The 121,896-nt window shown below is 42.0% G+C and overlaps 5 protein-coding genes across 6 annotated transcripts; 3 read left to right on the plus strand and 2 right to left on the minus strand.

Annotated features, from left to right (window-relative positions):
• The first annotated feature begins 343 nt into the window (after window positions 1-343).
• On the plus strand, window positions 344-2,464 carry LOC139372566 (ictacalcin-like). Its single transcript, XM_071112309.1, has 3 exons — window positions 344-421; window positions 1,569-1,711; window positions 2,138-2,464. Exons 2-3 carry the CDS (start codon window positions 1,574-1,576, stop codon window positions 2,276-2,278), a joined length of 279 nt encoding a protein of 92 aa, XP_070968410.1. The 5' UTR covers window positions 344-421; window positions 1,569-1,573; the 3' UTR covers window positions 2,279-2,464.
• Window positions 2,465-9,162: 6,698 nt separating this feature from the next.
• On the plus strand, window positions 9,163-53,723 carry LOC139373327 (sorting nexin-27-like). Of its 2 annotated transcripts, XR_011627562.1 has the most exons (14): window positions 9,163-9,522; window positions 23,947-24,178; window positions 31,143-31,335; window positions 36,556-36,620; window positions 36,699-36,803; window positions 40,321-40,399; window positions 40,717-40,880; window positions 46,957-47,046; window positions 47,373-47,522; window positions 47,670-47,798; window positions 48,023-48,082; window positions 49,104-49,152; window positions 49,944-50,650; window positions 50,938-53,723. XR_011627562.1 is itself a non-coding variant. In XM_071113724.1 (13 exons), the coding sequence occupies exons 1-13, from the start codon at window positions 9,212-9,214 to the stop codon at window positions 50,009-50,011; spliced, it is 1,695 nt and encodes a 564-aa protein (XP_070969825.1). In that variant the 5' UTR covers window positions 9,178-9,211; the 3' UTR covers window positions 50,012-53,723. The 2 variants fall into 2 exon arrangements, 1 of the variants encoding a protein (XP_070969825.1); XM_071113724.1 differs by having other exon boundaries at window positions 9,178-9,522; window positions 49,944-53,723.
• Window positions 53,724-56,926: 3,203 nt separating this feature from the next.
• LOC139372567 (neuronal acetylcholine receptor subunit alpha-7-like) lies at window positions 56,927-76,722 on the minus strand. The gene is made up of 10 exons (XM_071112310.1): window positions 76,431-76,722; window positions 72,918-73,057; window positions 72,652-72,696; window positions 72,394-72,503; window positions 72,202-72,281; window positions 67,386-67,553; window positions 67,048-67,242; window positions 65,213-65,299; window positions 64,069-64,178; window positions 56,927-59,079 (listed from the first exon to the last, which is right to left on the minus strand). Exons 1-10 carry the CDS (start codon window positions 76,594-76,596, stop codon window positions 58,378-58,380), a joined length of 1,803 nt encoding a protein of 600 aa, XP_070968411.1. The 5' UTR covers window positions 76,597-76,722; the 3' UTR covers window positions 56,927-58,377.
• Window positions 76,723-81,174: 4,452 nt separating this feature from the next.
• On the plus strand, window positions 81,175-121,674 carry LOC139373328 (small conductance calcium-activated potassium channel protein 1-like). The gene is made up of 10 exons (XM_071113725.1): window positions 81,175-82,029; window positions 84,149-84,244; window positions 84,547-84,828; window positions 92,061-92,182; window positions 97,027-97,168; window positions 105,557-105,667; window positions 105,907-106,034; window positions 106,272-106,341; window positions 106,476-106,700; window positions 120,991-121,674. Exons 1-9 carry the CDS (start codon window positions 81,175-81,177, stop codon window positions 106,698-106,700), a joined length of 2,031 nt encoding a protein of 676 aa, XP_070969826.1. The 3' UTR covers window positions 120,991-121,674.
• Window positions 110,102-117,339, minus strand: LOC139373310 (small ribosomal subunit protein eS27). Its single transcript, XM_071113693.1, has 4 exons — window positions 117,297-117,339; window positions 116,459-116,567; window positions 111,797-111,907; window positions 110,102-110,362 (listed from the first exon to the last, which is right to left on the minus strand). Exons 1-4 carry the CDS (start codon window positions 117,300-117,302, stop codon window positions 110,334-110,336), a joined length of 255 nt encoding a protein of 84 aa, XP_070969794.1. The 5' UTR covers window positions 117,303-117,339; the 3' UTR covers window positions 110,102-110,333.
• Window positions 121,675-121,896: the final 222 nt, after the last annotated feature.

A 121,896-nucleotide genomic window follows, 5' to 3' on the forward strand; every position in this document is an offset into this window, starting at 1 on the left:
ACTTTGCAATCAAATCATTTCTAAAGCAAATCCATTCTCTGTAAACGTACAATAACAACTAAAGAATACTGGTCATAAACTCAAAGTAAGCTTAATCTAAATGCATCGATTCACCTGTATTGTGAGAAGGGCAGTGGATTCTAAGTGTATTTGTATTGCATCTGAAGTCAAGGGGAATGAATGGTTGGATATGAGAAATGAATGACGAGAATAGTTGAAGAGTAAAATAGTTAATGTTACAGAGAGAGAGAAAGAGAGACAGGGAAGAGAGTGTAGGGAAGAAAAGAGGGAAGGATGGAGGGTGTGGTGATGTATAAAACAACCCTTTACATCCCAACCTCCACCACTCTCTCTCTCTCTCTCTCCATACACTCACTTTTCCCTTTGCTTTCTCATTCCCCACAATTCTTCCTACATCTCGGTGAGTAGCAACTTTAATCTTGGGTTTCTTAATTGTGCTCCCTAATGTTTAAACGTCAATGTTACTGTGGTGGTTTTAAAATGTAATCCCTGCTCGGTATGTTTTGTTTTGTGCACTTACATTTTTCTCTTGGTTTTTGGATTTAACCCTTCGCTCACCTGACTTCTGTTTCGGAGTTTTGCACTTTTAAACAAAATGTCCTTCTTTTGGTTCCTAATGTGGTTGATTTTATTATGAGGACTTGATTCTGTAACGGAGGCTTGCAAACGAGTCATTCTGTACCAATGTGTTTTGCATTGCGGAGGACAGGTTGCGTTTAACTTATCGCTGTGAGTACTAGTCAGTAGTTGTAATATCGTAGCAGTTTGTGGTTCTCCTATTCTCATTCCCTTTTCCTTACTCCCCAATCTTTCATTATTTCCTTCTCTCTCTGTCTCATCTGGCTAACATTCCCTTGGCTCTACCCTTTGCTCCCTCAACCACATCCTCAAGAGCAGACACACACACACACACACACACACACACACACACACACACAGAGAGAGGAAGACAAGAAGATTAAAGAAGTGACACTTGGGGTAAACACACAGCATATGGAAAAATATGGTGAGGTGTTATTCAGTAGAAGAGTAATCCAGACGGGATTTGCCCAGACCGTTACATGTTTCCTCATCTGGAGCCATGTTAATTACCAGGAGAGCATGGCGTTGCCATAACAGTGCTTGTGTTTTTCACCATAGAACCTGTGGTAGAGACCATGGTTTCCTCCCAAATGGCACTCTGTTCACCATGTAGGGCCCTGGTTAAAAGTAGTGAACTATGTAGGGAAAAGGGTGCTACCATGGGCTCAGAGGAAACCAGGTTTTATTTTGATTCCTTTCATTGGAAAATACAGAGAAACACACAAGAGACAAAAGCTATGATGATGAAGCTACAGTATCATGCAATGCAACAACCATATGCTTTCAGTGAATTCATTGAAATGGTTTAATGCCCCACCGAATTGAGTTTTCATACTTTGAGAGTGAAAGAACGGACAAATAATATTCTTATCTATAGTGAGCAAGAACAGCAATGTCCAGAAATATGTTTTATTTAGTGCTTCACTAGGTTCTGTGTCCCTCTCTGTTTTCCCCTTCAACTATAGTCACCATGTCTGGGATCCAGCAGGCCATGTCTCTCCTCATCGCCTCCTTCCACAAGTACTCTGGGAAGGAGGGGGACAAGTTGACCCTCAGCAAGGCCGAGCTAAAAGAGCTGCTCCAGGCTGAACTAGGGGAGATGCTTGGGGTGAGTGAGACTGAGCATACAATTCCTAATGATCTGGGATTAGATTTGTTTTGTTGCACTACGGCAGTGATGTCAAACTGAATTCCTGGAGGGCCATGTGTCTGCAGATTTTTGTTATTTCCTTAAATTAAGACTGAGAGATCCAGGTGAGGGCCCTCCAGGAAGTGTGTGTTCTAGAGGCAGGGTCAGTGCTCTCTCTTCCGAGATCTGTTGGGTCGGGCAAAATAGGAATGCCGGAAAGATTGGGTCCATTTTGGCTCAAATAAACAATGCTTGCTAACTCCAGCAATGGCATCCCAAAATATTTAAATTCACTAAGATGTATATCACCTTTATATCATCTTTGGCCAGAAATGCAGCATGTGTGTCAAGACAGTTTTCTTGTTAAGCTCCCCCTTCTTTCTTCTGCATTCTGTCGGTTTTCAGAAAGCCAGTGACAAGTCAGCAGTGGACAGAATCTTCAAGGACCTGGACTCTAACAAAGACAACACTGTTGACTTCAAGGAGTATGTCACCCTCGTGTCCTGCCTCACAGTGATGTGTAATGAGTTCTTCATAAAGAAGTAGAGCACGTACACCACCTAGTGGCCATAATACAAAACTGCAGGAGGAGACCACTCAATTTAACAGAGATTAAACAGTGAAGCAGTCTAGTAGTAATATTGCAGTAATATATAATAGACAGGTTGAATCTGGGAAGTTGTCCTTGTAATGCAAAGTCCATCGATAAAGAAATTAGATGAGTATGTTCCACCTGGTCTGGTGTCATTTTTTTGTGCTGCTGTCACTTCTTCATATCACATGTTTCTTACTGAGGTTTTTCTTACTAAGATTATGTTTAAAGCCTTTCTTGTATGAAAATGTGCATCCATTTCACACAACGGGAAATAGTTGGGTTCATTCTATGCATATGCAGTGGCTTAGGCCTACATGCTATTGAGTACATATGATATGAGACATCTGCCTCTGGTGAATGGAATAACTATTAAGCTAAACAAGAGATCAGTGGATCTGTTTAATCACCACCAAAGGGTTTGGTATAGCACATGTGTAACTTGTTAGACCCCTCAAGAATCAGGGCATGTGTCCTCAAACCTCTCTTTCTCTGTCTTCACTGAGAAGAGTGGGGTCCAGGTAGGCATGTTTCTAATAGGCAACTTAATCCTACTCATATTGGAAAATGGATATTGTAATAAGCAATAAGGTACAAGAGGCCGCACTATTATTTAATGAATATCACAGGTAAATGACTCTGTTCAGTCCGACACAGAAAGACAATGGAGGACAGGTTTAGTATACGGCTGCAGGTAGCCTAGTGGTTTGAGCGTTGGGCCAGTAACCGAGAGGTTGCTAGATCAAATCCCTGAGTTGACTATTTAAAAATCTGTCGTTCTGCCCCTGAACAGGGCACTATTCCTAGGCTGTCATTTGTAAATAAGAATTTGTTTAAGAAATACTTGGACCCTCATCAACATCTCAACAAACATAGAATTAACTGCAAAAAAAGACAATAGGCCTACTGCAGTGGCATGACTTTCAAATTGGTTCACTCCTACAGACAGTGTAGCTTGCTACGTAAAGCAGGCAGACAAGCATCAAGGCATTCAGTTATTGTTTGTTAGAATGGGCCAAATGAGTGACCTACGTGACTTTGAGCTCGGTATGATCGTCAGTGCCAGGCACACCGGTTCTAGTTTCTCAGAAACGTCCGGCCTCCTGGGCACGCAGGACAGGTTCAATGGTTTACCAAGAAGGGTGCTACAAAACATCCAGTCAGTAGCAGTCCTGTGGACGAAAACAGCTTGTTGATGAGAGAGGTCAAAGGAGAATGGCAAACAGGCAAATAATGTGGTACGTCAGTGGTGGGCAGAACGGCATCTCGGAACGCTTGTCTCGTCGGTCCTTTTTACTGATAGGCGTTTGCAGCAGACAACCACACAGGGTTCCACTCCTAGCCTTGATGATATCGGAGCAAGTATGTTGTTGCTGGGATCCTTATTATGGGTGATTTTGACCATGTTAAGGTGTGTCTGGACTATTCTCAGGAAATGGATTACAACCATTTGTTAACATTCCAACTAGACAGAATTCCATCATATACTTTGTCATTGCCAACTTTGCGGACTTTTATAGTACCCCTACAACAATGTCACCTTCGGGTCTCAGTGATCATAATATTGTAGTTCTGTCACTAACACAATCATCAAGAAAGTAATTCAACCATTGAAAGAGTTAAGCATCAGTGGATGTGGCTAGTGGTTTTCCCTCATAGGAGGTTGGTGGCACCTTAATTGGGGAGGACGGGCTCGTGGTAGTAGCTGGAGCGTAATATGTGAAATGGTGTCAAATACATCAAACTCATGGTTTCTATGTGTTTTGATGCCATTCCATTTACTCTGTTCCAGACATTATTATGAGCAGTCCTCCACTCTGCGTCCTCCACTCTGCGTCCTCCACTCTGCGTCCTCCACTCTGCGTCCTCCACTCAGCGTCCTCCACTCAGCGTCCTCCACTCAGCGTCCTCCACTCAGCGTCCTCCACTCCGCGTCCTCCACTCCGCGTCCTCCACTCAGCATCCTCCACTCAGCATCCTCCACTGCTTTCCCTCCTTAAATGGCCGGAAGTAACAAATGTGGAGAGCACACAGCAGAAAACAGACCATTTCTATAACACCCTCAATCACGCCATTGCAGCTTACTTCCCAGAACAGGTGGCTAGGATGCATGCACAGGATAAGGAGTGGATTTCACCTAAAATCAAAGAGCTGATAAAAAGCAGACAGAAAGCCTTCAGTGAAAAAGACTGGCCTTCATGGCACGCTCTGAGGAACAAAACCCAGAGAGAGATCAAGACAGCAAGATCAACAGTCTACCACACTGAAATCCAGAAAAACAAGAGGGAGAACCCAGCAACATGGTACCATCAAATTGAATCTCTGACCAGCAGTAAAAAGACCATTTCCATCAAAGTTGACGGGCTCGACCCAGAAAACCATTCTGCTATTGTCAATGCTACACTCTTATAAAAAAAGGTTATTCGGCTGTCCCCATAGGATAACCCTATTTGGCTCCAGGTAGAACCCTTTTGGGTTCTATGTAGAACCCTCTGTGGAACTCAAAAAGGTTCTACCTGGAACCAAAATTCAAAAGGCACTCACATCTGAGCTTTCTTTGTTGCAGGTGCATGGTAACAGTTGAACAAAATGAGAAAAAAGAAGAAACCTGCACACTGCTCTTTATTAAGCTTTACGTATTGGCCTCTATCTGGAACCAAAAACATTTTTTTAAAGGGTTCTCCCATGGGGACAGAACCCTTTTAGGTCCTAGATAGCAGCTTTTTTTTCTAAGAGTGTATAAATTACAAGTTTTAATCTGTCACCACATCAGTACCACAACTAATGCTTTCAGACCTACATGCATTCTTACCAGCTATGCAACTCCCTACTGTTGAACCATGGGAAATGCACATGAGACAACTCTCCGTTCAGAAAGGCCCCAGGTCCTGGCCTCATCAGTGGCAGATTCATTAGGCTTGTGAAGGTTTTGTTGCTGAATGGGTAACACAGGATATCGAAAAGAACATCTTCAACCAACAGTTCAGCTGCTTCAAGGGTAGCTCAACCACCCACTGCCTTGTAAGCATGGCAGACCAGCTGACATCAGAAGCACTTGGGTCTTGACAGACTACAGCAAGGCCTTTGATCTTGTGGATCACACCATTGCAATAAAACCTTTTGCAATTATCTGTCCAACCAGAGACCATGGATTTGTTACTTCCTTTTCCGACCAGAGCTAGGTGACAAGATACATAAGACTGTACCCCAAGCACTCTCTTGTGGCCTCCCCCAGGGCACACAGCTTGGTCCAATTGTAGTGGCTCACATCATGATGCATCAGAGGGCACCCTGTCCAACTCCTGGACCTTTGTGGATGATCTGAACCTTTTATTTTTTAACTAGGCAAGTCAGCCTACCCCAGCCAAACCCTAACCCAGACAACGCTGGGACAATTGTGCACCGCCCTATGGGACTCCCAATCACATCCGATTGTGATACAGCCTGGAATTGAACCAGTGTCTGGTTCCCAACATATAGCAAAACCTTAATCAAGAGTGTGCATGTCACGGTCGTCCTCCTCTTCATCTGAAGAGGAGAGGCGAAAAGGATCAGAGGACCAATATGCGGCGTGGTAAGTGTCCATGGTAGATCTTTAATAAAGAAAGACTGAACACTATACAAAAGAGTAACAAAAACAATAAACCAAATTCGACCGTGAAGCTACAAAAATGAGACCTGTGCTGACACAAGCCACTAACATAGACAATCACCCACAAACAAACAGTGCAACCCAGGCTACCTAAGTATGATTCTCAATCAGAGACAACTAATGACACTTGCCTCTGATTGAGAACCATACTAGGCCAAAACATAGAAATACCCAAATCATAGAAAAACAAACATAGACTGCCCACCCAACTCACGCCCTGATCATACTAAATAAATACAAAACAAAGGAAATAAAGGTCAGAACGTGACAGTGCAAAGCAGTTATCAAGGCAAAGGGTGGCTACTTTGAAGAATCTAAAATGTATTTTGATTTGTTTAACACTTTTTTGGTTACTACATTATTCCATATGTGTTATTTCATAGTTTTGATATCTTCACTATTATTCTACAATGTATAAAATAGTAAAAATAAAGAAAAACCCTTGAATGAGTAGGTGTGTCCAAACTTTTGACTGATACTGTATTTATAATAGTAGAGGAAAGACAATTAACATTAAGGGGCAATGCAAATAGTCTGGGTAGCCATGTGATTAGCTGTTCAGGAGTCTTATAGCTGTTGGTAGAAGGTAGAAGCTGTTGAGAAGCTTTTTGTACCTAGACTTGGCACTCCGGTAGCAGAGAAAACAGTCTATGACTAGGGTGGCTGTAGTCATTGACAATTTTTAGGGCCTTCCTCTGACACCGCCTGGTATAGAGGTCCTGAATGGCAGGAAGCTTGGCCCCAGTGATGTACTGGGCCATACGCACTACCCTCTGTAGTGCCTTGAGGTCGGAGGCCGAGCAGTTGCCATACCAGGCTGTGATGCTCACGATTGTGCAGCTGTAGAACTTCTTGAGGATCTGAGGACCCATGCCAAATCTTTTCAGTCTCCTGAGGGGGAATAGGTTTTGTCGTGCCCTCTTCACGACTGCCTTGGTGTGCTTGGACCATAAAAGTTTGTATGTGATATGGACACAAAGGAACCTGTAGCTCCCAACCTGCTCCACTACAGCCCCTTTGATGATAATGGGGGCGTGCTAGGTCCTCCTTTTCCAGTAGTCCACAATCATGGGGCGGCCCGTCAGGAAGTCCAGGATCCAGTTGCAGAGGGAGGGGTTTAGTCCCAGAGTCCTTAGCTTAGTGATGAAATATGAGGGCACTATGGTGTTGAACGCTGAGCTGTAGTCACCTGTTCTCACATAGGTGTTCCTTTTGTCCAGGTGTGAAAGAGCAGTGTGGAGTGCAATATAGATTACATAATCTGTGGATCTGTTGGGGCGGTATGCAAATTGGAGTGGGTATAGGGTTTCTGGAATAATGGTGTTGATGTGAGCCATGACCAGCCTTTCAAAGCACTTCATGGCTACAGACGTGAGGGCTACGGGTCGGTAGTAATTTAGGCAGGTTACCTTGGTGTTGTTGGGCACAAGGACTATGGTGGTCTGCTTGAAACATGTTGGTATTTCAGACTCAGACAGAGAGAGGTTGAAAATGTCAGTGAAGACACTTGCCAGTTGGTCAGCGGATGCTCGGAGTACACGTCCTGGTAATCCGTCTGGCCCTGCGGCCTTGTTAATGTTGACCTGTGTGAACACGCTTCTGGAACAGCTGTGCTCTCATGCACATTTCGGTGTTACTTGCCTTGAAGCGAGCATAAAAGTTATTTAGCTCGTCTGGGAGGCTCGTGCCACTGGACAGCTCTCAGCTGTGCTTCCCTTTGTAGTCCGTAATAGTTTGCAAGCCCTGCCACATCCGAGGAGCATCAGAGCCGGTGTAGTGCGATTCAATCTTAGTCCTGTATTGACGCTTTGCCTGTTTGATGGTTTGTCGGAGGGCATAGCAGGGTTTCTTATAAGCTTCCGGGTTACAGTCCCGCTCCTTGAAAGTGGCAGCTCTACCCTTTAGCTCAGTGTGCATGTTGTGTGTAATCCATGGCTTCTGGTTGGGGTATGTACGTGTAGTTGTTTTTCTTTCAGAGTGTAATGAATTCCTACTAAAGAATAGTAGGCTGATACACATTCAATACATTAGGTGGCACATGCACCTGTAACAATTTGTTTGTGTATCGCCATAATACCGAAGATGACCTCACGGAAGGTGACCTCACGGAAGGCCCTTTTCCTTCCTCTCTTTTTGTGTGGTGTGAGAAAGTGCCCATTTATTATGTTGGAGATAAGTAAATAGTATATTCATATTCTGCATGTAGTTCACTACTCCCCAACACTGTAAGCTAAATGTAGTTTATAGGAGGTGCTATGTCCCTGTTCTCTAAGGGGTAACAGTAGAGTAACCATAGTCTTGTGTTTCTCTTTTCCAGCCATGCCTCAGTACTACTTCTATTCCACAGGTGTCGGATCGGGCAGTAGCAGTCTACACTCAGACTGGGGAGGGGAGGGTCACTATTGTGCGCAGATGGGAGTACATCAGAGGGTAAATACCATCTAATCTTCTAATTAAGAAGAAGATGCTGCACTATAGCTGGGTTTAGACAGGCAGCCCAATTCTGATATTTTCTTATGCTAATTGATATTTTGACCAATCACATCAAGTCTTTCACGTCAGATCTTTTTCAGAGCTGAGCTGATTGGTCAAAATGCCAATTTAGTGAACATTTTTCATCAGAATTGGTCTCCCTGTCTAGATGACCATCAAAATAAAGCACATCTAGAGAATGTTCACTAACTGGCTTGAAATTGAATTGAATAGCAATGTGAGAGCATTTACTCACACCTTTATCCATATTTACAAAGAATTTTGCATTTATAAAAAAAAAATGCAATTCAAGAGGTTGTGTGTGGATAGTAAATTATACTTGTGCGTTGTTTTGTTTATGGTACACATTTGTGAGTTGTACTCTATCTCCGTATGGGGTCTCGTGATGCGATCGAGGGGCGGGTTAATAACAAGGAGCTCGTCTGAGTGTATTTCTAAGGGAGTTATTTTACGCTGGCCGGGTTGAATTGTAATCACGTTGGCATGGGAAAACCATAGGCATTAAAACCAGGGGAAAACATCATGCTTCTACGTCACTTTGATTCTGAGCCGACTTCGCCATATGACAGTGGGGGGGGGCACTTGCTTCACGCCCGGGAGGTAGCCCGTCCCCGATTCCAAATCGAATGTAATCTTTCAGCCGGTGCAAAGACGCGTACACGGGCGGGATTAATCGAACTCTCTGTTGTTTTGAATCCGCTAGACACAGACTGGAAGGGGTACGTACGGGTTTGATTAGAAGATGGCGGATGTTGAAGGCGATGAAATTCGGTCGGCTCTCCTTTCGGCTTCCAGTAATGGACCCGCTGCAGGTTCGGTAGTCGGTACCGGAGGCCAAAATGCTACCCAGGTGACGTCAGGTCCACGGATGGTTAAAATTGTAAAGTCGGAATCAGGATATGGATTCAACGTTCGTGGACAAGTTAGCGAAGGAGGACAACTGCGAAGCATTAATGGGGAATTGTACGCCCCTCTTCAGCATGTCAGTGCTGTTTTGCCTGGAGGGGCTGCGGACCGAGCTGGCATATCAAAGGGTGATAGGATTCTTGAGGTGTAAGTCGGCTTTCTTTACCCATAATAGCGGTCGTTAGCTTCCTAGCTGGCATATCCACCAAGACTGGCTAGTTAACGTTAGCAAGCTAGCTAGCTATCTAGCTACGTCTAACTTAGCTAGATAGGTTAATTGTCAACTCTACCTCTGATTTTTAAAACTAGCTAGCTAAGTTAGCTGTCCAGAGTCAATATATACTATATATACGCAAGTATGTGGACACCCCTTCAAATGACTGGTTTCGGCTATTTCAGCCACACCAGTTGCTGACAGGTGTGTAAAATCGAGCTCACAGTCATGCAATCTCCATACACATACATTGGCAATAGCTAGTGGCACCGTCATAGGATGCCACCTTTCCAACAAGTCAGTTCCTCAAATGTATGACCTTGTAGAACTTCCCTGGTCAGCTGTTATTGTGAAGTGGAAATGTCTAGCAACAACGTGGTAGGCCACACAAGCTCGCAGAACGGGACCACCGATCCAAACTGCATCTGGACGCAACTTGAGCACAAGAACCGTTCCTCGATAGCTTCATAAAATGGGCTTCTATGGCCGAGCAGCCACACAAACCTAAGATCACCATGTATAATGCCAAATGTCGGCTGGAGTGGTGTAAAGGTCACCGCCACTGGACTCTGGAGCAGTGGAAACTGGTTCTCTGGAGTGATGAATCACGCTTCACCATGGCAGTCCGACGGACAAATCTGGGTTTGTCGGATGCCAGGAGAACACTACCTGCCCCATTGCATAGTGCCAACTGTACAGTTTGGTGGAGGAGGAATCATAGTCTGGGGCTGTTTTTTTATGGTTCGGGCTAGGCCCCTTAGTTCCAGTGAAGGGAAATCTTAACGCTACAGCATACAAATAACATTATAGAACAGGGGTAGGCATCCCTGGTCCTGGAGTGCTGCAGCATGTTCATGGTTTTTGATTTAACCAACTTGGACCAGGTGTGTGGAATTTAGTCAGTCACTGAACTGATCATTTAGCTCAGTTGGTCAGGTGTGGTGCCTAGTTGGACCAGTCCTGAGGCACTTGAGGAACAGGGTTACTTACCCCTATTGTAGATTATTCTGTGCTTCCAACTTTGTGGCAACAGTTTGGAGAAGGTCCTTTCCTGTTTCAGAATGACAATGCTCCCAAGCACAAAGCGAGGCCCATACAGAAACGGTTTGTTGAGACTGGCGTGGAAGAACTTGACTGGCCTGCACTGAGCCCTGACCTCAACCCCTTCGAACACCTTTGGGATGAATTGGAATGCTGACTGCAAGCCATACCTAATCGCCCAACATCAGTGCCCGACCTCACCAATGCTCTTGTGGCTGAATGGAAGCAAGTCCCCCCAGCAATGTTCCAACAACTAGTGGAAGTCTTCCCAGAAGAGGTGGAGGCTGTTATAGCAGCTCCATAGTAATGCCCATGATTTTGGAATGAGATGTTCGACGAGCATGTGTGCACATACTTTTAGCCATTTAGTGTATGTATCTGGGGAGGACATTTCTCAATGGACAATTATCATTGTTACTTGCTGTAAATATGTACAGTACCAGTCAAAAGTTTGGACACACCTACTCATTCAAGTTTTTTAAATTGGATTTACTATTTTCTACACTGTAGAATAATAGTGAAGACAAACTATGAAATAACACACATGGAGCACATGGAATCATGTACTAACCAAGTTCTAAACAAATCCAAATGTATTTTATATTTGAGATTCTTCAAAGTAGCCAACCTTTGCCTTGATGACAGCTTGGCATTTTCTCAACCAGCTCCATGAGGAATGCTTTTCCAACAGTCTTGAAGGAGTTCCCACATATGCTGAGCACTTGTTGGCTGCTTTTCCTTCACTCTGCGGTCAAGCAAAGCACCATCACACCATACATGCTGAGATCATCCGTTCACCTACTCTACGTCTCACAAAGACACAGCGGTTGGAACCAAAAATTGCAAATTTGTATTCTTCAGACCAAAGGACAGATTTCCACTGGTCATGTTTCTTAGCACAAGCAAGTCTCTTCTTATTATTGGTATCCTTTAGTAGTGGTTTCTTTGCAGCAATTCAACCATGAAGGCCTGATTCACACAGTTTCCTCTGAACAGTTGTTGAGATGTCTGATACTTGAACTCTGTGAAGCATTTATTTTGGCTGCAAACTGAGGTGCATTTAACGATAATGAACTTATCCTCTGCAGCAGAGGTAACTCTGGGTCTTCTTTTCCTGTAGTGGTCCTCATGAGAGCCAGTATCATCATAGCGTTGGATGGTTTTTGCAACTGCACTTGAAGAAACTTTATAGAATAGAGTTCTTAGTAATGATGGACTGTCATTTCTCTTTGCTTATTTGAGCAGTTCTTGCCATAATATGGACTTGGTCTTTTACCAAATAGGGCTATCTTCTGTATTCTACCTCTACCTTGTTACACCAACTGATTGGCTCAAATGCATTAAGAAGGAAAGAAATTACACAAATTAACTTTTAACAGGCACACCAGTATATCAAAATGCAATTCAGGCGACTACCACATGAAGCTGGTTGAGAGAATGCCAAGAGTGTGCAAAACTGTCATCAAGGCAAAGGGTGGTTTCTTTGAAGAATGTCATATAAAATTATATTTTGACACTTTTTTGGTAACTACATGATCCCATATGTGTTATTTCATAGTTTATGTCTTCAGTATTATTCTACAATGTAGGACATAGTAAAAATAAAGAGATCTGTGTGTAATATATATAAACTTTTAGTGCATTTACGAGGCATTACAATACATTGTGAGATACACGTTGCCGACTTCAGATGAGTACCGTGGGGCTTGGACTCTAGACATTTTTGTGAGAAGACCGATATCTGGTATGTCTCATGGTCTGACAAACAGTTGTAGCTCAGCCATCTTCCACTGCAGATGCGGAAGGCCCACATAGTTGGAAGCGAATTGAGATGCAGCCCATGCCAAAAAAACTATAGCTTAAACGGACAGATTTTGATGGTTATTTAAAATATAATAATATATATATATATTCTACCGTTCAAAATTTTGGGGTCACTTAGAAGTTTCCTTATTTTTCAAAGAAAGAACATTTTGTGTCCATTTTAAAATAACATCAAATTGATCAGAAATACAGTGTAGACATTGTTAATGTTGTAAATGACTATTGTAGTTGGAAACAGCTGATTTTTTTAATGGAATATCTACATAGGTGTACAGAGGCCCATTATCAGCAACCATCACTCCTGTGTTCCAATGGCACGTGGTGTTAGCTAACCCAAGTTTTATCATTTTAAAATGCTAATTGATCATTAGAAAACCCTTTTGCAATTATGTTAGCACAGCTGAAAACTGTTGTGCTGTTTAAAGAAGCAATAAAACTGGCCTTTAGACTAGTTGAGTATCTGGAGCATCAGCATTTGTGGGTTCGATTACAGGCTCAAAATGGCCAGAAACAAAACTTTCTTCTGAAACTCGTCAGTCTATTCTTGTTCTGAGAAAGGAAGGCTATTCCATGCGAGAAATTGCCAAGAAACTGAAGATCTTGTACAACGCTGTGTACTACTCCCTTCATAGAACAGCGCAAACTGGCTCTAACCAGAATAGAAAGAGGAGTGGGAGGCCCTGGTGCACAACTGAGCAAGAGGACAAGTACATTAGTGTCTACTTTGAGAAACAGACGCCTCAGGTCCTCAACTGGCAGCTTCATTAAATAGTACCCGCAAAACACCAGTCTCAACGTCAACAGTGAAGAGGCGACTCCAGGATGCTGGCCTTCTAGGCATAGTTGCAAAGAAAAAGCCATATCTCAGACTGGCTAATAAAAATAAAAGATTAAGATGGGCAAAAGAACACAGACACTGGACAGAGGAAGATAGATGTGTGTGTCCATAACACTTTTTTCCTAAGTTTGAGGTGTTCGATTCACAAAGAACATTTGTGAGACTCAGAAAAAATGAAAATATGCTGGAGGAGTGCTTGACGCCATATGTCAAGCATGGTGGAGGCAATGTGATGGTCTGGTGTGTGCTTTGGTGGTGGTTAAGTGGGAGATTTCACCAGGGTAAAATACATTTTGAATAAGAAGACTATCTCTCCGTTTTGCAACGCCATGCCATACCCTGTGGACGGCGCTTAATTGGAGCCAATTTCCTTCTACAACAGGACAATGACCCAAAGCACAGCTCCAAACTATGCAAGAACTATTTAGGGAAGAAGCAGTCAGCTGGTTTTCTGTCTATAATGGAGTGGCCAGCACAGTCACCTGATCTCAACCCTTTTGAGCTGTTGTGGGAGCAGCTTAACTGTATGTATGTATGTAAGAAGTGCCCATCAAGCCAATACTACTTGTGGGAGGTGCTTCAGAAAGCATGGGGTGAAATCTCTAGAGATTTCCTCAACAAATTGACAACTAGAATGCCAAAGGTCTGTAAGGCTGTAATTGCTGCAAATTGAGGATTCTTTGACAAAAGCAAAGTTTGAAGGACACAATTTTTATTTCAATTAAAAATCATTATTTATAACCTTGTCAACGTCTTGACTATATTTTCTAATCATTTTGCAACTCATTTGATGTATATTTTCATGGAAAACAAGGACCTTTCTAAGTGACCCAAACTTTTGAACGGTAGTGTATATATTACTTAGATTGATGCACGGGTGTGTCAATACCCTTCAGCATTAAAATCAAATCTAGCTAGCTAACGTTAGCTCGTGGTTTACAACAGGATTTTTGGAGTCAACTCCGACACACAGAAATGGATGAGCACACACATTACCTAATTATTGCGGAGTCCTACTAGGAAGACTACATTTGCATTCTAGAGGACTGACATGAGCATAATGCTGCTCATCAATTTAGCATATAAAAGGCCTATTTTGTTTGAATATAGCTGGTCTGTAGGAACTAAAATATTTTGGTGATATTTTTGCTCTGCGCAGCCTTGACGAATCCTATGGGATGATGTGGCGCACTATACTCCAAGCCTATTCTTTGCCACTTTATAGCCCTATTCGGACCGGTATTACTAGAGACATTGGTTATGTAATTATTATCCAAGCATGCACATTAAACCTCTAACTAGGGGGCAGTATTTTCATTTTTGGAAAAAGAACGTTCCCAAAGTAAACAGGCTTTTTTGTCAGGACAAGATGCCAGAATATGCATATACAGCTTGGGATAGAAAACACTCTAAAGTTTCCAAAACTGTAAAAATATTGTCTGTGAGTATAACAGAACTGATATTGCAGGCGAAAGCCTGAGAGAAATCCAATCCGGAAGTGACTCATGTTTTGAAATTTCTGCGTTCCGATGCTTCCCTATTGGTGCAGTGAATGGGCTATCAACCAAATTACTTTTTCTACGTACTCCCCAAGGTGTCTACAGCATTGTGACGTAGTTTCACGCCTTTATGTTGAAGAATGACTGTAAGCGGCTACATTGCGCAAGTGGTCACCTGATGGCTCTCAGAGAGATTCTTGCGTAAAATACAGAGGTAGCCATTTTTCCTCTTGGTCCTACTGAAAAACCAATTGTCCCGGTAGATATATTATCGAATAGATATTTGAAAAACACCTTGATAGATTATAAACAACGTTTGCCATGTTTCTGTCGAAACATGTTATTATGGAGCTAATTTGGAATATTTTCCGGTCGATTTCTCAGCCAAACGTGAAGAACAAACGGAGCTATTTCGCCTACAAAAATAATATTTTGGGGAAAAAGGAACATTTGCTATCTAACTGGGAGTCTCGTGAGTGAAAACATCCGAAGCTCATCAAAGGTAAACGATTTAATTTGATTGATTTTCGTGACCAAGTTGCCTACTGCTAGCTGGACATAATGCTATGCTAGGCTATCAATAAACTTACACAAATGCTTGTCTTGCTTTGCCTGTAAAGCATATTTTAAAAATCTGAGTTGACAGGGTGATTAACAAAAGGCTAAGCTGTGTTTAAATATATTTCACTTGTGATTTCATGAATAGGAATATTTGCTAGTAATATTTATGTTCGTTGCGTTATGTTAATTAGTGTCAGATGATGACAACGATCCTGGACACGGGATGGGTAGTTACAACATTAAGGGGACAATACACACCATTTTTTTCAAACTGAATTGACTCATGATTCAATCATGGAGGTTTTAATTCTAGACGGGAAGATATTTCAGTCATTCTAGAAGTTAATAGGCTACACTAACTCATGCTTGGCGGCCAAATGTGTAGGTTTTCCCCATCCATAATATTTAAATTGAAGTGTGATCATAATCATTATTTTAGCCAAATCCCCCCCCAAATCTTCCCTACAGGAAGGTAGCTCTCCAGGAACAGGGTTGGAGAGCCCTTCCCTAGGATATCAACAGCCAGCCAGGGTTTCTTTAAATAAGCTATAGCCAAAATACTTTTTATTGCACATTTTAGACCTAATTAAACTGATGCATTTGGTGACGTTCGACTTCAATTCACTGGCACTGTGAAGAATAGCTTAGCCATATTAATTAATAGCCAAATGTCACACACATGCATACAGTACCAGTCAAAAGTTTGGACACACATACTCATCCAAGGTTTTTTTTTCTCCTTTTTTCTATGTTGTAGAATAATAATGAAGACAAACTATGAAATAACAAATATGGAATCATGTAGTAAGCAAAAATGTGTTAAACAAATCTAAATATATTTGACATTCTTCAAAGATAACAACTTTGCACCTTCACCTGGAATGCTTTTCCAACAGTCTTGAAGGAGTTCCCACATATGTTGAGCACTTGTTGACTGCTTTTCCTTCACTCTGCGGTCAAGCAAAGCACCATCACACCATACATGCTGAGATCATCCGTTCACCTACTCTACGTCTCACAAAGACACAGCGGTTGGAACCAAAAATTGCAAATTTGTATTCTTCAGACCAAAGGACAGATTTCCACTGGTCATGTTTCTTAGCACAAGCAAGTCTCTTCTTATTATTGGTATCCTTTAGTAGTGGTTTCTTTGCAGCAATTCAACCATGAAGGCCTGATTCACACAGTTTCCTCTGAACAGTTGTTGAGATGTCTGATACTTGAACTCTGTGAAGCATTTATTTTGGCTGCAAACTGAGGTGCATTTAACGATAATGAACTTATCCTCTGCAGCAGAGGTAACTCTGGGTCTTCTTTTCCTGTAGTGGTCCTCATGAGAGCCAGTATCATCATAGCGTTGGATGGTTTTTGCAACTGCACTTGAAGAAACTTTATAGAATAGAGTTCTTAGTAATGATGGACTGTCATTTCTCTTTGCTTATTTGAGCAGTTCTTGCCATAATATGGACTTGGTCTTTTACCAAATAGGGCTATCTTCTGTATTCTACCTCTACCTTGTTACACCAACTGATTGGCTCAAATGCATTAAGAAGGAAAGAAATTACACAAATTAACTTTTAACAGGCACACCAGTATATCAAAATGCAATTCAGGCGACTACCACATGAAGCTGGTTGAGAGAATGCCAAGAGTGTGCAAAACTGTCATCAAGGCAAAGGGTGGTTTCTTTGAAGAATGTCATATAAAATTATATTTTGACACTTTTTTGGTAACTACATGATCCCATATGTGTTATTTCATAGTTTATGTCTTCAGTATTATTCTACAATGTAGGACATAGTAAAAATAAAGAGATCTGTGTGTAATATATATAAACTTTTAGTGCATTTACGAGGCATTACAATACATTGTGAGATACACGTTGCCGACTTCAGATGAGTACCGTGGGGCTTGGACTCTAGACATTTTTGTGAGAAGACCGATATCTGGTATGTCTCATGGTCTGACAAACAGTTGTAGCTCAGCCATCTTCCACTGCAGATGCGGAAGGCCCACATAGTTGGAAGCGAATTGAGATGCAGCCCATGCCAAAAAAACTATAGCTTAAACGGACAGATTTTGATGGTTATTTAAAATATAATAATATATATATATATATTCTACCGTTCAAAATTTTGGGGTCACTTAGAAGTTTCCTTATTTTTCAAAGAAAGAACATTTTGTGTCCATTTTAAAATAACATCAAATTGATCAGAAATACAGTGTAGACATTGTTAATGTTGTAAATGACTATTGTAGTTGGAAACAGCTGATTTTTTTAATGGAATATCTACATAGGTGTACAGAGGCCCATTATCAGCAACCATCACTCCTGTGTTCCAATGGCACGTGGTGTTAGCTAACCCAAGTTTTATCATTTTAAAATGCTAATTGATCATTAGAAAACCCTTTTGCAATTATGTTAGCACAGCTGAAAACTGTTGTGCTGTTTAAAGAAGCAATAAAACTGGCCTTTAGACTAGTTGAGTATCTGGAGCATCAGCATTTGTGGGTTCGATTACAGGCTCAAAATGGCCAGAAACAAAACTTTCTTCTGAAACTCGTCAGTCTATTCTTGTTCTGAGAAAGGAAGGCTATTCCATGCGAGAAATTGCCAAGAAACTGAAGATCTTGTACAACGCTGTGTACTACTCCCTTCATAGAACAGCGCAAACTGGCTCTAACCAGAATAGAAAGAGGAGTGGGAGGCCCTGGTGCACAACTGAGCAAGAGGACAAGTACATTAGTGTCTACTTTGAGAAACAGACGCCTCAGGTCCTCAACTGGCAGCTTCATTAAATAGTACCCGCAAAACACCAGTCTCAACGTCAACAGTGAAGAGGCGACTCCAGGATGCTGGCCTTCTAGGCATAGTTGCAAAGAAAAAGCCATATCTCAGACTGGCTAATAAAAATAAAAGATTAAGATGGGCAAAAGAACACAGACACTGGACAGAGGAAGATAGATGTGTGTGTCCATAACACTTTTTTCCTAAGTTTGAGGTGTTCGATTCACAAAGAACATTTGTGAGACTCAGAAAAAATGAAAATATGCTGGAGGAGTGCTTGACGCCATATGTCAAGCATGGTGGAGGCAATGTGATGGTCTGGTGTGTGCTTTGGTGGTGGTAAAGTGGGAGATTTCACCAGGGTAAAATACATTTTGAATAAGAAGACTATCTCTCCGTTTTGCAACGCCATGCCATACCCTGTGGACGGCGCTTAATTGGAGCCAATTTCCTTCTACAACAGGACAATGACCCAAAGCACAGCTCCAAACTATGCAAGAACTATTTAGGGAAGAAGCAGTCAGCTGGTTTTCTGTCTATAATGGAGTGGCCAGCACAGTCACCTGATCTCAACCCTTTTGAGCTGTTGTGGGAGCAGCTTAACTGTATGTATGTATGTAAGAAGTGCCCATCAAGCCAATACTACTTGTGGGAGGTGCTTCAGAAAGCATGGGGTGAAATCTCTAGAGATTTCCTCAACAAATTGACAACTAGAATGCCAAAGGTCTGTAAGGCTGTAATTGCTGCAAATTGAGGATTCTTTGACAAAAGCAAAGTTTGAAGGACACAATTTTTATTTCAATTAAAAATCATTATTTATAACCTTGTCAACGTCTTGACTATATTTTCTAATCATTTTGCAACTCATTTGATGTATATTTTCATGGAAAACAAGGACCTTTCTAAGTGAGCGCAAACCAGATGGGATGGCGTATCCCTGCAGAATGCTGTGGTAGCCATGCTGGTTAAGTGTGCCTTGAATTCTAAATAAATCAGTGTGTCAGAAGCAAAGCACCATTTTACCACCTCCATGCTACAAGGTGGGAACCACACATACGGAGATCATCCGTTCACCTACTCTGCATCTCACAAAGACACAGCAGTTGGAACCAAAAATCAGACCAAAGGACAGATTTCCACCAGTATAATGTTCATTGCTTGTGTTTCTTGGCCCAAGCAAGTCTTTTTTCTTATTATTGGTGTCCTTTAGTAGTGGTTTCTTTGCAGCAAAGTTCTTGAAATTTTCCACATTGACTGACCATGTCTAAAAGTAATGATGGACTGTCGTTTCTCTTTGCTTATTTGAGCGGTTCTTGCCGTAATATGGACTTAGCCCTATCTGGTAAAAGACCATCTTCTGTATACCAACCCTACCTTGTCACAAAACAACTGATTGACTCAAATGCATTAAGAAGGAAAGGAATTCCACAAATGTACTTTTTAACAAGGCATACCTGTTAATGTAAATGCATTCCAGGTGACTACCTCATGAAGCTCTTTTGAGAGAATGCCAAGAGTGTGCAAAGCTGTCAAGGCAAAGGGTGGCTATCTCAAATATAAAATATATTTTCATTTGTTTTAACACTTTTTTTTGGTTACTACATGATTCCATATGTGTTATTTCATAGTTTTGATGTCTTCACTATTATTCTGCAATGTAGAAAATAGTAAAAATGAAATAAATGTGTCGTGTGTGTGTGTGTTACATACAGTAACGCTATCGACTGTGCCACAAAAGCAGGAACGATATATATATATTACACACACAGTTGAAGTCGGAAGTTTACGTACACTTAGGTTGGAGTCATTTAAAACTCGTTTTTCATCCACTTATCAAATTTCTTGTTAACAAACTATAGTTTTGGCAAGTCGGTTAGGACATCTACTTTGTATTTGGTAGCATTGCCTTTAAATTGTTTAACTTGGGTCAAACTTTTTGGGAGCCTTCCACAAGCTTCCCACAATAAGTGGGAACGGAAAAAGCATGTGCAAGCAAGGAGCTGGTGTAACCAAGTCAGGTTTGTGGGCCTCCTTGCTTGCACATGCTTTTTCCGTTCTGCCCACAAATTTTCTATAGGATTGAGGTCAGGGCTTTGTGATGGCCACTCCAATACCTTGACTTTGTTGTCCTTAAGCCATTTTGCCACAACTTTGGAAGTATGCTTGGGGCCATTGTCCATTTGGAAGACCTATTTGTGGCCAACTTCCTGACTGATGTCTTGAGATGTCGCTTCAATATATTCACGTAATTTTCCTCCCTCGTGATGCCATCTATTTTGTGAAGTGCACCAATCCCTCCTGCAGCAAACCACCCCCACAACATGATGCTGCCACCCCGTGCTTCATGGTTGGGATGGTGTTCTTCGGCTTGCAAGCCTCCCCCTTTTTCCTCCAAACATAACATAGTTCTATTTTTGTTTCATCAGACCAGAGGACATTTCTCCAAAAAGTACAATCTTTGTCTCCATGTGCATTTGCAAACCGTAGTCTGGCTTTTTGATGGCAGTTTTGGAGCAATGGCTTCTTCGTTGCTGAGCAGCCTTTCAGGTTATGTCGATGTAGGACTCATTTTACTGTGGATATATATATACTTTTGTACCTGTTTCCTCCAGCATCTTCACAGGGTCCCTTGCTGTTGTTCTGGGATTGATTGGCACTTTTCTCACCTAAGTACGTTCATCTCTAGGAGACAGAACACGTCTCCTTTCTGAGCGGTATGATGGCTGCATGGTTCCATGGTGCTTATACTTGCGTACTATTGTTTGTACAGATGAATGTGGTACCTTCAGGCGTTTGTAAATTGCTCCCAAGGATGAACCAGACTTGTGGAGGTCTACAATTTTTTTCTGAGGTCTTCTTTAGATTTTCCCATGATGTCAAGCAAAGAGGCACTGAGTTTCAAGGTAGGCCTTGAAATACATCCACAGGTACATCTCCAATTGATTCAGGCTAATTGACATCATTTATCAGAAGCTTCTAAAGCCATGGCATAATTTTCTGGAATTTTCCAATCTGTTTAAAGGCACAGTCAATTTAGTGCATGTAAACTTCTGACCCACTGGAATTGTGATGCAGTGAATTATGTGAAATAATCTGTCGTGTCATGCGCAAAGTATATGTCCTAACCGACTTGCCAAAACTATAGTTTGTTAACAAGAAATTTGTAGAGTGGTTGAAAAATGAGTTTTAATGACTCCAACCTAAGTGTATGTAAACTTCCGACTTCAACTGTGTGTGTAATATATATATATCGTTCCTGCTTTTGTGGCACAGTCGATAGCGCGCCAGACCTCGGGCTAGAAGGTCGAAGGTTCGAGACCTGCTCCCTGCTGTTTCATTACATTGGTGTCAGAAGTGATTGGACCTTGCATCCACAACAGTGCGTGTGCTTGGATGGTGCGCGTTCGTGTAAGACGTAGAGTCGCAAGCTAGCGTGAGGACACGCTCTTTGAAAGGAGGGAGTAGTGTAACGACCCTGGGTTTATAAGCGAGGAAATCGACCCTGCTGCACGAGCATGCTTTTGCGGCACAGTCGATAGCGCGCCGGACCTCGGGCTAGAAGGTCGAGGGTTCGAGGCCTACTCCCTGCTGTTTCATTACAATATATATATATATATATATATATATATATATATATATATATATATATTTACATATACACTTAGTGAATTTACAAGATGACACAGCTGGCGTTGCAGTACAGCGCCACCCGGGAGGCCACACCCCTGCCATATTTCTGAGTGTATTTGTGTGCAAGTCGGTGTGTCTGGGTGGAGTTGAAACAGGCATGGCTGGACCCTTGAGACACTGTACAACAATGTTTTTTTTGCCAAGGCCAACACCTCAAGTCATAAATAGCCTATTTTAATCAACCTCGGAGGAGATAATTAACTTTTCATACCATCGTTTAAAAAAATAAAGGCTGCAAAGGATATGGTCTTTCTGTACCACATTACTCCATTCATGTCTCTTCAGGGCACATATTTTTCTGCTTTTATATGAAATATTAGTTTCCCTTACTCTTGAATAACATGAGTGGAAAATGGAATTGATACCAAACTTTTCCCTCTCAATGAAAAATCGAGAGAAAGAATGAGGAACATGGTAGACCCAACTTGAATCATCAACAGATTTACTGTGTCCCAAATGGCACCCTATTCCCTACGTAGTGCACTACGGGCCCTGGTAAATATATAGAAAATGAGGTGCCGTTGGGATTGCCTTCCTAACGCTAGGCTATATTTTTATCAACAACTAGTGCAACTTGCCACTCTGCCTGTGTCGTATGATCGATACTGTTCATGTGACACATTAACCAGCTACTTCTGCTTTCCCAACGGTTGGAAATAAACTTTGTGTGGTCATCAAGTTATTCTCCCGGTGCCGACACCACCTCTAGCTCACATGTCAGTGGATCAGGCCTATAGGTTGACCAAAGTTGGTTTTATTTGTGCATGCACATTCTCTGTTTTACCAGATGGCTTTAGGATGATGTCAGTCGCCGCTATTGACTGTGCAAAACTTAAAATCTAGGCAATGTTTTAATTTGCGATTTCAATTAATTTAGATCCACCCTTGTCAATGAGTGAAACATGTCTTATGAAGTAGCCTAGTATCAAGAAGTTGGGCAACTCTTTCTTGGTACTTTTCCTGTTTATTTTGTCTTCATCCCTATTCAGTTCCCTACCTTCTCGTTTCTCGGAGAGGGGTTATCCTACACCAGGGATGGGCAACTGGTGGCCCTCAGATCAATTCAAAATTTGTTTGTGCATCAGCCCCTCATGAGTTCAGATTTTGTGGCACCCACCCCCATCAGTTGCCCATCCCTGACCTACACACTCTAGCCCTTTTTGTCTCCCGTTCTTTTGAGTACCCCTGAATAAGCTTGAGGAAAGATCCAATTTCCCCTCAAGTCTTGTTTCTTTCTCTTTCATATTAAACTCCTTTCTCTTCCATCTCCCCCCCACCTCTCAGCCTCTGTCTCTCTCACTCTTTTTGGTTGTTGTTGGTATTACTGAAATGAATAAGTAATGATGGAAACAGTGTGTATGGCAAGCAGGTGCTGCCCTGCCCTCTCTCCACCCCTTGGTTCTGATAAGCAGATTAGCCAATACACCTGCTGCCATCGGGCCTCAGTACTGTTAGTTAGGCTTGGGCGGTATACGGTAGGGATGTGGCAAATTGTCAATTTTGCTTTTTAAATTGGGTTTCCATTCAAACAAAACAAATCATACAATTGCACGTCAATTCACAATGTACACTGAGCCAAAATATAAATGCAACATGTAAAGTGTTGGTCCCATGTTTCATAAGATGAAATTAAAGAACCCAGAATTTCCATTTACACATAATGCTTATTTCTCTAAAATGTTGTGCACATGTTTGTTTACATCCCTGTTAGTGAGCATTTCTCATTTGCCAAGATAATCCATCCACCTGACAGGTGTGGCATATCAAGAAGCTGATTAAACGGCATGATCATTACACAGGTGCACCTTGTGCTATGTACAATAAAAGGCCACTCTAAAATATGCAGTTTTGTCACAACACAATGCCACAGATGTCTCAAGGTTTGAGGGAGCACACAATTGGCATGCTGAATGCAGGAATGTCCACCAGATAATGTTAATTTCTCTACCATAAGCCGCCTCATGTCATTTTAGAGAATTTGGCAGTACTTCCAACCGGCCTCACAACCGCAGACCACGTGTATGGGGAATAGGCCTAACCAAAAACTACCACCATGAATAGGCATAACATGAGCACTAATTCCATTCCGCCATCTCTCGCTCTATGCGTCCCACAGTAATGGAGTGAGCGTGGAGGGGGCCACCCACAAGCAGGTGGTGGATCTGATCCGGACCGGAGAGAGGGAGCTGGTGCTGTCCGTGCTGTCTGTGCCTCCCCAGGAGGCCGACTGCCTGGAGGCCGGGGATGAGAGCGCGGCCCAGCTCAGCTACGACTACAGCGACAAGCAGGCCGTACCCATCTCCATCCCCACCTTCAAGCACGTGGAGCAGCACGCCGAGAGGTTTGTGGTAAGTAAAAAATGTATTACAGTGAGGTTTCTGGACGGCCTTGTTTACTACAGATGTGGGCTTTTAGAAAAGTTTAGTCAGTGTCTTTTCCGGTGCAGATTTCGGCCAAGCCAAAATGTGTAGGCCACTGCCAGTTAACACATGTACAATGCAACCTATATTTATCCCTTCCAAGTTAAAGAATGTGTATGTGCAGGGCTCTAAATTAAATACATTAATTGGTGGCACTGCTGCTCCTAACTTAAAAATGTAGGAGCACAATATAATATATAGGAGTACCAGAAAATATGCTTCTGCGTTCTTCTGAAACACATGTTGTGCCCTACAAACAAATATGTAACCCTATAAATACATGTTTTGTTTTAAAATGTTGATACAAATACCTAATCATTGAAATAAGTCATTTGTGGAATATTAGGTTTCAACATGATGTAAAAACAATATTTTCACACTGCGATGCATTACATAAATTGTACACTTGCTTTTTTCACAAACCTTTTTCTCATGGCATGTTCATAATGAAACTGTAAACGCACTGGCAACCTAACACACTAGACAACTACATCAAAACTTGAGTTGCGTGGGGATTTGCTAAATTAAGGACTTCAAGAGCAGCTTGAGCCGCCACTCGTGCTACTGAAAACAGGTGCATCTTTCTTAATGTTCACCATTTATACTCACGTTTTAAGAGGATGTTATTCCCTTAATACTGGGAGTTGAGACAGTTAATAGCATTACAAAGCTAAAATGGGGCACTATAAAATCTGTGTTTCAGAGAACGCGGTATAATCATGGACTCCAGACATTAAAACGGAATGTATTGAATTTAGTATGGAGTCAACTAAAATGTATTGAACCAAGTTCATGTTAAGTCATTAACAAAATCCATCTGGGATTTGTATTTTCGTGCACATTTCTGAAACTGCGTGTAGATGTACACTTTGTGGTAGCAGTTAGCGATTATGCTAATGATAACCTTCTGGTAGAGATCAAATCAAACTTTATTTGTCACATGCGCCGAATACAAGTGTAGACCTTACCGTGAAATGCTTGCTTACCCATAACCTTAACCAACAGCGCAGTTCAAGAAGATGTAATAAAATATTTACCAAATAGACTAATGTAAAAAATAATAATAAAAAGTAACACAACAAGAATAACAATAACAAGGCTATATACAGGGGGTACCGAGTCAGTGTGCGGGGGTACAGGTTAGTTGAGGTCATTTGTACGTGTAGGTAGAGGTGAAGTGACTATGCATAGATAATAAACAACGAGTAGCAGCAGTGTACAAAAGAGAGAGGGGGGGGGGGGTTCAATGTAACTTGTCCGGTGGCAAATTTCATTAATGGCTTGGGAGTAGAAGCTGTTGAGGAGCCTTTTGGTCCTAGACTTGGTGCTCCGGTACTGCTTGCCGTGCGGTAGCAGAGAAAACAGTCTATAACTTGGATGGCAATTTTATGGGATTTCCTCTGACACCGCCTATTTTATATAGGTCCTGGATGGCAGGAAGCTTGGCCCCAGTGACGTATGCACTTCCCTCTGTAGCACCTTATCTTACAAGATGCTGAGCAGTTGCCATACCAGGCGGTGATGCAACCAATGCTCTCGATGGTGCAGCTATAGAACCTTTTGAGGATCTGGGGTTTTGTCATGCCCTCTTCACGACTGTCTTGGTATGTTTGGGCTATTATAGTTGGTTGGTGATGTGGATACCAAGGAAACTCGACCCGCTCCACTTACAGCCCTGTCGATGATAATGGGGGCCTGTTCGGCCTGCCTTTTCCTGTAGTCCACAGTCAGCTCCTTTGTCTTGCTCACATTGAGGGAGAGGTTGTTATCCTGGCACCACACTGCCAGTTCTGACCTCCTCCCTATAGGCCATCTCATCGTTGTCGGTGATCAGGCCTACCACTGTTGTGTCGTCAGCAAACATAATGATGGTGTTGTAGTCGTGTTTGGCCACGCAGTTGTAGGTGAACAGGGAGTACAGGAGGGGACTAAGTACACACCCCTTAGAGTTATGGATCAGCTTGACAGACGTGTTATTTTCTACTCTTACCACCTGGGGGCGGAAGTCAGGAAGTCCAGGATCCAGTTGCAGAGGGAGGTGTTTAGTCCCAGAGTCCTTAGCTTAGTGATGAGCTTCGTGGGCACTATGGTGTTGAACGCTGAGCTGTAGTCAATGAACATCATTCTCACATAGGTGTTCCTTTTGTCCAGGTGGGAAAAGGCAGTGTTGAGTGCAATGGAGATTGCCTCATCTGTGTATCTTTTGGGACGGTATGCGAATTGGACAGGGTCAAGGGAGTCTGGGAGGATGTTGTTGATGAGAGCTATGACCAGCCTTTCAAAGCACTTCATGGTTACCGACGTGAGTGCCACGGGGTGGTAAATCATTTAGGCAGGTTACCTTCGCTTCCTTGGGCACAGGGACTATGGTGGTCTGCTTGAAACATGTAGGTATTAGAGACTCGGTCAGGGAGAGGTTGAAAATGTCAGTGAAGACACGACAGTTAGTCCGGTCCGCGCATGCTTTGATTACACGTCCTGGTAGTCCGTCTGGCCAGCAGCTTTGTTAATGTTGACCTGTTTAAAGGTTTTGTTCACATCGGCAACCGAGAGTGTTATCACAGTGCTCCAGAACATCTGGTGCTCACGTGCATGCTTCAGTGTTGCTTGCCTTGATACGAGCATAAAAGGCATTTAGCTCATCTGGTAAGCTCACGTCAGGCAGCTTGCGTCTGGGTTTCCTTTTGTAGTCCATAACAGTTTTCAAGCCCAGCCACATCAGACGATTCAATCTTAATTCAGTATTGACGCTTTACTTGTTTGGTGGTTTGACTGAGGGCATAGCGGGATTTCTTGTAAGCGTCCAGATTCCCACTCCTTGAAAGGGGCAGCTCTAGCCTTTAGTTCGATGCGGATGTTGCCTGTAATCCGTGGCTTCTGGTTGGGATATGTATGTACGGTCACTGTGGGGACGACGTCATCGATGCACTTATTGATGAAGTCGATGACTGAGGTGTTGTACTCCTCAATGCCATTGGATGAATCCCGGGATATATTCCAGTCTGTGCTAGCAAAACAGTCCTGAAGTGTAGCATCCGTGTCATTAGACCACTTCCGTATTGAGCGAGTCACTGGTACTTCCTGCTTTAGTTTTTGCTTGTAGCAACCAGCATGCTCCTGTACTGCCCACGTCTGAGTGATGAAGGAAGATGGGCGAACAGGCCATGGCTCGAGTGGCTGGGGTCCCTTATTTTATCTTCTTGGCCTACCTTCGACATCTGGTGTTGTAGGTGTCCTGATGGGCTGGACAGTGATGCAGCCTGACAGTATGGTCTCTATAGTGCTCCTGTAAAACTCTGAGTGCCCTGTAGGACAGGCCGAATTCTTTCAGCATCCTGAGGTTGAAGAATCGCTGACGTGCTTTCTTCACCACGGTGTCCGTGTGGTTTGACCATTTCAGCTTCTCGGAGATGTGCACGCCAAGGAACTTGAAGTTTTGGACCGCCTCCACGTCGGCCCTGTTGATGAGGATGGGGTGTGCCCAGCCTGGTTCCTCCTGAAGTCTACAATCGGCTCCTTTGTTTTGTTGAGGGAGAGGTTGCCTACCTCCTCCCTATAGTCCGTCTCATCATTGTTTGTAATCAGGCCTACTACTTTTGCGTCGTCAGATGAACTTGATGATAGCGTTGGAATTGTGAGGCCACACAGTCGTGGGTGTACAGGAGGGGACTGTGGACGCACCCTTGTGGGACCCCGTGTTGAGAATCAAGTGTGGAGGAGGTAATGTTGCCTACCTTCACCACCAGGGGGCGGCCCGTTATCTAGCGTGTCCTGCGTTGCATATAATCAATGCAAAGCATGGGGATGATTTAACAAAAGCTCATTTGCGAGAAAAAAAACAATCGTTGCACGACTTTACCAACCATAAACACCAATGCCTTTCTTAAAATCAACACACATAAGTATATATTTTTAAACCTGCATATTTAGCTAAAATAACTCCAGGTTAGCAGGCAATATTAACCAGGTGAAATTGTCACTTCTCTTGCGTTCATTGCACGCAGAGTCAGGGTACATGCAACAGTTTGGACCGCCTGGCTCATTGCGAACTTTTTTGCCAGATATTTACGTAATTATGACACCGATTTAATGTAACAATGTAACAGCAATATTTAGACTTATGGATGCCACCCGTTAGATAAAATACCGAACAGTTTCGTATTTCACTGAATTAATAAACGTTTTGTTTTCGAAATGATAGTTTCCGGATTCGACCATATTAACCTCTCTGGGATATGTGGGACGGTAGCGTCACACCTCGCCAACAGCAAGTGAAAGTGCAGGGTGCCAAATTCAAAACAAAAATCTCATAATTAAAATTCCTCAAGAATACAAGTATTTTACACCATTTTAAATATAACATTCTCGTTAATCCAGCCACAGTGTCTGATTTCAATGCTTTACAGCGAAAGCACCACAAACGATTGTTAGATCACCACCAACTCACAGAAAAACACAGCCATTTTTCCAGCCAAAGAGAGGAGTCACAAAAAGCACAAATAGAGATCAAATTAATCACTAACCTTTGATCATCTTCATCGGATGACACTCATAGGACTTCATGTTACACTATACATGTATGTTTTGATCGATAAAGTGCATATTTATATCAAAAAATCTAATTTTACAATTGCTTGTTTCTGTAAATAGAGCCACATACTCTATTTACAGAAATACTCATTATAAATGTTGATGAAAATACACGTGTTATACATGGAATTAGAGATATACTTCTCCTTAATGCAACCGCTGTGTAAGATTTCAAAAAAACTTTACCGAAAAGCAAACCATGCAATAATCTGAGTACAGCGTTCAGACAACAAAGCAGCCAAAAAGATATTGGGTAGTCAACATTAGTCATAAATAGCATTAGAAATATTCACTTACCTTTGATGATCTTCATCAGAATGCACTCCCAGGAATCGCAGTTCCACAATAATGTTTGTTTTGTTCGATAATGTCCATTTATGTCCAAATAACTTATTTTGTTAGGGCGTTTGGTAAACAAATCCAAAAGCGCATTCAGGTCCAGCCGAAAGACGGACGAGAAGTTCAAAAAGTTCCGTTACAGCCCGTAGAAACTTGTCAAACTAAGTATAGAATCAATCTTTAGGATGATTTTGTCATCAATCTTCAATAATGTTCCAACCGGAGAATTCCTATGTCTGTAGAAAAGCAATGGAACGAGAGCTAACTCTCTCATGCCCGCGCCTCAGAGCCTGTGGCACTCTGCCAGACACCTGACTCATTTCTCTCTCATTCGGTCCCACTTGACAGTAGAAGCCTGAAACAACGTTCTAAAGACTTGACATCTAGTGGAAGCCTTAGGAAGTGCAACATAACCAATGCATACTACAATAGGGGCTGAGTTAAACTACAAGCCTCGGATTTCTCTCAGGTTTTCACCTGCCATATGAGTTCTGTTACACTCTCAGACATCATTCAAACAGTTGTAGAAACTTCAGAGTGTTTTCTATCCAATACTACTAATAATATGCATATATTAGCATCTGGGACAGAGTAGCAGGCAGTTTACTCTGGGAACCTTATTCATCCAAGCTACTCAATACTGCCCCCCTGTCACCAAGAAGTTAATGACCAAAGGCTCGTATTTCTGTGTGTTATTATGTTATAATTAAGCCTATGATTTGATATTTGATAGAGCAGTCTGACTGAGCGATGGTAGGCACCAGCAGGCTCGTAAGCATTCATTCAAACAGCACTTTTGTGCATTTTTCCAGCAGCTCTTCGTTGTGCTTCAAGCATTGCTCTGTTTATGACTTCAAGCCTATCAACATTCGAGATTAGGCTGGTGTAACCGATGTGAAATGGCTAGCTAGTTAGTGGGGTGAGCGCAAATAGCGTTTCAAACATCACTCACTCTGAGACTTGGAGTAGTTGTTTCTCTTGCTCTGCATGGGTAACGCTGCTTCGATGTTGGCTGTTGTCGATGTGTTCCTAGTTCGAGCCCAGGTAGGAGCGAGGAGCGGGAAGGAAGCTATACTGTTACACTGGCAATACTAAAGTGCCTATAAGAACATCCAAGAGTCAAAGGTATATGAAATACAGATGGTATAGAGAAATAGTCCTATAAATATTATAACTTCAACCTAAAACCTCTTACCTTGGAATATTGAAGTCTCATGTTAAAAGGAACCACCAGCTTTCATATATTCTCATGTTCTGAGCAAGGAACTTAAACGTTAGCTTTTTTACATGGCACATATTGCACTTTTACTTTCTTCTCCAACACTGTTTTTGCATTATTTAAACCACATTTATTTTAGCCTAAATGGATTTTTATTGATGTATTATATTAAGTTAAAATAAGTGTTCATTCAGTATTGTTGTAATTGTCATTATTACAAATACATTTCTTTTTTAATTGTCAGATTAATCGGTGTCGGCTTTTTTTGGTCCTCCAATAATCGGTATGGGCGTTGAAAAATCATAATCGGTCGACATCTAATTTGTATCCGCTCTCGTTGGATTTTATTACAATCTGAAAACGATGTAAAGCCACGCCCACTTTTTTAAGAATTGCATTATTGGCTTTAAAGGCATGAAAATAATGCTGCTTGAATGCTTCGTATTTTGACGAATGTAGTACGACATCAGGGAACTTTTGGCATACTAACTATATCCATACTATGACAAATAAGCATAATATATACTCAATTTACGACACAAATAGTATGATTAGTGTGGTTAGTATGAGTATTCGAACACTCATGTCGCTTCGGCAAAAAATGTAGGAGTATATGTAACCAAAAATGTCACACTTAAGATTCCTGTGTACATGTCAAAGTTTTTACAAGTGAATACAGTGCATAATTTCCCCAGTGTTCTGTAGTATGATGCCTTCCCGCTCACCTCGGTCTGTCCCCTACAGGTGTACAACGTGTACATGTCGGGCAGGCAGCTGTGCTCCAAGCGTTACCGAGAGTTTGCTATCCTGAACCAGAACCTGAAGAGGGAGTTTGCCAGCTACATCTTCCCCAAGATACCCGGGAAGTGGCCCTTCTCCCTGTCTGAGCAGCAGCTGGACGCACGCCGCAGGGGCCTGGAGGAGTATCTGGAAAGAGGTGAGGTGTTTGAGGAGAATACGGGAGCAAAGGTAGTGAAGGAGGTATTGTAGAGAATTGAGGAGAGGTAAATAAGGAAAACACTCTAGGTTCAGGATGGCAACTTAATTCCATTCAATAATGTGTAACGCTGACTTGCGGATAGTGCCTATAGATCCAGCACCACAGGCATCATATTACGCAGACGTATATTTCACATATATACTGAGAAAACCAAACATTAAAAACACCTTCCTAATATTGAGTTGCACCCCCCAATTTTGCCCTCAGAACAGAAGGCCAGCATCCCGGAGTCGCCTCTTCACTGTTGACGTTGAGACTGGTGTTTTGCCAGTTGAGGACTTGTGAGGTGTCCGTTTCTCAAACTAGACACTCAAATGTACTTGTCCTCTTGCAGCGGGGCCTCCCACTCCTATTTCTATTCTAGTTAGAGCCAGTTTGCACTGTTCTGTGAAGGGACTAGTACACAGCGTTGTACAAGATCTTCAGTTTCTTGGCAATTTCTCACATGTAATAGCCTTCATTTCTCAGAACTAGAATAGACTGATGAGTTTCAGAAGAAAGTTATTTGTTTCTGGCCATTTTGAGCCTGTAATCGAACCCACAAATGCCGATGACCCAGGTACTCAACTAGTCTAAAGAAAGCCAGTTTTATTGCTTCTTTAACTCTTAGAACCACCCATCCCGGATCCGGGAGAATTATCATCAACAACGCTCAATAGCATAGCGCCACAGTCAAATAATATTACTAGAAAATATTCATATTCATGAAATCACAAGTGCAATATAGGATAACACAGTTTTTTGTTAATCCACCTGTCGTCTCAGATTTTTAAATTATGCTTTACAGCGAAAGCAATACAAGCGTTTGTAAGTTTATCGATTGCTCGACAAAACAATAAGTACACCTAGCATCAGGTAACTTGGTCACGAAAATCAGAAAAGCAATCAAATTAATAGTTTACCTTTGATGATCTTCGGATGTTTTCACTCACGAGACTCCCAGTTAGACAACAAATGTTCCTTTTGTTCCATAAAGATATTTTTTATATCCAAATCCCGTTAGTTTGGTGCGTTATGCCCAGGAATCCACCGGAAAGAGCGGTCACGACAACGCAGACAAAAATTCCAAATTATATCCATAATGTCCACAGAAAAATGTCAAACGTTTTTTTATAATCAATCCTCATGGTGTTTTTCAAATATCTATTCGATAATATATCAACCGGGACAGTTGGCTTTTCACTAGGACCGGGAGTAACAATGGACGCCTCTCTCTTTTGCGCACAAATCACTCTGAGAGCCCCCACCTGTCCACTTACGCAATGTGGTCGTTCACGCTCATTCTTCAAAATAAAAGCCTGAAACTATGTCTAAAGGCTGTTGACACCTTAGGGAAGCCATAGAAAAAGGAATCTGGTTGATATCCCTTTCAATGGGCAATAGGATGCATAGGAACACAGGGATTTCAAAATAAGAGTAACTTCCTGATTGGATTTTTCTCATGCTTTCGCCTGCAATATCAGTTCTGTTATACTCACAGACAATATTTTTACAGTTTTGGAAACTTTTGTGTTTTCTATCCTAATCTGTCAATTATATGCATATTCTAGCATCTGGTCCTGAGAAATAGGCCGTTTACTTTGGGAACGTTATTTTTCCAAACATAAAAATAGTGCCCTCTAGCTTCAGGAGGTTTTAATCAGTACAACAGTTTTCAGCTGTGCTAACCAAATTGCAAAAGGGTTTTCTAATGATCAATTAGCCTTTTAAAATGATAAACTTGGATTAGCTAACACATCGTGCCATTGGAACACAGGAGTGATGGTTGCTGATAATGGGCCTCTGTATGGCTACGCAGATATTCCATTCAAAACCAGCCGTTTCCAGCTACAATAGTAATTTATAACGTTAACAATGTCTACACTGTATTTCTGATTAATTTGATATTTTAATGAACACAATGTGCTTTTCTTTCAAAAACAAGGACATTTCTAAGTGACCCCAAACTTTTGAACGGTAGTGTACATGTAGAAAAAGGTAAAGTTACAATGCATGACTAATAAACAGAGTAGCAGCAGCATGACAATGTGGGGTGGGGACAATGCAAGTAGTCCGGGTAGCAATTTGATTAACTCTTCAAGAGTCTTATGGCTTGGTGGTAGAAGCTGTTAAGAAGCCTTTTTGACCTAGACTTGGTGCTCCGGTGCCGTGCGGTAGCAGAGAGGAACGGTCTATGAATAGGGTGGCTGGAGTCCTTGGCAATTTTTTGGTCCTTCCTCTTCCGCCGTAACAGGCGGGGATGCAACCAGCTCTCGATGGTGCACCTGTATAACTTTTTGAGGATCTGAGGAACCATGCCAAATCTTTTCAGTCTCCTGGGGTGGAATAGGTGTTGTCGTGCCCTCTTCATGACTGTCTTGGTGTGTTTGGACCATGATAGTTTGTTGGCTATGTGGACACCAAGGAACTTAAAGTTCTCAGCCTGCTCCACTACAGCCCTGTCGATGAGAATGGGGGTGTGCTCGGTCCTACTTTTTCTGTAATCCACAATCATCTTTTTTTGTCTTGATCACGTTCAGGGAGAGGTTGTTTCTGCGATCATGGTGTTGATGTGAGCCATGACCAGCCTTTCAAAGCACTTCATGGCTACAGATGTGAGTGCTACGGGTCGGTAGTCATATAGTCAGGTTACCTTGGTGTTCTTGGACTCAGGGAATATGGTGGTCTACTTGAAACGTTGGTATTACGGACTCGGTTAGGGACAGGTTGACAATGTCAGTTAAGACACTCCGAGCACACGTCCTGGTAATCCGTCTGGCCCTACGGCCTTGTGAATGTTGACCTGTTTACATTTACACTTTGAATGGTACACATACACAATCCATGTCTTAATTGTCTCAAGGCTTATTAATCCTTCTTTAACCTGTATCCTCCCCTTCATCTGCACTGATTTGAAATGGATTTAACAAGTGACATCAATAAAGGATCATAGCTTTCACCTGGTCGGTCTTTGTCATGGAAAGAGCAGGTGTTCTTAATGTTTTGTATATTTGGTGGATATTATTATTACTTTCTATTTAATTATGTGTTATTACACCCCTTCCATCTGTCAGTTCTGGAGATAGTCAGTTGAGGAGAGATTAGGAAACATTTAGCACATGTTATAATTTTGGAATGCCTGTGTGAGTTCAAGTAGGGATACCTAGTCAGTTGTACGACTGAATGCATTCAACTGAAATGTGTCTTCTGAATCAGAGGTGCGGGGGGCTGCCATAATCGACATCCATGTCTTCGGCGCCCGGGAAACAGTAGGTTAACTGCCTTGCTCAGGGGCAGAATGACAGATTTTTACCTTGTCAGCTCTGGGATTCGATCCAGCAATCTTTCGGTTACTGGCCCAACGCTGTAACCACTAGGCTACCTGCCGAGTGTTCCGAGAAGTGAGAAACCAAGTATGCTGTAATGCAGTGTGTTGAACTTCGACATAGCTCTCTATCTCCTGCAGATGTATCGCTAATCATTGCAATACTTGTTGAATGCCCTTGAATGTGTATGTACGTGTATGTACATGTACGTGTACAGTTGAAGTCGGGAGTTTACATAATACACTTAGGTTGGAGTCATTAAAACTTGTTTTTCAACCACTCCACAAATTTCTTGATAACAAACTAGAGTTTTGGCAAGTCGGTTAGGATATCTACTAAGTCATTTTTTTCAACAATTGTTTCCAGATTATTTCACTTATAATTCACTGTGTCACAATTCCAGTGGGTCAGAAGTTTACATACACTAAGTTGACTGTATCTTTAAACAGCTTGGAAAATTCCAGAAAATGATGTCATGGCTTTAGAAGCTTCTGATAGGCTAATTGACATCATTTGAGTTAATTGGAGGTGCACCTGTGGATGTATTTCAAGGCCTACCTTCAAACTCAGTGCCTCTTTGCTTGACATCATGGGAAAATCAAAAGAAATCAGCCACGATCTCAGAAAAAAAATTGTAGACCTCCACAAGTTTGGTTCATCCTTGGGAGCAATTTCCAAATGCATGAAGGTACCACGTTCATCTGTACAAACAATAGTATGCAAGTATAAACACCATGGGACCACGCAGCCGTCATACCACTCAGGAAGGAGACTCATTCTGTCTCCTAGAGATGAATGTACTTTGGTGTGAAAAGTGAAAATCAATCCCAGATCAACAGCAAAGGACCTTGTGAAGATGCTGGAGGAAACGGCTACAAAAGTATGTATATCCACAGTAAAACGAGTCCTATATCGACATAACCTGAAAGGCCGCTCAGCAAGGAAAAAGCCACTGTTCCAAAACCGCCATCAAAAAGCCAGACTACGGTTTGCAACTGCCAATGGGGACAAAGATCGTACTTTTTGGAGAAATGTCCTCTGGTCTGATGAAACAAAAATAGAACTGTTTGGCCATAATGACCATTGTTATGTTTGGAGGAAAAAGGGAGAGGCTTGCAAGCCGAGGAACAACATCCAAATGTGAATCACGGGTGGGCAGCATCATGCTGTGGGGGGGACTTTGCTGCAGGGGGGACTGGTGCACTTCACAAAATAGATGACATCATGAGAAGGGGAAATTACGTGGATATATTGAAGCAACATCTCAAGACATCACTCAAGAAGTTAAAGCTTGGTCGCAAATGGGTCTTCCAAATGGACAATGACCCCAAGCATACTTCCAAAGTTGTGGCAAAATGGCTTAAGGACAACTAAGTCAAGGTATTGGAGTGGCCATCACAAAGCCCTGATCTCAATCCTATAGAACATTTGTGGGCAGAACTGAACCAGCTCTGTCAGTAGGAATGGGCCAAAATTCACCCAACTTATTGTGGGAAGGCTACCCAAAATGTTTGACCCAAGTTAAACAATTTTAAGGCATGGCTACCAAATACTAATTGAGTGTATGTAAACTTATGACCCACTGGGAATGTGATGAAAGAAATACAAGCTGAAAGAAATCATTCTCTGTACTATTTTTCTGACATTTCACATTCTTAAAATAAAGTGGTGATCCTAACTGACCTAAGACAGGAATTTTTTACTAGGATTAAATGTCAGGAACTGTGAAACTGAGTTTAAATGTATTTGGCTACGGTGTATGTAAATTTCTGACTTCAACTGTATGTGTATGTTCAAAGTGTACATGTGAATGCAATATGTTAAGATGACATTTTGCTCTCTTCTTCTGTAGTTTGTTCTGTGCGGGTGATTGGGGAGAGTGACATCATGCAGGAATTCCTGTCTGAATCAGATGAGGTACGTTTGTGCAGGCAGGTTCCGTAGCTGTGTGTGACACACACACTGATGCTCACCCTTTCTTTCTCTGTTTGTCAGAATTACAATGGTGTGTCAGACGTGGAGTTGCGGATAGCCCTGCCAGACAAGACCACCATCTCGGTCAGGGTGCGCAAGAACAGCACGACTGACCAAGTCTACCAGGTATAACAAAAAATACCTATTGTAAAATTGACTGTCTGTAAAATGTGTATACGATGTATAAATTGAAGGTAAAAGCCGAAGTGTTTATTAGTTTACTCCATTTGGGGGATCGGTGGTAGGGTTTGCGGGGAATAATAAAGGTTTATTCTTTATAAAGTATGTATGTCTATAGACGTATGTATAAAATGTATTTATATAGCCCTTCTTACATCAGCTGATATCTCCAAAGTGCTGTACAGAAACCCAGCCTAAAACCCCAAACAGCAAGCAATGCAGGTGTAGAAGCACGGTGGCTAGGAAAAACTCCCTAGAAAGGCCAAACCTAGGAAGAAACCTAGAGAGGAACCAGGCTATGAGGGGTGGCCAGTCCTCTTCTGGCTGTGCCGGGTGGAGATTATAACAGAACATGGCCAAGATGTTCAAATGTTCATAAATGACCAGCATGGTCAAATAATAATAATCACAGTAGTTGTCGAGGGTGCAGCAAGTCAGCACCTCAAGAGTAAATCATTAACAGTATCTCTACCGCTCCTGCTGTCTCTAGAGAGTTGAAAACAGCAGGTCTGGGACAGGTAGCACATCCAGTGAACAGGTCAGGGTTCCAAAGCTGTAGGCAGAACAGTTGAAACTGAAGCAGCAGCACGGCCAGGTGGACTGGGGACAGCAAGGAGTCATCATGCCAGGTAGTCCTGAGGCATGGTCCTAGGGCTCAGGTCCTCCTCTGAGAGAGAGAATTAGAGAGAGCATACTTAAATTCACACAGGACACCGGATAAGACAGGAGAAGTACTCCAGATATAACAAACTGACCTTAGCCCCCCGACACAAACTACTGCAGCATAAATACTGGAGGCTGAGACAGGAAGGGTCAGGAGACACTGTGGCCTCTTCCGATGATACCCCCGGACAGGGCCAAACAGGAAGGATATAACCCCACCCACTTTGCCAAAGCACAGCCCCCACACCACTAGAGGGATATCTTCAACCACCAACTTACCATCCTGAGACAAGGACGAGTATAGCCCACAAAGATCTCCGCCACGGCACAACCCAAGGGGGGGGGCGCCAACCCAGACAGGAAGATCACATCAGTGACTCAACCCACACAAGTGACGCACCCTTCCTAGGGACGGCATGGAAGAGCACCAGTAAGCCAGTGACTCAGCCCCTGTAATAGGGTTAGAGGCAGAGAATCCCAGTGGAGAGAGGGGAACCGGCCAGGCAGAGACAGTAAGGGCGGTTCTTTGCTCCAGTGCCTTTCCGTTCACCTTCACACACCTGGGCCAGACTACACTCAGTCATATGACCCACTGAAGAGATGAGTCTTCAATAAAGATTTAAAGGTTGAGACCGAGTCTGCGTCTCTCACATGGGTAGGCAGACCATTCCATAAAAATGGAGCTCTATAGGAGAAAGCCCTGCCTCCAGCTGTTTGCTTAGAAATTCTAGGGACAATTAGGAGGCCTGCGTCTTGTGACGCATGTACGATAGGACCAAATCAAAAAGATAGGTAGGAGCAAGCCCATGTAATGCTTTGTAGGTTAGCAGTAAAACCTTGAAATCAGCCCTTGCCTTAACAGGAAGCCAGTGTAGGGAGGCTAGCACTGGAGTAATATGATCACATTTTTTGGTTCTAGTCAGGATTCTAGCAGCCGTATTTAGCACTAACTGAAATTGATTTAGTGCTTTATCCGGGTAGCTGGAAAGTAGAGCACTGCAGTAGTCCAACCTAGAAGCAACAAAAGCATGGATCAACCTTTCTGCATAATTTTTGGACAAAGTGTCTGATTTTTGCAATGTTACGTAGATGGAAAAAAGCTGTATATATGTGTATATGTATACATGCGTGTATGGATATATATATTTACCCAAAAAATAGGGACTGGAAATGATGCAGACAATTACTTTGATGGAAGCAACATTCTTTCTGCAATATTAAGCTGATCCACCTCTTTAATAAAACATATATATTTTTAAAGTCTACCAGGTATAGAGCAGTGCCGTGTTCCTCACTTCTAGTCCTAGAGGCAGGGCTCTAAAGTGTGACGGCACAAAGCACGAATAAGGCAGAGAGGGAGATGATATGGCAGCCCCAGATAGGACTGGGCTATGGTGTGTGCATTTTCCACCTCTCAAAACATGGTGCTAATAAAGTTAACAAAGCACTCGCTAGTTTAGCTAGCTAGCTAGCTACTGTAATGAATAGCTACAGTGCCTTCAGAAAGTGTTCATACCCCTTGACTTATTTTGACACATTTTGTTACAGCTTGAATTCAATATTGATTAAATTGATTTCTCACCCATCTACACACAATAGTCCATAATGACAAGGTGAAAACATTAGATTTTTTGGGGCCAAATGAAATACAGCAATATCTCATTTACGTAATTCACACCCGAGTCAATACTTTGTAGATGTGTCGTTGGAGGCGATCCCAGCTTTGAGTCGTCTTGAGTATGTCTATCAGCTTTGTACAGATTTTCTCAAGCTCTGTTACGTTAGATGGGGAGCAGCAGTGAACAGCAGTCTTCCACAGATTTTCAATGGGATTCAAGTCTGGAGTGCACTCTGAAGCATGTTCTTATCAAAGATTTTCCAGTATTTGGCTCCATTCGTTGTTCCTCTATCCTTACCAGTCTCCCAGTCCCTGCTGCTGAATAGCATTCCCATAGCATGATGCTGCCACCACCATTCTTCACAGTAGGGATGGTGTTAGACAGGTGATGAGCTGTGCCTGGTTTTCTCCAGACATAGCGCTTTGCATTCAGGCCGAGGAGTTACGTTTTTCTCATCAGACCACTTAATCTTTTGCATTGTGTTCTGAGTTTTTCACGTCACTTTTTGCAAACTACAGGCGTGCTGTTATTTGCCTTTTTCTCAGGATGGCTTCCGTCTGGCCACTCCCATAAAGCCCAGATTGGTGAAGTGCTGTAGAGACTGTTGTCCTTCTGGCATATTCTCCCATCTCAGCCAATGAACGCTGTAGTTCTGTCAGTGGTCATTGGGTTCTTGGTCACCTCCCTGACCAAGGTCCTTCTTGCCTGGTTGCTCAGTCAGTACACCACTGAATACACCCTTGATTCAACCAATCAACTTCTATATTAATAATACATTTTATTTTAAACGCTTTTCGAGACACCCAAAGTCACTTTATATGCACAAGAAAATCTGCAGGATAAATATAATAAAATTGCAAGTTCAAACCCCCGAGCTGACAAGGTACAAATCTGTCGTTCTGCCCCTGAACAGGCAGTTAACCCACTGTTCCTAGGCCGTCATTGAAAATAAGAATTTGTTCTTAACTGACTTGGCTAGTTAAAGGTAAAATAAAAATCAAGACCCTGGTTAGTTGAATCATCTGGTGGGTTAATGCTGGGACAAAGTTTGCACTCATAGGACCAGAGTGTGTAACACTAGATCAATATCAATGCATGCATAGCTCTTATGTGACTGAATGGTGCATGACTATCAATAACTTATGGGCCGCCACTGTACTTTCCCTCTCTCCATCCCACAGGCTTTAGTGATGAAGGTTGGTATGGACAGCATCATGGCCAGCTACTTTGCCCTCTTTGAAGTCATCAACCACTCCTTTGGTAAGACCATTCATCTGTTAATTCATTCATTCCTCTGGAGTCCACAGCTAGTCCATGTACCGACCCCTTTCACCGTTACTCTTCTGATTACAGTTGCATCTCAGTAGTCTAAAGTGGCTTCCTCTCCATGTCTCCTTCCCCTCAACTGCACTGATCTTCAAACACAGAGAAATTGAAATGAAAGTAGCCACCAAAACATGTTTCCGCCATGCCGTCTCCTCACAGCCTATGTTTCTCCAGATCTGTGCTGATGACAGAAAGGTGAAACCTCTAGTCTATTGAGACGCGCCCTTAACCACCTCTCCCCATTTCCCTAGTGAGAAAACTGGCCCCCAACGAGTTCCCCCACAAGTTGTACGTGCAGAACTACACATCGGCCGTGCCGGGTACCTGTCTGGCCCTCCGCAAGTGGCTCTTCACCTCTCAGGAGGAGGAGCTGCTCAGGGACAAACCTCTGGCCGTTCACTACTGCTTCCACCAGGTAAGAGCTCTCTCTTGACTGTCGTTCCAACTATCGGTTGGAGGCTTAAAATACTTAAAACTTTCAAATCTGGCTGACAATTGTTGTAGTCCAGACCAATGCTCTGCCGTGCAGAAGAAATATGAGCCCGCTTAGAGAAGCATGAGATTGAACTTCATTAAACTTTCTAGAGTTTTCTCCTTTAGTTAACACTATCAACATTTTGCTCTACTGTTTGAGTGGCGCAGCGGTCTAAGTCGCTGCATCTCAGTGCAAGAAACGTCACTACAGTCCCTGGTTCGAATCTAGGCTGTATCACATCCGGCCGTGATTGGGAGTCCCATAGGGTGGCGCAAAATTGGCCCAGCGTTGTCCGGGATTGGCTGGGGAGGGCCGTCGTTGTACAGTTGAAGTTGGAAGTTTACATACACTTAGATTGGAGTCATTAAAACACGTTTTTCAACCACTCCACAAATTTATTGTAAACAAACTATAGTTTTGGCAAGTCGTTTAGGACATCTACTTTGTGCATGACACAAGTAATTTTTTTCCAACCATTGTTTACAGACAGATTATTTCACTTATATTTCACTGTATCACAATTCCAGGGGGTCAGAAGTTTACATACACTAAGTTGGCTGTCTTTAAACAGCTTGGAAAATTCCAGAAAACAACGACATGGCTTTAGAAGCTTCTGATAGGCTAATTGGAGGTGTACCTGTGGATGTATTTCAAGGCCTACCTTGAAACTTAGTTCATCTTTGCTTGACATCATGGGAAAATCAAAAGAAATCAGCCAAGACCTCAGGAAAAAAAAATGTAGACGTCCACAAGTCTGGTTCATTCTTGGGAGCAATTTCCAAATGCCTGAATTTACCACGTTCATCTTTACAAACAATAGTACGAAAGTATAAGCACCATGGGACCACGCAGCCGTCATACCACTCAGGAAGGAGACGCATTGTCTCCTAGAGATGAACGTACTTTGGTGCGAAAAGTGCAAATCAATCCCAGAACAACAGCAAAGGACCTTGTGGAGATGCTGGAGGAAACGGGTACAAAAGTATCTATATCCACAGTAAAACAAGTCCTATATCGACATAACCTGAAAGGCCGTTCAGCAAGGAAGAAGCCACTGCTCCAAAACCGCCATCAAAAAGCCAGACTACGGTTTGCAACTGCACATGTGGACAAAGATCATACTTTTTGGAAAAATGTCCTCTGGTCTGATGAAACAAAAACAAAACTGTTTGGCCATAATGACCATTGTTATGTTTGGAGGAAAAAGGGGGAGGCTTGCCAGCCAAAGAACACCATCCCAACCATGAAGCACAGGGGTGGCAGCATCATGTTGTGGGGGTGCTTTGCTGCAGGAGGGACTGGTGCACTTCACAAAATAGATGGCATCCTGAGAAGGGGAAATTATGTGGATATATTGAAGCAACATCTCAAGACATCAGTCAGGAATTTAAAGCTTGGGTCTTCCAAATGGACAATGACCCCAAGCATACTTCCAAAGTTGTGGCAAAATGGCGTAAGGACAACAAAGTCAAGGTATTGGAGTGGCCATCACAAAGCACTGACCTCAATCCTATAGAACATTTGTGGGCAGAACTGAAAAGGCGTGTGCGAGCAAGGAGGCCTATAAACCTGACTCAGTTAAACCAGCTCTGTCAGGAGGAATGGGCCGAAATTCACCCAACTTATTGTGGGAAGCTTGTGGAAGGCTACCTGAAACGTTTGACCCAACTTCAACAATTTACAGGCAATGCTACCAAATACTAAATGAGTGTATGTAAATGTCTGACCCACTGGGAATGTTGATGAAATAAATACAAGCTGAAAGAAATCATTCTCTCTACTATTATTCTGACATTTCACATTCTTAAAAAACAGTGGTGATCCTAACTGACCTAAGACAGGGAATTTTTACTAGGATTAAATGTCAGGAATTGTGAAACACTGAGTTTTTAAATGTGTTTGGCTAAGGTGTATGTAAACTTCCGACTTCAACTGTATGAATGTGTATGTTCTTAACTGACTTGCCTAGTTAAATTAAAGGTGTGTATATATATATATATATCTCTAACTCAGCAAAAAAAGAAACATCCCTTTTTTAGGACCCTGTCTTTCAAAGATCATTTGTAAAAATCCAAATAACTTCACAGATCTTCATTTTAAAGGGTTTAAACACTGCTTGTTCAATGAACCATAAACAATTAATGAACATGCACATGTGGAACAGTCGTTAAGACACTAACAGCGTACAGACAGTAGGCAATTAAGGTCATAGTTATGAAAACGTAGGACACTAAATAGGTCTTTCTACTGACTCTGGAAAAACACCAAAAGAAAGATGCCCAGGGTCCCTGCTCATCTGCGTGATTGTGCCTTAGGCATGCTGCAAGGAGGCATGAGGACTGCAGATGTGGCCAGGGCAATAAATTGCAATGTCCGTACTGTGAGACGGCTAAGACAGCGCTGCAGAGAGACAGGACGGACAGCTGATCGTCCTTGCAGTGGCAGACCATGTGTAACAACACCTGCACAGGATCCGAACATCACACCTGCGGGACAGGTACAGGATGGCAACAACAACTGCCCGAGTTACACCAGGAACACACAATCCCTCCATCAGTGCTCAGACTGTCCGCAATAGGCTGAGAGAGGCTGGACTAAGGGCTTGTAGGCCCGTTGTAAGGCAGGTCCTATCCAGACATCACCGTCTACAACGTCGCCTATGGGCACAAACCCACAGTCACTGGACTAGACAGGGCTGGCAAAAAGTGCTCTTTACTGACGAGTCACGGTTTTGTCTCAGCAGGGGTGATGGTCGGATTCGTGTTTATCGTCAAAGGAATGAGCGTTACACTCTGGAGCGGGATCGATTTGGAGGTGGAGGGTCCGTCATGGTCTGGGGCGGTGTGCCACAGAATCATCGGACTGAGCGTGTTGTCATTGCAAGCAATCTCAACACTGCGTTACAGGGAAGACATCCTCCTCCCTCATGTGGTACCCTTCCTGCAGGCTCATCCTGACATGACCCTCCAACATGACAATGCCACCAGCCATACTGCTCGTTCTGTGTGTGATTTCCTGCAAGACAGGAATGTCAGTGTTCTGCCATGGCCAGCGAAGAGCCCGGATCTCAATCCCATTGAGCACGTCTGGGACCTGTTGGATCGGAGGGTGAGGGCTAGGGCCATTCCTCCCAGAAATGTCCGGGAACTTGCAGGTGCCTTGGTGGAAGAATGGGGTAACATCTCACAGCAAGAACTGGCAAATCTGGTGCAGTCCATGAGGAGATGCACTGCAGTACTTAATGCAGCTGGTGGCCGCACCAGATACTGACTGTTGCTTTTGATTTTGATTCCCCCCTTTGTTCAGCGACACATTATTCCAATTATGTTAGTCACATGTCTGTGGAACTTGTTCAGTTTATGTCTCAGATGTTGAATCTTGTTATGTTCATACAAATATTTACACATGGTAAGTTTGCTGAAAATAAATGCAGTTGACAGTGAGAGGACATTTCTTTTTTTGCTGAGTTTATATGTATTAGTTACAGTTCTATTTCTTGTGTTTTTGTTCTACTTGACATTTTGTATGCATATTTTTTTTTATAGTACTACTGATATTCATTACTGCATTGTTGGGAAAGGGCAAGCAAAGGCATTTCACTGTAGGTCACATGACATTAATAACTTGATACATAGGCCTAATTCAATGTAAAAGCTCAGCTGTTAAATTCGAATTTACAGTGCCTTGCGAAAGTATTCGGCCCCCTTGAACTTTGCGACCTTTTGCCACATTTCAGGCTTCAAACATAAAGATATAAAACTGTATTTTTTTGTGAAGAATCAACAACAAGTGGGACACAATCATGAAGTGGAACGACATTTATTGGATATTTCAAACTTTTTTAACAAATCAAAAACTGAAAAATTGGGCGTGCAAAATTATTCATCCCCTTTACTTTCAGTGCAGCAAACTCTCTCCAGAAGTTCAGTGAGGATCTCTGAATGATCCAATGTTGACCTAAATGACTAATGATGATAAATACAATCCACCTGTGTGTAATCAAGTCTCCGTATAAATGCACCTGCACTGTGATAGTCTCAGAGGTCCGTTAAAAGCGCAGAGAGCATCATGAAGAACAAGGAACACACCAGGCAGGTCCGAGATACTGTTGTGAAGAAGTTTAAAGCCGGATTTGGATACAAAAAGATTTCCCAAGCTTAAAACATCCCAAGGAGCACTGTGCAAGCAATAATATTGAAATGGAAGGAGTATCAGACCACTGCAAATCTACCAAGACCTGGCTGTCCCTCTAAACTTTCAGCTCATACAAGGAGAAGACTGATCAGAGATGCAGCCAAGAGGCCCATGATCACTCTGGATGAACTGCAGAGATCTACAGCTGAGGTGAGAGACTCTGTCCATAGGACAACAATCAGTCGTATATTGCACAAATCTGGCCTATGGAAGAGTGGCAAGAAGAAAGCCATTTCTTAAAGATATCCATAAAAAGTGTTGTTTAAAGTTTGCCATAAGCCACCTGGGAGACACACCAAACATGTGGAAGAAGGTGCTCTGGTCAGATGAAACCAAAATTGAACTTTTTTGGCAACAATGCAAAACGTTATGTTTGGAGTAAAAGCAACACAGCTCATCACCCTGAACACACCATACCCACTGTCAAACATGGTGGTGGCAGCATCATGGTTTGGGCCTGCTTTTCTTCAGCAGGGACAGGGAAGATGGTTAAAATTGATGGGAAGATGGATGGAGCCAAATACAGGACCATTCTGGAAGAAAACCTGATGGAGTCTGCAAAAGACCTGAGACTGGGACGGAGATTTGTCTTCCAAGAAGACAATGATCCAAAAAACAAAGCAAAATCTACAATGGAATGGTTCAAAAATAAACATATCCAGGTGTTAGAATGGCCAAGTCAAAGTCCAGACCTGAATCCAATCGAGAATCTATGGAAAGAACTGAAAACTGCTGTTCACAAATGCTCTCCATCCAACCTCACTGAGCTCGAGCTGTTTTGCAAGGAGGAATGGGAAAAAATTTCAGTCTCTCGATGTGCAAAACTGATAGAGACATACCCCAAGCGACTTATAGCTGTAATCGCAGCAAAAGGTGGCGCTACAAAGTATTAACTTAAGGGGGCTGAATAATTTTGCACGCCCAATTTTTCAGTTTTTGATTTGTTAAAAAAGTTTGAAATATCCAATAAATGTCGTTCCACTTCATGTTTGTGTCCCACTTGTTGTTGATTCTTCACAAAAAAATACAGTTTTATATCTTTATGTTTGAAGCCTGAAATGTGGCAAAAGGTCGCAAAGTTCAAGGGGGCCGAATAGTTTCGCAAGGCACTGTATACCGGTATTATAAACCACGCTGTCTATGATATTGCAAAAAAAAAAAATATATATATATATATATGTGTGTGTGTGTGTGTGTATATATATATATGTGTGTGTGTGTGTGTACACACATATATGCATATACATACATATACACACACACACACACATACATACATACATACATTGAACACCACACATTTGGTGCTACTGTAGGCAGAATGATAGAACAGCTATTTCCATGTCATAATGTTATGGGATGCATTTCTCTCCATTGCTTTTGATGGTAGGCCACTGGTAGATCTACATTGATTAAATAGCCACAGTAGCCAACTTTAACTTAAAGCAGGTATAGCCTCTGTGTTCACAATAAACGCGTGGCAGAAGTTGCACAGAATTTTCACATAGTTCAGGTTTGCACTCAGCAGACCTGAAATTTGCTCAGGGCCCCCCAAAAATGGAGGTAATATTGTTCCAGACCTACTCTGTCATATAGCTAGCTTTATGTTTTATTTTGTTTGTTTAGCTTTTCTAGAGCTTTGAGATTCTGTCTGTAGTTGAAACATTTCTGGGTGACTTACTGGTCCTGAGTCAGGGGTAGCCTACTGTGTCAAAACTGATCTGTGGTCAGTTTGAATGAGATTACATATACGTGCCACTGCTCTTTGCTAGTTTAGATGAAATGTGGCCTCTAACAAAAGCCCCTTTCTCTGTCTGCTAAGGCATTGGATGACGTGAAGAAGGGATTCATCAAAACAGAAGACAAGTCTTACCAGCTGACAAAACTGGCAGAGCAGCGCAAGATGGCCATGGTTAGTCCCTTTTTCTAATCTCTTCTTTCTCTTCTCTTCCCATTGTAAGTGGTCCTCTGTAAGCTTAGTTGGTAGAGCATGGCGCTTGCAACACAGGATAGTGGGTTCGATTCCTGGGACCACCCGTACATAAAATGTATGCACTATGTCGCTTTCGATAAAAGCATCTCATAACGTACAGTGTGAGTGTGCCTTTCTTGTCGCTGTTATCTGTCCATGGCTGACATAATGTGTAGGTGTATTCATCTGTATATATTGTATGTGTACGTTCCTGTTTGGTGTCTATCTGTGTGGTTGATGGCGGTCTGTTGTCTTGTATCTGTCAGTATCTGAGTCTGCTGCGCTCCTGTGAGGGATACAATGAGGTCATGTTCCCCCACTGCTCCTGTGACTCCCGGAGGAAGGGCCACGTCATCACGGCCATCAGCATGCACCACTTCAAGCTGCACGCCTGCACAGAGGACGGCACGCTTGAGGTGAGTGAGATTGGAGTATGAGTACCCTGACTTATAGTGTGTGTGCGGCGCTTCTATCACACACAGAACCAAAGGAAAAACATTTGAGTGTGTACACACTGGCTCATACTGTGTGTGTACTTACCATTCTCTCTTCTGCTTCATCAGAACCAGGTGATATCGTTTGAGTGGGCGGAGATGCAGCGCTGGGACACCGATGAGGAGGGCATGGCGTTCTGCTTTGAGTACGCCAGGGGGGAGAAGAAACCTCGCTGGGTCAAGATCTTCACACCATATGTGAGTCTACAATACACAACAGACATAAAACTCTGGGTTAAGATAGCCAGCCATTAATGGAATACAACAGGATATAGAAATGGAGAGTGGCGTCTGTCCCAAATGGCATACTACTTTTGACAAGAGTTCTGGGAATAGGGTGCAATTTTTGGGACATTGACATTGTTGATAAAAAAATTGATTTGGAGCTTTCTTCTAACAAAGTGAGTGTCGTCTCTCCCCAGTTCAACTACATGCACGAGTGCTTCGAGAGGGTCTTCTGTGAGCTCAAGTGGAGGAAACAGGTAAGCGTCACACCCTTCTCCTCCAATACACAACTAATTGGATGTATCCCAAATGGCACCCTATTCTCTTTATAGTGCACTACATTTGACAAGGGCCCATAGGGCTATAGGGCCTCATAGCTGTTGCGTGAATTTCACAATTTACATTTAGAAACTTGCTGCATGTTTCCCATTCTAAATCCGCATTGTCGTAAAACTGTGAACGATCATTAAAACTCCGCCTGGAAAACGCCCCTGTTCACCTTTCGTGGTGACAATAACGCCCTTTATTTGCTGTATGCCAAAAAAAAAAGGAATTGTGGTTCAATATTTAGTTTATCAATAGATTATTATCTGGTTGATATGCCCTGCCTTGGTCTAGGCTCTGAGATGAATTGGGCAATGATGTCGCGCTCCTATCGAACAGCAATACTGCCTACCAGTACTGTCAAATATGTTCTATAAGCTACTGGTCTATTGACTGTGTTGGCAGAAAGTTCTAATCTTTAGCAGTAATTTATGCTCTATCTGGAACAATTAAAAACTTGATACATACTTCAATGTGAAAGATCAGCTGTTAAATTCGAATGTATACTGGTATTATAAACCACGCACAACTTGAAATATATATAACCTATCTATTTACTCTAGCTATTTACAATTAAATGAGATGTGCATGGTAATTTGTTGTATGTCTCCTTCCATTTGGGACACAACTGTTGTCTTACAATGTTATATAAAAATACATGTTTTATTGTCACATACACTGGATAGGTGCAGTGAAATGTGTTACAGGGTCAGCCATAGTAGTACGGCATCCCTGGGGAAAATCGGGGTTAAGTGTCTTGCTTAAGGGCACATAAATGACGATCATTTTTCACCTTGTTGGTTCAGGTATTCGAACCAGCGACCTTTCGGTTACTGGCTCAAGAGTTTTAGACAATGGATTTTACGACATTAGGCAGTCTAAATGTCAATTTTCCCCTCTCTCTGCCGATGGTTCTTGTCTCACACTTGTCTCCTTTCCTTATCCACATTTTAGATTGAAAAAGAGGCCTCTGACAAAGACAACCAGAACTGCAGTAACAATGGTAAGTGTGGTCTGGGAAGATCCTGTCAGCCTTGTTGTCCAACATAAACCACATGAACCCTTCACAATGCTACTGTTTCCAGTAAGTACATGGTGGATGTGAGAGAGATAAAGATTTTACGAGTTTTAACAGCCCACTATACTCAGTGACATAAAAGCTTAAAGCACCCAAGTCCAACACTCCCAGTGAGTGAGAACAGAACAAAGTTAATCATCTTCTGAGGTGAGGTGTACAGGAGCACAAATACAGGTGTATGCTTATGGGCATAAAAAAACAGCAGCCATGTGATCCACATTAAGGTCACTTCACAAAGATGAATAGACACAGACTGATAGGTGTTTACCCTGTGGGAGAGTCTGATACAGCAAAGGCAAATTAAGAGCAAGGGAATATGAAAGCCAGATGCAAAATGACCAGTAAAGGCAAATTAACAGGGGAGACAAGTGAACAGCAAAGGAATATTAATGGCAAAGGAAAGTGAACAGCAAAGGAATATTAATGGCAAAGGAAAGTGAACAGCAAAGGAATATTAATGGCAAAGGAAAGTGAACAGCAAAGGAATATTAATGGCAAAGGAAAGTGAACAGCAAAGGAATATTAATGGCAAAGGAAAGTGAACAGCAAATTAACAGTAAAGGTAAAGTGCATCAAAGGCAAATGAACAGCAACAGCAGAAGTGTAGAGTGAACATTGGACACCGTCTGCTCTGATTGTTACATTTCTATCTGCAGCTTTACTGGTCAGGAAGTGAGCGGTTGAGTTTGGTTTCTTGAACCTTCTCTCTATTCTAGAATATCTCCCTGCTCTGGAGACACAGAAGGGATGGCGCCATCTAGGGGGCGAGATCGCCACATCCTAAATACTCCACCAGAATCGGTCCACTCGCACCATCACAACCGAGAACGCCATCTGCAAAAGAAACAAAAAAAGAGAACTGAGGCGATTCACTCCAGAAACTGGAAATCAATTTATTTATTTTTGTTTTTTAATGTATCACACAAACCCAGGAATTCGCAGATAGACGACGAGCAATGAAGGAAAAAAAACATGTAATTACTAGATGTTCATAGAACAGCATATTCTTTTTCCTCCGTGCATCACCCCTGACATGGGGCGGGACACTAGCTGAGTTCTTCCACCCCACTGGTTGAGGAAACCGAACAGTACAGTGCGTTTGGTCAATGTTCACAGCAGCCTGCGACACCATTGGACGAAGGGAACACCTTGACGTGATCAACAGATGACACGCCAGCGAGGAGGCCAGCCGGCATCTGCGATGTGATTGTTTAGGCCAGTTCTACAACACGTTTGGTCCGGGCCAATGCTTTCAATGTGCCTCTGGTCTGCTGAACTACAAGATGACATGCTGGGAAACATGATAGAGGGTGGGCTGGACACCATTGTCACTGGCAATGCTAAACGGGAAATAGCATTGTTTTCACTGATGCAGGACATTATCAGATTATGTTTTTTGGACAAGGACGGTAAGAAACAAAAGGTTATCTGTCAAAAGCCTAGGAGGCTGTAGTCTACAAAAATAGTCACACAATCTGTATATAAGCTCCCAGTAATGAATTGGGTGGTTTACCCAATCAATTACTGGGAGTGTGTGTGTGCAACTCTATTTTTATAGTCTACAGTTTACTCGGCATTAGTCAGCGCCTCTAACTTTTTTGGGTGTGCGCCAGCTCATGCTTTTCAAAAGAATAGGAGACAAAAGTAACTGATGCAAGGTGTTATGTTCATAAAAACAGTACACTTATGTTTTAGGAAAACCTGCTTTAGGTTATCTGTCAAAAGCCTAGGAGGCTGTAGTCTACAAAATTAATATATGATTAATATAAGAGCTCAAGAAATGATTTTCTTATTATAACTTTGTAGAAAGTTGACAGGGGAGCTTCCTCCTTGGCTTCTCATCCTTGCTCTATTTTTCACATTTTCTAACCTATCTAATACACTCTTGTTTAGAATGTCTGTTGGCAGTTCACCACAACTGAAAGTGTGACCATTTATCCCCTTAAAATTGTTGCATCTACTCAATGAAGTCAGGGCTTGACCTTGAACTAAACATTCAGAGAAACTACGAACAAAGTGAATATTTCCCCCACTCGGAGTATTGATCGACGTATACAGACTGGGAGAAAGGGATGGAAGTAAGTGTGTTGTGTGTGTGTTCGGGTGCAGTGCTTAGTGCAACCAGCAGAGAGCAGTAGAGTACTACTAAAGTACCACTCAGTACTACTGAGTCAGTGTTGAGCGGACCAAGCGAGGGAAAGGTCTTTCAGGACCTTCCGTAGAGATTGCTTCCCTGGGCTCAGTAACTCACCACTAAGTACTGCTCTGCAGTTTGTTTAACTGTGTCAGGAGGACAAGTGGTGCATGCATGTGTGTGCACCTGTGTCTGCCTGTGTTCCTGCGTAGAAGTAAGTGCATTAACAAGTAGGAGCGTGGCCACAACAGCCCGAGCAGGTACAGTTATGATGCAGGATGTCTCTCTGTTGCCCCTCATTGCACCTTGCCTAACCAAATGGGTATAGTATTAGGCTGGTGTGAGCATGCGTTTCCAGTCTTTCCTCAGTATTGCTAAGGCGGTAGGCCCGATTGAGGCGTGGCAATGGGGGTTTAGGTGGCCATGGGGGTTTAGGTTTTGAGGCAGCAGATAAAGACTCAAGGCGGCATCTCAAATGGCACCCTATTCCCAAGGAAGTGCACTTCTCTTGGCCCGGGCCCATAGGGCTATATAGGTAATAGGGTGCCATTTGGGATGCAACCCAGAGGGGGTTATGCAGGGTGACAGCTGTGCAGATAGAGATGGATGGGTGGCATTTCCCCTCCCCTAGCGAGTTATGCCTTGCAGCCTTTTCAGGCTGTATAAGGTTAGCCCACATCCTTTCCATGCCTCAACCATGTTGAAATGAAGGCTATTACTGAAGTTTGACAGGTGTAAAACTGTACCATTCTTAATTGCATGGTTCTTGCTTCCCGAAAGGAGAATTGGCAATGACAAAACGATACACTAGCATGTCCGTTATAAATGCCACTGCTGCATTCTGAAAGAAGTGCTGAAGATGTGCAATTGAGGTGCTGCCTATTCGTTTTGACAGCCAGAGTAATAGCCAATTTAGAGATGGATGACATAAAGATAGCAGATGCTCTACCAGAACGTGTGTGTAGTTTTGAGAGAGGGGAGAGCGACAACTAGCGTGTGCGAGCATTCTTTCAGTGTGCCAGTGTTCTATTCCTCCACTCCAGGTTGGTCTGCCATCAGACTAGATGTGGTTGCCTTGGCAGCACTACGCTGTCTGAGCATGCCCAGTCTAACATCGCCCCAGACCACGGAACTGACTCACTCACACTTATAACATATTCATGTTAATGTTCTTTAATGTTTGTCATCATAATGGTATGTGTCCTTGAGCTAAAGCATTTGACAGACTTCGGTGTACGTCCCTAGGCTGAAGCAGGTGCTCTCTTAGCTTTTATACCCTGGGAATACAGAGGCACAGACACGCATACAAATACACAGGTGCACACTTGTATGTAGAGTGGGGTGTCCTTGTCATCAGTGTTCCATCGTCATGGTAACAGCGAGCAGGAGCCGGCAAGATGCCAGTGATACTAAGATGTCTTTCCCTAATTTGCTCCGAGTGACAATTACGCTAGTCACCTGCACATACTTTGCTTTATCTCTATAATGTCCGTTTTAAGAGAATTATCATGTCTCCCCTATCGAATGGATTTTAAAGGTCAGTCAGTCCTGTACCTTTTTTGTTGCGGTATTATTAAAAGGTCAGTGTCCTCCTCTAATAGCAGCTTGACACTGTTGTAGTCCAGTTACACCACCCTTCTGAATGGAACAACGCCACTCCAGGGCTACTTTCAGTAGCCAAACAATGTCGAACTTGAGCTGGTCACTTATTCTGCATGTCAGAGAGGGGTGTTTGTTCTACAAGCTGTATTTCTATCTGAACGTTCCAAAAATGTTCTGGACGCACCCCAGCGATAAAGGACATCACACACTTTTTTCCATATGAGCTAGATGTTCTAAAATAATAACATGGTAGGCCTTTGTGTAGTTAAAACATGTTATTTCTGTACCTTACGCTTCAGGTGAGCAGGGCTTTTGTTCGATTGCAAGTATAGGCACATTAAAACCAAGACTTGTTTCTTCTAAATGTAAATTATTGCAAAATTATAATTTGGATAAAAATGCACTTTCTCGATTTGAAAACGTATAATTTATTTCATCAAATTATTCTAGTTGTGGGAAATCATAGTGTTGTGTGCTAGCACCACTGTTGGTCAGTTATTTTGTGTAGGGTATTTGGCGACGCAAAAGCTAACTTAAATATACATTAAGTCAAGTTCTGGAAGTAAAGCAGTGTTGCATTTACTCAAACTACGGACACGCATTAACAACCGATACTGAAACTCAAATGGGAAGTTTTTTTTATATCTTAGAATATATGAAGGTTTACTAACCAATGTAAAAAGGAAAAACTGGTTTGAAAATGTAATGTAGAGTAATAAATTGTAACGTTATTTTAAATAAAATGATATATTGAAAAAAAGTGTTCCAGATGTTTTGTTTACTGTACTTTTATTCCTGTTCATCCCTAGGGCAAAGACTAATTGATTGTGGTCACACACACACACACACTCAGTCTTGTTTTACTAAACTTGTGGGAACATACAATTGATTCACATTCAAAATCCTATTTTTCCTAAACTTAACCATAACTCCAACTTAACTGAAATTCAAACTCAACACTAATTCTAACCCTAAACCCCATAGAAATATTATTTTTCCTTGGGGACCGACAACATTTTCCCAGTTGGTCTAATTTTTGTTAGTTTACTATTGTGGGTACTTGTGGTCCCCAAAAGTATGGTTAAACACTGAATTTTAAAGGAAAAATCCACCCAAAATAACCAATTCCTATAACTTATGTGAGAACAATATTTGTGAACAAATGTTTAAATTTGTTGTTTATAAGGTTGGTAGCAATGTGAAAATCGTTGTGGAAATCTGTTGCAGCTCAAGTCCACTACAAAACCCACAATGCAATGCTCTCTTTATGGGCTAGCTAGCAAATGTAGCTACACACAATAATACAAGTCAATATCACCATGTGAAGGAACTAGTTAACTGTAATATCGCCTAAAACTGAATTATCAATTTAGGAGTCTACAATCTCACCATGTTCAACCTGCTGATCGATGTGCCTCTGAGTGGAGCCTGACATTCGCAACGGCACCATGCAATGCACCCTGGACTGAAGAGGCAAAAATACTTAGTTAAAGAGCACTGACAAATAATAAAGGTCCAATGGGCACTCCATGCAAAGGTCTTTATTGTGCTGTCAGTCAGTCTGTGATGGCACTGACTTAAGGCAGCTTGCTAGCACAAGCAAAGGTGAAATGGACTCTTACCTGAGCAAAGTAAAAGGTTACATAAATTATCTGGAATTTATCCTTGATCGCTCCCCTTTAGCCTTAACAAATGGCTTATTTGAATTTCTCATTATGGTAGAGGAATTTGGTTTGTTCAGGTAGATTTATATAGGGCTCTGGACATTATTTAGGAGATTACAACCGTCATCAGTGCGGCTCTAATTGAGAGGCTGCAGCTGTATGTCAAATCTGGCACCCCAGTGGTAATGGGCACCAATGAAGTCCCCGACTGAGTCCCAAATGGCACTCTATTCACTACAAAAGCTGGATTTTCACAGGCAAGCCAATTCTGGTCTTTTGCCGATAATTGGGCAAAATATCAGAATTGGGCTGCCTGTCTAAACGCAACCATTTTGCACTACTTTTTAGGCCAATGGGCCCTAGTCAAAAGTAGTACACTATATTAGGAATTTTTACTTGACAGTACATTTTAGGTTATCGTGATAAAGCAAGTACTTTTGTCTTCAGTTGGAGTTCAACATTTAATTAGTTCATGAACAATTTTCATTGATTCTCTTGATTTCTGTTTTATTTATTTCCCATTGATCATGGAAGTCTGAGCTACAATTGAATTCAACCCACGTACACTTTGAACCCTGACCAACCTAGCTGTTCCAGGTGAGATTCTCTCCATCTGCAAGTCCATTTCTACCTAAAGAATAATGTTCCGGACTTAATCAACAAAGACACACAGTATAAAAATCAACTGACCCATGTTTCAGTCCACCTCAAACTGCCCAATTTTGACTTACGGCCAGACTACAGTCCCTTCGTTGGCTCACTAATCGCCCGCGAACAGCTGGCCACTTAACCTTGTGACCGCAGAGGTCTGGGACAGCTGAATGACACTCAGCTCGGTGAGTGAATGTGGCTTGGCAGACTTAGGTTGTATTTCAAATGGCACCCTTATATGGTTCACTACTTTTGACCAGAGCCATAATTTGGGACTCATATTTAATCAAGGCTAACGATGCATCCCCAGGTGGGACTGGGCGGGTACAAGCATTAATCACGGTCCTGAGCAGGTCTGCCGCTCTCTACCTCACGTCAGCGCTTCCGTCCAGCCGGTAATGAAAAGACATTGATCAGCCGCACAACATTGGGAATATGGTCGTATTATACAGAACTGTCTTAGGGAAACTGAGCAAACGGTGGGGGGGTGCTGAGAGGGTGCAATTTACAAGGTTGTTGACCTACAAGCCGTGTGTGTGTGTGTGTGTGTGTGTGTGTGTGTGCTATGTAAATGGTGTGTGTGTGTGCAGTATTAACAGTTGTGTGTGACTGGAGTTTATTTAAGTGTGCCTGCCACAGGCATGTGTTTTAGGTCTCTCTTCAAGCTGTAGGTTTTCATTCCGCCCGTGCACTGCAGTAATATGCCTTTTTAATGTGAAATTGCAGTGCCCATTCACACATACTCAAAACAATCTTTCTAGACGTGTACACTTCTATTGGCCTTCTTGAGAAAAATCTCTCGCCGCGGAGAGGGCCTTGGCTCCAACTGCTCATTAACTGAGAGACAGAAAAAACAACTGATTCAAAGCTTACACACGCAAGCACACATTCCTCTACACACAAACAGCACGGACACACACACATTCTCCCCTCATCTACTCTCTTCTTTTTCCATCTGAGTGAACCCAGTAAATCTCGGAGCTCAGAGTGCCAACGCTGCACATTTGTCGACCCCAGTGCCTCGGAAAGAGGATAGAAAGAGAGAATTACCCAGTCAGACAACCTGCAGTAGGAGAACAGCCTCTATAAATATAGCCTCTCCATCCGTCTGACACTGAGTAACATGCTAAAACTCAAACACTGACTACACACACAGAAGGAGAGATAAAGGAAAAATAGAGATGAATGGGAGGGGGAAAGAGATGAATAGAGCGAGTGAAAGAGAACCAGTGTTGATTATACTGACAGAATAAAACATACTGTATGGACTGGAGAGAGAACCATATACCTGAAACTTACACAATGTCAGAGACGCATAATGAGCATCCTAGTCAATAGATGCTAACCCATTTGACATTGAAAATGTGCATTTACCAAAATGTATTATTAATATACTACATATTTTGCATTATTGTGTGACTGAGTTATGCTTTGTCGAGTGGCTATTTCCCTGGTCCTCTCTTATAAATCCATTGAATTACCGAGCATGGCCCGTCTACCCCCTCCTTCCTTCCTCCCTCCTCTCTTCCTGAAGGAGTAATCAATTAAAACCCTGTCCGGTGCACGCTGTGTCAGCACTTTCTCTGCCCCTCTGTCATTTTTCTCTTGCGTATATCAGCACCAGTGTCCGTTGAGGAAGGCAAGGATGGTAGAAAAATAATACTTTATTTCGGGATGGGAAATGTTTCTATACATGTGTGTGCCAGAGAGTCAGTCCAACTCCCAGCTTGAGGTTTCCACTGAAGGGAGGAGATGCGTCAGTTTATAGAGCGAGCAGGAGATGTGAGATCTTCCAGGAGCTGTCTCAGGTCTTTAAAATAACGATAGGAAATATATTTTAGTAAGTATATGTTGAATTTGGAAAATATGAAAATATCGAAAAATAAAACTCCCATCAATTGTCAACCATATTGTGCAATATAAAAATTTGTGTCATTCCAATCATCCAAGTCATTTGTGTGTTCATCTTGAGGTTTGAGGATCACTTTCCTTCACATTCCTCTTAAAGTTGCTGACCTCACATACAGTATATTAAGATTTCACTTTGGAGCTCAATGAGATCAGCCTTCTCTATTAGGACCTGCCAAATTCTATTAGGTGACTGTTTGATGGGTCATTATTGGATCGACCCTCCACTGTAACACAATTACTGGCAATTACACTGATTACACACTAATGCAGTTGCCCAATCACAAGGAGCGCTACACACCGTAGGACAAAAAGTGGAGATTGGTATACACTGGCAACCCACTGACAGATAAGGCCTGGGGAAGGAAATGGGGCTGTTAAATGGGAATTCATTTGGTGCCTCAACTGATCTGAAATCGGCTGCATGTTATTTAAGGCCTTTCAATTTGATGCCCATGAAACAAATGACAGAATGAAAGATTAGATATTATTTTCATTCCTCTAATCCGCTTTGTTCTTCTTTCTATCTCAGAGACGAGGCCAAGTTCAGTTTGTTTGACCCTCCCACCTTCACTGTCACCAGGGAAAACCTCTGTCTGTTCACACACTCATTCCTTGTCTTTCCTTGTAAAAGTCAGTCTCTCCCCCTCCCTCCTGGTCCCCTGTTTCAGTAAATGATGCAGTCTTTCTTTGCCTTTTTTTCTTTTCTGGGATTTGACATCAAATAAAACAGCCCTATCCATCTGTCTATTTCCCTCTCTCTCTTTATCTCTCTCTTTCTGTAAGTACTGCAATCTTCCCAATCTCAGGTTGAATTATCCCATGCTCCACTTTTCTTATTGCCCTTCCTGTTCACCTTCACTTCTTAAAGGTCTTTTGAAAAAGCCTCATAATTCAGTACAATTTACTTCACCCTGTACAGTCGTTGAACCATGCCTTTTTGGATTCTTCGCCCATAAACTCATCGCGCCCCATCCTGTTCCATTTCCTCAGAGGTCATTGATAGACTTCAAGAGAACATCTTGAGATGTTCTATAGTCCTCTCCAAAGAACCCCCCTCATCTTGACAGGAGGGTCCCTGACAATAGCCCTCTTGGACTAAGCCCCAAATCATTCCACATCCTGCTCTTTCTCCCCTACATCTCTTCTCCCTCATTCTTTCTCTTCTCCTCTGCCCCATCCTCTTCTTCCTCAGAAGAAGTCCTTGGAGGCAGCCTCGACAAAGTTGGGAGCGGACATGAGGATGGCGATGGTGCAGATGATGTTGAACATACTGAAGGCCACCAGGCAGAGCCGGTCAATAACAGCTGCCGCAAACTTCCACTGGTCGGCCACGCTCTCCGTCTCATCCTGTTCACGGAAGCGGTCCGCCATGTAACGCACCTCCTCCAGAATAGCCTGGAGCTGGGGATCACCTATACCCCCTCCCGAGTACTGTCCTCCAACCCCTATTCCAAAGCCTCCGCCACTGGAAATAGTGCTAGGGCAGCCCACAGTGTCCTCGTTGGGGGTGGGGGGTGGTGGAGGGGGGCTGCCTGCTACTCGAGGAGGCCCGGCTGAGATGCTGTAACTCTGGATGTGGTCTGGGAGCAGTGGGGGGTCGTCCAGGTTCTGGAAGCCGATGTAGAGCAGGTTTCCGTTGTTGTTGGCGCTGGACTGGGCGTGAAGGTGGGGTTGACCCGCGTGCAGGGGGCCAGCCTGGAGAGGGGCCAGGTTTTGGGGGTGCAGTGGGTTGAGCGTGGGGTCTGGAGGGTTAGGGATGCTACCGCTCTGGGAGCTTGAAGAGCAGCGCCGTAAGTGGGGGGCGCAGGGTGGTCGCTCTGGGTCATCACTCTCCCCTGGGCGCTTCATACGTAGGAACCATGCTACCCACTGCAGTAGGACCACATTAACCTGAAAGGAAGAAAAGGGAGAATCAATCAGAGAAGGATGCTATAATATAGATACATAGCAAGGGAGGAAAACGCGTCTAGTGAGGAATACACTTACTCTAACAAAGGGTAGTGCACTTGGTAATACACTTGGGGAAAACCTTTAAGCCAGTTAAAGCTTGACACAGTGGGTTGTGTGTGCGGATGCTGGTATATTCAACTTGACCTTTAGTATTCAATGCTACTTTCATGAGCACAAGAATGAGAAAATTGCCTAAGGCAGGAATTTTACAATTACCTTTTGTGGGATATAAAGCTATATTTAAATTCTAACCACGGAATTAATTAAGACACAGCGGCATCTGTCTCCTCCTTACATATCTTTTATCCCTTTTTATATCTAGACCAAAACCAGTCTTTACATACCGTCTTTTCTTTTTATATCTGAAAGGGCTATGGGGTAAAAACGTGGTACATTAAAACCCGCCTCGAGAACTAGTCATTGCTGCGGTATTTTCTTAAATTCTGCCTATGGCTCTGTGAAAACCGAGCAGTTCAACAAGTCCCGGCTTTGGGACGACGCTCACCTGGGTGAACCAATCACAAAGCTTCACAGTAATACTTTGGCATGTATTCTCTCTGTTCACTTGCTTTTTATCGCTTGATAATTTCACCAGTAATTTCTTCTTGCATGTTTTGCTCCAATTGCTACTGTCTGCTGCTACTATTATACATTAGTTGGTGAAGATGTTTTCTAGCAAGTTATCAATGTGCATAATATATTTAAAGCGGAGAGAGGCTAGGAAAAAAATATGAAATGCCGATCTGCATTCTGAATGCAAGTTTTGAGAACACAGACAATTCCGCTGCTTCCTTAATTTATATACACTCAGTGGTTCGCTCCTACAGACAGTCACGTGGCTGTGGCTTGCTATATAAAGCAGGCATTGAGGCATTCAGTTACTGTTCGATTGAACGTTAGAATGGGAAAAATTAGTAACCTAAGTGACTTTGAGCACGTGGTAGGCGCTTCGGTTTCAGTATCTCAGAAACAGCCGGCTTCCTAGGCTTTTCACGCACAACAGTTTCTAGGGTTTACCGAGAATGGTGCGACGAACAAAAAACATCCAGTCAGCGGCAGTCCTGTGGGCAAAAACAGCTTGTTGATGAGAGAGGTCAGAGGAGAATGGCAAGAATCGTGCTAGCGAACAGGCGGGCCACAAACAGGCAAAAAAATGGCGTAGCACAACAGTGGGGAGCAGAACGGCGTCTCGGAACGCACAACTCGTCCACTCCGGGTTCCACACCTGTCAGCTAAAAACAAGAAGCTTGTTTTTAGCTCCAGTGGGCACACGATCACCAACACTGGAAAATTGATGAATGGAAAAACATCCCCTTGTCCAACGAATCCAAGTTCCTGTTGCGTCATGCTGATGGCAGAGTCAGGATTTGGCGTAAGCAACATCAGTCCATGGCCCCATCCTGCCTGGTGTCAACGATACAGGTGTATATGGAATGTTTTCCTGGCACATTAGGTCCCATGATACCTATAGAGCAATGTTTCCATAACCAGGAGAATTCAGGCTGTTCTGGATGCAAAGGGGGGGGGGGTCCAACCCGTTACTAAATGGGTGTACCTAATTGAATTAGAGGGCTATGCCGCTGGAATTTATACACTGAGTAGGTGAAGTTATGGAGATTGTACTCCTATTAAAGAGACGGCGAGAGAGACAGTTCTTCGGTTTAGGGTTATTTAATGTTGATTGGACATTAACAATGTTTGCAATTCTGTGCTATTTCACTCAGCTGTGATTATCCAATTAACTGTCCATTTATCCGCCAACCGTGATGTCCTAGCCGTGTCTAAATCATGGCTTAGGAAGGCCACCAAAAATCCTGAAATTTCTATCCCTAGCTATAACATCTTCCGACAAGATAGAACTGCTAAAGGGGGCAGGGTTGCAATCTACTACAGAGAGAGCCTGCGGAGTTCTGTCATACTATCCAGGTCTGTGCCCAAACAATTCGAGCTTCTACCGTTGCCGCTTGTTATAGACCCACCTTCAGTCCCCAGCTGTGCCCTGGATACCATATGTGAATTGATTGCCCCCCATCTATCTTCAGAGTTTGTGCTGTTAGGTGACCTAAACTGGGATATGCTTAACAACCCAGCCGTCCTACAATCTAAGCTAGATGCCCTCAATCTCACACAAATTATTAAGGAACCTACCAGGTGCAACCCTAAATCCGTAACCATGGGCACCCTCTTAGATATCATCCTGACCAACTTTCCCTCTAAATACACCTCTGCTGTCTTCAACCAGGATCTCAGCGATCACTGACTCATTGCCTGCATGCATGATGGGTCCGTGGTCAAACGACCACCCCTCATCACTGTCAAACGCTCCCTAAAACACTTTAGCGAGCAGGCCTTTCTAATCGACCTGGCCCGGGTATTCTGAAAGGATATTGACCTAATCCCGTCAGTAGAGGATGCCGGGTTGCTCTTTAAAAGTGCTTTCCTCGCCATCTTAAATAAGCATGCCCCATTCAAAAAATTGAACTAAGAACAGATATAATAGCCATTGCTTCATCCCAGACTTGACTGCCCTTGACCAGCACAAAAACATCCTGTGGCATTCTGCATTAGCATCGAATAGCCTCCACGATATGCAACTTTTCAGGGAAGTCAGGAACCAATATACTCAGTCAGTTAAGAAAGCTAAGGCTAGCTTTTTCAAACAGAAATTTGCATTCTGTAGCACTAATTCCAAAAGTCCATGGAGAATAAGAGCACCTCCTTCCAGCTGCCCACTGCACTGAGGCTGGGAAACACTGTCACCAGCGATAAATCTACGATAATTGATAATTTCAATAAAAAAAATTATACGGCTGGCCATGCTTTCCACCTTGCTACCCCTAACCCGGCCAACAGCTCAGCACCCTCTGCAGCAACTTGCCCAAGCCCCCCCTGCTTCTCCTTCACCCAAATCCAGACAGCTGATGTTCTGAAAGAGCTGCAAAATCTGGATTTCTACAAATCAGCTGGGCTAGACAATCTGGACCCTCTCTTTCTAAAATGATCTGCCAAAATTGTTGCAACCCCTATTACTAGCCTGTTCAATCTCTCTTTCGTATCGTCTGAGATCCCCAAAGATTGGAAAGCTGCCGCGGTCATCCCCCTCTTCAAAGGGGGAGACACTCTAGACCCAAACTGTTATAGATCTATATCCATCCTGCCCTGCCATTCTAAAATATTCGATAGCCAAGTTAACAAACAGATCACTGACCATTTCGAATCCCACCGTACCTTCTCCACTATGCAATCAGGTTTCCGAGCTGGTCATGGGTGCACCTCAGCCACGCTCAAGGTCCTAAATGATATCATAACCACCATCGATAAAAAACAGTACTGTGCAGCCGTCTTTATCGACCTGCCCAAAGCTTTAGACTCTGTCAATCACCGCATTCTTATCGGCAGACTCAAAAGCCTTGGTTTCTCAAATGACTGCCTCGCCTGGTTCACCAACTACTTCTCAGATAGAGTTCAGTGTGTCACATCGGAGCGCCTGTTGTCCGGACCTCTGGCAGTCTCTATTGGGGGTTCCACAGGGTTCAATTCTCGGGCCGACTCTTTTTTCTGTATATATCAATGATGTCGCTCTTGCTGCTGGTGTTTCTCTGATCCACCTCTACGCAGACGACAAGATTCTGTATACATCTGGCCCTTCTTTGTACACTGCGTTAACAAACCTCCAAACAAGCTTCAATGCCATACAACACTCCTTCCATTGCCTCCAACTGTTTTTAAATGCTAGTAAAACTAAATGCATGCTCCTCAACCGATTGTTGCCCACACCCTCCCGCCCGACTAGCATCACTACTCTGGACGGTTCTGACTTAGAATATGTGGACAACTACAAATACCTAGGTGTCTGGGTAGACTGTAAACTCTCCTTCCAGACTCACATTAAGCATAACCAATGCAAAATTAAATCTAGAATCGGCTTACTATTTTGCAAACAAAGCCTCCTTCACTCATGCTGCCAAAAATACCCTCGTAAAACTGACTATCCTACCGATCCTTGACTTCGGCGATGTCATTTACAAAATAGCCTCCAACAGTTTACTCAGCAAACTGGATGTAGTCTATCACAGTGACATCCGTTTTGTCACCAAAGCCCCATAAACTACCCAACACTACGACCTGTATGCTCTCGTTGGCTGGCCCTCACTACATAATTGTCGCCAACCCCACTGGCTCCAGGTCATCTATCAGTCTTTGCTAGGTAAAGCCCCGCCAAAATGATTAATCATATCACTTTAGTAAATCATTTTTAAAGGGTTAATGACCTTAGATTTGAGCATATTTTGCCTCGATTTTAGAAAATTCTCAATTACCTCATTTGTCATTGATATTACCATCACTACTCCTCCTGGTGGTGCAATGTTATCATAATGGTACAAAGGATTTCAAGTAATTAAGCTACCATATTAGTTGATTTAGAAGTGGAAGATGGACCCAAATACATTTTAAATTAAATAAAATTCTAAAATTCCATGCCCAAATGCCACTACAATTCAATAACGACCCACACGCGTTTGGCCAGTTGCAACAACGAGAAAATGGCTATACCAAAGGGGTATGGCAAACCAAGACTTATCTTGTTAGCATTAGCCATAATGGGGTAAAAACTGTTTCATTGTGGTATACCAGGAGACCAGCCATGGAAGGTTTGGTGGGTTAGCGCATGGCACTAAGAGTGCCGTGTTTTGCTATGGGAAATGCTCATAGTTAGTAATGAATGGCGGCAGGTAGGCTAGCAGTTTAGACGTTGGGCCAGTAACTGAAAGGTTGCTGGTTTGAATCCCGAGCCTCCTAAAGTGAAAAATCTGTTTGTGCCCTTGAGTAAGGAAAATTGCTCCATAAGTTGTTCTGGATAAGAGTGTCTGCTTAATGACTAAAATGTCAAATGTAACTGTCTTTGGACAGCATGAGGTCTGGCCTTACCCATTTGGGCATCTGGCCTCCGTTTGGGTCGTGGTGATGATACTGCAGCACCACCGTTGTAGCTATGACTGACATCCCAACAATGATCATAGTACTAGCAAAGTACTGTCCTGAAAGGGGGGCAGGAAAGAGAGAAAACAATTAGAGTAGAGAGAGGAAGCCATTTGTAATAACAATAATGCTAACAGTGGTTTTCTTGCTGATCATGACATTTTTCTTGGGCTTTAATGGGCTGGATTTGTGTTTTAGTAGTCAAAGGGGGGCAACTCATCTGTCTGGCTGCAGTGAGCTCACCGTACATAATTTCCACCATTGAATCTTTACGATTTATTTAGTCAATTACAGTTAAGGACAAACAAATGGTTAGATTACCAGTGCCTAACCAACATGTGGGACAATTATTTCAAACACACACACTACACTCTTAACAGACATACAGTGAGCTCCAAAAGTATTAGGACAGTTACATGTTGTTTTGGCTATATACTCCAGCACTTTGGATTTACTTCTACAATAATGTGGATGCTACCATGATTACGGATAATCCTGAATGAATCGTGAATAATGATGTGAGAAAGTTAGACACACATATCATACCCCCATAAAATTCTAACCTCCCATGTTATTGTAAGGGTGAGGGGTTAGCATGTCTTGGGGATAAGATAAGTGCCTCTAACATTCTCACTCATCATTATTCATGATTCATTCACGATTATCTGTAATCATGGTAGCATTCACATTAATGTAGAAGTATTTAGAAACACATTCTATTCTTATTAACAAAAGTGACTCCAAAAAGACACAATACATTATTTAGAATTGATTTCTATTAGTCCCAAAATAATCTGAAACAAACCGCAAATGCATCCAACAAATTTGTGGAGTCACAAGCTTGATGTAGACATTGCGTGCTATCAATATGGGACCAAATACTTAATTTTTTTCTTCTTTAATACATATATAAGTGTATTGGTCTGCTTAAAATGGGCGGACTATGCACAAAAAGTGCTGTAATTTCCAAATAGATGAAAATACACTCAAATTAAAGCTGACAGTCTGCACTTTATCCTCATAGTCATTGTATCATTTCAAATCCAAAGTGCTGGAGTACAGAGCCAAAACAACAAACTGTATGAGAACACACCTATGAGAGGGATGGAATCTGAAGTAGCTGGCATGATCTCTGCCACCAGCAACATGAAGACTGTGAGCGAGAGCAGCACAGTGATACCTGAACAGAGAGAGGAAGATATTGAAAATGTATAAAACCGTGAGTGGCTGCTGAGCACAATCTCCATTTTAACTGACATGGGGTAATAAAATGTGTGTGATACTCAGTACAACTACAACACACACCACTCCTCACACTCCTCACACATTTATTAACATCTGTGCCTCAATCAGGTTTGATCCCGGGCAAGCCTCCAGAAATCGACATTTGTAAAGATAAACCTTACAGGCATCTCGTTTGGCAAATATTTTATGTTCTTTGCCAGTCAAGCCAACGTAATTGATTTCAACTTCATACGAGTAGATTTGGTTCGATCTGATGCAAATTGCAAAGTGTGACAGAGTAATATACTCAAAGTGAATTACTTTTGGACCATTCCTCTTCTTCAATTGCCCTTAGTAGAGCCTTACTTCTAACCCACACATATGCTTACCCTATATTAGCAATCCATCTACCCCGGCTGTCTCTGCTCCCTCTCTCTTCCCCATCTCACTCTTCATTCACCAGATCTAATCTTCATCTCCTCCCATTACCTCTGCCCCACTTTCTTTCCCCCCCCCACATTTTCCAAGTGCTTTCTTGGCATAACTGGTACCGTGCAGAAGCAAGCCGATAAAACAAACATCTTTCAAGTGAGTCGGCCCTGTTCGCTCAATAGATTAAACAAGTGTCACTTCAAGGGTCGAGAGGAAATGTAGAATTTAACTTTAAAGAATGTCACAGAAGAGATGGACAGTGGCTCTCATGTAAGGCCATATGCTTATCTTGGCAAGCCTGGTTGATACCAAACTCCAAGTCCTCCTGACTTCAGCATCTGGAGAGGCTCCTTTTGATGTTGGCACCCTATTCCCCATGTAGTGCACTACTTTTGACCAGAGCCCTTGTCAAAAGTAGTAGATTAGAAAGGGAATAAGGTGCCATTTGGGCCGCAGATGGTGCCTCAATAATGAAGGGGGCTGTGCTTTTACACTGGTTGGTTCCCCTCTATGTCCGTCTCGCTGAAACACCCATACAAATAGCCCGTGAGCACTGCCCCCTTGCTTTACAACTGTTAGTTTTCAAATCTAAACAGAAAGAGGTCTCAACTTCCCTGGGCGAATATTTTTGGGGGTGATAATCAATCAGCGCCAAGGCAAAACGGGGTGCAATTTCTACCCTTAACATGAGACTCAATGAGAGTTTAAAAGAAAACTGCCTCTCCACACCACGGTGGGTTTTGGGTACATAGCTTGTGTTGCACAACATAACCGGGTATCAGCCAGGCTGTATCTTGGCACCAAATTCCTTAAAACCTGTTCATCAAGCATGGTATCAAGCTGAATTCCTGGAAGGCTGTGTGTATGTACGCTCTCTCTCCCTAATCAATTCCCGGGCTTAATTATATCAATAGGTTAATTGGCTGTGGTGTGTGAGGGATTATGCATATTTTCCAGTAATACAATGCACTGTAATGCATCCTCAAATCAGGTTAAAGGTTTTGCACATCCCCAAAACTCTTCTAGGTCTTCTTTGTTTTCCTCCGCTCTTTAGTTTTCACCCTTTACTAGAATCAATCTACTCTCTCTCCCCTGTCATCCTTTCTTCCCCATCACCATTATTCCCCTCCCATCCTCTTCTTATTCCCCTTCACTCTCTAATGCCTTTCCCCTTCTCCTCCTCTCTATGCTGCTGTCCTCCATCCTCATCTCTGTTTCTTTTAGAAAAATATCTATCCCTCTTGGATCATCCACCCTCTCCTCTCTGCTCACCCAGAGAGATCTTCTCCCCAGAGTCGGCAGGCAGTAGGAAGATAAGCAGGGTCATGGAGGACAGCAGCACACAGGGGATGAGCAAGTTTAGAGCGTAGTAGAGAGTGCGCCGGCGGATGGTCACAACGAACGTCACATCGGGGTAGGGCTCCTTACAGCAGTCATAGAACACCTCGCTACGAGTGCCTGGCACTCCTTGAGTGAGTGAGGTGAGAAAAAAAGAGAAAAAGTAAGGGACAGAATAAAGTGGGAATTTTCATAAAACTTCTAGCTTAGTTAACAATTTAAGTTGAACAATTGATAACAGAAATTTAGGAGGGCAGTCCAATCCCACTCACCCACTAGGTCCCATTCCCCGTTGGACATGTAACCGGAGATGTCGGCCTCATTCATTTGTAGGTCCATCAGCCAGCCATCGTACGTCCATGAGCCAAACTTCATCTCACACTTTTGGATATCGAAGGGGAACCAACGTACGTCCACGTTACATGTGCTCATGAAAATCCCTGACATACAGGGAACGAGATTGAAAAAAGGGATGCAAAGAGTGACATATAGGAGATATACACTGAGTGTACAAAACATTAAGAAGCTCTTTCAATGACATAGAGGTGAAAGCTATGATCCCTTATTGATGTCACTTGTTAAATCCACTTCAATCAGTGTAGATGAAGGGGAGGGGACAGGTTAAAGAAGGATTTTAAAGCTTTGAGACAATTAAGATACGGATTGTGTATGCGTGAAAAGGCAAGACAAAAGATTGAAGTGCTTTTGAATGGGTTATGGTAGTGCCGGTTTGAGTGAGTCAAGAACTGCAACGCTGATGTGTTTTTCACTCTCAACAGTTTCCCATGTGTATCAAGAATGGTCCACCACCCGGACAGGACATCCAGCCAACTTGACACAACTGTGGGAAGCGACTGTGGGAACGCTTTCGACACCTTGTAGAGTACATGCCCCAACAAATCGAGGCTGAGGGCAAAAGTGGGTGCAACTCAATATTAGTAAGGTGTCCCTAATGTTTTGTACACTGTGTAGACATCCATACAGTGGGAGATTGTGAGAGCAAATGAGAGACATTTTACTTGTTGTTCACTTACAGTATGTGCAAAGGAACATTTTTAAAAGTGTATCTTCTTGTTCTGGCACCTATTTTTAAGCACTCTGGAGGAGGGATCAGTACTTAACCACAGTTAAACATGACAACAGTACAAGAGTGAGTGACTACGTGTCAATTATCTCTCCCTCTTACCATATTGCACTTGTTCACGTCCCTTCACTGATTTTAAAGGAAATGACTGGTGTAAATTCCCTCTAGCCTGGCCCCTGCCTCCACCAATCCAATGCTTTTAGATTTGTGGAAAGTAGTGGATGAGTCTACACTTCAGGAGAAAGGAGATATATTGGTGGGACGCACCCAGAGAGTGCCATATAGAAAGTGACACTGATCTCTACTCTGCAGACAGCTTATCCAGACTATTCAGATCAACTTTTTCATTATACAGAACCACACACAGACACACAAAGTACAACACAATCGATGCACAGAAAGATCGCTGTCAAAGTAAAAACTGAAATGAACAAATCAAGCCTGTTGAGTTGTCCAGTAGTGCACACAACCAAAATGCCAAAGTAGTCTTCCAAACAGCACTTAAAAATATGAATTATGAGTCACAAGACATGCAAATTAAGCTTTAGAAAAACAGAGAAGGGTCTGAAAAGCAATTTTAATGGTTTAGAAGTTGACAATCAAACCAAATTAAATCCAGCATTAATTAGAAAACGTAGTCACTTCACATATCAAATTCCCAATGCAAGATTTAAAATGTAGTTTCATTCAGTAGTTGTTTTTTCCCCGCTCATAATGGCATTGCTTTATAGTCTCTGAGCCGTGAAATTGTCAAGAATGAACAGTCCAATATACAATTCACCTCTTTGTGCTGTTGTAAGGGCTCTGTAATAACTTATTGTTTTCTCTAGATTCATTAAACCTAAAACTAAACCGATTTAGCTAAAAGCTACATTTACTTCCATTTGCAATTCACTGCTCTCCTGCAGCTCTGTAACAGATCCTCTAAGCTAATAATTAGGTTACTCTAAAAGCTGATCCGACAAGCAACAATGCTTGACCAAAATGTCCTTTAAAACTGCAACCAATATCTCAAGATTCTTTACTTCATACTGTATTTTTTATCTTAAATCTCTGGAGAATTCCCTGAAAAACAACCTCTGCACAGGAAACAAGATGGATCACCCCAGCATTCAAAATCTATTTCCTTTCGTTCCCATAGTGTTTGTCCCAAACGGCACCGTTTGGGAACCAGCCTAAGACACCATCCTGCCAATACACCATGCATCATATCTGAGCTATATTTGAAAACTATTTCCAAATGTTACCATCCACCTAAAGTTCTATCATATATCTCATCTGAGCTATGAAAACTATTCCTAAACCATTAAAAACCACGAGAGCTCCAGAGGGTTGCTGCTTTTTAATTATTTACCCAGGAGTCAAGCTCCCAAACCCTCCCTGGCATACAGAGCCCATAGTCTTTTATCTCCAAACCAAAAGGAGGCCAAATGGACCCCAGTAATTACACAGGCTTTTATGACGAGAGGCCAGATCAGATCTTTGATATTCTGTATAGTATAGCGTTCCTGTGTGTGTCGCAGTCCCAATTCTCCATGCACGACATCATCATGATTTCAACCCAAATGGCACCCTATTCCCTACGTAGTGCGCTACTTCGACCAGCGCCCTATGGGACCTGGTTAAAATGTGCGCACTATATAGGGAATAGGGTGCAATTTGGGACACAGCCCCATATCACCCCTTCTGACAACATTTAATTATCCAACTGTGTTTATATTCACCACCTTATAAATAAACATATCCACTGAATAAGAAATGATGGAATTTTTTTGCACCCATTCCTTGACTTGACTTCAAAAGGCCATTTTGGTTTAGTCTGGCACAAGGGACTGAACCCCAGAAGTCTTTAATGTGAGGTTGGGGGAGAAGTCTGAGAGGATTCAACCAATTTGGTCTTAAAATTTGAGAGGGGTAAATATCTCCCATAGAGAAGAAACACTGCACATTGGGATTTGTTGCTACAGTAGCTGAGGATGCTGTTTCAAATATTGATGTCATAATTAAGAATAATCGGAAACCCAGAACTAAAATCTTGCGTAATTGCGTCAGATGCTCAATTAAGTTCTTGGTGCAGATGTGTTAGAAAAGATATTCGAACGAACAGCAGAAGCAGATCGGTAGCTCCACCCCACTCCGTCTGCAAGTTTTGGACAAGTCTATGGGCCAAATGTCCCCTCCCCTTCAGAAATTCAAAAGATGCGAACACCTGCGAAATCGTGATTTTTCCAACTGATCAGTGACAAAATCTGGGCACCGGAACAAAGTTCTCTGTTAGTTGTGTGATCCCACAGTCTGTTGACAGACACTGTGACACCATTTATGTTACATGTGTCTGTCCACGAGAGATTATACAAAACAGATAGGGAGACACACATACCCACTGATACAAAAAAGGCCACTACCAAAGTTAAAAAAAATATATATATATATACAGTACCAGCCAAAAGTTTGGACACACCTACTATATTTTTGCTATTTTCTACAGTGTAGAATAATAGTGAAGACATCACAACTATGAAATAACATATATGGAATCATGTAGTACCCAAAGAAGTGTTAAACAAATATATTTTATATTTGAGATTCTTCAAAGTAGCCACCCTTTGCCATGATGACAGCTTTGCACACTCTTGGCATTCTCTCAACCAGCTTCATGTGGTTGTCACCTGGAATGTATTTAAATTAACAGGTGTGCCTTTAAGTTAATTTGTTGAATTACTTTCCTTAATGCATTTGAGACAATCAGTTGTGTTGTGACAGGTAGGGGTGGAATAATAAAAGACCAAGTCCATATTATGGAAAGAACACCTCAAATAAGCAAAGAGAAATGACAGTCCATCATTACTTTAAGACATGAAGGTCAGTCAATCAGGAAAATTTCAAGAACTTTGAAAGTTTCTTCAAGTGCAGTCGCTAAAACCATCAAGTGCTATGATGTAACCGGCTTTCATGAGGACCGCTACAAGAAAAGAAGACCCAGAGTTACCTCTGCTGCAGAGGAGAAGTTCATTAGAGTTAAATGCACCTCAGATTGCATCCCAAATAAATACTTCACAGAATTCAAGTAACAGACACATCTCAACATCAACTGTTCAGAGGAGACTGTGAATCAGACCTTCATGGTTGAATTGCTGCAAAGAAACCACTACTAAAGGACACCAATAATAAGAAGAAACTTGCTTGGGCCAAGAAACACAAGCAATGGACATTTGACCAGGGGAAATCTTTTCTTTGGTCTGATGAGTCCAAATTTTAGATTTTTCGTTCCAACTGCCGTGTCTTTGTGAGACGTAGAGTAGGTGAACGGATGATCTCCACATGTGTGGTTCCCATTGTGAAGCATAGAGGAGGAGGTGTGATGATGTGGGGCTGCTTTGCTGGTGACTGTCTGTGATTTATTTAGAATTCAAGGCACACTTAACCAGCATGGCTACCACAGCATTCTGCAGCGATACAGCATCCCATCTGGTTTGCGCTTAGTGGTACTATCATTTGTTTTTCAACAGGACAATGACCCAAAACACACTTCCAGGCTGTGTAGGGGCTATTTGACAAAGAAGGAGAGTGATGGTGCTGCATCAGATGACCTGGCCTCCACAATCACCCGACCTCAACCCATTTGAGATGGTTTGGGATGAGTTGGACCGCAGAGTGAAGAAAAGCAGCCAACAAGTGCTCAGCATATGTGGGAACTCCTTCAAGAATGTTGGAAAAGCATTCCTCGTGAAGCTGGTTGAGAGAATGCCAAGAGTGTGAAAAGCTGTCATCAAGGCAAAGGGTGGCTACTTTGAATAATGTAAAATATATTGATTTGTTTAACACTTTTTTGGTTACTACATAATTCCATGTGTTATTTCATAGTTTTGATGTCTTCACTATTATTCTACAATGTAGAAAATTGTACAAATAAAGAAAATCTCTTGAATGAGTAGGTGTGTCCAAACTTTTGACTGATACTGTATGTAATATCAACAGAGTAGGAAAGATAGAAAGGGACTCACCTGGAGGGAGATACTCCGCGAAGCCACTGGAGTTGACCAACACGTTGGTCTTGAAGGTGGAGTCAAAGTCATCGTCTGCACTGAGGAAAGAGAAAGGAAAGGGTGGATCAAACTCTGGACAGTAGTGTTTTAAAACCATAAAACACATGCATGTGATGCATGATGATATGAATAGGACCATAGGTGTATTACCTGTTGTAGAGGAGGATGTCTGGCGTCCACACCTGGTCAGTTGTGAACCGAAGGTTTTTCACTCCAGGGTATTCAGTCTGGTTCCACTGAAGATAATGATCAAACCAGCTCTGGAAGATAGACTCAGACTGGATATATTGGACATGGCAATTTAATTCAACTTCAACTGAATATATAACTAAGAAGGTCCACTGAGAAGGATACAATACATTCACTCTCACTCCGACAGCTGTTCACTTGAAGCTGTGCTGTGCTTACCATCCGAAGCCAGATGTTAGTGGTGAGGACCTGATTCTTCTCATCCTATAATATGTAAATCATTTTGAGTCAATTATTCTTCTAAGGAGCTATATTGAGAGACATGCCTCAAAGAATTCTGAATCATTTTTGAAGTTGCAGTGGAATATTTACTTTAACAGAGCAGAGTTTGCACAGGTATAGACGAAGACACCAACAGACAGGTCGACGTACTGACAAGCAGACTGATAAAATAACATAAATGTAATATGAACATTGATCCCTACCACATCCATGATCTGCATCAGACTGATAGTGAAGAAGACTGTGAGGGAGTGTGAATCATTGCCCACCGGCCTCTCCATTCGATTGTAGTCCTTCAGAAGGTTCTTCAACAAGGTTCTCTGGTGAGGGCCCTGAATCGACACTGAGTGAGGAAGGGAGGAGAGGGAGATGGAAAGAAAGAGAGAAAAGGAGAGTAGAAGATTTCAGAATAGAGGTGATGAAGACAAAAGAGGGGCCATGGAAAGGGGAATATGTACGGAGAAGAAGGGAGCAGAGAGAGAAGATTTAAGAAAAGGCGATATAGAAGAAAAAAAAGAGGACCGGCATGAAGAGGACCGCCCACTGGGCACAGATGTAATTTCAATGTCTAGTTTTGATTTACATTTGGTTGAGTTATCAACTAATGTGAATGCAACGTGAAATCAACAAAAGATGTCACCATGTCATTGATTGAATTTAGGTTAAAAGTTGGGTGAAATTTTTTTTAAATCCCCTTACGTTGATGACTTTTTGCAAATCCAATCAGTTCTCCACATTGATTCAACATCATCACATTAAATGTTTTTGTTGAAGTTATGTGAAAACAACGTTAATGCAACCAGTTTTTGCTCAGTGGGAGGAGAAAGGAAAATGGACAGAGAAGAATGGAGCAGAGAGAGATGGAAGGAAAGAGGGAGAAGGAGAGTAGAAGATTTCAGAAGCGAGGTGATATACAAAAGAGGGGGCATGGACAGGAGAGGAAAGTATGTGGGATAAGTAAAGATGAAGAAGAATAGCGGAGGAGGAATCGGGGAAATTAGTGGAGGATGAGAGGAACCTCAGCGAAAGTTGTAGGCACACCTTCTCAATGCTTAATTAATGAATAATCAAGCAGTTTCGTAAGTGTAAAACCCGTGAAGCACTACAAATTTAAGTAAGCGTGGGTGAATCATTAAATAAGGCATGATGTTCAAAGGATTTGCTTCATAATAGTGTTGTGGAGACTCATGTTACAGTCAGGTCAAATTATTGGCACCCTTGATCAAAAAAAATGAACAAAAAATAATGTATAAAATAAATAATACAAATACTGAGCTATATTGTATGCTCCAAAAAATTGGGACATTTTGTTTAACTATTAATAAAAACAATTCTCAAAAAGATAGGGGTCATAGTCATTATCACCCCTCCTTTCAATAACTCGACTTGCGAGGATATGAGCCTTTTTCTAAAATGTTTTATTAGATTGGAGAACACATCTTAGAGAGATCTTAGACCATTCCTCCATACAGAATATTTCCAAAGAGCTCTATTTTCATGTCATCTGACCACAGCACCAGTTCCAATCCAAGTTCCAATGCCATTTAGCAAACTCCAGGCATTTACATTTGTTGGAGGACATGGAAATAGAGCTCTTTAGCCACACACACCAGTGGTAGGTTTTGTGTCCAAAGAAAGATTAATATGCAGAAACTAACCCTATACCTACTGTCAAATGTGATGGACCTTTAATGTTATGCGGCTATTTTGCATCCACTGGTCCTGGGGCCCTTGTTAAGGTCAACAGCATCATGAACTTTACACATTACCAGGATAGTTTTGTCAAAATCCTGGTTGCTTCTGCCAGCAAGACACTGACACTAAACAAACATCAAAACCCACAAAAAAAAGTATTATTTGGCCACAAAATCAACAGTCTCCGAACAAACCTGTGGTTTGAATTGAAGGTGGCAGTCCATAAATGCAAATGAAGGATATCAAGGATCTGGAAATATTCTGTATGGAGGAATGGTCTAAAATCCCTCCCAATGTGTTCTCCAATTTTCAACTGTAGCTAGTATTGACATTATAATTAAATCCCAATGGATTAGTTTCCATGAAACAGCTGCCGGTGTTGGCTTCCGAGTTAGAGCAGTGTCCTTAGCTAGCTAGTTAAACATTTGGCTATGGGTTAGCACTGGCAGTATGGGATTATGGAGAGTGAATTAAATTGTTTCTTCGTCATCTTGCTAGGTAGTTACCTAGCTGTGACCATATGGCTAGTATCAACAAGGGCTTTCTACAAAATAATAACATTACTGCAGCTAGCTAGCTAACATTGAAATCTAGACCATAAACTAAGCAGCACCTTCTGGTTTGGAGTATTTTAACGAGGCTTAGTGGCTGACGACGTCAAGGTCTATGCTGTGTGATCACAAAAGAGATTGACTGTCGACACTCTGTTCAGAGGTGCTAAGTAAGTACTGTCGGCAGGCAAACATTTGACAATCCGATGTGTCAGCTAAAAAGTCAGTGGATTTTAAATATTTTAGATGTGACTTAGCATATTCTTGTCAGCATCTTTTATATATTACTTTATTTTTTATTTTTATGTAACTAGGCGAGTCAGTTAACAACACATTTTTATTTACAATGACAGCCTACCCCGTCCAAACCCTAACCCAGACAACGCTGGACCAATTGTGCACCGCCCTATGGGACTCCCAATGACGGCTAGATGTGATATAGCCTGGCATCGAACCAGGGACTGTAGTGACGCCCACTAGCACTGAGACTGCTGTGCCACTCAAGTATTGTCTTGTCTAGAGTATTTGCTTTTGTCTTAACCTCCTATCCCATAACTTTAGTCCTACTATTTTGCCCTATATGTGTTTAGTTGTTGCGTGTCATTTCAAATCCATTTGGTGTACAAACAGATATTAAGCGCTCTGTCAGTGGTCTGTGTACTTCTAGCTGTTTTATTATCCTTTACCACTATGTGTCAATAGTCCCAAGGACTTTAACAATTTTTCACCGGGAAAGTAACAAGAATCTCTACAAAAGGTTACGGTCAGGAAATGATTCACGATTTTGCGTTGAGGAAAGTTCAGTAGCTCTTTACATAGTTGCAGGGCAGGCAGCCTCTGATATACTGTAGTAATACCTCTCCTCTCCCTTAGCGACCTATCTATCCTGCTGCTTACAGCTATACTCTGCTCTCTCTGTTGCAGCAACATGTCCATATATAACAACATAACAAGGAAGCAAGATCGAACCAGATCTATAATGGTATTCAATTGACGTGCCACCATTGATAATTGTATGTTCCCTGTTGGTTCAATCCAATTGATACTGCACAGATTTTGGAGAAAATAGAGGGTGAAAGAGTGAGGGAGGTTGTGAAATTTATGATTGCAGCGTTTTCTCTAATAAAGCATGTCTCCCCATCTCTCTCGCTTTATATACCAACTCTCTCTCTTTCTTTTTCTGTCCGTCCCTGCAACAGACAACATGTATTTTACGTTGAGGACCACATCACATCAGGTTCTGAATAACTGTAGACGTCTGTATTCACTAGGCACACAGGTAGGCATATACACACAGACCAACATAAAACAAGAGCACAAACACTGAGAGAACACAAAAATACTCACACACACATACACTTCTCAATCCTCCTCTCCTCCTTTCCAGTGATCCTTTCCTAGTCTTTCCCTCTGGCTTTGTAACTCTAATCTTGCAATGTAGTCTGAGAGTAAATAGAGAGGCAGACCTACCCTGGACCAAAGCAGAGAATCCACAGACAACCAGAGCCACAGAGCACCACATTTCTAATGGAGCTGAGACAGACCGGCTTTGGAGGGTCCTGGATATAGGGATAAGAGGAGAGGCGGCACGGACAGGGAGATTGGATTCAAAGGCAGGAATTCCCCTGATTCGCATCCACAAAGCATGAGAAGGAATGAATGAGTTAGTCAGAAAGAAGGGTATAGAGAGAGAGCAGGACAGAGAGATAGGGGGTAGGAAATGAGGTCCAGAGCCTAAGCTCGCACATGCCGTCTGGAAAAATGCAGTGAGTGAGTGGAAGAAAAAAACAACTGATTGATTCTAGACACAAGTCAGCTCTCCCCCCACTCTCTCTTGCTCTCTCTCTCTCCTATCCCCCTCCCTAATCGTGTCCCTCTGCTTCCCTGAGAGGTGGAGCCAAGGAGGAGAGCATGAGAGGACAAAAAAGGATGGGGACCTTTTTAAGAAAAATAGCCCCACCTGATTGATTTGAGTAAACATCTTAATTGACAAAGTGTGTGTGCGTGCGTGCATAAAAATATGCCTCTTGGGTCCAATCTCCGGATTTGTCTGTGCTGCACAGTGGGAAACACAGTCTACTGGAGCAGAGAGTTGATGGAGGGGAGAACTAGTCTGTGTGTGAGTGAGCGAGCGAGGTGATAGATAGGTGAGGTGGTTTTGGCAGGGATGTGTGTGGTGGGGAAGTAGCTCCGTTGGGGGAGGGGGGGGGGGTTGAATCAGCAGGACAGATGGTCTCTCGTCTAATTGAGAAAGTGCTGGGCTCTGCATGGGGGCCCAGGAATGTGCATAGTTAAACTCCACTCCTCATTCGTTCTCATGAAGTGCTGATGCAAGGAATGGGAGAGGAGAGAAACTGAGATAGGGACCGTATAATAGATTACACTATTACTTCTGCTGCCCTTTGCTATCCACGGCTCTTGGAGGGTTGTCAGACATCCCATGTGCCCTAGAGGCACAGATTCACTCATGACTCATGGGTGCACACAATGAAGAATGGCGTGTAGAATGCGGGGAGAAAGCATCGGTATCGGTGAAGTAAAGAAAACTACACCAAGCATGAAACAACAAGGATATACAGGTAACTGCCAAAATAAAGGAAACACCAACATAAAGTGTCTTAATAGGCCGTTGGGCCACGACGAGCCGCCAGAACAGCTTCAATGCGCCCTGGCATAGATTCGACAAGTGTCTAGAACTCTATTGGAGGGATGCAACACCATTCTTCCACAGGTTTTGTTGACGGCAGTGGAAAACGCTGTCTAGGGCGCCCCTTCAGAATCTCCCATAAGTGTTCAATTGGGTTGAGATCTGGTGGCTGAGACACACACACACACACACACACACCCTTTAAACCCCCTATGCTCCTTTGAGACCCGCATTTTTAAACATAACCCTTAGCATGATGGGGATGTTTTAATTGAAATTGTTTAATTAACTCGGGAACCACACCTGTGTGGAAGCACCTTCATTCAATGTACTTTAAATCCCTAATTTACTCAAGAATTTCCTTTATTTTGGCAGTTACCTGTATGGTTACCTGTAATAGATAATGTTAGATGAATCCTGTTGAAACTACATACCTCCATCATTTGAATGTGTACAAAATTAACTAAAGTCTGATTAAAATATGGTGTCTGTCCTATTACGTACTATTATATTGTGCCAAAATCAAAACCATAACACCTTAGCTATAAATAAAAAAAATACGCATGGCAGCCACTGGGGTGTGGCTGACATCTGGTGGTTTATACAAAAACTACATTCAAGATAACTATTTCTGACCAAGCTGTGATGAGGTGAGGGTGACGGAAAGGAGGCTCTGGTCAAAAGTAGTGCACTATAGGGAATAGGGCATAGCCGCGGGAAGATGTTTAGGGTCTGCTAATACAGGACTAGTAAAGGCCCAGTGCACTATAGGGAATAGGGCATAGCCGCGGGAAGATGTTTAGGGTCTGCTAATACAGGACTAGTAAAGGCCCAGTGCACTATAGGGAATAGGGCATAGCCGCGGGAAGATGTTTAGTGTCTGATAATACAGGACTAGTAAAGGCCCAGTGCACTGCTTTTGTGAGACATTTACTTAAATAACTTTTTTCTCTGTTCAGATTCTTCAGGGGATGCTGCAGTACCCTCAGCACCCCTACTTCCCACGCCACACCATTAGTCATTGTGCTGTGCTTTGGGTTTTTAATTACTCTCTTGATTGGATTAGGGAGTTATACTACGCTAACAACTCCCCCACCTAATAGGGTATTATCGACAACAAGTATATTATCATTTATCTGTGGCCTTGACTTCTCACTTCAAAGTAGCCTTTTCCCGATGGATTATCTCTCGATGAATGCCTTTCACCTGTCCCATTGCATTCTTCTGGTAGGCTACTATCTACATTTGAGAGGTTCCTGTTTGAATGTTTTGTCACGTTTGTTTAGAGATGGATTGGACCGAGGTGCAGTGTGGTAGGCGTACATCTTTCTTTTATTTAAATGACACCGAAAAAACAACAAAATATAAAATGACCGTAACGCTACATGTAGTGCAGAAAGCAACTACACACAGACAAGATCCCACAACTAAAGGTGGAAAAAAAGGCTGCCTAAGTATGATCCCCAATCGAGACAACGATAGACAGCTGCCTCCAATTGGGAACCATACCCGGCCAACAAAGAAATAGAAAAACTAGAATGCCCACCCAAATCACACCCTGACCTAACCAAATATAGAAATAAAAAGGCTCTCTAAGGTCAGGGCGTGACATGTTTCCTATCTTCTTCACTAAGGATGCCTATAATAAGTGAAGTTGAGTCTTTCGCTTTGCTGTTGTGGCTGTTGGATTCCTGTTCTATAGTCACAGCATAGCATGGAGCGATGGGAAGTGAACTGTAGTGTTTTGGGGTTCAGCTCCCAGTCCCAGATTGCATACCCTGGCAGTGTACCCTTGAACAGAGTACTTACCCTAATTCATATATTTTACACCCAGCTGTGTAACTGTAATACGGGCTAGATGATTAGACCTCTGTGTACATCTCTCTCTCTCTCTGAGTATGTGTTGTATTTTGATTACACAAAATCTGTCTTTATCCTCCTCTCTCTACCCCTCCTCCTTGACTTCCTCTGTTAACTGGAGCCCCATCTGTCAAATATTAATAGATAGAGATAAATGTTGGTGAATGTCATTGTTATGACTTTAATTCCAAAACCATTTTCCTCTCCACATTGTCAGGCTAAAGGGTGACATATTTAATATTTCATAAGCTCCTAAGTATCAGATATGACTCTCAAACCAACTTGATTAATCTGCCATATTTCTATAATCTCCTCCCCTGCATTGATACGCAGGACCATCACTCACTCTCTTAGATTAAATGGGAAAAGATCCAAATTGCCAGCTTGGAGAGCTCCCTTGGATAAAAATAAAACCCAATAAAATAGTAATGCCTATCCTTCAATAAAATAAAATGTCAACTATTCTTCAACACACACACACACACACACACAAGCAAAAGGACAGAGGCAAAAGAGCTGTCCAACTTGATGAAAAATTATGTCAGAGGAAACTTTGCCATGTAACCAGGGACAACTGAAACTGTGGATCTTACAGTAATAAACCCAGCTTAAACAAAGACGTCATGATGGACAACTTAATACTGGAAAATAATTAAATAAACGAGTCATAATACAATTGATATCCATGGACATATGGTTTATATGCTGCTATGTGGATTATAGTTCATAACCCTTTCTTATGTCTGCTGGATGGGAGCTGGATTCTTATAAATTATTTCTGAGAGAGACTGAATATATTTTGATCTGAATTACAAGTAGTTTTGTCACCTAATTATCCTAAGGTAATAACCAATATCTATTTAACTGATGCTTCATTTAATTTGTGTTGACTTTAAGGAGATGGACTAAAGGACAATCTGAGGAAGTTAAAAGGAACAGGGGCATTTAAGAGTTCTTAACCAACAACAGTGGAATTGAAAACTTAATTGGAAGTAACTGAAATACGTGGAGAGGTAAGACTAAGCAGAATCAATTCGGTTTTAACAGTAATTTGGCAAGAATATTTATGACTGTAAGATTACCAGGTGCTGCAATAACTTAAATGAGGGTTTTATACAATAATTCTACAATGTTTCTAGATCAATGTTTCTGACAGAATGTCATTGTTTTTTTCCAACAGGTTTCCATTGTCTTATCATATTATCTTGGATGGAAAACCCATAGGGAAATTTCTATATAATGTCAACCATTATCACAGAGGAACATTCCCACTGCGCACAGACATCAGTTCAACGTCTATGTCATTGTATTTAGGTTAAAAGTTGGGTGAAAAAAATACTAAATGCCTTTCACGACTTTTTGCAAATCCAATCAGTTTTCCACATTGATTCAATGTCATCACATAGTTTTGGGGGGTTGAAATGACATCGAAACAACATTGATTCAACCAGTTTTTGCCCGGTGGGTTTGTGTTCATGTTTACTGTGAACTGTGAATAGTATGAATGTCTTCTGTGAACTCTCAGCATTCCACAGGCATATCAACGTCCCCTTTTTTACAATAGAGTTTGTGTTTTTGTATGCTTACCACTCATACATTTTCATTGTTTTCACTCCATAAACTGTCTGCCCTCTCTCACAGTTGTCTCTTTCCAAACCCCACAAAATTGTTCAAACATAATAACTCAACACCTGTAACAATCTCTAGATGGAGCCCTCTCCCTCTATGAACTTGACAATGCAGCATGGAGATGAGGAGGAGGAGCAACATCCCCTCCTTCCATCAAAAGTGGTCCCTCCCCCTCCTGCTTTTGGCATTCAGTGCGGAAGAAACTACTCATGTCAAAAAGGGGGAGATCACTCAGTGTGGCTCGATGGAACCCAGTCATCACCCACCCTCTCATATTACAACGGCTGCCAATATGTGTCACCCTCACCCCGCTCCTCGCCCCGAAGGGGAGACAATGAGGAAAAGGTTAGGGGGAAGGAGGTCCACAAGGAAAAGAGAGGCAAGAAGCCAGCAGGGAATGAACAGAATGCAGGGCACAAAGATCGGATTTGGGGGAGTAAAACCAAAAAGGCAAGTCCACAGAGGCGCCAGCAGGACATGACATCCACTCAGTCACCCTACAAAGGACTCCGCATGTCTCAAATGGACTTAAGGGAGACAGAAAGTGGGCCACCCAGTGAAGGAGGTCGAAGGCTAGAGGTCCCATCAATGAAGATGCAGGACCGCCAGAGTCTACCTGAGATCATCATTACAACCAAAGATGACTACCAGCCACATTCCCCCAACCAAACACCCAGTTCTGACAAGAATCACCCGAAATCTGAGGCCAAGGGCGCCTATGGTGGAGGTGAGGAGACCAGTGATGCGCATCACAAGGATGGTGTCCATAACTGCCCTCACAAGAAGACCCAGAGCATCGGTCGTAGGCTGGTCCGCCGAAGGGCGCTGTTTGAGAGGAGGCAGAGGCTGAATGACTGTGCACTCGCTGTGGGGATGTTTGGAGTGGTGGTCATGATCACCGAGATAGAGCTCTCCTGGAGCGTCTACAGTAAGGTCAGCACTGGGGACTAGACCTGGGTTCAAATGCTTGATATATTTTCAAATATATACTTTGAGTGTTTGCCTGAGTCTGCCTGGAGTGCCAAATTTGCAGTTTTGGGACTTTTTTTATAGCTTTATTAAGCCATGCAAGTTCAACCAGGCACAGATCAAGTATTTGAAATGCTTTTTAAATTATTTGAAACCCAGATCTGCTGGGGACACCTGGGTGATTATTGAGTTCAAACTTACAGAACATTATTTGAAGGCCTTCAGTATTTGTTGCTGACTTAAGGTTACTGTGGCCAGGAATCAATCAGAGGCACATTGTGGAGCGCTGTGGACAATGTGCCTTTTAAAGGAAATGTTCCTGTGTTCGCAGAGATCGTAAAAATCAGAAATTACCTTTAAATGTCAAGCGCGCTATAATGTGCCTTGAATTGAATCCCAACTTGTTAAAATAAGGCATACAGTGCCTTGCGAAAGTATTCGGCCCCCTTGAACTTTGCGACCTTTTGCCACATTTCAGGCTTCAAACATAAAGATATAAAGCTGTATTTTTTTGTGAAGAATCAACAACAAGTGGGACACAATCATGAAGTAGAACGACATTTATTGGATATTTCAAACTTTTTTAACAAATCAAAAACAGAAAAATTGGGCGTGCAAAATTATTCAGCCCCCTTAAGTTAATACTTTGTAGCGCCACCTTTTGCTGCGATTACAGCTGTAAGTCGCTTGGGGTATGTCTCTATCAGTTTTGCACATCGAGAGACTGACATTTTTTCCCATTCCTCCTTGCAAAACAGCTCGAGCTCAGTGAGGTTGGATGGAGAGCATTTGTGAACAGCAGTTTTCAGTTCTTTCCACAGATTCTCGATTGGATTCAGGTCTGGACTTTGACTTGGCCATTCTATTTTTGAACCATTCCATTGTAGATTTTGCTTTATGTTTTGGATCATTGTCTTGTTGGAAGACAAATCTCCGTCCTAGTCTCAGGTCTTTTGCAGACTTCCAGAATGGTCCTGTATTTGGCTCCATCCATCTTCCCATCAATTTTAACCATCTTCCCTGTCCCTGCTGAAGAAAAGCAGGCCCAAACCATGATGCTGCCACCACCATGTTTGACAGTGGGGATGGTGTGTTCAGGGTGATGAGCTGTGTTGCTTTTACGCCAAACATAACGTTTTGCATTGTTGCCAAAAAGTTCAATTTTGGTTTCATCTGACCAGAGCACCTTCTTCCACATGTTTGGTGTGTCTCCCAGGTGGCTTGTGGCAAACTTTAAACAACACTTTTTATGGATATCTTTAAGAAATGGCTTTCTTCTTGCCACTCTTCCATAAAGGCCAGATTTGTGCAATATACGACTGATTGTTGTCCTATGGATAGAGTCTCCCACCTCAGCTGTAGATCTCTGCAGTTCATCCAGAGTGATCATGGGCCTCTTGGCTGCATCTCTGATCAGTCTTCTCCTTGTATGAGCTGAAAGTTTAGAGGGACGGCCAGGTCTTGGTAGATTTGCAATGGTCTGATACTCCTTCCATTTCAATATTATCGCTTGCACAGTGCTCCTTGGGATGTTTAAAGCTTGGGAAATCTTTTTGTATCCAAATCCGGCTTTAAACTTCTTCACAACAGTATCTCGGACCTGCCTGGTGTGTTCCTTGTTCTTCATGATGCTCTCTGCGCTTTTAACGGACCTCTGAGACTATCACAGTGCAGGTGCATTTATACGGAGACTTGATTACACACAGGTGGATTGTATTTATCATCATTAGTCATTTAGGTCAACATTGGATCATTCAGAGATCCTCACTGAACTTCTGGAGAGAGTTTGCTACACTGAAAGTAAAGGGGCTGAATAATTTTGCACGCCCAATTTTTCAGTTTTTGATTTGTTAAAAAAGTTAGAAATATCCAATAAATGTCGTTCCACTTCATGATTGTGTCCCACTTGTTGTTGATTCTTCACAAAAAAATACAGTTTTAAATCTTTATGTTTGAAGCCTGAAATGTGGCAAAAGGTCGCAAAGTTCAAGGGGGCCGAATACTTTCGCAAGGCACTGTATATGCCACAATGAAGCTTACTGTATGTTAAGATAAGTGTGTCCACGACATGTTTCCCCTACAGAGCTCTATATACTCTATGGCTATGAAGTCTGTTATCAGCCTGTCCTCTCTCATCCTGCTGGGTCTGGTCATTGCCTATCACATCTGTGAGGTGCAGGTAATTTCACCTCTCTGACTACTTACTACACTGCCCATACTCTCACTATCTTAAACTAGCTTATGTGATCCCTCAGCTTAGATACTTTGAAGTCATTCTACTCTGCAATATTTTTTGTTATATACCAGACTATAGTAGAGGTTCTATTGCTAATGGGGAAAGTAGATGGTGACAGAGGGCAACCTTGTCTGGTACTACTCATTATATAATTTATTACACTTTGACTACACTCTCAGTGAACTGTACTTCCTCTATGCTCTAACTCTGACATGGCTGTGTACTCATACTCCCATCACTGTTAGCTCTACATCCATGATAACGGATCAGAGGACTGGCAAATTGCCATGACAACGGAGCGGGTGAGCCTGATCGCCCTTGAGCTGTTTGTTGTGGCGGTGCACCCGTTCCCAGTGGGTCTCCCATTGTCATGGCAAGCCATGTCCCCCACGCTGTCAGAGACGGAGCTGGAGATCGTGCTGGCTCTACCCATGTTCCTGCGACTCTACCTCCTGGGTCGTGCATTGATGCTGCACAGCCGACTCTACACAGACACCGCCTCGCGCAGCATTGGCGCCCTCAACAAGGTCAGGGGTCAACATTTGTCACCATGCAAGTTATGCAACCTCTCCCCCAAATGTTAGTTACTTACTTTTTTATTTATTTATTTAATTTCACCTTTATTTAACCGGGTAGGCTAGTTGAGAACAAGTTCTCATTTGCAACTGCGACCTGAACAAGGTAAAGCGTAGCAATTCGACACATACAACAACAGAGTTACACATGGAATAAACAAAACATACAGTCAATAATACAGTAGAACAAAAGAAAACAAAAAGTCTATATACAGTGAGTGCAAATGAGGTAAGTTAAGGAAATAAATAGGCCATGGTGGCGAAGTAATTACAATATAGCAATTAAACACTGGAATGGTAGATCGGCAGAATATGGATGTGCAGGTAGAGATACTGGGGTGCAAAGGAGCAAAATAAATAAATAAATACCAGTATGGGGATGAGGTAGGTAGATGGGCTGTTTACAGATAGGCTAAGTACAGGTGCAGTGATCTGTAAACTGCTCTGACAGCTGGTGCTTAAAGCTAGTGAGGGAGATGTGAGTCTCCAGCTTCAGAGATTTTTGCAATTCGTTCCAGTCATGGGCAGCAGAGATCTGGAAGAAAAGACGACCAAAGGAGGAATTGGCTTTGGGGGTGACCAGTGAGATATACCTGCTGGAGCGCGTGCTACGAGTGGGTGCTGCTATGGTGACCAGTGAGCTGAGATAAGGTTTGGCTTTACCTAGCAGAGACTTGTAGATAACCTGTAGCCAGTGGGTTTGGCGACGAGTATGAAGCGAGGGCCAACCAACGAGAGCGTACAGGTCACAATGGTGGGTAGTGTATGGGGCTTTGGTAACAAAACGGATGGCACTGTGATAGACTGCATCCAGTTTGTTGAGTAGAGTGTTGGAGGCTATTTTATAGATGACATCACCGAAGTCAAGGATCGGTAGGATGGTCAGTTTTACGAGGGTATGTTTGGCAGCATGAGTGAACGAGTCTAGATTTCATTTTGGATTGGAGATGCTTAATGTGAGTCTGGAAGGAGAGTTTACAGTCTAACCAGACACCCAGGTATTTGTAGTTGTCCACGTATTCTAAGTCAGAGCCGTCCAGAGTAGTGATGCTGGACGGGCGAGCAGGTGCGGGCATCGATCGATTGAAAAGCATGCATTTAGTTTTACTTGCGTTTGAGAGCAGTTGGAGGCCAAGGAAGGAGAGTTGTATGGCATTGAAGCTCGTCTGGTGGTTAGTTAACACAGTGTCCAAGGAGGGGCCAGAAGTATACAGAATGGTGTTGTCTGCGTAGAGGTGGATCAGAGAATCACCAGCAGCAAGAGCAACATCATTGATGTATACAGAAAAGAGAGTCGGCCCGAGGATTGAACCCTGTGGCACCCCCATAGAGACAGCCAGAGGTCCGGACAACAGGCCCTCCGATTTGACACACTGAAGTCTATCAGAGAAGTAGTTGGTAAACCAGGCGAGGCAATCATTTGAGAAACCAAGGCTGTCGAGTCTGCCAATAAGAATGTTGTGATTGGCAGAGTCGAAAGCCTTGGCCAGGTCGATGAATACGGCTGCACAGTAATGTCTCTTATCGATGGCGGTTATGATGTCGTTTAGAACCTTGAGCGTGGCTGAGGTGCACCCATGACCAGCTCTGAAACCAGATTGCATAGCGGAGAAGGTATGGTGGGATTCGAAATGGTCAGTAATCTGTTTGTTAACTTGGCTTTCGAAGACCTTAGAAAGACAGGGTAGGATAGATATAGGTCTGTAGCAGTTTGGGTCTAGAGTGTCACCCCCTTTGAAGAGGGGGATGACCTCTGCAGCTTTCCAATCTTTGGGAATCTCAGACGATACGAAAGAGAGGTTGAACAGGCTAGTAATAGGGGTTGCAACCATTTTGGCAGATAATTTTAGAAAGAGAGGGTCCAGATTGTCTAGCCCGGCTGATTTGTAGGGGTACAGATTTTGCAGCTCTTTCAGAACATCGGCTATCTGGATTTGGGTAAAGGAGAAATGGTGGGGACTTGAATGGACCTCTACATACTCAGGTTGTACAATAGCCAGAATGATTTTGACTTGAAGTTCAGTAGTTAGTTGAAACGATGCTAAAGCAGCCCATTGAATTCCACAACACTTCCAGCAGATACTCACACCAACGCTAGGTGTTGCATTTTCATGGAATCCAATGTGCTGCTTTAGCATTCGCTAGCCGAGCATGCTGACGAAAAAATAGTAGTTATTTCTTGAGTTGGGCTCTGGGATGTAACAACCGTTGAGCATCTGAGCTTATGGTTGACTGTGGAGGAAAGGGGTTGAGTGTGTAAGTAAGTGTGTGTGTGTGTGTGTGTGTGTGTGTGTGTGTGTGTGTGTGTGTGTGTGTGTACTTGCGTGCGTGCGTGCATCCCACATCTGTTGCAAGGGGATAAGGATGTTTGGGGAAATATAGGAGGAATCACAATAATTGTTTGCTAAAATAATAATTGCTTGACAAAAATGTAATGTGATGCAAGGACAATCCTGGTTACAGGTAACAATCCTTTGCACAAACTGCCGATATTATTACGCATATTAATTGTAAATGATGGAAATTAAGATACGCAAGATATTTTAATATATATTTAAAAAAAATAAGCTATATATAAAGCAAATTGAGGTGAGAGCATTGGAAATACTTTTAACGTTTGTTCTGTGGGTGGCACTGTGTGTTCTTTTCAAAGGATGGGTCCTGGCCTTTCAGGGGACCTAGGGATCCAGGGGGACGGGGGTGGACTGCCGGTCACTGGGATGACAACCCAACTTGGGAGGGGCTTTGGCGGGTGGAGTAGTGGAGAACAATTGGAGGGTTACTTATTAGCAATGCAAATATCATGGTACAGCTATATGGACACTCTATCACTATTGTACTTTTTAATGGTAAATTTACAAACATATGATGAATGGATTTGAAACTTGTATCTCATTATGGTAAATGGTGAAATAAATATAGCCAGTTATAATTGTAATGGTTTAGCAGATAAGAAAAGAAAAACAATATTTACCTGGCTCAAAGAGAAGGAATATAATATCTATTGTTTACAGGAAACTCATTCAACAATTTTAGATGAAGGTGAGTGCAAAATATACTTCTCTCGTGGGCAAAGAAACTCAAAAGGAGGGATGACATTAATTAACAGTAATTTTGATCCGAATGTGCAAATTGTCCAGATCTGCAAGGTAGATGGATGATTTAAAAGATGTTATTGGACCATAAACAGATATGGCTCATTAACCTTCAAATTGGAACTAGCCGATATATGGAGGCTTAAATATCCTGACCTAGTGAGATATACCGGGAGGAGGCTCAATCAAGCTAGTCGTCTTGACTTCTTTCTTATGCCATTCTCGTTGCCACCAAAAGTGAAGAAAGTGTTGATAGGGGATAGAATGCGGTCGGACCATCAGATAATTGGCATATACACTTACTTATCAAGGCACAAGGCGAGACCCAAATACAGACACAGGAGGCAGATGGTTGGCGTCTTACAATGTTTATTAATCCAAAGGGATAGGCAAGAGAATGGTCATGGACAGGCAAAAAGGTCAAAACCAAATCAGAGTCCAGGAGGTACAGAGTGGCAGACAGACTCGTGGTCAAGGCAGGCAAAAATTTCAGGCAGGCGGGTACATAGTCCAGAAACAGGCAAGGGTCAAAACCAGGAGGACCAGAAAAAGGAGAATGCAGGAGAACGGGAAAACCGCTGATTGACTTGGAAACATACAAGATGAACTGACACAGGGATAATACACTTGCACAGAGAGACAGGAAACACAGGGATAATACACTTGCACAGAGAGACAGGAAACACCGGGATAATACACTTGCACAGAGAGACAGGAAACACAGGGATAACTACACTGGTGAAAACAAGCGTCACCTAGAAGGGGTGGAGACAATAACAAGGATAGGTGAAACTGATCCGGGTGTGACAACACTACTGTTCAAAAGTTTGGCGTTACTTAGAAATGCCCTTGTTTTTGAAAGAAAACCAATTTTTTTGTTTATTAAAATAACATAAAATTAATCAGAAATACAGTGGACATTGTTAATGTTGTAAGTGACTATTGTAGCTGGAAACGGCAGATTTTTTATGGAATATCTACATAGGCCCATTATCAGCAACCATCACTCCTGTGTTTCAATGGCACGTTGTGTTAGCGAATCCAAGTTTATAATTTTAAAAGGCTAATTGATCATTAGAAAACCCTTTTGCAATTATGTTAGCACAGCTGAAAACTGTTGTTCTAATTATTAAAGAAGCAATAAAACTGGCCTTCTTTAGACTAGTTGAGTACAGCATTTGTGGGTTTGATTACAGGCTCAAAATGGCCAGAAACAAATAGCTTTCTTCTGAAACTCGTCAGTATATTCTTGTTCTGAGAAATGAAGGCTATTCCATGCAAGAAATTGCCAAAAAAACTAAGATCTCGTACAACGCTGTGTACTACTCCCTTCACAGAACAGCACAAACTGGCACTAACCAGAATAGAAAGAGTGGGAGGCCCCGGTGCACAACTGAGCAAGAGGACAAGTACATTAGAGTGTCTAGTTTGAGAAACAGACGCTCACAAGTCCTCAACTGGCAGCTTCATTAAATAGTACCCGCAAAACACCAGTTGCCAAGAAAAAGCCATATCTCACTGGCCAATAAAAATAAAAGATTAAGATGGGCAAAAGAACACAGACACTGGACAGAGGAACACTGCCTAGAAGGCCAGCATCCCGGAGTCGCCTCTTCACTGTTGATTTTGAGACTGGTGTTTTGCGGGTACCATTTAATGAAGCTGCCAGTTGAGGACTTGTGAGGAATTTGTACGTAGAGCTCCGAGACAGGATTGTGTTGAGGCACAGATCTGGGGAGGGTACCAAAACATTTCTGCAGCATTGAAGGTCTTAAATGGAAGAAGTTTGGACCAACCAAGACTCTTTCTAGAGCTGGCCGCTCGGTTAAACTGAGCAATCGGGGAAGAAGGGCCAGGGAGGTGACCAAGAACCCGATGGTAACTCATACAGAGCTCCAGAGTTCCTCTGTGGAAATGGGAGAACCTTCCAGAAGGACAACCATCTTTGCAGCACTCCACCAATCATGCATTCATGGTAGAGTGGCCAGACAGAAGCCACTCCTCAGTAAAAGGCAAATGACTGCCAGCTTGGAGTTTGCCTAAATGACTCTCACACCATGAGAAACAAGAATCTCCGGTCTGATGAAACCAAGATTGAACACTTTGGCCTGAATACCAAGCGGCACGTCTGGAGGAAACCTGGTACAATCCCTACGGTGAAGCATGGTGGTGGCAGCATCATGCTGTGGGGATGTTTTTCAGCGGTGAACACTAGTCAGGATCGATGGAAAGATGAACGAAGCAAAGTACAGAGAGATCTTTGATGAAAACCTGCTCCAGAGCACTCAGAACCTCAGACTGGGGTGAAGGTTCACCTTCCAACAGGACAATGACCCTAAGCACACAGCCAAGACAAGACAACGCAGAACTGGCTTGGGGACAAGTCTCTGAATGTCCTTGAGTGGCCAAGCCACTGTATGCTGGAAACATGTAGTTTATATTAACTAAAGCAAAACCAATCTTTGTTAAACATAAATACCAAACTTGTTTTTGCATGGATTCTGCGACGTGGTTAGCGTTTAACAGCTAGGATCGCTATTTCTTGTTCCAGAATCCCGATTAACTGACGGGTTAAAATCTGCTTGAAAGAGACACTAACCTAGCTAAGCTGCTAACATTAGCCATCAAGCTAACGAAGTAGTCCCAGATGACACTCTTGGCATTCTCTCAACCAGCTTCATGAAGTATTCAACTGGAATGCATTTCAATTAACAGGTGTACTTTTTTAAAAGTTAATTTATGGAATTTATTTCCTTAATGCATTTGAGCCAATCAGTTGTGTTGTGACAAGGTAGGGGGTTATACAGAATATCCCTATTTGGTAAAAGACAAAGTCCATATTATGGCAAGAACAGCTCAAATAAGCAACGAGAAACATCAGTCCATCATTACTTTAAGGCATGAAGGTCAGTCAATGTGTATAATTTCAAGGACTTTGAACGTTTCTTCTCAAGTGCAGTTGCAAAAACCATCAAGCGCTATGATTAAACTGACTCTCATGAGGACCGCCACAAGAAAGGAAGACCCAGAGTTACATCTGCTGGAGAGGATAAGTTCATTAGAGTTAACTGAGCCTCAGATTGCAGTCCAAACAAATGCGTCACAGAGTTCAAGTAACAGACACATCTCAACATCAACTGTTCAGAGGAGACTGTGAATCAGGCCTTCATGGTCGAATTGCTGCAAAGAAACCACTACTAAAAGGACAGCAATAAGAAGAAGACACTTGCTGGAAATCTGTCCTTTGGTCTAATGAGCCCAGATTTGAGATTTTTGGTTCCAACTGCCATGTCTTTGTGAGACGCAGAGTAGGGGAACGGATGATCTCTGCATATGTGGTTCCCACCATGAAACATGGAGGAGGAGGTGTGAAGGTGTCGGGCTGCTTTGCTAGTGACACTGTCTGTGATTTATTTAGAATTCAAGGCACACTTAACCAGCATGGCTACCCAATCATTCTGCTGCTATACGCCATCCCATCTGGTTTGTGCTTAGTGAGACTATCATTTGTTTTTCAACAGGACAATGACCCAACACACCTCCAGGCTGTGTAAGGGCTTTGACCAAGAACGAGAGTGATGGAGTGCTGCATCACATGACCTGGCCTCCACAATCACCCAACCTCAACCCAGTTGAGATGGTTTGGGGTGAGTTGGATCGCAGAGTGAAGGAAAAGTGCTCAGCATATGTGGGAACTCCTTCAAGACTGTTTGAAAAGCATTCCAGTTGAAGCTGGTTGAGAGAATGCCAAGAGTGTGCGAAGATGTCAAAAATATATCATATATTTTGATTTGTTTAACACTTTTTTGGTTACTACATAATTCCATATGTGCTATTTTATAGTTTTGATGTCATCACTGTTATTCTACAATGTAGAAAATAGTAAAAATAAAGAAAAACCCTTGCATAAGTTGTATTTTTAAGTGAGTATTTTTTTATGGAATATATACATATATATATATATATATATTTTATAAATATATTATTTTCAATATATTTTTGGGGGTATTTTTTATTTTTCTATTCTTCTTTTCCCCTAACCCTACCACTGTGGATATTAATATTATTATTATTTGGACTTGTATCCAGATCCACTTCAACAGCCGTTTTGTGGTCAAAACCCTGATGACCATCTACCCTGGCACTGTGTTGATGATCTTCAGCGTCTCTCTGTGGCTAGTTGCTGCCTGGGGCCTACATGTCTGTGAGAGGTGAGTGACTAAGAAGGGAAAGGGAGTAGAGAGAGGAAGGAGGGAAATAGGTATCAGACTTTTGCCAGGATTCATTAAAAGCAGTGTTATTTTCATCAACTAAAATAGTACTCTACAATATTCGTCAAACACCTATTTTTCAGTGGCAATTGATGACTGAATAAATAGACCTAGAAAAAAGAAAAACTAAACAAAAATTATTTTTAATTTCAGTTGACTAAAATGAGACGAGACAAAATTATCTCTGTGACCAAAATCTGACTACTAAATGGACTGGGCAAGAGATTTTGTAGAGATTGAGAGCTTTTCGGTGATATGCTCAAATAACAGGACAGATGCGCAGTGCAGTTCTGTTCAGCAGTGGGATGGACTCAACCGGCAAACACAGGCTACTGAAGGGAGGCAATCACTGTGGACAGACAGGCAGCCAGGCTCTGCTCTGGCTCGGCCTCCGATTATAGCCTGCCTACACATTGCGCAGGCGACTCTCTTGCTTCACCACTAGCCTTCTAATTAGCAAGCCTTGGCCTGGTTAAGAAACACAAGCTGCTTTACGAAATCAAAAGCAATAGCTGCATTGAGTTTAATTGTAAAATAACAGTCAAGCTATGTTTTCCTTTCTCTTTAGTAGACTATGGAAAAGTAGTCTCTCTCTCTCAACCCTCCCACATTTCCCACTGCATTTCATACACAGATTCTGTTGCCAAGTCTCCATCTTTTACTCAGAAAAAAAACAGTTTGATTCTACTGCTGAAAAGACATGACTCATAATACTGGCGCTACGATTTTTTCTTTCTTTTGTGCATTAGCACAATAGAGAGACATACTCTATGTCGGCTCTATTCATGGAATTTCTGTCTGCAATGTTCAAGAACGTTTTTCAACTGAACCTGGCTCTGGGAACATTATCAGTAGCATATATGCAAACATTTTGGTGGAACAGAAAGAAAGGAAAAGGGATAGCAAACTATTTATTGACAAAATGTATCTTACCACTACACTATTTCTGAATTAGTAAATAACTTTATTTTGAGTTAAAGCTGCGATATGTAACCTTTTGGGCGACCCGACGAAATGCACATAGAAATGTTGAGTTATAGATCTGTCATTCTCATTGAAATCAAGTCTATGTTCTATGTGCGCTATTTCTATGCTTCCCGTTCTTCAGTGTTGTTTTTGTATACCAGCGTGAAACAGCTGAAAATACAATATTTTTGGTTATGGAAAATATTAGTGATGCACCGATATGACATATTTGGCCGATACCAATTTCCAATATTTTCCTGGCAAAAAAACTATACCGATAACCGATATTTAAAATTGTTGCGGTCTTTTAAGCATTCTAGTACATTTAAATAGTTAACACACACAGACATGGATGCAGCGTTCTAAGGCACTGCATCTTAGTGCAAGAGGCGTCACTACAGTCCCTGGTCGAATCCAGGCTCTATCACAACCTGCAGTGAGAGTCCCATAGGGCGGCGCACAATTGGCCCAGCGTCGTCCGGGTTTGGCCGGGGTAGGCCGTCTTTGTAAATAATAATTTGTTCTTATCCTGACTTGCCTAGTTAAGTAAAGGTTACACACACACACACACACACACACACACACACACACACACCACTGACCCCAAACATTTTTTGTTGGCATTTACGTATGTCCCCATTACCAGTAAAACATAATCAAAACCTATTTTTCACTTACTTGCTGTGCTGTTTCATTGTTCATTTCTACAGTCGTTTCATTCTCAAACAGGATTTCTATGGCAGGCCATTTTGGTCTTTGCTTGTCAAAAACGATACACGTCAAATAACACTAATTGACGTGTCAAATAAACTTGTTGACCAATCAGGACCTGAATATGACTACACGTCACAAAATAATTTAACCCATTCATACATTTTTTACGTAGTTACTACACATTGATTACACTATCACTCGTATTTCATATGTCACAACAATTCATCGACACGTATGCTATGATGCTGATAAAGCTGTCTTGCCACCTTCAGTGCTGGTCATAAAAAAAAAATAACTAGCTCATGGATGCAAACAATGTTCTTCCCCAAAAACACAGCAAAACGACAATCTGTTTCAGTAGCTATAGTTAGCTAGCTAACTGTATGCCTAGCTAGCTAGCTAGGTGTCATCATCTAAAATAATCCTAATTTATAAGCCAGTTCTTATTTGATTAATGGTGGTCGGACCCATCTATGTGAAGCTAGCCACAATATGGATTAGCCACAAAAGTGGACATTGAGGTTAGCCTTCAAAATAAAAGTATGGCATAATTCTACTATTTGTATTCATTTGCATCACTGTCAATGTCATACTTTTATTTTGAAGGCAAAAACCTCAAATTCCACTGTTGTGCGTAATTCTTATTGTGGCTAGCTTCACAACACATAACCCGATCCAGTCGAGCCTCACTAGCCAGATAAAGCTAGCAGGCTGCTTTTAACGTTAGCTTTGGGCAACAGGGTTAAGTAGCTGGCTAGCTATTTATTTTCATGAACTGAAGTTCAATTTCAATAGGCGGACAACAAGTGGCAGCCTAGCTAATACTTACTCACGAAGATTCCTAAATCATTGCTAAGAATAATGAAAATGACTGCAATTTCTACTGGTCATTGTTTTCAGGCTGGTTGTATTGGTGCTAGCTAGGTACCAAGCTAAAGCTAGCTACCCCAGAAGTTGCAGTCAAACAAATTATGCTTTATTACCAACGCGGTATTATAAACACATTGTTCGTTGCTGGTGTTTCCTTGTTTGCAGACTTTTTTGTACAGCTTTGACAGTGCTACTGTATCTTTTTTGACACGCAAAGACCCAAACGGCATTCCATAGTATGTATGTCGTGAAGCTAATAGCAGTGACGCTATTACTGTGCAACTCTGGTAGGGCAACATCTGAAAAATAGCGCACTTGGTAGTGTGTACCGGTGCTCGACCAGTCAGCGAAAGCCAACATCACCCAGGTGAGAGAACGGTTGATTGTCAAGGGCAATGTATTCCATTTTCTTGGCTTTCTTACTCTTTCAAATGACTGCTCGACTTGTTGACTGCTCGATCCACACAGCAGACATTGTGGGCTAGGTTAGGGATGCTGTGTTGCAAGTGTAGTGTATGTTCTATAGGTAAGGTTGGCATTTTTAGCTAATATCGGCCAATTTCGATATGTTCACCGATATATTGTGCATCCCTACAAAATATATTTCACAGTGGTTTAGATGGTACAATGATTTTCCACATAACGACGGCTTGTTTTGTCACATAAACAAAAATTAGGCAAACTATTAGAATTTTTGCAACCAGGAAATGGCGGAGCGATTTCTGTATATTGCACCTTTAATGTGGACTCAGTGACTCAGACTTGAGCACTTGGACCAGGACTCGTTCACTGGGAGTCAGACTTTATCCATAGGGACTCGTGACTCGACCATTGGTGACTCGGACTTGGGGACTCGACTACATCACTGGGCGAAACAGTCATTGGCTCCCGTTCAAAGTCATTAGCACCCATTCTACTTTTGGACATCCATGTGGAACGTTGATAACAATGGCAATGACGCGACCGAGTGATGGAGGTGAAACACATACTACTTTGAGGCATCTTCTAGTGATTTTCTCTCTCTTTCTCTCTCTGCTTGTGTGTGTCTGTTTGTTTTGTATGTAATGTGCTGTGCTGTAGGCTGAATTAGACATTTTCATGGCCAGATAATTCTTATATAGGTGAATATAATATTATTCTTATGTTTTTTCATATTTCTGCTGTTAGGGAGAAAAGTAGTATGTTTGTGCACATGGAATTCAGTGATTTATGTTTACTATAGGTTAATGACTAAAATTAAAGGGCATTTAGTTGAAAAATTGCCCACTGTTTTTGTCATTCTTTATTTTTTAAATTATTATTTTTACCCCTTTTTCGTGGTATCCAATTGTTAGTAGTTACTAACTTGCTACAACTTCCGTACGGGCTCGGGAGAGACGAAGGTCGAGAGTCCCCCGAAACACAACCCAACCAAGCCGCACTGCTTCTTAACACAGCGCAGCGCGCATCCAACCCGGAAGCCAGCCGCACCAATGTGTCGGAGGAATCACCGTACACCTAGCGACCTGGTCAGCGTGCACTGCGCCCGGCCCGCCACAGAAGACGCTAGTGCGCGATGAGACAAGGATATCCCTACCGGCCAAACCCTCCCTAACCCGGATGACGCTAGGCCAATTGTGCGTCGCCCCATGGACCTCCCGGTCGCGGCCAGCTGCGACAGAACCTGGGCTCGAACCCAGGGTCTCTGGTGGTCTTAGACCACTGCGCCACCCGGGAGGTTCCCTGTTTTTGTCATTTTGACAATAACTAGACTTAATCATTATTCAAATGACCAAAATTTGACCTAATGATATTTTAGTAAAAATTTGACTAAATCTAAAAAAAGTGCCAAAATTAACACTGATTCAAAGGTGCAGTGCACACTACACTACAGACAATGCACCTTTTAAAAGGTAATTTATACTTCAGCCGGCATACGCAACGTTTACTGTGAATGCAATCTCTGCAAACATCTGGGAAATTACCTTTAAAAGATGCATTGTCGGTAGTACAGTGCGCCATGCTGCAACGCACCTTTCAATGAATCCCGGCCTTGGTGACTATAATGACTTGGACCAATCTGTGCTGTGGCTGACATCAGATGGGCCCATCATAAGTTGTCAGTCATATAACAAATACAATCAAATATCATACTCCTAGACTGAAACTAGTTTATTTGTTAAATGTTAATGTTAATATGATGAGTGGACAAGACAGGGGAAAAGCTGAACCATCATCCCTCCCCTGTCCTATAGACACCACAACTATAAGGACCTGAGCAGTAACTACATGGAGGCCCTGTGGATGGTCTCGGTCACCTTCTTGTCCATTGGTTACGGGGATGTTGTTCCCCACACCTACTGTGGCCGCAGCATCTGTCTACTCACTGGCATCATGGTAAGCAGTTTCTGCAAAATAGGAAAAGCTCTCGCACAGCTGAGTCGACTTGTTGTAGGTGCGTGGGAATAATTCAATGACATCTTTAAAGAAAATGTAAGAAAAGGGGATGGGCAGGTACAATGCCTTCAGAAACTATTCATACCCATTGACTTATTCCACATTTGTTGTGTTACAGACTGAATTCAAAATGTATTAAATATTTTTTTAAATCTCACCCATCTCCACACAATACCCCATAATGAAAAAGTGAAAAGGGTTTTAGAAATGTTTAGGGCCTACATAAAGCTGTCCCAACAGCAGAGCTTTTCTTCAACACCATGCAGTGAATCCTTACCACCGCTACACCTTGCTATCAGCGGAGCCTTGTCTGGCAGCGAAACAGTTCAATCAGCCTCATTTACCTCATTTTTTAAAATCATAGCTGATATGCCTGACTTGCTTAAACAAATGTGGTTACTACTGACTCCTTGTGGATTTGTTTAAGTTGATAAGGAAAATACAATCATGAGGATCCACTTTTATATACAATATACCGACGCACAGACAGCGCATTGTGCAAACAAAACAACCCTTGCAATGGATTTGCATGGGTCTATTACTGAACTTTTTGTTGAAAACAAGTATTTGAATGGGAAACATGGTTACAGACCCAACAACATTATATACTATCTCCTCCTCGTCAAGAAAAGCACGAGCTAATTATAATACACAAAGTAAGCAAAACAATTAAATAATTCCAACATTGCCTAAAATGATGTAGGCAATAGGCCTATAACAATTGAGATGTACAAACTATGGCATAAGGGAACGACGAGCAGATAAGAGGTCATCCGTAATTTAGACTAAGACATTAATAAGCGAACTAACATGGGCGTAGTCAATATAAGAACATGGGCCGTTCTTACAGTATTCTCCCTGTACACCAAGTCAGAACCGTAGGATAAATAAAGGGGGCATGTACCGTAATTTCTGGACTATTAAGCGCACCTGAATAAAAGCCGCACCCACTGAATTTTTAAAAAATATGTATTTTGTACATAAATAAGCCGCACATGTCTATAAGCCGCAGGTGCCTACCGGTACATTGAAACAAATGAACTTTATACAGCCTTTAAACGAAACACGGCTTGTAACAAAAATAAATAGGCTTTAGCGAAACACGGCTTGTAACAAAAATTAAAAAAATAGCAGTAAACAGTAGCCTACCAAGAAAGTCATTGGTCACTATCTTCCTCCTCCTGTGCACTGAAACCACTGAAGTCATCTCCTTCGGTGTTGGAGTTGAATAGCCTCAGAATTGCTTCATCCGATGTTGGATCGTTGTCATTGTTGCTCTCGTCACTTTCATCCGGAGGCAAATTCCCCGCTGAGCTCATGCTGCCCTCTTCAACACGCAGCAGTCCAGCCTTTCGAAACCCGTTGATGATAGTGGATTTTTTGACAATGCTCCACGCTGTCAGGACCCACTGGCAGACTTGACCATAAGTTGCTCTTCGCGACCCGTTTTAGTGAAGGATTTCTCCCCACTTGTCATCCAAGCCTCCCACTGAACACAGCGCGCCACCTTAAATGCACGATTTACACTGATGTCGAGTGGCTGAAAATACTTTGTTGTTCCCCCAGGAATCACAGCTGGAATTGAGTTTGTCCTCTTGATGGCTTCTTTCACAGAATCTGTTATGTGTTATTGTTCTTGTGAAAGAATCCTCCCGGTCGCTTGCCGTAACACTCCGTATGCCATTCATGCATTAGGCCTTCCGTCATCCATCCTTTCTTGTTGACTTTCACAACAATTCCTCTCGGGAATTTTTCTTTTGGCATCGTCATGCGTTTAAAAATCAACATCGGTGGAAGCTTTTCTCCCGAAAAGCAGCTCAGAACACAGGTGAAGTGCGTTTTTTCATGCCCAGTTGTTTTCAGCGTGACGGATGATTCGCCTTTCCTGTTGACAGTCCGAGTGAGAGGCAGGTCAAACGTCAAAGGAACCTCATCCATATTTATGATGTCGTGCGGGCCGATGGAATGCTCCGCTATCTTTGCATCAGTGAATTTGCGGAAGTTTGAAACTTTTTCCTCGTAGTCGGGAGGGAGGAAGCTGCTGACACAGACTCGTCCGTACCCTGATGGACAGGCCTTTACGTCTCATAAATCTTAGACACCACGATGGTCCACCTCTAAAATCCTCAAACTTCATTGCGGTGGCGATTGTTTTGGCTTTCAGTCGGATCTGCACAGTTGAAACACCACGGCCGTCTGCTCTCTGTGTGTTGACCCAGTTTTCAAGCTCATTTTCTAGTTCAGGCCATCTGCTTTTCTTCCCTCTGAAAGCTTTTGTTGTCTTTTTGCACTGAGTCTGTTCCTCACGCTGCTGTTTCCAACGTCTTATCATCGAATCATTAAAGCCAAGCTCCCGTGCAGCACTCTATTTCCTTTTCCAACAGCCAGATCGATCGCCTTCAACTTGAAAGCTGCATCATATGCATTTCTCTGTGTCTTTGCCATGATGAGGGTGACAAAATGACTACCGTAATCAGAATGATGGGAAGTTTGAGCGCGCTCGATTTACGTCACATTATGTGACGGTGCTCAGTTTTTTGGCGGCATGAATCTTGTGAAAGCGGGAAAAATCCAGAAATTAGCCGCGTCATTGTATAAGCCGCAAGGTTCAAAGCGTGGGAAAAAAGTAGCGGCTTATAGTCCGGAAATTACGGTAAGCAGAAAAAGAAAGCTCTTACAATATTCGATGATGACATTTCTCTAAAATAGGCTATAGGCTACATGTTCACCACGAAGTCAGTTCTGAGGGGGAAAGGGACCAAATTATTAGGGTGAGGCACATGGACTACTAACAGCTTACTACACAACACACTTAGTATTACTTTCTTAGCTACAGTATACATACAGTGGGACAAAAAAGTATTTAGTCAGCCACCAATTGTGCAAGTTTTCCCACTTAAAAAGATGAGAGAGGCCTGTAATTTTAATCATAGGTACACTTCAACTATGACAGACAAAATGAGGGGGGAAAAATCCAGAAAATCACATTGTACGATTTTTAATGAATTTATTTGCAAATTATGGTGGAAAATAAGTATTTGGTCACCTACAAACAAGCAAGATTTCTGGCTCTCACAGACCTGTAACTATCTTCTTTAAGAGGCTCCACTGTCCTCCACTCGTTACCTGTATTAATGGCACCTGTTTGAACTTGTTATCAGTATAAAAGACACCTGTCCACAACCTCAAACAGTCACACTCCAAACTCCACTATGGCCAAGACCAAAGAGCTGTCAAAGGACACCAGAAACAAAATTGTAGACCTGCACCAGGCTGGGAAGACTGAATCTGCAATAGGTAAGCAGCTTGGTTTGAAGAAATCAACTGTGGGAGCATTTACTAGGAAATGGAAGACATACAAGACCACTGATAATCTACCTCGATCTGGGGCTCCACGCAAGATCTCACCCCGTGGGGTCAAAATGATCACAAGAACGGTGAGCAAAAATCCCAGAACCACACGGGGGGACCTAGTGAATGACCTGCAGAGAGCTGGGACCAAAGTAACAAAGCCTACCATCAGTAACACACTACGCCGCCAGGGACTCAAATCCTGCAGTGCCAGACGTGTCCCCCTGCTTAAGCCAGTACATGTCCAGGCCCGTCTTAAGTTTGCTAGAGAGCATTTGGATGATCCAGAAGAAGATTGGGAGAATGTCATATGGTCAGATGAAACCAAAATATAACTTTTTGGTAAAAACTCAACTCGTCGTGTTTGGAGGACAAAGAATGCTGAGTTGCATCCAAAGAACACCATACCTACTGTGAAACATGGGGGTGGAAACATCATGCTTTGGGGCTGTTTTTCTGCAAATGGACCAGGACGACTGATCCGTGTAAAGGAAAGAATGAATGGGGCCATGTTTCGTGAGATTTTGAGTGAAAATCTCCTTCCATCAGCAAAGGCATTGAAGATGAAATGTGGCTGGGTCTTTCAGCATGACAATGATCCCAAACACACCGCCCGGGCAACGAAGGAGTGGCTTCGTAAGAAGCATTTCAAGGTCCTGGAGTGGCCTAGCCAGTCTCCAGATCTCATCCCCATAGAAAATCTTTGGAGGGAGTTGAAAGTCTGTGTTGCCCAGCAACAGCCCCAAAACATCACTGCTCTAGAGGAGATCTGCATGGAGGAATGGGCCAAAATACCAGCAACAGTGTGTGAAAACCTTGTGAAGACTTACAGAAAATGTTTGACCTCTGTCATTGCCAACAAAGGGTATATAACAAAGTATTGAGATAAACTTTTATTATTGACCAAATACTTATTTTCCACCATAATTTGCAAATAAATTCATAAAAAATCCTACAATGTGATTTTTTTTTCTCATTTTGTCTGTCATAGTTGAAGTGTACCTATGATGAAAATTACAGGCCTCTCTCATCTTTTTAAGTGTAAGAACACAATTGGTGGCTGACTAAATACTTTTTTGCCCCACTGTATCTCTCTGGCATATTACATTGTTTATGCAGCAGCATACAATACATTTTTGGACTCACCATTGTTGTGGTGTGCTCACTTGCTCACTTGAGCGGTCCTTCTTGTGGGCAAATTTTGTCATCAAAATCTGTCATTCTCTGGATTTATGGTGCTTTCAAGACAACTGGGAACTCTGCAAAAAAACAAGGTTGAATCATGACGTCAGTGATCTTACTAGAAAGAGGCCCAAGTTCCAAAATTGGAATTCCGAGTTGGATGACCGTTGAAAATGTATTTTCCCAGTCAGAGCCAGTTTTTTCCCGATTCCCAGTTACCTTAAACCCACTAAGTCTGAGATTTCCTAGTTCCTAGTTTCCAGTTGTTTTGATCGCGGCAGAAGTCATGCTGGATTGACAGCATGGCCAATGGATTCAACCTTTTCTGGCCCATGGTGTTGCGTGTGAATGTTTATCCTTTTAAGCTTGGAAAAGAGACACTTTCAGACATGTGTTTTAAATCCTTAAACCCAGACTTGGACCACACACCCTCTCCACTGAATAACAGGCAGAGGAAGCAAAATAATGATTGTTGTGTAATGTTTATGTCCAATGGCAGTTGAGCACCGATACGTTTTATAATTTCTCTTCATATGACAAGGATTGAAAAATATTTGCCAGGAGATTGTCGACGTGATTCATGATGATTGACATGATCAGTCCAAAGCTATGGTAGACATAACGTGATTTTGCATAATTTTATCTGTGTCCAACAACCTTTAGCGTTCTTGGATGGACACTTCTATGGCAGCACCCAAGGGTGTTTGAACTGCCAAGCTCTCCCTGTAGATTCTGCAGTGACGTAGTGTCCCCATGAGTTACCAAACACTGAACCAATCACAGTGCAACTAAAGAAGATTACCAACGCCTATGGTCTGTATTTTCCGCTGGCTGCCCCTCCACCACAGAAAGCCCTGAGCTAGGCTGAAAAACATGCATTTTGGAACTGCCTTACTCAAGAAAGCAAGTAAGAAACCATGTTTGTATGCAACTTTATTCACTCAATAAATTTGTTTTTACATTGTTTGCAAACTGACATGTGACACAAATGAATGCCAATATAACATGCAAAACAGGCAACAAACCTATAGCTAAACAGGTGTACCCTGAATGACAGGTCTCACCTGGCCAAGTTGGTTGTTGATCATTGCTAGATGCCATTTTCAAGTATTTTTAGTCAAACCTGTAATTAGGCCACTCAGGAACATTCAATGTCGTACTGGTATGCAACTCCAGTGTATATTTGGCCATGTGTTTTAGGTTATTGTCCTGCTGAAAAGTGCATTTGTCTCCCAGTGTCTGTTGGAAAGCAGACTGAACCAGGTTTTCCTCTAGGATTTTGCCTTTACTTAGCTCTATTCCGTTTCCTTTTATCCTAAAAAAACTCCCTAGTCCTTGCCGATGACAACCATACCCATAACATGATACAGCCACCACCATGCTTGAAACATAACACTTTGGATTCAGGACATAAAGTTCATTTCTTTGCCACATATTTTGCTGTTTTACTTTAGTGCCTTATTGCAAACAGGATGCATGTTTTGGAATATTTTTTATTCTGTACAGGCTTCCTTCTTTTAATGCTGTCATTTAGGTTAGTGTTGTGGAGTAAGTACAATATTGTTGCTCCATCCTCTGTAACTGTTTTAAAGTCACCATTGGCCTCATGGTGAAATCCCTAAGCGGTTTCCTTCCTTTCCGGCAATTGAGTTAGGAAGTATTTTTGTAGTGACTGGGTGTATTGATACACCATCAAAAGTTTATTTAATAATTTCACTATGCTCAAAGGGATATTTAATGTCTGCTTTTGTCTTTTTTACCCATCTACTAATCTGCCCTTCTTTGCGAAGCACTGGAAAACCTCCCTTGTCTTTGTGGTTGAATCTGTGTTTGAAATTCACTGCTTGACTCAGTGACCTTACAGATATTTGTATGTGTGGGGTAGAGATGAGGTAGTCATTAAAACACTATGAGTACATTTTTACTCCTGAACTTATTTACGTTTGCCATAACAAAGTTGACTCAAGACATTAAAGCTTTTCATTTGTATTACTTTTTAAACATTTCTAAAAACATAATTCCACTTTGACATTATGGGGTATTGTGTGTAGGTCAGTGATACAAAATGTCAATTTATTTCATTTAAAATGCAGGCTGTAACAACAAAATGTGGAAAAAAATCAAGGGGTGTGAATACTTTCTGAAAGCACTGTAATTGTGGTCATTAGCACAGTCTTCTTTTCCAATGCAGCCGTTTTTATCTCAATATCAAATCATTTCTGTGTAACAATTAAGTACCTTACTGTGATTGTTTTCAATTAAAATGGTCAAAAATAGCTTTTTTAGGGGAGGGGGAAACTGATAACTAGCTGTCATTGGCAGAGCGTTTTGGAACTCTTTTTGTATTGGTCTATTAACTAATTCACCAGGCAGGCCAAAAGTCCATCCCACCAAAGCAGGCTGAAATTTCAGGCGGTCTTTTCAAACAGCTCTGTCATCAGTCTTTTTTATTTAATAACTAATTTTTACAGTAACCCTCCAAAAAGTTATTCATAAACCTTTTTAATTTCCATATGTACTAGGAAGAAGCTAATTGTTTGTTTCTTGGGCTTCAGGAATGTGACTGAAAAAGTTCCTCAGGCCAGAAAAAGTATAAGGGGAACAAATTCCTTGGTCAAGGATACGACAGTGCCAATGCAATTAGGGGACCTTACTCTGATTCAAAAGCGCATATCAGACCGAGAGCCTACTGCTTCTTAGGTAGTTCTTTAAGAGTTCTAGTTTAGAAGCGACAGTTACAGGGATGGTATAACAGCCTGATTGCCGTAAAAACATTAGGGAAACTGGGCAGAAAGCAAGTGCTGATTCAAATACAGCAGTTCTGCAAAATCTTTCATTTAGCCTCTCATTCTCCTTAATTGCCGGCCTCAACACGTTACGGAAAGAGAATAACTGTATAGGAAGCTCTGGGGACAGATCATCTGGATACTGGACAGACAATAAATTGGTAGATACAAACAGATTATCATCTTGAGTGGTTTTTGAGGGCTTGAACAAAATAAGTGTTTTGTTTATACTGGTGAACCAGCGTTGAGTTGTGTGATTGCAATATCAACAGTCCCTTATCTCTGGTATATCTTGGCGTGCCTCATTCAAGACTAAGTTTAAATTGTGTTCAGGGCAATTTTTTCCCCATTGTTAGGCTATTTGATGTGTAATTCTTATAAAAAGTTTATAAATAGAAGCTAAATACAGTATATAGGTATAGCTATTACACTGCAGAATTAAACACTCCCTAGTAAACTTGTGTTTTGAAGGTGGACTGACTATTATTTGGCATTAAGACTGGTTTTACGCACAGCAACTTTATCCAAGATCGGAGAAAGCGCAAGGACGGCTTATGTCATGCAGGTTCAGGTAGCCTATACAGGACAGTAGTTGTATATTTAAAAAAAGGAAAAAAATTAATTGGTAGCTGATTAGTATACTGTTGCATTAAATATATTTAATTTACAACTTAAATTACTGAATAAGTAATTCAATTATTGCCACCAGCCAGCAGTCTAACATTGTGAATTTATGACCAAATAGGCCGACCAATAAACATTTATCAATGAGCTAAAGCAATGCTATACATGCCCTGGCACCACAGAAAGCCTATCATCGATTCAATAGGCATGCAGCCGCATAGACCTTGCAGACGTCCAGAGAAAATGTGTTACTCCAGTGAGGGCAGTATCATAATTTCACAGTATTATTCCAACCTCCTAATATGGAAATATATTTGACTGCACTGGGCCTTTAACCTTTGTTTATTTCTCTTTCACACACGTGCGCACAAACACACATACACAGGGGGCTGGTTGCACAGTGCTGGTGGTTGCTGTGGTTGCCAGGAAACTGGAGCTGACTAGGGCAGAGAAACATGTCCACAACTTCATGATGGACTCCCACTTTACAAAAGGGGTAAAACTCACCTGATTTAACACGTGAATGTATTCAATAGTGGTCTTTGGAACCTTGACTTAACAAGTGATGTGAGATACAGTCAATGGTGGCCTGTAGTTGTATGAATCATGGCACCCTGTTCCCTATATAACAGTGCACCGATCTAAAGTAATACACTACGTAGGGAATATGGAGCCATTTGGGACACATCCATAGGAAACTGAGTGTTGGACGAGGAAACAATTGTTCTCTTCCAGATAAAAATTGCTGCAGCAAATGTACTGAGAGAGACTTGGATGATCTACAAACACACCAAGCTTGCCAGGAAGAGAGACCACTGCAGAGTACGCATGCACCAGAGGAAGCTGCTACTCGCCATCCACCAGTAAGGCACCAATCAGAACACACTTCCCCCAAGTAACCCACCAATCAGCTTAGATATTCCCCTGAGATATCGATACGGTCACACATTACATCACATGCCCAGGTGTTACAACTCTAGAACTTGTGAAACCCCAACTGTAATATAGAAATGGTCATTCTCTGGTCATCATGAATTATATTTTCAATTTGTTGTACCTGTCCTGTGATTATTTCTGAATGTTAAATATCTTCTCCCCAGGCTGCGTGATGTGAAGATGGAGAGGAGGAAGTTGGCTGACCAGGCCAACACGCTTGTGGATCTCTGCAAGGTGGGACGGGCAGTCACCCCATAGGTTCATCCGCTACTGTTGCAACCAATATTCTAGAGAAAGTAGCAATCAACTTTCTAAATGTTCTCTTGTCCCCTCATTCTTGGACCACTCTGCACCTCTTTCCCATGTAGATGCAGAATCTGATGTATGACATGCTGTCCGAGGTGAGTGGATTACGAGGGGACCTGGAAACACACATAAACAGTCTGCAGCAGAATGTGGAGGAGCTGAGACAAGGCTTCAGGACCCTGATACCCCTCCTCTCCAGCACCCTCTCCACACAGAACTCTTCCATCCGCCACCTGCTAAGGGAGAGGGAAGAGCAGGCAGACACGGAGAATGGGAGGGCAGGATAGGTAAGATAGCAAGAAAATGGCAGGTATGAGTTGTGCATCATCACAGGAAGAGGTAGAGAGTGATGAGGAACAGTTGGGATCAGGATAATTATGGGATTTAGGTCAGGCTAGAATGAAATTAGATAAATTTTAGGCAGGAAATAAGGCTACATCAGGGATGCAAACTGGTGAGGGCCCAAAATGGTAAAAAAAATGTTGCATTGAAACATGTAATAAAAAAAATGAAAAGGTTAAAATGCAGGTTCTAACTAATTAAACAAAGAATATGATCTAAATGATCAGTCTATGTGTGTAAAATAGTGGTTAATGTGAACCTAACAACTAAACAAATGTAAAGAAAGCAATCCAATGTTATTTGTTGCCTAGACTTTACTGCAAATTACACTTGAGAAAAACAACACACTAATATTGCAGTTAGCCATGAAAGCCTTTATAACAGAACGCTTGTGACCACAAACACACATCTAAATATTTCACTTGGGGAAAAAAAAAACATCTTTATGTAGAAATAGAATGAAACAAACAGGCACAAGGCTACATGTGTGCAAAAATAACGTTCACTGAGTGAAACATGTAATAATCCCCCCCTCACACACGTTACTATCAAATCCAAAACATCAAAAGCAATATACAGTGCCTTGCGAAAGTATTCGGCCCCCTTGAACTTTGCGACCTTTTGCCACATTTCAGGCTTCAAACATAAAGATATAAAACTGTATTTTTTTGTGAAGAATCAACAACAAGTGGGACACAATCATGAAGTGGAACGACATTTATTGGATATTTCAAACTTTTTTAACAAATAAAACAAACAAATTATTCAGCCCCCTTAAGTTAATACTTTGTAGTGCCACCTTTTGCTGCGATTACAGCTGTAAGTCGCTTGGGGTATGTCTATCAGTTTTGCACATCGAGAGACTGAAAATTTTTCACATTCCTCCTTGCAAAACAGCTCGAGCTCAGTGAGGTTGGATGGAGAGCATTTGTGAACAGCAGTTTTCAGTTCTTTCCACAGATTCTTGATTGGATTCAGGTCTGGACTTTGACTTGGCCATTCTAACACCTGGATATGTTTATTTTTGAACCATTCCATTGTAGATTTTGCTTTATGTTTTGGATTTTGTCTTGTTGGAAGACAAATCTCCGTCCCAGTCTCAGGTCTTTTGCACTCCATCAGGTTCTTCCAGAATGGTCCTGTATTTGGCTACATCCATCTTCCCATCAATTTTAACCATCTTCCCTGTCCCTGCTGAAGAAAAGCAGGCCCAAACCATGATGCTGCCACCACCATGTTTAACAGTGGGGATGGTGTGTTCAGCTGTGTTGCTTTTACGCCAAACATAACGTTTTGTGAAGAATCAACAACAAGTGGGACACAATCATGAAGTGGAACGACATTTATTGGATATTTCAAACTTTTCACCTAATTCTCTTATTCTGAAAATGAATCACATACTGTAAAGAGAAAACATTAGTTCACAGATAACTTTAGTAGTTAGCTAGTTAACATGTCACACAGATTGTCGGGGTCCAGTAAGCAACTAACACGTTATAACTTGAGGAACGGCAAGCAGTCGTATAATGTTACCAGTTAATATTATAGCGAATTGGTTTGGTTACGAACGTTAAGCTCATCTGATGTGACGTTAGCTATTTTCACACCATGAAGCTAGCAAGATACTTAACCATGTTAACAGTATTTGTTCCACCACACTTTCTCCCTCACCTCAAACTTTCCAAATACCAGTTGTTTTCGGTTACAGCTCATGAAGTATGCTTCATCACCGTCTCACCTACCTCTTAGCTATCGTTCAGGGGACGGGCTGTTGAAAGTTAATTGGTAAACTGCCTTTCCACTCTCCCGCGGTCTTTCCAGAGCGCGCTGACGTTGTAACTAGCCAATCTCTTCAGCCGCGTGCTGCATTGTTATGTGAACGCTTGGTTGAGCCTTAGAGACAGGTCAGGTTTCTCACCTACCTCTCATCTATCGTTCAGGGGACGGGCTGTTGTAAATGAATTGCCTTTCAACTCTCCCGCGGTCTTTCCAGAGCGCGCTGATGCTGTAACTAGCCAATCTCTTCAGTCGCGTGCTGCATGTGAACGCTTGGCTGAGCCTTGGATACACAGTATTGCTCCAAACGCGCATCACTAGTTCGCTTACAACCAGTAGTCAGTCATCCAAAGCTCCCCCACCCGCCCAAACTTTTCATCGGATTTACACGAACCTATTTTTGATTCAAAACGGCGAATTTCGCCAAAAGGTGACTCGTTTGCATCACTGGGCTACATACCATTTTATGGGTGTAACATTTTTATGCAATTTCATAAGAGTAACTAAATAAAGCAACAAATGGATGGAATTTAACTGTAGAATGCATATTTCACCCATTTTGGAAATCTTTCAACAACAAAAAACACTACTCTTGATTGCAACATTATCCGAATAACAATTCAAGTGTATATTGTTTTGTTAGCCAGCATGTGCACGGAGTGTCTACTAATAGGTTGTAAATATATTTTCCAGAGCTTCATAATTGTAATTATGAAAAATGTATTCAGTTGTAATTTCACAGTAAGTGAAAGGTAAATTTCTGTACTTGCCCATTTCCTTTATCAGATTATGCAGTTGACAATTTCCACAACATTCTCATTACCGCAACAGTTTGTCCAATAAAAGTAAACAAATCCATTTCCGATAGAACATTGTTCCCCCTGTGAAAAGGCCAGAATTAAACTGAAAATACAAATATCGAAATTTAAATTACACAATAAAATTCACATCACTCTTTCCTAATTGGAGCTCTTCTTGCCGTTTCAGTATTGAGAAGGCCAAGTTGGTTAAAGGGGTTGTTTGAGAATAAGAACCTCATTCTGAAGGCGTACAAGCAAATACATGTACTTGTGCTCATCTAAGGACTACTCCTCTTGATCATGCATCATATGTGTATAAACACTTAACTGATTTTAAACTTCCTGTAAAAACTCCAAAGTGAGATGAATGTTGACAGACATATTATCGTTTAATGTATACTTATACTAGTTTATCGTTTTGTTATTTATGGACAAACTACAGCAGTTTTATTCAAAGAAATTACGTTTTTCTAAAGTAAAATTGTATTAAATGACTCGAAGTTAATCCGAAAAAGGTAATGAAAACTGAAAATGTACAAAATTCAGGTGAGAACGTACAATTTAAAATAAGACACTTTGCCAAAAATGTTGACCGTAGTCCTCATAATGATAGTTGATTTTTTGCAAACACATGGTTTTGTAACACAATTTGCTACAGACATGTATAAAAATAACTGGTTTCATGTGAATTACCCAACTGATGTAGATAACATTTCAATCCCAATTTAGGCAAATATTGAAAAGGAAACAAAAAAAGTACAAACCACCCATTCTTTAGCCAAAACAATTGTATTAAAAAAGATTGGGTTGAAGAGTTCAGTTACTGCAACAAAGTGGACTATCACATTGAATGAGTAATCCCATCTGGTGTCCAGGCGTCATGAGCACTTCTGGATCAATCTTTCTTGGGTGCATTGGGTGCTGTATCGAGGCTGGAGTCGCTGAAATCAACATGTCCAACCCCTCCTCTCTTACATTTTTACCGGGGCATCAGAAGTACAACTAATGCTGCTTCCTCCTGAATGAGCACCCTGAAGGAAAGAGAAAATGACAGAGTCAGGCCACTAAGAATCTGAGGAGAGTTGCGGGGAGCAATGTGAAACCAAAATGAACATTTATAACACCTAGTGCTAAACTGTCGGATTGAATGGCACTAAAAGCTTTCACTGCCAAAACAATAATTTCAAATCTTCTAAGTCTATAGTAAGGTTACGCAATTTTTGAATGGAATAGTTCAACATGATTGTGTTCAGGTGCTGGGCCTCACGAGTGGGGCAGCGGTCTGAGGAGTCACTACAGACCCGGGTTCGATCCCAGGCTGTGTCACAGCCAGCCGTGAACCGAGACCCACGAGGCGGCGCACAAATGTCCCAGCGTCATCCGGGTTAGGGGAGGGTTGGTGCGGTTGGCTTCCGGGTTAAGCGAGCAGTGTGTCAAGAAGCAATGCGGCTTGGCTGGGTCGTGTTTCAGAGGACGCATAGCTCTCAACCGTCGCCTCTCCCGAGTCCGTGAAGTTGCAGTGATGGGACAAAACTGTAACTACCAATTGGATATGACGAAATAAAGGGGGTATTAAAGTTTAAAAAATGTTATCTAATATACCTTTTTTAAATGATCGTGTTAAAGTGCTTTTGAAGTCAGAAAAATTATTCAACCAATACGATTCAAGCTAGCTAACGCTGCTAATAATACAGTTAGCTAGCTTGCTTAACATTGACAATGTTCAAACTAGCTACATTATCCACATTAATACGTTTGTAAAAAACTACTTTGTTGTCATCTTTTGGTTGAAAGGGTGCGAGGTCAGGGATGAAACGTCACAACTCAGGTAACATTTTCTCTGTTCCCCACTTGTAATAACGACTTGGAGGACAACTCAAGTGAAACTTTCCAGTCGAAACTCAAACTTCCAATAACTCTGATTGCACATGAAGGCCCTTAACTACATAAATAAATAGACACTGCTGCTGTACCTAAAACTGCTGGAGACAACCCTCCACCCCCCCAAAGACATTCAATTATTTAAGAGACTGTCCTCTCCAACTTGAGTTGGAAAATAAGGCAGATGGGTGGCGGGCGGGTTGAATGAAGTAAAAACAATGCAGTAAAATCCATAATTGTGAGATTAATATCTATAGGCAGATACCTTTAGTTTTTTTTCCAATATTTTTTATCTGGCATTAGTGTATAAGCCTAAACTTTAGGGCCTAATTTTACACGCGCCAACTTGCCAAATGCTTTTCGAAACATGGGAATAAAACGTGTATTTTTTATTTATTTTATATCGACCCACCGAAGCAAAAAAAGGACAAAAGGGAACCAACTGTAGAGCGCATTTTCTATATTTGCAGGTTAGGGTTGTGTGCAGCCTTCAGATTTTCTAACAGATCGGGCAGTTACAGACATGTTATTAGCAATTGCTAGTGGGTGCAGGTGAACCCACACAAAATGATGAGACTACTGACCCTCTGTGAGACGTGCTTTGCCTCCAGTGGGCTGACACAGAACTGTGGAGCAACCCACACACAGCACAACCGTCTGGGCGTGGCTGAACACCGTTGTGATCTTGTAGCATCCTGACGGAAACAAAAATACAATCATTAAGACACCAGGGCTCTAGACGAGGGCTGTGGTGGTTACATACAATCAGCCGCTGGTGAGTGTCAAGCAAATAACTATCGTCTCATGGTAATTGACCGTTAATTAACAAACATTTAGAATCTCCTGGCTTCCACACGCAGCATACAAGCCACTGATGTAGACCTTTGGAACATCTACATTTTAAGAAGTCTAATAAATCCTTGTAATATTGCCTACACCTTCACAAATCCATTATTTTAGATAGACTACATTTTCATGTTTCTTTAGACCTATTTCAAAAGTAGTCAATTTCAAATGAACAGAATAGCATACTCCGAGTTGTCCTTGTGTTAGGTCCTAATCTGGCTATGCCATATGGCTGTGGGCTGCACTATTTGTTTAGAATTCTGTGGCATTTTATGGATATTTTCTCCAAAAGATGAGGGAGCGCGTGCGTACATGAGGCTATTCTGTGTTGAGCAGTTAAAGAAATAGGTACTCCTACAGTGCATTCAGAAAGTATTCAGACCCCTTAACCTTTTTAATTAAAAAAAAGTTAAGAGCCTTATTCTAAAATTGATTAAATAAACATTTTCCGTCATTAATCTACACACAATATCCCATAATGACAAAGCAAAAACAGGTTTAGACATTTTTGCAAATGTATTAAATAAAAACATCTTATTTACAAAAGTATTCAGACCCTTTGCTATGAGATTCAAAAGGTGCTTCCCGTTTCCATTGATCATCCTTGAAATTTTTCTACAACTTGGAGTCCACCTGTGGTAAATTCAATTGATTGGACATGATTTGGAAAGGCACACACCTGTCTATATAAGGTCCCACAGTTGACAGTGCACGTCAGAACAAAAACCAAACTATGAGGACGAAGGAATTGTCCATAGAGCTTCAAGACAGGATTGTTGAGGTACAGATCTGCGGAAGGGTACCAAAAATGTTCTGCCGCATTTAAGATCTCCAACACAGTGATCTCCATCATTCTTAAAATGGAAGTTTGGAACAACCAAGACTCGTCCTAGAGCTGGCCGCCAGGCCAAACTGAGCAATCCGGGGAGGAAGGCCTTGGCCACTCCTCAGTAAAAAGGCACAACAGCCCACTTGGAGTTTGCCAAGAGGCACCTAAAGGACTGACCATGAGAATAAGATTCTCTGGTCTGATGAAACCAAGATTGAACTCTTTGGCCTGAATGCCAAGCTTCACATCTGGAGGAAACCTAGCACCATCCCTACGGTGAAGCATGGTGGTGAGAGCATCATGCTGTGGGGATGTTTTTCAGCTGCAGGGACTGGGACACTAGTCAGGATCGAGAGAAAGATGAATGGCGCAATATCAATCTATGAAGCAATATAGAAGCTATCAAGCAATATCCTCTATGAAACGCTGCTCCAGAGCAATCAGGAACTCAGAATGGGGCAAAGGTTCACTTTTCAACAGGACAATGACCCTAACCACACAACCAAGACAACGCAGGAGTAGCCCAACCAGAGCCCAGACTTGAACCCGATCGAACATCTCGGGAGAAAACTAAAAATAGCTGTGCAGCGACACTCCACATCCAACCTGACAGAGCTTGAGAGGATCTGCAGAGAAGAATGGGAGAAACTCCCCAAAGACGTGTGCCAAGCTTGTAGTGCCATACCCAAGAAGACTCAAGGCTGTAATGGCTGCCAAAGGTGCTTCAACAATTTAAAGGGTCGGAATACTTACACTACCGTTCAAAAGTTTGGGATCACTTAGAAATGTCCTTGTTTTTGAAAGAAAAGCAAATTTTTGTCCATTAAGATAACATCAAATTGATCAGTGTAGACTTTAATGTTGTAAATGACTATTGTAGCTGATGGAATATAATGGAATATCTACATACACGTACAGAGGCCCATTATCAACAACCATCACTCCTGTGTTCCAATGGCACGTTGTGTTAGCTAATCCAAGTTCATCATTTTAAAAGGCTAATTGATCATTAGACAAGCCTTTTGAAATTATGTTAGCACTGCTATTGTTCTGATTAACCTCGGTGTTAGGGGGCAGTATTTTCATTTTTGGAAAAAAAACTTTCCCGTTTTAAACGGGATATTTTGTCAGGAAAATATGCTAGAATATGCATATAATTGACAGCTTTGGATAGAAAACACTAACGTTTCCAAAACTGTAAAGATAGTCTGAGTATAACAGAACTGATGTTGCAGGCGAAAGCCTGAGAAAAATCCAATCTGGAAGTGCCCCAGGTTTTGAAAGCGCTGCGTTCCAATGACTCCCTATTCAGCTGTGAATGTACCATCAACGAGCTTACGCTTTCTACGTATTCCCCAAGGTGTCTACAGCATTGTGACGTAGTTTTACGCATTTCTGTTGAAGAATAGCCATAGGCGGCCACATTGCGTAAGTGGTCACATGGTGGCTGCGAGAGAGATTCTTGCGTAAAATACAGAGGTAGCCATTACTCCAATCGGTCAGAGTGAAAAACGAATTGTCCAGACTGATATATTATCAAATAGATATTAGAAAAACACCTTGAGGATGGATTCTAAACAACGTTTGCCATGTTTCTGTCGATATTATGGAGCTAATTTGGAATATTTTTCGGCGTTGTGGTGACCGCAATTTCCAGGCGATTTCTCAGCCAAACGTGAAGAACAAACGGAGCTATTTAGCCTACAAAAACAATCTTTTGGGAAAAAAATGAACTTTGGCTATCTACCTGGGAGTCTCGTGAGTGAAATCATCCAAAGTTCATCAAAGGTAAACGATTTCATTTGATTGCTTTTCTGATTTCCGTGACAAGTTTGCCTGCTGCTAGCAAGGCATAATGCTATGCTAGGCTATGATAAACTTACACAAATGCTTGTCTAGCGTTGGCTGTAAAGCATATTTTAAAAAATTGAGATGACAGGGTGATTAACAAAAGGCTAAGCTGTGTTCCAATATATTTCACTTGTGATTTTCATGAATAGGAATATTTTCTAGGAAGATTTATGTCCGTTGCGTTATGCTAATTAGTGTCAGATGATAACCGTTCACGGGATGGGGTGTCACTAGAGGTTAAAGAAGCAATAAAACTGGCCTATTTTAGACTGGTTGAGTATCTGGAGCATCAGCATTTGTGGGTTTGATTACAGGCTCAAAATGGCCAGAAACAAAGAACTTTCTTCTGAAACTCGTCAGTCTATTCTTGTTCTGAGAAATGATGGCTATTCCACGCGAGAAATTGCCAAGAAACTGAAGATCTTGTACAACACTGTACTACTCCCTTCACAGAACAGCGCAAACAGGCTCTAACCAGAATTGAAAGAGTGGGAGGCCCCGGTGCACAACTGAGCAAGAGGACAAGTACTTTAGTGTCTAGTTTGAGAAACAGACACTCACAAGTCCTCAACTTCATTAATTAGTACCCACAAAACACCAGTCTCAACGTCAACAGTGAAGAGTCGACTCTGGGATGCTGGCCTTCTAGGCAGAGTTTCAAAGAAAAAGCCATCTCAGACTGGCTAATAAAAATAAAAGATTAAGATGGGTAAAATAACAGACACTGGACAGAGGAACTCTGCCTAGAAGGCCAGAATCCCGGAGTCGGCCTCTTCAGACTTAAATAGCCATCACTAGCACCTTAGGGGCTGCTGCCCTATATACATAGACTTGAAATCACTGGCCACTTTAATAATGGAACACATTTTTCATCTCATATGTATATACTGTATTCTATTCGAATCTATGCCGCTCCAACATCATCCAAATATTTATATATTCTTAATTCCCTTCCTTTAGAAGTGTGTATTGTTGTGAAATTGTTAGATACTACTGCACTGTTGGAGCTAAAAACACAAGCATTTCACTACATCCGCAATAACATCTGCTACACATGTGTATGTAACCAATCAAATTTGATCACAAGGCCTACTTTGCAGTCAACATTTAATTGGAAAGGTTTTTTGCGAAAGCCTTTACAAAATGTTCAAGCAGCGCATGACAATTGTACTTCGCATAGATTAAACCAAGACTAGACCAAACTTTTTTTGAATACTTGGTCTGCATACCCATTGTTGATTGAATAAATCTTGAGATATATATATATATATATATATATATATATATATATATAAAGCTATATATATATATATAACTGAACAAAAACTAATGTGATCAGATACATTCTTCCCCGGGCACCCTAGCGACCAATTCAAAATTGATTTGTCGCACTGCCAAGTCAAAGTGTCGCAAATGCCAGTGTTCTGGTCGCAGTTGAGTCCTGCACACATGTAGTACAATTACATGCCACACTGCATCACCTGAGACCAGTGTCATTAGTGCCTGTGGTGTATTCACTAGAGCACACAGTAGCAAAAGGACCAAAAACAGGGTTATCTTAATGGACAAATACTGCCAGGTCCCTCCTCGTTTCAGCAAATATGCTTCACAATAAATACACAGTCATAAGTACTGAACTCAATTATGCCACTGAATTCAGAACAGACAAGGTGGCTGATTCAAATGCATAAATGAAATGAAGGAAACAACGGGGACCTACCTGGGCACTTAACATCCATGAAGTAGGAGTTCGGGCTCTGGACAAGACGCTTCTTCTTGTGGCTCCTCTTCTCCTCCTCAGGGGATGGGTGCAACAAGTCTTTTGCGAGCTGCAGGATAGAGTGGACAAGCAAGACTGCTTAGAAAATTACATTTAGTTTGAGTAGATAAGCAATTGTCACTTGTCAGCAGTTGTCCTACAAGTGACAATAAGGCAGTGCATTTAACATTTGTCAATTAATTGACAACCTAATCCAGAGCAAACTATGAATGATATCGACATGCAGTCAGATAGGTACACAACACATGCGATAGTTTCGCTCACAGCCAGATGAGTTGCACACGAAAGAGAAAATGTCATTAGAACAGGGACCTTCCTGCGAGTGATACTTCCCAGGAATTGCAATGAATTTGCAATCTAAAACCTCTCATACTGCCTAGATGTCTTTGACCAACGGTCTTCCCTTTCCTTATGCGAGGAAATAAAATACATGTCACCTGTTATTTGTGCTATACCTGCACTACACTTTCTACGAGATCATTCAATATAGTGGATGCAATTGCACGTATATTCAGCCATATGGTAGCTAGTGTTACATTCTCAGGTTACTCATCTCCATGTTTGCGATATGTACGCCGCCATCTTGTAATCACACTGCGCTACTAATCAGAGCGTATATGGAATATTATGATAATACCTCGACACTGACTGGAACGACAGAGCTCAAACACACAACAGTCAAAACACGAATTAATTATGCATTGACTGACTCCAAGATTGTCACCCAAAGCCCCATGTTAACGATAAAAGTGTGATTATGTCAGGCTCGGGTACTCACTGGCATGTTTGCGAAGAAATAGCCGTTGCCTGAAAGAAGGCATGATCGGAAACAAGGGGTTTCTATTGACGCTACTTTGGTGCACGGGCAGGAAGTGAGTGAATTGAATGAGGTTGGTGGACATATTTGTAAGGTCAAAACTAATTTATTGACAGATTTAACAAGTTTTCAATTAAGGTAGATATTAAGCCACCAGGTGTATTTTATTGATCAGACCTCTCTTGAAATGTCATATCCCCATCCCCATGGATGACAGAATACGTCACAGTCCATAGGCCTAACCTACATAACATTCAAAATAATGATTGTGAGGGATTACACTCATCACAATGAGTGATTGTGACACTGACTGTTCACATACCTAAATATGAACATAGATTTGCTATTTTACTACTAAATCAATGTTCCTTACTGTAAAACATATTACAGCATCCCTGCTGTAAATGTACAGGGATGCTGTAATGTTTTACAGTAAGGAAAATAGTACTGTAAATTATATTACAGCATCTCAGGTGTAAAGAAAAATATCACTATTAAGCTGGCAGCTCTGGTGCCAGTAGAATGCTGTACATTTACAGGGGAAAGTTCTACAGTGTTGGATTGAAGTCTGCGTCTACGAAAGCTAGACAGGCTAGGGAGAGCATCCAGAAGAGAAAAGTCAGCGCAGCATAGGGTGTTCCTAGTGGGGGTCCGTAACAATCCTCAGTTCTGATTCGTCATCTCTTCTCACCCCTAGGATAAGCATACAAAAATACAAAATAGAATGAGAGAGAGAGAGAGAGCACCAGGACTGTTACTCTGTAGGTAAAAAGACAGGTGACTAGGGGACCTTATTAGCTAACTAATAAAACATTGCTATAGCCTAATACCACAGATTATTTTACAAGACTCAACTTTTTCCTTTCTTTCTGTGGCGCCAAATGTTTGCATACTACTGGTAAAGTGAATAGGTTTAGCTAATACATTATGGGACAATGTTGTTTAAATTAAACAAATGGTTAGCGGGGAGAGGCTATAAGGACACTCCTGGCCTGCAAAACACTGACTTATGTCGCAGCTGAGGGCAGAATGAACTCGAATCACACAGGGTTGTGTGACAGCTGGGAGGACACTCACTGTGTCCCAGTGTTGTTGCCGTTCATGCTCTCCCCGTTGAGTAGTAGACTATATCACCGTGACATCTAGATCGCTACCACTATTAGCTATTTCTTATGTAGGCTGCTAAATATAATCCTTGTGAGGGAAAAAAATGACCATGTTACTATACCGCTGGCAACACTAAGTGTCATAGGCTACAGCTGCCTAGTGCCCACTGCACTTTAGGTCAGCATAAATACTTTTTCAAAAAAAAAATCTTAATGGAAATCCCCCCCCCCCCCCCCCCCCCCCCCCCTCCCTCAGGTCTTCAGGGCTGAGCCCCGGATATTAGGAATGTCTAGTGACGTCCCTGCTTCCAACTCTAACCAAAGCTGCTTGGGGGTAAGGAGGAAGAGGCTAATCCCCAGCATGGGCTCCTGTCAGAGCGGAGACTTCAGCTGGCCCTTCGCTATTTATGGTGCTTTCAAGACCGCTGGGAACTTGGAAAAAGCCATGTCAAAACATAACTTCATTGATCTTCAGGTCAGGAAGTCGGAGCTCTAGAAAGATGCCATTTTGACAAAGCAAATTTGAGGAAAAGGCTCCCGAAATTCTATCAACATGTTGATTGTTGTACTCGCGCTGCTAAAACTCTCAACCATTGTTATACTACCTTCCAGAATGCATATAAGGCCCTCCCCCGCCCTCCATTCGACACATTGGACCACAATTCCATCTTTCTCCTCCCCTCCTATAGGCAGATGCTCAAACAGGAAGCACCCGTGGTGAGGACTATTCAACACTGGTCTTACCAATCGGAATCCACGCTTCTAGATTGTTTTGATCACGCGGACTGGGATATGTTCAGAGAAGCTTGAGAAAATAATATCGACACATATACCGATATGGTGAATGACTTTATCAGGAAGTGCATAGGATATGTTGTACCCACTGTGACTATTACAAGCCATCAAATAAAGCTGAGCTGCTTGAATTTTTACCCCAGGAGTGGCATAAAGTCACCCAACATCAATGTGAAAGACTGGTGGAGAGCATGCCAAAACGCATGAAAGCTGTGATTGAAGATCTGGGTTATTCCTCCAAATATTGATTTCGGAACTCTTCATGAGTGTCACAATCGTCGTAATAACATTCAGACCAAAGCGCAGCGTGATATGGGTTCCACATGTTTAATGAATCAAACACACAAAAACAATAACGCGCAACCGACACGTGCCACTATGGTGTGCTTACAGGCAACTACACATAAACAAGATCCCTCAAAACTCAGTGGGGAAATGGCTGCCTAAATATGATCCCCAATCAGAGACAACGATAAACAGCTGCCTCTGATTGGGAACCATACCAGGCCAACATAGAAGTAAACAACCTAGATTACCCACCCTAGACACACCCCGACCTAACCAAAATAGAGAATAAAAAGGCTCTCTATGGTCAGGGTGTGACAATAAGTTAAAACATTAGTATTGCGTTGTTTAAAAATGAATATTAACTTATTTTCTTTGCATTATTTGAGGTCTGACAACACTGCATCTTTGTTTGTTATTTTGACCAGTTGTAATTTTCTGCAAATAAATGCTCTAAATGACAATATTTTTATTTCGAATTTGGGAGAAATGTTGTCAGTAGTTTATAGAATAAAACAAAACATTTAATTTTACCCAAACACATACCTATAAATAGTAAAACCAGAGAAACTGATCATTTTGCAGTGGTCTCGTAATTTTTTCCAGAGCTGTATATACTGTATTGTATTCTATACTACACCACTGACTGTTAAATAGCCATCTCCAGCACATCAGAGGCTGCTGCCTACAGACATAGATTAGGAATCACTGGCCACTTTAAGGAAATGAAACACTAGCCACTTTAATAATGTCTCCGTATCTTGCATTTACTCATCTCATATGTATAAACTGTACTCTATACTATTCTACGGTATCTTAGTCACTTTAATTGTGTGTAATCACCCATCTCATATGTATATACTGTAGTCTATACTATGCCACTGTATCTTATCTTAGTCCAATGCGGAATTGAAGATGCAGCTCAGCTAACACAGAGACGGTTGTTAAATGTGCAGGAATAAATTAGTAGATTGTGTGTGTATGTGTGTGTTTACAATATACAATTATTTAGTATCTAGGTGCATAGAGATGGGTTGGCTGACAACGTCACATAAACGATGTGCGCGCTTCCATGGGTCATAAGTCAGCCTGTTGTGATTCTGGATGGTCAGATTGCTAGCAAGAATGACACTGCATGTGTGGGAATCATAAGTGGCTTATTTCAGCATGTTTCATCATGTTATTGATACCATGTCTTGTTTTGAGGTGTTTTGACTGATTTCATGTCAATGCAAAATGGCTAAAATTCACTAGCTAGCTAACCAACAACTGTAACAATGTATTTGAAATCACAAGTGGTCATTGTGCAAATGTATTTGTTTTCAATAAACATTGGAGACGAAATATAGCTTTCATGTCAACAATCTAAGTGTGTGTGCGTGCATATATTGCATTTGTGTGTGTTTGTCTGTTCAGAATACTCCATACTGCTACGGCACTGATACTTTGTCGTCTCTGTAATAATATAGGAAATCCAGGAAAGCAGAACATCAGACAGCAAGGAAGAGAGGGGAGCAGACAGGACAAAGCGTGAACACAGGAGAAGATCTAGGGGAGGCCCACACAAGACAAACATGGCATATTCCTCTCAAGCCAGAAGTAGTCCTTGCTAAACATTACCTCTCAAAGAAAGTAAATATGCCACTTCTGACATGTGCTGTGTATATAAATTGTTAAGCCCTGATATGTTCCTATCACTGAAAGCAATCATACAAGCCGCGCTGACCATTCCAGTTAGCAGCTGTGAGAGGTCTTTCAGTGTATTAAGACGCCTACAAACCTGGTTTAGGAGCCCAATGACTCAAGATAGAATGCATCATGACAATTCATACTAACACGCTGGGGAAAGAGTGAAGTCATAGACAGGTTTGCACCTACAGTTTCATTTTGTTTCATTTCTAATCTTGATGGATAGACTAACATCCTGGTACTGTGTTATATAACTCACAAACGTTGTGAATATTTAGTCGGAGAAAGGGTTGCATGCTCGTATGTACATGTGTGTAAAATTGTGAAGTGTTGTTCCTACAGGGGTGTTGGAGGGTGTGTATTTGTTTTTGTATAATTAATTAGGTAGAAATATTGTCCTGTAGCTAATTGACCTTGGAATATGTGATTTATTACCACAAATGCTATAAAATCATTATTTTCAAGCGTGTTTGGTGCCTGCGTTTGTAAATATTATCTGCAAAAGTTGTCCCCTCTGCCCCCACTCTAAATTATAGTACAAGCCTATTGCTAATGTGACTTCATGCAGTTTGTGCCCAAAAAATTACATATTTACCTGATTTGCTTGATATTAATAGTTAACAATTATATACATAACAAATAGTAAGACATTTCTGTTCTATTAAATGCTGTGTTTCTGTAAAGGG

The sequence above is a fragment of the Oncorhynchus clarkii genome, chromosome 18 (genome assembly GCF_045791955.1).
Source record: "Oncorhynchus clarkii lewisi isolate Uvic-CL-2024 chromosome 18, UVic_Ocla_1.0, whole genome shotgun sequence".
NCBI lineage: Eukaryota > Metazoa > Chordata > Actinopteri > Salmoniformes > Salmonidae > Oncorhynchus > Oncorhynchus clarkii.

What these genes read in the sequence shown, in the direction of transcription:
- LOC139373327 (XM_071113724.1), top strand. Translation starts at nt 9,212, where the DNA reads ATGGCGGATGTTGAAGGCGATGAAATTCGGTCGGCTCTCCTTTCGGCT. An exon ending in GGTGATAGGATTCTTGAGGT is followed by an intron (nt 9,523 to 23,946) that starts GTAAGTCGGCTT and finishes TGCGTCCCACAG; the next exon opens with TAATGGAGTGAGCGTGGAGG. An exon ending in CAGAGGACGGCACGCTTGAG is followed by an intron (nt 47,523 to 47,669) that starts GTGAGTGAGATT and finishes CTGCTTCATCAG; the next exon opens with AACCAGGTGATATCGTTTGA.
- LOC139372566 (XM_071112309.1), top strand. Translation starts at nt 1,574, where the DNA reads ATGTCTGGGATCCAGCAGGCCATGTCTCTCCTCATCGCCTCCTTCCAC. An exon ending in AACTAGGGGAGATGCTTGGG is followed by an intron (nt 1,712 to 2,137) that starts GTGAGTGAGACT and finishes GTCGGTTTTCAG; the next exon opens with AAAGCCAGTGACAAGTCAGC.
- LOC139372567 (XM_071112310.1), bottom strand. Translation starts at nt 76,596, where the DNA reads ATGCGAATCAGGGGAATTCCTGCCTTTGAATCCAATCTCCCTGTCCGT. An exon ending in CGGGGAATGGGACCTAGTGG is followed by an intron (nt 67,243 to 67,385) that starts GTGAGTGGGATT and finishes CACTCACTCAAG; the next exon opens with GAGTGCCAGGCACTCGTAGC. An exon ending in GAGGCCAGATGCCCAAATGG is followed by an intron (nt 59,080 to 64,068) that starts GTAAGGCCAGAC and finishes TCTTCCTTTCAG; the next exon opens with GTTAATGTGGTCCTACTGCA.
- LOC139373310 (XM_071113693.1), bottom strand. An exon ending in CATGGATGTTAAGTGCCCAG is followed by an intron (nt 111,908 to 116,458) that starts GTAGGTCCCCGT and finishes TGTTTCCGTCAG; the next exon opens with GATGCTACAAGATCACAACG. An exon ending in CAAAGCACGTCTCACAGAGG is followed by an intron (nt 110,363 to 111,796) that starts GTCAGTAGTCTC and finishes TCTTTCCTTCAG; the next exon opens with GGTGCTCATTCAGGAGGAAG.
- LOC139373328 (XM_071113725.1), top strand. Translation starts at nt 81,175, where the DNA reads ATGGAGCCCTCTCCCTCTATGAACTTGACAATGCAGCATGGAGATGAG. An exon ending in GGCCTACATGTCTGTGAGAG is followed by an intron (nt 92,183 to 97,026) that starts GTGAGTGACTAA and finishes CCTGTCCTATAG; the next exon opens with ACACCACAACTATAAGGACC. An exon ending in CGCTTGTGGATCTCTGCAAG is followed by an intron (nt 106,342 to 106,475) that starts GTGGGACGGGCA and finishes TTTCCCATGTAG; the next exon opens with ATGCAGAATCTGATGTATGA.